At 40.9% G+C, this 144,179-nt stretch overlaps 3 protein-coding genes, 1 long non-coding RNA gene and 1 pseudogene across 5 annotated transcripts in view; 3 read left to right on the top strand and 2 right to left on the bottom strand.

Annotated features, from left to right (window-relative positions):
- GDPD1 (glycerophosphodiester phosphodiesterase domain containing 1) overlaps positions 1 to 4,642 on the top strand; it is a 37,339-nt gene extending 32,697 nt beyond the window's left edge. Inside the window, exons 8-10 of the mRNA XM_039885791.1 lie at positions 195 to 254; positions 2,849 to 2,900; positions 3,313 to 4,642. Of these exons, the coding sequence (XP_039741725.1) occupies positions 195 to 254; positions 2,849 to 2,900; positions 3,313 to 3,435 (235 nt within the window). The 3' untranslated portion in view covers positions 3,436 to 4,642. The remainder of the gene's footprint in view (positions 1 to 194; positions 255 to 2,848; positions 2,901 to 3,312) is intronic.
- An 11,895-nt stretch (positions 4,643 to 16,537) lies between these two features.
- LOC120620821 (uncharacterized) lies at positions 16,538 to 38,732 on the bottom strand. The gene is made up of 4 exons (XR_005657989.1): positions 38,636 to 38,732; positions 20,696 to 20,803; positions 18,932 to 19,067; positions 16,538 to 16,760 (listed from the first exon to the last, which is right to left on the bottom strand). It is a non-coding gene; the product is annotated as an uncharacterized LOC120620821 (long non-coding RNA).
- Positions 22,268 to 22,386, top strand: LOC120621309 (uncharacterized; annotated as a pseudogene).
- Positions 38,733 to 40,483: 1,751 nt separating the features above from the next.
- Positions 40,484 to 42,505, bottom strand: LOC120621140 (translation initiation factor IF-2-like). The gene is made up of 3 exons (XM_039886503.1): positions 42,442 to 42,505; positions 41,253 to 41,571; positions 40,484 to 41,153 (listed from the first exon to the last, which is right to left on the bottom strand). Exons 1-3 carry the CDS (start codon positions 42,503 to 42,505, stop codon positions 40,484 to 40,486), a joined length of 1,053 nt encoding a protein of 350 aa, XP_039742437.1.
- YPEL2 (yippee like 2) lies at positions 40,711 to 93,701 on the top strand. Of its 2 annotated transcripts, XM_039885793.1 has the most exons (6): positions 40,711 to 40,864; positions 42,434 to 42,519; positions 59,096 to 59,408; positions 87,799 to 87,842; positions 88,845 to 88,953; positions 92,612 to 93,701. In XM_039885793.1, the coding sequence occupies exons 3-6, from the start codon at positions 59,292 to 59,294 to the stop codon at positions 92,699 to 92,701; spliced, it is 360 nt and encodes a 119-aa protein (XP_039741727.1). In that variant the 5' UTR covers positions 40,711 to 40,864; positions 42,434 to 42,519; positions 59,096 to 59,291; the 3' UTR covers positions 92,702 to 93,701. The 2 variants fall into 2 exon arrangements, with proteins under 2 accessions (XP_039741727.1, XP_039741728.1); XM_039885794.1 differs by lacking the exon at positions 42,434 to 42,519 and having other exon boundaries at positions 40,717 to 40,864.
- Positions 93,702 to 144,179: the final 50,478 nt, after the last annotated feature.

Consider the following 144,179-nt stretch of genomic DNA (forward strand, 5'->3'; position numbering starts at 1 on the left):
AGTTAACTTAAAATCAATAGAAGTGGAGAACCCACACGGGCTTTATTTTAATTTATTTAAATTTTTTTTGCCCTTTCACAAATATTTTTTGAGTATATAAGTGTAAGGCACTTTGTTTTTGAACTTGTTTTGTTTTATCACACTATTACATTCCTGAGTTTCTAATTTATGATTTAAATTTTATTTTGCCTCAGGCTAAAAGAACCACACACCATGTCCAGAAGTCAAAAGTTTCTCATCTGGCTTTCTGATATGTAAGAATTTTAGTTTCCTGATATACAAGTTATTGTTTTAGCTGTATCTGTTAAATACTATGCTTATAATTTAGTGCAAGCTTTCTACATGTAATTTGTAACAAGGATGTGTTGAATACCTACCATACAAAACTAGATGTGTATGAATCATTTAGAACTAGCTTAATTACCAGTCACAAAGCTTTAGGAGGAATCTGGGGAGATAATCTCATTCAGTTTAAGGAGAAAATTGAGCACTTGACCAACCTAAAGTTAAGTGATTTACTTGGGGTTATCTAGCTAGTAAGTAGCAGAGCTGGGATATATAACCATTCCCTTCTACTTATTTGCTGTTTCCACTAGCCTACTGTGAAAAACATGAAAGGAAGTGTTGTAGGAAGTGACACCTGACATAGGAATTTGGACACTCAGACAACTTTGTTAGAGGGAGGAGAATTTATTAGGCCAGCTGAGCGCATGGGGTTAACAACTGCATGCACAGAGCTAGGTCTGGTTAGATTTATTACAGTTTATATACTTTTGCAGTGTCCCTGCAAGGGGCACGTGATTCCTTTGTCTGAGGTTTCACATGTGCGTTCTTACTCAGGATGGGGACGGGGAGCTTTGGGTGAGGGGCTGCACGGGGGAGGAATTTCCAGACCACTGGTTTTACAGGTCATTTGTTTTGTTGAACCTGCGACCTTGGCGTTATTAGCACCATTATAGGATTCTTGAACAGAGAGATGGGACCTGCTCAGCGGATTCCTATCCAAGGGTTGAGTTTTAATTGTAACATAACAAGCAGTTTTACACAGTCTTGATATTCCTACACAGCTACAGATAAGGAAGAACATTAGTTGGTTGGCAAGCTGTCAATCAACAGACGTGAGCTGGAGAGTCCTTGAGGTGGGGGAGGTAACTATGGGAAAACATGTTTGCTGAAGAGCACTGGGCAGAATGGGGGGAGAGAGCAGTTTTAACCTGCTGAGTGGGTTATTTCTGCAGGCCTTTTCCTTTGCATTTTTTCAGATGCTTCCTCTCCTCTCTCAGAAGTGTGTATAGCAACACAGTATATGAAAAATGTATATCAACTAATGGCACATTTCTCAGAAAAATCTGAACCAAGACTTAATAGCAGAAAGGAAGCCCTACCTATAGATTTGACATCTGCTTCCTAAGACATGTTGAGTTTATTTTTCGGTAAAAACCGCAAAATTATTGAGCTGTATTTTGCTTTCAAATGGAAACTTGAATGCTTAAATATAGCCCTTAGTCACAGGCTTTTTAACTTAGCTCCTCTTTCAAAGAGATAGAAAACTAGTTGCATCTTTTCCCTGTGTCACAGAGTTTGTTTTTTGCTTTATTACTGATTTAAATTCTGGTTTTCAAAGACACATTTTTTATTTAATTTTAATTTAATTTCAAGGACACATTTGTTATTTAATGCACATGATTTTTTTTTTTTTTATTACAGCATCTTTGTTAGGATAGCATGATGGTCCTGGGCCACCAGCCTGGACCTTGTGGCCTTAGGAAAGACCTGGATCAACAGGGCTTGCCTCCCTCGCCAGACAGGGGGTAATCTTTGCTTCATCCACAGCTGGAGTATTGGGCAGAGGGCCAAAGGGAGAGAAGGGCCTGGCTCTGGCCCCAGGCTGTAGCAGCTTATCAGCTGCCACAAAGTTTCTCCAGCCAGCAGCAGAGGGGACTGATGTAGCAACTGCCTGGGTTACTACCACTTAAGGGGTAGATGGGCCCTAGCACACCCTCTTACAGTTGTACGCAAAGCAGTTAGTAAATTAAAACAACCTCTTCCTTCATCACTGACCCCCTTCAATCATACGGGAGAAGCCGAGCAGAAAGCAGAGCAAGGAGGAATTGGTTGATTCCTGAACCTCTAATGGAGGCCCAGGCCCTTTCCTCTAGGATTAGGCAGGACCCTCCCAATTCAAAAAGTGCGTGTGATTTTTAGTTTCTGTTATCTAATCATTCTAATAAACATAAACAGAATAGGAATTATACGTATAACTTTCTAGTACAGTTAGTTCCCATCTTGCTCAAGTGATTTTGTTTTCTAAAAGTTCACTTCAAAGTCAGTTCTTTGGAGCTAAAAAATGGTTTGTTTGTTTTTTTCCCCTATATGTAGGATAGTGTAATTAATAGACATTAGATTCCAAGATAGCTCACAAAAGACCAATCCATTCTGTGAATGAACTATGATGTTATAGAACTTGACCCAGGTTCACTACCTTATTTTAACCTGCAAACTTAGGAACACAGACTTCCCAACTCTTTCTCACTCTCATCATGGCTCCAGCAGGGAGAGTGAGGAAGCCACTGAGCTGCTTCAATAAGAATGGGTCTCAAGGATCTCGCGGTAGCAAGGAGTAGGAAGAAGGTTCTGGTTGTTCACCAGCAAGCAGACAGCAGTAAAGATATAAATGCATCCACAGCAGTTATTATTATTTGAAGCCATTGCTTATATTGCGGAAGTGTTGGGATTAAATTCAACTAGGAATTATAAACTCTGAATTGACAAAGTTAGGACTAAGGACTTATTTTAGTCCTTCCTGGGGCTAAGAAGTACCTAAATCTGTTCTGCTTTTCTTTTCTAGTTTGCTAATGAGAAAAGCTTTGTTTGACCACCTCACTGCCCGAGGAATTCAGGTAAATTTCTGGAATGATGCATTTTGGAAACAGTAAAGTTTGCCAATTTAACACAAGTGTAAAGGGCAGGAACTTTTAACTGCCTTAACTTGGTCCCAGCTCTGATGATGCTGCTTTACTGGTTCACATATAAAGACCTTACTCTCTTTCTTAGAGTTAGCAGGAAAACATTGGCATTTCAGTAACTAGAGTCCACTTAGGTATAGGTGAGAATAACTGAAGCCAGAGGGGTGGGACAGTGCATGTTTAATGAGCAAAGTGGAATATTATAAAGGGTTCAATGATTTCTTCAAATTTCGGGTTTAAAAGATTACTTCTAAGCGTGGGGAGATTGTAGTGGATAAATGCTATTATAAAAATAATTTTCTGTGTTAACATTTCTTCTCGTACTTCTCATGTTTCTAATTTTCAGGTGTATATTTGGGTATTAAATGAAGAACAAGAATACAAAAGAGCTTTTGATTTGGGAGCAACTGGGGTGATGACAGACTACCCAACAAAGCTTAAGGATTTTTTACATAATTTTTCACCATAGCATAGGAGGCATTCAGAAGCATTCAAAGAAAATGTGAAAAGATACAAGAAAAAAATTTTCACCGTTATTTCCCTAAGCCATTTCTAGAATGGCGAAAGGTTTAATCAATTAAGTTTTTATTACCTCATTTTTAAGCCTGTCTGAGAATGTAGAAACTGTATATTGTATATTTATTTTAAACAATATTGCATATTTTGCATTTGTAAATAGTTTGTTTAGAAAGATAACTGGTTATAAGATGTGAGTAGAAGATTATTGATCAAGATTGCTCTATATAATTCTACTGCTATTAGTATTTCTGAAATCAAAGACTGTTGGATAATTTGATATTAGCCTTCACTGGAATTAGGTCAACTAATTAGTAAAACAAAATTATTGAAGGCCATTACAGCTATTCTAAGTTGTCTTGTTATTTCTAGGTATGTCTTAGTTAAAGGGGAAAAATACAGTGGAAGGAGAGCTTGGAAATCAATGATGTAGTTATCTGACAAGTTGTACATTGTTAAGAGAAGGTAGACTCACAGAAATAACTGAAAGCTTATTACTTGATCAGAAATAAAATCTGTAGACTGAATTTGATTTCTTGGTTGTCTGTTGTTAATGGGAACATTCTATTTGGAATATTCTTCAGGTATGTAACAATGCTGCTGTCTGTTTATTTTTATTTTTGGTAAACATTAAAATTGGACTTATCAATTGTAAATTAAGACAAGATCCAAATAGTCATATTTTTATGTTTTCTGTAAAGAAATGTAAATTTTCCATTTTTAGTAATGACTAAACGTTTAGGCCTAAATTTAGATTTTAAATAACATCTTAAATCCTAGTTATATGAAACTGGTGAAAGTACATATCATTGTTTTTAATACTTACAGTATAAACCACCTATTCCTGACCATTTAAGAATTTATTCTTCTGATCACTAAATGGAAACGGAATTTCCCAAAGCGTTAGCCATCACTATCTCAGCTTTTCTGATGTGACTTTGTGTAAATCTGTTTCTAACCTTTTTGACTAAATTTTCATGATCTCTTTGGGAGGTAAATATAATCTGGACTCATTAGTGTCTTTTACCTTGATCTCATCTCTCATTTGTAGTTTGCCAGTTTACAGCTATGAAGGATGATCATACTCTCACCTGTCCCTGGATGACATAATAACATTTGCTTTTTTGTTTAAACTGAAATAAAGTTTTCCAAGAACAAAATAAGGGTTCTTCGTTGTTTTATTGCAGTCATAACTTCACATATGCTCTATAGATTTTTTTTTACAGATTTTGATGAAGTGATAAATTGATGAGTAAATGCACCTGAGATTTCTCTCTGGAGTAAGAAAAATAAAAAAAAAATTGGAAACATTTTTATGGTTAGGAAATTGCTTCTTGGCATTTGAAAAATAACTTAGGTAGGTAATCCATTAAATCAGTCATTTTCACTTTTATTTATTATAATTTCTGGTTATAGTTGCTAGGGATCATTTTGATAATATATGATATAATTCTTTTTGTTATTTCTTTCCAAATTTTGCTTTGTTATAATTTAGAGCAGTCCATATTAGAGGGCCAACATGTATTTTGTGTCAACCAGTAGAAGATAAGGCACCTAGTATGGTGTTTAGAAGATGTTTAGAAAGTCATGTTTTAAAAGTTCGATAATTTTATAGTTAAGGTGACTTTAATTCACTTAATAAAATATGCTCTCTATAACAAGAGAATTGATATCAGAAAACATCTGAATAGTGCTTTTCTAATTGGGACGTCATGTTTTAAAAGAGGTAAAGTATCCTTTCATTTTGAAATAGATATTGCTAGGCATGGTGAACAGTATGCTGGGAAAAGCTAGAGAAGTGGTCAGATGATGGAATTAGACCCTTCTGCTGGGTTGAGGTGGGCATTAGATTTAGCAGAACCAGCTATAGGCCCAGTCCAGCATGCCGATAGTATTCCATGTACGTGGCAGTTGGGACCATAGTTGGCAGGCATTTCAGGAAGCAGTTGGCATGGAGGAGTTTTAACATGTAGTAAGAGCTTCTCTGTACCACTGGAGTCCTAGTCCTAGGCATCAAGGCAAAACAGGATTCAAAGTATCAACCGAAACGAGGACCCCAGTCTTGGAAGGAAGCTCACTTAATAGAACTGAAGGATAGAGTGATAACACTGGACTAATTATAGGGGTAAGTTGGTACTCAGTCCTCAAAGCTATTAAACCTCTCATTTCTGGCCAGGGTGGTTCTAGAAATTGGGGTGGGGCCCTGGAAACAGGTGGGCATCTAGTAGCCACAACTGTAGAGAAAGAATGGCTGCAGTGAGTTAAAATAAGAGAACATAAAACATAAATCATAATATATTTGAGTATGGGAAACCATTAATATAGAATACAGTGTGAATGATTTTGCTTAGAGTTGTGCAACATGGTGGCCCTGGAAAGAGGCATTAAAAAAAAAATTGTCGCGACAATCTGCAGTAGATCAGAGTGCCAGCTGAAGAGCACCAGGTTGAAGAGTTTGTTCTGAACTTATGTCTTGAGACATTAACTTGAGACATTAAATGAGACATAAAAAAGAACCAAAACTGCTAGGCAATAACATGACGTAATCATTTCAGTACCAAAAGGAAAATATAACAGTCTGAGACCAGGCATCAAAACAAGATCGCAACTAAAGCAGTCAAAGAGAAGATGAGATTGTTGAAAGCGTAGCAAGACAGTTCATAAAGCCACTAGTAATGTTTAGCTTTTCTGCCTCTTTTGTATAGCACTGACAAACTAGTTTTTAAAGAGTTGGATCATCCTATTGTTGGGGTTCAGAATGAGTCACCCAAATATGTATCTCTGTGGTATGTAGATTATTTTAAGCTAAAGGCAACAGAGACCCTGCGAACTCAGAGAAATTTCTGCCCCCCTCCCCTGCAACTACCTAGAAGAATTTGAATTAGGGGCCTTGCCCATAATAAGAGATTATCAAAGATAACCTTTTATGACCTATCTATATTGCAAAGCAAACTACTAATTACCGAACATCTGCTCTTGTCATCCTGCAGTGACGCTCTGAAGCCTCAAAATGCCTTACCTCATCCTTAGTTCGGAGTGCCATATATACCTCATTTTAACTTTCTGTCTCTAAACCTCTCATGTATGTGGTGATCTCTGATTCTCTCATGCATGTGGTGTTCCCATGCATACGTGCGTTATTAAATTTGGTTATTTTCTCTTGTTCATCTGTCTCATGTAGGTTTAATTATAACACCAACCAGAAGAACCTTGAGGTTGGAGGAAAGTTTCTTCTTCCCCCACACTATAATCTGAAATAAAGATAAAAGCCTAGACCAGAAAACATTCCAGAAACCAGTTCAGAAAGCTAAACAGATCCAACTGACATTAGATTGCATAAAAATTAATTTGGCAATAGTCTATAGCATAGGAGACTTGTAGCAATCCAGACGTGAAGTAATAAGTGTCCAGATGAAAGTAGTGGCGATGTAAGTAGGAAAATGTTGAGTCTACGTGTCTCCGTATGGAAAGAATTAGTAAGAGTTGGTGACTAGATGAGCTTAAAAGGAGAAGGGAAAGTCACTGCTAACTCCAAAGCTGCAGCAAAATGGGGAACTTGGAGAGGGGAACCAGGTTGGTGGTAAATGACTTTGGGTGACCTCTGAAACGACAAAGTTTGAGATGACAGACATTTGAGTGGCTGTGCTTTAGGTATATTAGCCCTTGGATGAAGGCTGAGTCTGAAGGAATAGGTTTAGGAGTTTTGTATACTTTATAGGTATAAATTTGCGAAGCTTGCCCTCAAGAGGTGATATTAGTTCCTTCTCTGTACAGTATTCTACTTGAAGTTTGAATTGTTGCTGTGCCACCAGATGCCTGTGTTATGAATAGCATCGTTTATACGTTGAACTGAATGATAACCTACTTTCCCATTCATTTATGCCTGTCTTTTCTTTGAAAAGCAGAGAACTCTATCAAAACAGGCATAATTTAACTCATTGTATTGTTTCTGGAAAAAACACAAATACATTGGTCTTGTTTGTCCAGCGGTTTTAAATTTAGTTGTTTCAAGCCCTAAGATAACAAGACATGGTGTAGACAGCTTCTTCTGGGTGAGTGGGGATGGTTATGCTAAGAGCAGGTTGAGCAGGTTACCCATTCCCAATTTGACCAGAGCTGCTGCACTTTTTTCTGTTTAACATATGAATTCCATAAAGTTTGGTTTAAAATATGAGTTTTCTTCAAAAGAATAATATTATTTTGCTTTTATAATGTTTGGTCTCTTCCTTCCTCTCTTCTTCCCTCCTTCCCTTTCTTCCTAACTCACTCTAAGCCTTTTTCATTCAATCAGTTCATCAAGGGTTTACGGTCCTTCTTTCTGGTCAAAAACTTTTTAAGGACAATCAATGGTTGGGAGAGGAGCATAAGACAAAGAGCATAAGATAAGTAATCCACAAATGTAACAGTCAACAAAAAAAGTTTCCCCTTTCCATTATCAAAGACCTATACATTAAAAAAAAAAAAAGATTGAGATACCAATTTCCAACTTAGATGGGCAAGAGAGAAAGCGTTGTTGAGAGGCATGGAGAAACAGGCACTCATGAACTGTTGGTGGTAATATAAACTGGCAGGACACTTTGAGGATCAATTCGAATATGTCCTTAAATTAAGAAACTCCAATACTAGGAATAATATCCTAGGAAAAGAATAGGACAAGTGCCCAAAGATACATATGCAGAGTGAAAAATTAGAAAACAAACTTAAACATTCAATATTAAGGGACTGGTTAAATAAATTATAATAGACCCATATAATGACATCATTAAAATATTACTCTTTTTTATCTTCTGACAAGATACTAAGTGAAAAAAATAATCTATAGAACTGCATACTGTATAAATAAAAATATACATATTTATTTTAAAAGTAAAATGATTTATAATATATTCTGAAACTAGTATTTGAAGTGCAAATGTTCATGACTATAATGTCCAGATATTTGATTCTATAATTTATTAATAAAAATATTTTTTCCTTGGGAAAAAAAGTAAATTGATATCTACTAAAGTGTTAATTGTGGTTTTTATGATCGAATTACTTGTGACTTATTTTTACTTGTTTAGGTTTTTCTAATTTTTCTACAATTAATAGACATAAATGCTTTTACGAATTAATTTTAAAATAAAAAGCTTTGTGGCTACTATAGATTGTTTGATGTCCAAGGCCTTAGCAGCTGACTGTTCTCCAAATTTTGGTTTCTTTCTTGAGGAGAGAAACTTTTAACTGCCAACTTGGAGCTGACCGAGGAATACAGATTTCCTGCTTAGCCAGTCCTTTCCAACAAACGGGAAAGAGATATTATAGCTTTGCTTTGGATATGATCTCAAGATCGATCTGGACCTTTTTAAAAAAAATTCATAATTCTACAACTCACAGACATTTACTTGTTATTAATTTTTTGCTCTATTTTCTATTACTTTTTACAGTGCATAGTTTTTGGGGTTTTTACATGGTCATGATCATACTGTGTATACTCAGTTGTGATTTCTCGAAAGTCATCAATAAAAGAGTTGATAATTTAACTTAAAAGAATAAAAAAACTCTTGAAGAAAGTGAATGGAGAAAAAGAGTGAGCAGAGTTAAGCCTTAGAATATTCCCAAAAGACAGAGAAGGTGCAGTCCGAGGAACAGAAATAGGGAATTACAGTGTCCTCAACCCCATGGAAGTAAAGGATTTAAGAAAGAAAGTGGTTATCAGCAGAGTCCAAAATAGGATATCAAAATCAAGGAAGGCAAGGGCTGGGAAAGGATGACTGCCTTTGGTTTAAAAGGAGGCCTCCTTAACTGTGGCTTATTCATTCATGGAACTGATACCAGATTGCAAAGGGACGAAGAGGACTGAATGGTATTAAATGAGGCTAGTAAAAATCAGCCACTTATGCAGACGAATTGGAGAACCAGGACATTTATAAGCCTCCCCATTTAGAACACAACTCAGTTGAAACTGCTGCCTTTTCAACTGAGTTGTGTTCTAAATGGGGAGGCTTATAAATATGTGAAAATGAGAAGGAGCTAGTGGAGAGAGATTGGATATATTAGAGAAGACGTGAGCAAAGATCTGTTTCGAGACTGAATGGGTTGTAATTTATTCAACAAATATTTATGAATGCCTGCCATGCCAGGCACCCGGGTTACAACTGTGAAACATAGAACAATTCCTGCTTCCTTGGGGCTTTCGGTGTACTTAATAGGTAATTAAGCGCTGAGAGATGAGGAGGAAGCAGTATCTTTTTTTCTTATACTCCAGGGTATCCCCACATGTCCTTTTCTCTGTACACATGCACAGAGAGAGAGGTCTGGGGTCTCTCCCTCTTCTTATAAGGACATAAGTACTATCGGATTAGGACTCTACCTTTATGATCTCATTTAATTTTAATTATTTCCTTAAAGGCTCTATCTCTAAGTACAGTCACATTGAGGGTTAGAGCTTCAACATATGAATTTGGGGGAGGGGTACACGATTCAGTTCATAACAGGTGGGGATGTGCATCAAAGTAGGAGAGATGGAGATGGGAATGGTAAATTGAGAAAATCTGGGAGAGTTGAGAAAGAAGCACTAGCAGCTGACCATGGAGAGGCTTGGATAGGGGGGATGTTTAGTGTGGTCAGAAAGAAGCTGATGTGTATTTCTTCATTTCCTAGGATACCTACTTGGAGATTTATAGACAGCCGATATCCCACAAACCCATAGATTGCTAGAGAAGAAGAAAACAACAGCAAAAACAAAACCTTTCAAATATTTTAATTCAAATTAAGCTTCAAGTAATAGTTTGAAAGTTTGAGTATTGCTGAATAATGATTACATGTTACATTTATACAAATATTTAGATTTTATTCACTTTTGCATGCATTCTCATGCGTTTCTTACAATAACCTGGTAGAGTAGTCGATATTATCCCATTCTCATTTTTTAGATGAAACCGAAATGTGGGAATTTACGAGGTCACCTGGCTAGAACTGGTGTGGTTGAGTCTTTTTAACCTTCCCATCCACTTTGGTTTTTCTGATTTGTCTTTAAGTCACCATTCAATGCTGAGAGAAATACCAAAACCCAGGTAGAAGGGAAGGTTAAAATGTGATCCTATGAAAAGTGAACTTTTCCAAATAAAAGCTACAAAAGAGAATATTCTCATGTGTCAAATATATTTACTGTTCTCTGACATTGCTTAAACAATGCTGATAGCACTGTGGAGATGGGAATCAATGGTGGATATTCCCACCAGTAACCAAAACCATTGATCATGGGAGTAGATGGAAAACTATACCACTACTTTTTTGAGATATTAAGAAATCTCAGATGAAAACCAGAAGTAATCTTAAACATTTGTGAATCTAACACCCAGAATTGACAACTTAATATTTTATTATATATGCATTAGATTTTTTATAATAGAAGAAATAAAACCTTCCAAATGAAATGGTATCAGAGCCCTATCCTCAGTCCCATTTTCCTTCCTTTTTGGCCAGCGGGGATCCCCAGCACGTGATCAGAGAGAGGGAGGGCAGGGAGGTTGATATTCTCTCAGATTCTTCTCTATAAATCACTTTGGGCTGACTGGGTCCTTTCACTGAAGGGTAAGCTTATTTCAAGGTGGCTCTGTCTCTAGGACTTTCTCCTTCTGGGTTCTAGTAATAGCTCTCAACCTTTCTCCATTCTGGTCTGTGGGTGATAAGAGCTCTGCAATTACTAGTCCTTGGGCACTTTGTTATTTTTGTGGTTCCCTCATACCTTTGTAAATGATCTCTTATTAAACAAAATTATTTTAGAGTGTGCATCTGTTCTCTACTTTTCCCTGACTGATTCACCTGGGGAAACTAGCCAAAATGCAGATTTTCAAGCCTTTCTCTCCTCTTTCTTTTCATTAATTCATTTAGTTATTTATTCATTCAACAAATATTCAAGTGCCCCATATGCCAGGCACTGGGCAAAGTGCTATGGATATAGTGGTAACAAGACACAGTTCCTGACTCCGGGAGAAGGCGAACAATAAACAAATAAACAACTTAATTATAGCTAATTATGATACGATAGAAGGTTAAGGAGGCAGGCAGCAACTTTAGATTTAGCAGTCAAGGAAGGCCTCCCTGAGAATGTGACATTTCAGCCTGAATTATTAGAGCTAAGACCTGAAGGAAGAGTGTTTGAAAAAGAGGAAACTAACTGCAAGTGCAAATGGTGGGAAAGCATTGGGCATTTTCAAGGAGCAGAAAGGAGACCAGTATGATTGGAGCAAAATAAACTGGAGATGCAAAGTAAGGCTGGAGAGCTAAGCAGGAGTCAGATTAGGCAAGGCCTTTTCAGCAGGCCGTGGTAAAGAATTTGCATTTTTTTCTAAGCGCCAAGAGGAGCCATTAAAGGGTATTAGGCAGAAGATAATCTAGTATATTTTTAAAGATTATTCTTGCTGCCAAGTAGAAATATATTGGAAAGGGACATGACGGAAATAAGAGATATGGCAGTGGGAGTGGAGATGAAGTGGCTGGATTTGAGATATATTTTAGGGGTAGAAGCCATGGACTTGGTGGGTGAAGAAAGATGAAAAATTCTAGGTTAATTGGTAGGTTTGGCTTATTCAACTGGATAGTTGGATGGTGGAGCCATTGACTGAGATGGGAAAGAAACATATTTCTGGAGGAAATATGAAAAATTCCGATTCAAGTCACTCATTGAGAAACATTCTTCAAAACACAAGTATGTATGTTTTAATCTCTGCAAAATAACTAGACAACACTGACCCTGCTTTGTATCACATCTATCATTATATTTAATATTTACCAGAGTCCTGTGAAGTAAGTGATATTATCTCTGATTTATAAATGAGGAAACTGAAGCTCAGGTGGGTTGAATGACTCACACAGATTGCACAGCTAGTAAGGCGACAAACCAGGTATGGAAACCTAACTCTTCTCAGAAAAAGTTGAAAGCTGTTTTCATCACACAGTACTGCTGCTCACAATCTGGTTCTTTCTCCATAATCTTTGTCACCGAACTTTTTAAATATGATCATGGGAAGAATGTCGTAAAAGGAATCAAATTAGCTCTCATGTGATTGTTTTCCTTTCTCTTCCAAGCAAGACTTTATTTAAATTAATATTTAACACGTATGAATGCAGGATCTCTCCCAACTTTGTTGTATGATGTTACACAGAGAATATGTTTTCACTTCCTCATTCTAACTATTTTCACCATATTATGAAATAAAGAAATTTGAGTTTTAAAAAGTTTAGGAGTTTCACCATTTCTGTCTTCTGTGATCTTTGAAGTCAAATATTAAAGCTGACCAATGATGAAACTGCAGTTTTGTGTACTTAAATAAAAGTTCAGTTGAACTACATAAATTTTTACAGGTTTTTCCCCAGTCCCTTCTCCAAAGCTGATTCGCTTCCCTTTTTCTTGGGTATAGTCATCACTTTTTAGGTCATGTGATTCTAAAATAAGAAATATTTAGGTGATTTTGCAAAACATGACAGGATATACCATTCCTATTAATCGCAAATGGCAACCTTAATTCAACCTATCAAAAACTCAGATAAATGATATATCATCTTCGAAGAAAAATACCTCTTGGTTCAGGTGGGAAATGCTGAGAAGAACTATGGCAACATTTTTCTCAGGAAAAAAGTTGTATTTTTCTGAATTCATCAACTTTTGGAATAACTTCTCCCAAATAACTTGTTTAAAAAAGTTATTAGAACCATATCGAGATCATTAGAATGACTAGTATAAATTTTAAAAATCCAAGTATTGACAAGGTTGTGGAGAAATTGGAACCCACGTGCCCTGTTGGTAAGAATGTAAAATGGTATGGCTGCTATGGAAATATAGTAGGGTAATTCTTCAAAAAATTAAAAATAGAATTACCATGTGACCCGGTAATTCCACTTCTAGGTATATATATGAAAGAATTGAAGGAAGCGACTTATCAAGATATTTGTACACTCATGTTTATAGCATTATTCACAATAGTCAAAGCAACCCACGTGTCCACTGACAGATGAACAAAAGGTATTATATACATACAATGGAATATTATTCAGCCTTAAAAAAGAAGGAAATTCTGCAATACGCTACCACATGGATGAATCTTGAGGACATTATGTTAAGTGAAAGAAACCAGAACAAAAAGACAAATAATGTGTGATTCCACTTATATGAGGTACCTAGAGTAGTCAAATTCATAGTGACAGAAAGTAGAATGGTGGTTGCCAGGGACAGGGGCGGTGGGTAAGGGAGAGTTTTTGTTTAATAAATTGAGTTTCAGTTTAACATGGTGAAAAGAGTTCTGGAAATGAATATATTTAATGCCACTGAACTATACACTTAAAAATTATTAAGATGGATTAAATAAAAAATATGGTTTAAAAAAATAAGTTCAAAATGAAGTTGATAAATTTAGGGTGGTGGATAACTAGGGTTTTCCGTCTATAGAATCGTCTCCAGAGATTACAAGGCGGGGTGGCCTGTAATTTCTGCTTCAGACATTACAAACATTTGAAAACAAAATGTGAAAGCTTACCTGTGTAAAATTGGCCAACTGACATTTTATTAAAACCATCCAAAATTTCAAAAAATTTAAGATGGTAAACTTTATGTTATGTGTATTTCCAAAAAAAAAAAAAATTTTTTTTGTAAGTTATTTAGAAGGCCTAATAAGACCTTGATAATTTGGGAAGATAAATTTTTTTTTCACATGTCTTTATACAGAATTTGTGTTAATGAAATTATTTAGATTTTTAATATTTTTGGAATGTTAGTGTTTATTGATCATCTATTCTAAACTTACCCAATCTGAACTAGCCCCATCCCTGACAGAAGAACATGGAAGCTCTCATAACCATGAAAGCAACCCATTTCAGCTCCTTGACACCCGCTTTGGTTTTCAGCTCCATATATTTCAATTCCATATGTTTTGCCACTTTATCCACCTGCAATCTACAAGAAAATCCTGATGAAATAGTCATCTCGTTGCATCAGAGTCAGTCCTATCCTGAGTGTGCTTTTAGTGTCTGAGTTCTAACTTATACCAGTTTTTCAGGTTCTTTTCTGCTTTATAGGAAAAATCAGAGGGTAAAATTTTGTTTTTAAAATCCAAAAATTATGGATATATGTAGATTAAAAAATGGAGCTCTCATTCTTCATCCACTTCCACATCCCAAAGATAGCAATTGTCTGTCACGTGTTCAAAATATTTTCGAGTATAAACAAATCATTCCATTTTATCACAAACAATATCATACTATTCATGTTGTTCTATAGCTTACTTTTCACATTTTGCAATCTATTCTGTGTTATTTTAATTATCCAAAAGTCTTATATCCACAGGATATTTTGAGGCATTTGTGAAAAAATAGTGTAGGATACAACAATGGATTTTGAAGGGTTTTCATGATACTGCTTTGTCTTACCTCTTCCTCATTCATTTGTGAAAACTTTCTTACAGACTAAGGCTTTGGTTTGAATAATATCTAAACCTAAACTCTGGTAAAACAAATTTAAAATCCGGCAAATTGCTTTTGAAGAGCTTCTATAGGAAAACGTAAAAAGTTAATGAGCTTTACTGTATTTTGAATTTCCGGTGTATTTCTTTTGGGTTCTTGAAACCCAAATTATTATTAGCACTAATTCCTGAAAAGTCCCTGAGCAACAGAAATCCTATACCCTCACTAGTACCCTATTTTCTTCTGGGGAAAAGAATTACTTCTTCCTGCCAGATCAGATAGAGTTCACTTGTTCCATGTTCTACATTCTTTTTGAAATGTTCATATTTTGCTACCTGACCTCTACTTTCCTGTGCAACTAGTATTTGGTTTAAAATAAAGTCTGAGGTTCTGCCAGGCTTGGTAGCAATACCTTTTATGACATTCCTGTCATACAGTCAATTGAATTCTAAGTGGAAACATCATTATGTATTCTAGTAGCAAAATCTCAAGGGCTGGAGGAAGAGCCGCAATAAGTAGAGATCTGCAATATTTTCACTTCATCAAGATTAAGAGACCTATGGGACATAGTGCCCAGATGCATGGTTCTGGATTAAATCCTGGTTTTGATAAACCAGCTATAAAGGCCATGTTGAGATTGGCGAAATTTGTATGTGGATGTTAAATAAGATGAAGAGTTGTTGAAACGAGTAGGTAGAGATCATTAAATTGAAGCAGGTTATAAGGCAACATATACATACATATATATATATATATATGTGTGTGTGTGTGTGTGTGTGTGTGTGTGTGTGTGTGTGTGTGTGTGTATATATATATATATATATATAATATCTTATTTTGGTAAAAGTGCATATATTTATATGTCTCTCCATAGAAAAAATACCTCAAAAGAATGTACAATAAGGTTATCTTTGGTTGTGTTAGTGTAGTGTTTTTGTATTTTCTAATTTTCTACAATGCTCATTAAACTGCTTTTGTAATACTAAAAGTTTATTTTTATTAAAAAGTAAAATAAAAACTATAGATTCTAGAAAAATACAAATGTGAATTAAATTTACTATAAAGACAATGTTTCAAACTAGTTAGAAAAGGGGGATTATTATGCATGTATGGGGCATTGTGATATCTTCTAATCACTTGGGAAATAAAAAATAAAGAAGGATCCCTGCCACACTCCTTATTCCAAAATAAATTCCAAATGGAGTAAAGATTTAAATGTCAAAAAAATGAAACCATTAAAACTTATGCGTTATATTGTAAATAAAATCTAAAAGTAAAGAAGGAAAAGATTGATGCATTTGACTACATAAAATGTAAATCTTCTGGAATTGTATAATGTATGAATTATATCTGAAAGAGATATTAAAAATTAAAGTCTCTTATATGTTCAAAAATACTCTGAAGTCCAAAGACTAAGAAAAATATTTGCAGCATATATGATAGTTGAAGGATTAAGTTCTTTAGTTTACACAAAGCCCTTACAAATGAAGAAAGAAAATAGGGGCAAGTACTATAAATAGGAAAAGTTAGAGAAAAATAAAAAATAAAAAAATTTGAAAATAATTTTTTTGTTTTAAACCAAAAGTTTGAAAGCATTTGATCTTTAGAATTTATCTATGCTACCTCTCTTCCCCAGAGCCTCCAATCCTACTTGGTCTTTTAATTGCCTGATATCTTTGCTGTTTTACAGTCTGGTTAGTTTAATTAATTTAAACCTGAGTTGATGAGATGCTGATGCGACTTTCATCTCCATTAGAATCTTCTTGCTGAGAAGAACTGTTTCATATCACTGAACTCCGGCAATCTGCCTCACAATGTGCACCACTAGTCATAGGAAACCTGAAAGAAATGGCATGACTGATTCATTGCAAACTGTTGAGAAAACTTGAAGCACAACTTTCAACTGATACTGTTAGTAAAATTATCTTCAAAATAAAAGTCATCAACACTATCAGCCTTGGAGTAACTTTTTTCTTAATGCGCACATCCAGTTTTCCTCAGTCTAATACATCCTTGTGGAGTGTTGATGTGCGTAAAATTCTGTGGTTGGGCTGGCCCTACTATCAGGAAAATCATATTTTAGAAGGAAAGACTTAGAACTTAATGGTCTAAGGACAGCTTGTAACATGGCATCTTGTATTCAGTTATTACCTTATTATTAATCCACATATTATAGTAAAAAATGCTTTATGATACATTTATATGATAAAGTGTTTTTTCAATCAAAATTAAGTGTCTTCTATGTACCAGGCACTGTTCTAGATATTGGGAATTTAATAAGGAATAAAATGCAGTCCCTACTCTCAAGGGATTGGTGGGAAATTATTATTTATAAGGCATTTATATATGTATACATGTATAACCTTCTTTGATTCTTGCAGAAGTCCTTGGAAGTAGTCATGAAGAGACAGAGGCTCAGAGAGTTCCAAGAATTGCCCAAGGTTGATAATAAATTGCAGAGTATCCAAACTGAGGTTTTCTGATGGCAAAGCTCATGATATATACATAAGGATTAATACTTATAATCTGAACTTGGAGAGAACTGGGCAGATTTGACTTATTTTTCTGTATTTCCTTCCTTTTTAATGGTAGGCAAAGGGAAATTTTCATTTTTAGCTGGTAGTAGTGCATTTGTACTTAATATTTTAGAGATTCAGTAGTGTTCTGGCTATTTATCTCTTGAGACTCCTTAGGCAACAATCTTTAAAAGGTCTTAAGTGATAGCATAAAAACTCCAAAGTGCTCCCGTTGGAATTCTTGTTGTCATAAAAATAAAGTAAACACTGTCCAGTGGAGCAGAAATTTCTTACATTTTTCTTTTTGTCTGCAATGTGTAGTGTAGGTATATAAATTTCACTTTCCCTTGGAGTGTTGCAGTCATGTACAAAAACAACTTTTATTACACTGAACTTATGGAGTGCAGCAAGCTCATCTCATTCACCTCTGCTATTTCCCTCTTTCCCAACTTGGCAAAATGCACATGAGGTACATGGTAGATCTCCATTTACAGTTCAAGTTGAAAAGAGCAGGAAAAGAGAAAAACTGAGTTATAAAAACTCTCTTTTTGAGTGGATGACAACAGCATTCTTCGGAGGTAATATTTCAGATAATTAGTTGATCTAACATTTGCAATGAGAAAAAAAAGCTAAGGGATCTATGAACTTCTTTCAGAATTTAGGAATGAAGATAAAATAGCTTCCTTTGTGTAAATAAGATCATTGCTGTTTGGCTTTCCTTTGGTATGGGTTGATATTTTCTTCTCACGTGTCAGCAGTCTTTGAAAAAACGCTTTAAGGGGGAAAGAGCTTTGACTGCAGGAAGAGGATAAGGAGTTTAAGCAAGGTAGTAAACAGGACTCTGCTCCTACTGGCCTGAGGCCTCTCTGATGTTGACCAACCCAGTAAGCTGGAATCAGAAATAAATCTTCCTGTGGAGCCTCCACTAAATAATAACCATACTTGCCCTTTGACTTTAGCACAGAGGGGAATAGTGGCTGCTATGCTCTTGAATGCTCTAACCCCGAGGTCGAGCAGAGGTCTCAAGTTTTGCTGCTACAGTTTCCCCAAAGCAATTAGAGGCCAAGAACAAAATGGTTCATTTTGTTCAACACCACAGCCAATTTCCTTCATGTGTATGCACAGAATTTTTTATGTGTTCATTCAACAAATATTTGAGTGCTTATAATATGGAGGGTCTATGGTTACAGTAGTGAAAAAGGCAGGCAAGGTTTCTATTCTGAAAATCCATTTTGAAAGCTTTAATCCAATTGCGTATGGGCTGACCAAATCACCATTGTGTATTATCTAACTTTAAGCTCCCTTTTCTCTTTTACTAACTCTATGGGATAGAACAATCTAAGAGCAGAAAACATGAATAGTATCTGATTCTAGCTGATTAAATGGATTTAGTATCCCTTTCCTGTCTCGGAAAAGTGATCGTTTTCCTTTCTACCGCCTGGAAAGAATGAATGCCAAGTGCTGCAGGTAAAAGCTATACGCACACAACATTACCTGTTCCTGTGCCTCTCCATTTCCAGATATGTCCTCAATTTCATGTTGCAAATACAAATTCCCTCAGCTGTTACTTCTACCGTTATAGATCAGTGTGATATCGAGCAGGGAGCTGGCAAACTTCTTCTGTAAAAGACTAGATAGTAAATATTTTAGGCTTTGCAGGTTATAGGGTCTCTGTCACAACTACTCGACTCTGCTGTTACAATGCAAAAGCAACCATAGCTCCTATCTAAATGGATAAGCTGGGCTAGGTTCCAAAAAAAAAAATGTATTTATAGATATGGAAATTTGCATTTCATGTAATTTTCACATATCACAAAATATTATCCTTTTGATTTTTTCCAGCCATCTGAAAATGTAAAAACCATTCTTAGCTCATGGGCCATGAGTCATAGTTTGCCAATCTCCAACATAAAGGACAGGTTAGTTCAGTTAATTAGGGCCTTTGCAATCTCAAGTTCCACCCTCAGTTCTGGCCAGTGACTTAAATATGTGGGTCATTAGTTGTCACCAGGAGAAGCCAGTGATGCTACTTCCTTATGCTTTCATTTCTAGCATAGCTTACTAATGATTAGTCATATTTTTTCTAGTACTTGAAAGTTTTTTAATTCCACTTTTCCAGAGTAGGGTGACATAGATTGTAGTGTACTCTTTCCAACCCCTCATTAAGGCAGTAAAGGCAGAAATCTATAAGGTTTAGTTGTTGACATGTAAAAAAAAAAACAACTTGTAAGCATTTTGGATAATTCTCTGAGAAAGCAAAACAGCTATGTTGTGCATATTTAATATTAGTCTTATACTTTCTATTGATCAGGATCATTTCATTCAATTCCCGCAAGTTTGCTTTGCACTGAGAAATACGAGGAGTGCTTTTGTTTCCTGTTGAGGTCATTTCTGTACACTTTTTAAGACCCAGAGCTCTATTACAGATAGCTTTGTGCTATTTTCTAATGAGAAAGCATTAGTTTTCCTGACCTAGATTCCCTTGCCTCTTTCACACCTCCTAATTTGCTGCTTTTGAAATGGCTTTGTTTTTGAGGCGAAGCAACTGGCCATGAGGGATTTGAAAAGTGAATAAATCTCTCCAACGAGATTTATAGACAAAGCCGCTCTTTGTCACTTATAACTGTAAACTGACTTAAATCCCTCCAGTAGAAATGACTGTTCCATCAAAGCTATGTCACATGGACTATTTCCTAAACTTGATGTTACTATAATGAAGTTTGAAGGAGACTCCTGCGGATTCTCTGTGTGATCAATTATACCAAAAAGTTTGTGCAAAAGTTTGTTCAACTCCATCCTGCTCAAGGTCAAAAACCTGGAATAATGTTTGATACTCTCTTTTTCTTATACCCCAAACACCTCAGAGAACTCTGTCAGGTCTACCTTCAAAACATCCAGAATGAGATCCCTTCTTACTTCTTCCTACCACGCGTCATTCCTGACCCAGGCACAAACCATCTGCAAAAGCTCTCCCTACTTCTTTCCTTGCTCTTCAGTCTTTTCTCAACAAATTAGCCGAAGGGGTCCAGTTAAAAACTTAAGTCAGATTATGTCTGTCCTCTGTTTAAAACCTTCCAATGATTATTTCTCTATGTCAGCATAAAATCCAAAGGCTTTACGATGGCTTACTTTATTCTTCGCTCCAGCCCCCACTTCTCTTATCTCAAATCCCATTGCTTACACAGTTCCAGCTACACTCACCTCTTCGCTTCTCAAACAACATACTTTTAAAGAAAAAAAGAAAGAAAAAAAACATACTTTTGCCTTCAGGTCTTCGTACTTCTCTTACAGAGGCGAAGTGTTCCAAGCAGAGCATACTTCCTTCAGGTCTCTGCTTAAAAGTCACTTTACAAATGCACAGAATGGCTAAAATAAAAAAGATGGACACAATCAAGCGTTAGCAGGGATGTGGAGGAACTTTGATGGCAGGAATGTAAATTGGTTCAATTGCTAAAACTATGCGTATACCTATTCCATGACCCAGTAATTCTAGTCCTGGACATATACAAGAACATAGCAGCTTTATTCATAATAGCCCCAAACTGGAAATGACCCAAATGCATCAGCAGGAAAATGGGTAAATTGTGCTATAATCATGAAGTGGAACACTGCACAGCAAGGGGACTGCTACCTTTCCGTGCAGCAGCATGGGTTAATCTCACAGTCATTCTGTCGAGTGGAAGAAGCCAGACACAAACGGATACGTGCTTTGGGATTTCATTTATTCGAAGTTCAAAAACAGGTAAACTCATCGACAGTGATAGGAGTCAGAATACGTAGCAGTTTGCCCTTGGAGGGCACTGACGGGGGAGGGACACTAGGGAACCCTCTGGGACACTGTAAATGTTCTATTTCTCAACCTAGGCAGTGGTTACATGAGTGTATGTAAAACTTCAAGTTGTATAGAGCTGTACATTTTACATACTTTAGAGTATGTATGTTATAGTGTGATAATTAAGAAAAGAAAAATGAAAGGAAACAAATTCACTTATCTAAAATAGTCCTTTCTACCTTCTCATCACTTCTCCTGATTCTGTTTTATTTTTATCCATAGCTCATATCACCGGCTGACATATTTTATATATGTTAATGTATTTGCTTATTTATTATCTGTCTCTCCCACTAGGATGTCAGCTCCATGAGAGCAAGGACTGTGTTTTGTTTATCGCTGTGTATTTCAGACCTTAGAACAATGCTTGGCACGTAGATCTCAATAAAGATTTGTTGCATAAACAAATTACTGTATTGTGGCTTCAGCTCTGGATATACTTACAAATCAATTTTTATCCGGAACATGAGATACTCCTCTTTCCTGATAATCAGCACTAAGGCAAAAGTACACAGTGCAGTTTTTTTATTACAGATTGCAGAATGTGTTTGGGGACAACAATGTCACTCTTTGGGTTCAGTTGCAGGCACTGAGATTTTATTGATAAAGGCATTATTTGGTTGACTTCTGGGCCCAAAGCAAAGAAGGCAGAAGAGTAGTGGATATCTTACTTTCCCAAGATTTTTGAGTTGTTCAGTATTCTTTTCTCAGAAGCGAGACGAGGAAAATAAATAAGCCATTGTCTCCCCAAGCTAAATGCTTGTGTTATCAGTCAAGATCCTTGACCCTGGAGTCAGATAGAAAGAATTAGCAAAGCAAGTCTTAAGAAATGGGACATAATGAAATGAACAGAGTGGAGGAACTGGTCCTCTCAGATCTAGAATGTTCTTCTTGATTTGAAAGATAAAACACAGGGAGAGGTTAAGGAATATACAACAAAAAGAAATTTCTCTTAGGATAGAATTTAAGTGCAAGAATATAGACATTGAAAAAGGAAATAGGTCTATAGCCATGCCACCCTGAACAAACCCAATCCTGTCTAATTTTGGAAGCTAAGCAGGATCTGGCCTGGTTAGTATTTGGATGGGAGACCACCTAGGAAGACCAGGTGCTGTAGGTGTAAAAAATAAAAATAAAAAATAAGGGATTGAAAACTAACGAGGTCCTTGCAATCTATGAGGTCAACCAAGTGTTGCCTTACCTAAAAAAATAAAATATATATGTAAAAAAAAAGGAAGTAGGCAGAGGATTTTGAGAAGTGCAGGAGCATGAAAACAGTGATAAGTAAAAATGCAAATTTCTCAACTATAAACTCAATCAAGGTAGGAGCTGACATGGTTGGAAATAAGTTTATTGAGTACCGCTATCTATTTGACGTTTAATAGTTTTTCTCATTTAGTCCTCGCAACAGGCATTTAGGTAGGTGCTGCGGTCCAGCCACGACAGGATCCAGGGGGCCCCGAAGGTGGGCAAGGCGTCGGCCTGGGAGACAGTCGACTACACAGCTCAGAGGCGGTGTGACACTGTTCCGTTTTATTGTGATTTGAGTACAACTTTTATACTTTTTATTTTGGCATTTGATTATATTCTGTTGTTAAGGTAGCAGGGAGTTAAATTTCTGTGGTTAGGCGAAGCAGAAAATCTTATAGAGTATATTATTATTAATGTTCATGATTAATTAGTACATTTTTTTCTCAATCATTAGAACAGAACTACCTGATGGAACAATCTAAACTTTTAATTCTTATATCTATTACATAAGATACAGTTTGATTTAAGTAAAGGTGATAGATAGATGTATTCATAACAGCAAGCATTGGCTTGTGGGCAGACATTGTTCTTCTTTCTGCCTGAAGAAATCTTTTAAATGCTATTTGATTTATGCTATATCTAAAGTTCAAGCTGAACCTTTCTCATAGCTGTTCAAAAGTTTCCTTGGTGCAGTAATGAGGAAAATATTTATAAAAATCAGTTTTACAAAGCTGCTTTCATAAGCTAAGTTTCTGTTCCTTTGTTTTTTAAGCACCAAGGAGATCCTGACCTAGCCAGCCTTTCTATGAAACTTAAACTACTATAAGGCACATGAATTCTATCTTTATTCACTATATGTATACTATCTTTATTATAAGCTTCTGTATAAGGCAAAGGAAGATCAGGTAATCTTTTCATACTATTAGCCCCCCTAGGTGGATACCAGAGTTTTCTATTTATCCACTAGGCCACAAAAGGAGGCCCTTCTATAGTAGGCACAGGCTTATGAGTAAATTTCTTATCCTTTACTAATTTTTCTACTAACTGCATGGGAACAGGAGTATAAACTGGTTCTAGTAATTCAGCTTGTTATAATTTATTCATAATATCTTTAAGAGGCACGTCAAAAGGAATTTCCCTTAATAATTGTTCAAATAAGGAGTTTGCGCATTCTGGACACGTCAGGGTGACTAGAGTTGATTCCATACGCGGGGAATTTACTATGTTTTCCTCAGAGCCAATTTTAAGGAAATCCATTTGTATAGCATTTACACTTACTAGAATTTGTGCTACCCAAATTCCCCCTATTAATAGAATCATTTCTAAGAAACCAATTATCCCTAAACACGTGCCACGTCCTCGTTCTTGACAATGCATTCCTTGAAGCCTCTGTCCCCATCTCCGGACCTTGTCACGCAGTAGGGTAGAAAGAGGATGCGGCAGGTAGGTGTTTGCCTCAGAATTTTATTAGAGGTCAGGGAACTGAGGCTCAAAGGTCTACAGACTTTGTTCACAGATGATGAGAGAAAGAGCTGGGATTCTTCTTGCCTATGTCTGACATTAAGGACAAGATTATCTCCCTATGTGGTGATAACTCCCTCCCTTGAATGCCTCTAGTTATTATTATCCATGCCATTCATTGTCACAGTGTATTTTGCTACTTTATTACTTATTTGATCTCATCACTGTTATCTGCAGGATAAGGTCCAAGTGGCAGGTTTAGTTCCCTATGGCATGCAATGCTCTTCACCGTCTTACTCTCACCATCTTTCCAACCTTCTCTCTTCCCATTGAGCCATCCTTGATGCCAGAATGATTTTCGTCAAAAACTGATTCTGATCAAAACTCTCACTTTAAAACCTTTGCTTACTCTATGACTTTAATGATAAAGTTCAAACTCCTTGCATAATAAACTTCTACCTACCTTTCCAGAATCCGTCCCATTCCGAATACCCTAAACTTCAGCTACATCAAACAAATGCACTGTTCTCTGTGAAGACAGCGCTATTCAACACCTCCCTAGCGACCCCCATTTGCCTTTCCTCAGCCTTTCCTAAAAATGCCCCAACTTCCCATACCTTTACATGAATTCCTTCTGCTCCACGGAATGTACTTTCCTTTCTTTGCCTGGTGAGCTTCTGTTTACCTGGTATTGTGTGTCAAATATTACCTTCTTGGTACAGACTTATTGACCCTCCTTGGAGCATTTTATTGCCCTGTTTTATATTATTTACAGCATCTGTTTATCTGTCCCAAGAGTCTATCAGCTCCCTAAGGACAAAAAAATAGATATATTCATCCGTATGTCTTCAGAGCCTGGCATACAACATATGCTCAATAGATGTGATAAGTGAATTAATGAATAATTCTTTTATAAAGCTAATACATCCCTCCACTAGATAATACACTTTTTACATTAATTTATATCCCCAATGCTTGACAATAACTAGTGAAAATATCCTAAAAAAAAAAGACCTTCCTCTATACACTTTCATCAAGGCAATCAAAAGAAAAATATCACTGACAAATATTAACAAGAAATTTGGGTGACAAAACAAACATAAATTAAGAAGCACACACACACACACACACACACACACACACACACACACACACAAATATCCGAATAGGTGGAGAAATAAACCGTATTTCTGAAGGAAAATACTAATTAGTACTAATATTGATATTACAAAATTAACCCTTAGTGTGGACTAGTGTCCATCAAATCCTCAAAAGTAGATTTTGGGGGTGGTTTTGTTTTATTTGAGTTTTGAAACAAATTATTTGCAAGTTTATCTGGGGTGTTCACTGTATAGTTCTTTTAACTTTTCTTTATATTTGAAAAATTTTCATCATTAATTATGGGTTAGGAAGCCTATTTGGGAGAGTGAGCAGACAAGACCAGCAAAGGAAGTGTTATGAAAGAATAGCAGGTGTGGGTGTTGTCCTACCGAATTTTAAAATGCTATTTTAGTAATCAGAATTAGAACAGAAACCAAGACAGAGCAATGGAACACAAGCAGGTATCCTTCAAACAGACCTTGGGATAGATAAGTCCATGGCATTTTTATTGTATTTATTAAACATTTATACAAAGATTATTATGTGCCAAGCACTGCTCTAGATTCTTTAGAAATAGTACCTCATTTATGATTTAACTAACTTAATTAAGGATGGGTGTCTGATGCCAGACTGCGTGTCAGTTTCTGTCTCTGCCATTTACTAGTTGTGTAACCTTGGACAACTTACTAAACCACTCTGTGCCTGTTTCCTTAGGTATAAAATGTGGAGAATAACCGTGACCTATCTCATAGGGTTTTTAAGAGATTAAGCAAGTTAATATTTTATAAAGGATACCTCACAGTAGATAAGAAATTGTATATAGAATTTGTATATAGATATTGTATATAGAATTTGTATATAGAAATTGTATACAGATATCAATTGTATGTAGAAAATTGTATAAAAATACATGGCTGGGGCTTTACTTCATACTATATACTGAAAATAAATTCTAGAATGTAAGGACATATATCTAAAATATTTAGGAAATCATAAAATATTTAGAAGAGAGCATAGATGGATATTTAATTCTAAAAATGAATGACTTTCTAAATACAAAATGAAAAAGAAATAATAAACTTTAATAAAAAATAGAAATAGAAAGCTAAAAAGAAAAATCCTTGAAAATAGATAAAATAAATGAGATAGATGACTTTTATATCAACTTTTATAAATCAGAACATTATAGAAAAAAGGCAAATACATAAACAATTTACAGCCAAAAGATACAAATAACTAATAGCTATAAGCATATGGAAAAAATGTTCACTCTCACTAGTCAACGGTCAATTAAAAACCATGAGAAAATATTTTTAACTAATAAATTGGTTAGGATTAAAAATGGAATATTTAATGCTGACAAATGTATCATAAAGCAGACACTCACATACAGAATAAATTTGATAGGATCTTCTGAAGAAATTTTTGGCAAAATGTACTGAGTCCTGAAAACATTCATTTATGTTGATCTTGTGATTCTATTCATTATGGGTTAAATTGTTCCCACCCAAGAGGTATGCTGAAGTCCTAACCACCCTCTGTTCCTCAGAATATAACCTTATTGAAAAATTGGGTCATTACAAATGTAATTAGTTAAGATGAAGTCATACTAGAATAAGGGAGGGTTGTTAATTCAATATGATTAGTGCCCTTATAAGAAAGGAGTGTGCCATATGAAGACAGAGATACATAGATAGAAGATGGCCATGTGATTATAGAGGCAGAGATTGGGGTGATGGATCTGTAAGTCAAAGAATATCAAAGATTGCCAACAAACGACAGGAGATAAAATAAAAGAGGCAAGGAAGGATTTTCTCTTCCAGGTTTCAGAGGGAGTACATCCCTGCCAACAAGTTGATTTTGAACTTCAGGTTTCCAGAACTGTGAGATGATAAATTTCTGTTGTTTTTAAGTCACCTAGTTTGTAGTAGTTTATTACGGCAGGCCTAGGAAACTAATACACTATTCTTGGGGAGTAATAGGTATAAATAAAGACATATGTTTAAGGATACTCATCATCGAATTATTTATAATTATGAAAATTTAGAGATGACCAGAATGTATAACAATAGTAGAATCATTAAGTGAAATATATTTATAAAGTAGAATACTATGGTGCCAATAAAAATAATATTTTCGAAAATCTCGGTAAATATTTCACAATATAATAGTAAGTGAGAAAAGGCAGGAAATATCACTACATATACCATGTGATTCAAACTTTATTTTAAAAATCATAAATTGTATACTTATAGAAAAAATCTGGTGATAAATATTTTGAATACTCTAAATAATCTAAGAGTGGTTAGATTTTTTTCTATAATTTTCTATAGTCATCACAGCAAAGTATAGATATTAGAAAGAAAGAAGAGACATAGCATATATAATTTTGATAATCTCAGGGACAAAAATACAGAGAACAAAAAATAAAAAAATAAAAAAGGAATTTTACATGTATCCAATTTATACTATTTCTTCACACAGCTGAGACTTGCTTTACCTTTGAAATGCAGTCTACTTCTAGAGCAGAAGGCGGCAACCATTTAATTCAGCCTCAAGCCTTGTTCCTTCATATAGAACCAAAGGTAGAGGCTATCGATTTCTCATATTTTCTTTTTATTATTGCCTTATTATTGCCTACACAGCCCGTGAAAAAGCACTTAAAAGAGTCTAACGAGAGCCAGAAGATATTTTTTTCTTGCTTGAAATGCTGTTATACCTAAGGATAATCTCTGTGTGACCCCAAGTGCCTAGCGAGGAGTGAAGCCTCACAGACCTACAGGAGAGACAAGAAGGGCCAAAACGGAGGTGGGATGTGGTGCCATAGCTGCAAGTGCCATGAACACTAATCCAAGGCCAATATCACACAGCTAAAGGCCCTGCGTAACTACGTGAATGTCACATTCCTTCATCTCGCTGCAACTTCTTCTCCAAGGAGTGATAAAATCCAAGAACTAACCCTCTCTCTCTCTCCCCTTTTTTCCTGGTTCAAGTGATCTCAAAATATGAAAATATTCTTTACCTACAGATGTGCACTTTTAAGAAGATAATTCATCCATGAAAGCAACATAAGCTAATAGAAACTTATTCCTCATAATTAAGCAAACTTTAAAACAGGTTGTGGGTTATAGTAAAGGCCAGTTTTTGCATTGTCTGTGGCATTGTAAATTGGTACAATCTTTTGGGAATAAACTTGACAGTAAATATCAAGAGCCTTAAGGAAAACAAGAAAGAGAAAAAGAGTAAGAATAGCAACAATGGTAATTTGTCTATTTACCAGGATCTATACCATACCATGTACTTGGCATAGACAATCTGGCTTAATCATTACAGTCTCCAGAGGATCAAGGTCTTAAGCAAATCACTCAAATCACGTAGGTAATAACCAGCAGAACTGAGTTTTGCATCCAGATTGTCTAATTTAAAATTCTGTTTTCTTGTCCACTCTGCTATGCTTACCATATATTTGTTCATACTCTTTGACCCTAGAATCTGACTCCTGGAAAGGTATCCTAAGGAAACACTGTAACTAAAAAAACCTACTATATTTCAATGTTGGTTAGGGGGAAAAAATTGAAACAAAATAATTGTTTAACAATAGAAGAATGGCTACAATATGCTTCACTTACATTATGCAATATCACGTAGACACTTAAAAAGATAATGGAGACTCTAGGAATATGAAAAAAATTTCAGATATGACATTCATTGAAAAAAGATGAATATGAAGTGGTTATTTCATAAATTACAACATAAAAATTTGTATGCATAGGAATGCACTTGAAAGTAGCCGTGGATTGTAGTTGTAATAGCCTTGGCTGCATTTTTTCCCCTCAAAATTGCTCTTAGTTTAAAAAAATGACCTGCAATGAACAATTTTATTACATAGTCCCCTTCTCAAAACACTGGGCCCGGTTTAGTTTCTTTTTCTATCTGCACCTCTTCTCCTCAGAACAGCCTACCATTTACCATTTGCTTCTGTTCAGCTCTACAAGTATGAGCTCTTGCCATTCATATGTATGTGTCCAAGGTTGGCCCAAATTGAAACTGCACATTTACAGAAGTCACTTCACCATTTTCTCTTCAGTGATCAGTAGTGCTGAGTCGCACATTTTATTGAAGAATTTGTCCTCTTTTTTCTCAAACAGTGTCTTCCTCCTTACCCCATTATAACAGTATTCCTTTGAGCACTGCTGAATCTTTATAAATCTGTACAGATATTGGCCACAGGGCTTCTCAACCTCAGCATTATTGACATACCAGTTTGGATAATTCTTTGTTGTATGTGTTCTGTGCATTATAGGATGTTTAGTAGCATTCCTGTCCTCTTCTTACTAGATGTCAGCAGCATCGCTTCCCAAGTGTGACAACCAAAGACATGTCCAGATATCGTCAAATGATCTCTGGGGCTGCAGGGCGGGGTGGCAGGGATAGGGGAACCGGGCGGGATGAGGTGGTGCGGCAAAATCATCCCTAGTTTAGAACCACTAGATTGAAGGGATGGCAGTGTCATGAAGTGAGAACCTACAACTGACCGGTTATACCCTCACTTATCCACAAGAGGTCTCCCTAGACCCCATTATGGTTCTAATCTGGAAAACACTGGTCTGTGGCCACTACCAAATAGGTTGTGGTGACTTGGTGGGAGGTGACAGCAAAGGTGTACAAAGGAAAGCATTTGATCAATTTCCAGTGCAGAAGAATTCCAAATAAATTATCCGGCTATTCCACTCTAAAGGAGGGGAGCATAACTCCCCTCCATGTGGGCTGTTCCTAGTGACTTCCCACCAAAAAGTAGTCTGGAAAGCGGAGTGGGGAGTAGCTACAGTGGAGAAACCTAACATGACCTGATCCAGCTGATTGAGGCCAACATCAACACAGATAAATTATATAGATAGCACGTACCCTTAACATAATGTGATGAAAATGACACCTTACCTCTGTGATTCTCTTCCCCAAACCCCATAACCCCAGTCTAATTCCAGCCTTTGTAATTCCAGTAGATGGGAATCCTACAAATGCCTAACCAGAACGCCTCAAAACTGTCAAGATCATTAAAAATAATAAGGAAAGTCTGAGAAACTGTCAAGAGGAGCTTGGAGACATGACAACTAAATGTAGAGTGGTATCCTGGATGAAGTTCTAGAACAAAAAAGGATGTTAGGTCAAAATTAGGAAATCTGAATAATTATGGACTTAATAATAAAGTATCAATATTGGTTCATTAATTATAACAGGTGTTCCATATAAATATAAAATGCTAATAATAGGGGAAACTGCATGCAGAGGCGGGCAGGATCATACGGGAACTCTGCTTAATTTTTCTATAAATCTAAAATTGCTCTAAAAAATTAGATCTATTAATTTTTAAAAAGCATATGATCAAGCACTGCCTTAGTAAATAAAGAAGATTTTTAAATGGTGGCTTTAGTAGGATTCTGATTTCTGATCTAACTGAAATCATTTGGTGACTGTAATGAGAAATGTCACCATCCCAAACCAATCCAGCGCTTCACTTTACGTGTATCAGCAAAGAAAGGCAAAGATTGATACTGAAGAAAACTTGTAACGGACTTAAAGCCCAACTACTTTAAATAATTCTTAGAGATTATTTCATTCTAACAAGTAGGTAAATGTGGCATGATCACATAATGAGAATATCCACTATTATTATCTCGTTGATACCCCTTGGAAGGTGGTGCTGTATTTTAGTTTTATATTCAGATGAGAAAAATTGAATCTCAGAAAGGTCATATATGTGCCTAAGAGCATAGAGCTAATAAGTGTCAAAACTAAAATTTAAATTTTATGACTGATTTTAAAATCTTTGCTTTTAATTACTGTGCAATATTTTCTCCCTATAGTGACAGCTGAGGTTATTCACTGTCACTGTAGAGTATGTATTATGTAATTAAAAGAATGCTGAACAAAAACCAGAAGTCTGGACCCTCAGTTGGCTTCGGATATCAATTTCCTTATCAGAAAACTGTGGATAATAATACCTGTCCTGCTTACTTCACTGGGTTATTTTAAGAGTCAAATAAAAGAATATATGTGAAAATGTCTAGCAACTTGAAACATGTCATTGTATTATTAACACATTTTTACTTTTGCAGCTTTACGTAAATATACCTGTGAGCTAATTGCAAAATGGAATGTGTGGAGATGCTTGAGGGAGCTTCAGATCCGAAGGCTTACGAGAGAATTGTGCCAGCTTCAAATCCTCTCTTTGAATACTAGATCCCAAGTCTGTGGCCTTCATTACTGACTGCACTTATCACCTGGGGAGCTTTTAAAGGCATCCGTGCCCAGGTTCCACCCCAAACCAATTAAATCACACTTGCTAGGAGTGGGACACGGGCATCGGGCATCGTTATGTTTCAAAAGCTCTCCAGATGATTCTGGTATGCAACTAAGGCTGAGAACGGCTGTTCTAAGTGATCTAATGTCAGCCCAATTCCATGGGGCCCACCAGACCCTTCCTGCATAGGCCGTTCCCCACTCTTAGAAATTGCTGGAGCTGGAACATTGCCATCAGGCAGTGAGGCTAAAAAAAAAGTCAGCTCAGCCAAGCTGCTAGAATAGCTGATGATACTGTCATTTGACTGAAGAAAGCTTTATTCAAAGAAGGAAGAGTCGAGTCATGGGAGGGAAAGTGCTACAGAGGGCAGCTATGTAATAATTATTCAGCACTCTGCCACAGTAGTAGGCCAAGATAGCAGAGAGACTTCTCTCGGCTTTTGTAAACTTGGCTCCGCAGGTCAGTTTATCTTGGCTATCATGTTGTCTGAAGAGCCTTTGTTGAAAGCCTGGAGCTTGGTGCCTGGCAGACCAAAGCAACAATCAGCTTACAAATTAATGAATTAACACCTCAAAAACTGAGGCCAGAGAAAAAATAACTGTTGAGCAAGAATAACATTAGGTGTAATACAGAATTAATATAATTCAGAGCTATAAACTTCCTTATATTAGAAACAAGGCCCAAGTTTCTATATGTATAGCTTCTCAGGGTCTTCAGTGGAAGAATTTAAGTTACAGCACTGCGTGGAGAGCATATCGAAAGAGACACGTCACCTGGGAAAACTGAGGGCCCCTGTCTTCTAGGGTCTGGCCATTTCCTTGACAAACCCAGGCACTCATTTTTGTCATAACACTCAGAGGTGAGCAGTCTCTTGGGGACAGACCCATATTAAGCAAGCACCCAGGAGTCCAATACTGGGTGCAATGATGCAATGACCAGACACTGGATGGCACATTCTCTACCTGTAAGAAAGGTAACAACGTGGGGAGCCACATTTGAACCATAAATGGTATTTGAAAATCAAGAATATAATTAACAAATGAGTCGGGTGATCTTAAAAGATGGTATCAGCAAGCTACAGTTGCTGGATTCATTCAGTCTCTCTGCAGTCTCTGGGGCACAGTCTGTCTGGATAACATGGGAGAGTCACTGACAAATTCTTGCTTTTGGGGAGTCACTTTTTCAAACCAGGAGTCTCCAAACTTTTCTGATTGTGTGTTCTTAACAGCAAAAATTTGTAAATCCATTTTTAAAAACCATCTGTGGATAATTTTGAATATTTTTGGTATCATCTTCTTGTCAGAACTGACAAGACGGTTACTGCTTTTACTGAGTAATGTGGCTGACAGCTTATATTCCAGGTAAGAGAAATGTCAGCCCCATCATTTTCTTGTTTTCTTGTGCTTTTAGTTTTTAGTATTATCTTTAATTCGTGGTTTCTTTGCAGGAATCTTGTTAAGCCTTTTTCATTTTATAAGAATCGACTCATGAAAACTGAATACTGTATATAATATATAATCTGTATATAAAATACAATCTGTAAATCTGTTAAACAGGGCACAGTAAACTGCAATGTGTCACACACTATGCTGAGAGAAAACCAAAAAGGGAGGTGCCACTTTCAACTCTCCAGTTATGGAATTCCCATTCTTTGCTAGGATACCGCATTAATGAATGAGGCTATTCTTCAGACAATATAGCACACAATGCATTCCCTCAGAGACTAGAATATTTTACAGTTATGGATACAATAGCAACATACAACAGTTCTTGTTTAGAAATTATGCCTTAGTAATCCCTAAGTGGATATGGGCCGCCCTAAATCTCTCTGCTGACTAGATGAGACTTTTGGGTATGTGTTCAATTTCTTCTGTCATATTTCGGTTCTCCTTACTGTTGTTACTCCCTGAGGAGAACTTTATCTAAGGTTTTGGGAGTGCTTAAGAACGACACTGCTCTACATGGAACCACAAAGTGAGTATGAAGGAGCCCTAGTTATTATCACATTTTACTCTTAGGAGAATGGTTTTATTTAAACTCAGAAGCAAAACAGCTAAAAGCAGAGCTAATTCGGATGAAGGGACCAGAACGAACAAGCCTCACTCCTCTCTCTTCAGGAACTTCACCCACAGGGCTTCCTATTCCTGGGAACTCAGACTTCCGCTGTTTGAAAATTGCTGCTCTAGAACATTTAAAAATTTTTTGAGATGGAATTTTGTTATAACTAGTGCTGAGCTATAAGTAAGTCTGCGGGAACTAGAGACAAAGGAGATGCCATGCATGGTTCGTCTGCAATGAATTTATTTACAAAAGGAAGTATTCTGATCTATTTTATTTATTCCAAAGATGTTATAGTATAGAATTTTAGAGTTTGGACTCTATAGTCAAACAGCGTTGGTTGTTCTTTTTTATTTCCACCGTAGAAAATTTTATTTTATTTTTAATAGATAATGCATACGCCTGATACTAAGTGGCAAGGTACCCTCCCATTCCTAACCCCCACTCTCCTAATTCTCCTCCCCAGCAGCAACCAGTTCCAGCTGTTATGCATTCTCCTAGAGAGAGTAAAGACATATTCAAGCATACTTGAGTATACACTACATGTAAAGATATATTTTTAAAAACCAATGGGAAAAAAATGGTGGACTATACTTTGTATAACTGTTCTGCACCATGCTTTATTTTCCCACTTAATTTTTGGACTTTATTCACTCTTCATTCATTCATTTGACATATTTATTGAGCACTAATATTGTTCTTTACTCTTCGTGATAGGGTTATAAATCCTTCTCTCTGCCATGTGACTTTGGAGACTCTTCAGTAAAGGAGGTATAGTTTACTTCTCTCTCGACTTTGGCCTTGGCTGTATGATTTTCTTTGACAGATGGACTGTCAGTGGAAGTGACAGTGTTTCATTCTAAGTAGAGGCTTTAAGAGGCATCATATATTTTCATGTACTTCTTTTACATCAGTGGTCTCTAAATGAGAAGCTACTGGAAGTTGACCTAAACCCACCTGTGACCCTCAGCCTAAAGCTGCCCTACATATCCATGAAGGAAAAATTAATGTTTTTTTTTTGGTGTGGGTAATGCACCGATATTTTAAGGTTGTTTGTTATCACAGCCAGAAATAAACTAAGACTACTACGTGTCCAGGCACTATTATAGGTGCTTAGTTTCATTAGGGAACCAAACTTAGATATTTGCCCTTGTGGAGCATCTATGTATAGACCTACCTCTTTTTAATAGTTGTATAGTATTCCTTTGTATAGAGGCATTGTAATTTATTCAACCAGTCCTTTATTAATGGACATAGGTCATTTCAAAGTGTTAGTCTCAAAAGATGAAAAGTATATTTCCAATATAAATGCACAGAATGCACATATTAACGTTTTATTTAACTCATTAATGAAGAAATCTCCCAGGATGACAAAAGTTGGATCAAAAGGGAATATGAAAGTTGAAAATTGTAATGTCAGTGGATAAAAAGAAATTCTAAAATAAAATTGCTAATTTTGACACGAAACTGGGTAATGTCCTACAGAATAAAAATAATAACTTCTGAAGTTCTCTTGTATTGGACAGAAAAAATAGTCATCCCCCATTATCAGTTTTAGAGAGTTGTAAAATGTCTGGGTTTTAATCAACTGCAGATTTACATTCCCCAAAGAGTTAGAGTTTTTGCTAATACTAACAATGCTACAATATCCTTTGATATCACCTTATGCACGTGTGAGTATATCTTAAGGATATATTTCTAGAAGTGAAATTTCTGAGTATATGAATTTCTAATTTTGAGAGAGGTTACCAAATTGCCCTTTATAGAAATTGTACCAATTTACCTTACTGTGGACAACATATGAGTGGCTATTTTTTATATCTTCTTCAATAAAATTTTATTGAATTTTTTACTACTTGCCAATCTGATAAGATAAAACTGTAGTTTTAATTTACATTTTTTATTATAAGTATCATTAAATATTTTTTAATATCTTTACAAGTTATTTCTATTTCCTCTACCACAAATTATTACTTCATATCTTTTACCTTTAGGAAAGTTAGCCTCTAGTCTATCATATGTGTCCCAAATATTTTGTTAACACAGTTTCAGACATAATTCTAATCCTAGCTCTACTATTTACTAGCTGCGTGACCCTGGGAAAATTACTTAACCTTTCTGAGTCTAAGTTTAACTTGTCTGTAAAATAGGGAGAATAATAATATAATCCTCAACCCTATATCTAAAACCCTGGGATAGATGAATTTTAGATTCTAGTATCTTTTAGTACATATACTGTATACTATATAAAATCCTAAGAACTACGAGCTCTTTCAAACATTGTTTATTACTACATGGGAGTAATAAAGCCTATGAATTGTGTCATACCTATTGAAGTTTGCCATCAAATGAACTATGTCAAACTTTTTCCTTTCTTTAGGAAAGTGGAGCATAGGAAAAGCTTCTATGGTTTATTATATCTGTTTGTTGAAAGTAAAAAATTGTGCAGAAGAGAGACATGCTCAACAGTATTGCAACCGATTGTGAGATACAACCTATTGATTAGGTAATATTGAGACTAGCCCACATGGGATGATTGAAAATGAAAAAATACTCAACGAGAGCAATATTAGCAGCTTGTGAAAATAAAGGAAGGAAAATGTAATTGCTAGTATCCTATCAAATATTTTTTACCCTGCAGATTTTAATTATTGAATACTATAATAATAATTATTATTCCATATGAGTGTTCTGAAGCTTACTTTTGATTTTTAGAGCTTTTCAGATTTGGGGACTGTGGTTAAGGTATGTAGACCTATCCTATCTTGCTCATAAGGTTGTTATGAAGTTTGGATTAAATTAAGCAATGCATGTAAAGTATATCAGCTCCTAGAACATAGGAAGAACCAAGTAAATATTATTGTTACTGTTGTCATTTTTCAGATGGAAGTGTTAAGCCCTTACAACTCTTGTTTCCAGCCCCTTTAGCTTAGCATAGGGTTTTGCTTTGTGGGGTGGTTTGATGTTCGAATGAGTTTTTTGTAAAGATGACTGAAATATTTGAAGAGAAGAGGAGAGAAGCATTTTTCTCTTTGATGGTGTAGAAGAAAGAGAACAAATGGGCTTGGAAGCCAGAGTTCAAATTCCATAGGATCAGCTTCCTTAAAAAGTAGGGAAAAATACCTATCTTACAAGTTGCTTTGAGGATTAAATATAACTAGATAGAATAGAAACTGCTCTGTATACAATATGTGCTCAATAAATGACAGCAGCTATTTTGTTTGGCTATGTTTGGGAAGGCTGAGTTACAACCCTTACCCATTTACAGTCTGAAAAGCTCATAATCAGCCACTTTCATGATTGAAAATGAGGGACTTGGACAAGGATCAGAGAAAGCATTTATTGTACACAAAGAAACAAAGCACTGTTACCATGATCTGTCTGCAGGAAGATGACACCAGCCCCTCAGCAATGATGTAATGTCACGTGGTGGAGATGGAAGGAGGGGGTACAGTGAAGCCTTCGAGGAACAAGTCCCCCTCTCCACACAGGCAAAGGGAAAGTTTTCCCAAGTGGTATGAGAGCCTGCAGCCTTTGGCCTTCAGGAAGTTCTCATTGTACTGCGATTTAAAATGTAGGTTTCCCCTTTTATTATAGAATATCCTGAAGCTTTAGGTTTAATGTTGTCACACTAAGAAGTAAGACTGTTATCTGTTGATCGGAGTACCTTGAGGACAGACCCTGCTTTTTCTGCTTAAATGCCTACTGGATTCAGCTAAGCTATAAAATTTGAGGGAGTGCCTACCATGTGCCAGGTGCCGAAAGTACAAAGATGATCTGATAAGTTTCCATCCCAGAAGGGACTGGTAGAGAGGATGGATAACTGATAACTTAATAGGGAGTGCAGAGTGTTGAGTGACGTAATAGAGTTATGAATAAGTGCTATAGATGGTACTGAGAAAAATTAATTTTTATAAGAGAGGTTACAGGAAACGCCTCTAAAGAAGTAGAATTCGATCTGATCTTTGGACTGAGCCATCAAGCAAAAGGCTTTGAGATGGATTAAGGGGAGGAAAGCACAGAGAGGGAGGGAAGGGGGATAAAGGGGAAAAAAACATCTCAAGTGAAAGAACAGCAGGGACAAGGATGTGAGGCAGTAGGCATGTTCATTCATTTGTTCAGTTATTTAGTCAACAAACATAAATATTGGTTTAGTGCCAGACACTATTCTTGGCCCTGGGAATACAACAGAAAGCAAGATAAAGTCTCTGATGCTCTCATGGAACTTACACTTTAGAGCTGGATGGGACTGAAAACAAATAAATAAATGAACAAGGTAATTTCAGAGAGCAGTATGTGTTATGAAGAAAAGAAGCTGGGAGAAGACGAGATAGAGAGTAGAGGTGGGTAGGCATGTAAGTTTGGGTTGTCAGAGGGATGCTCTCTGGAGGAGGCATTTGACCTGAGAACCTAGTGGCAAGGAGGTAACCTTCTGGAGGCAAAGTGTTCCAGGTGGGGGAACAGCAAATACATACACTATAACAGGACTGGGCCTGGTATATTTGAGGAAACTTTCTGTGACCAGCTTGACTGGAGCGGCATGAACAAAGGAGTGATGAGAGAAGACCAGAGCAGGGCAGGCGTGGTTGGTAGGGACTTGTGGCCATGGTAAGGAGGTTGTCTTGAAGAAGTACCATCTGGCTGCTGTGTAGAGAATGCATTAGAAGCAGGGAGATCAATTGGGAGGCTGTCACTTACTCTAGGCAGGAGATGTTGGTGGCTTCGACCAGGGTGATAGCAGCAGAGACAGACATGTTCAGAGCAAATATATATATTTTGAAGTAGAGGTGACAGGACCTGCTGATGGATTGGTGTAGTGGTGAGGGAAAGGAAGATGTAATCATATCAAATGCTATGAGAGGTCGAAGAAAGTGAGTATATAATAGTGACCTTGGTGATGGTAGTAGTGACATCTATGTGGGAACAGTTGGAACATGAGATTGGAGAGAAGAGAATGTTGGGAAGGGAAGGCTGTGAAAGCTTTGGGAATGAATGAATCTGCTCTCACACACAGGAGGCAGGAGTTCTGGACCACTGACAAAGCCAGGCTGATAATCTGTTTGTGAGACCAGGAATCTCAAATTTTTACCGCCAATGGTTTTTTAAAAAAGAGCCCTTTGGCTAAAACCGAACAAATTTGTTTACACCTCTCCATCTCTTTCTTTGTGGGACAGGATAAATATCTGCCCATTCTTACCCACTCTCCCTCCATTGGCTTCAGCTTCTCTCCTCTCAGTGGATTGATTCTTCAGACTATACCCAAGTCAAGCAGGAAATTCTTCACATGATAGGTCTTGAGTAAATGTGTACGAATGGGGCAATCAGAGGTGCTTGCTTTCAGAGAAGAGAAGTTGCTTTTACTACTTTGTTCTACTCCTCCCTCTTGGCTTAACAACTCACAGTACTCAGGTCTTTTGATTGGGAGGAGGCACGATCAGGTTTATTATATATATTTTGTTTGTTGGCTGGCTGGCTCATTCTATTGTCTTGGTCTTACAGTCTGATCGCCTCTTCTATTCCCCTGCATACACACAGCAGACCTGCAGGGGTCCTCAGATCTCCCTCTGAACCACTGCACCAGACTTGTCCTCCTTAGCTAACATTATCTTTTATTTAAACAGAAACAGTAGCCACCAGTCTCGTTACATAACATACCAATATCCTAGGGTGTTAAACTAATGTAATATCTACTGATGGGGAGTGGTAATCTGTCAACACAAATATTCGCTAGGAGAATATTGCTGAACCCTTGTAACAGGTTTGACTTTCTGGCCCTACTTAAAATTTTGGAGCTGAAAGGGACTTTAGAGATCATCCTATTTCAGTCATCTTCCTTTTAAACTGTGAAAATCAAGGACCAGAGAGACAAAGACATTTATTTGCCCCAGAGGCAGATCAAGGACTAGAAATCAAGCTCTTGATAATCTGAAAAATCCGTCACATCTTCTTAGATTAAGGATTAACTGTTAAACCTTTCTTGTTCACGATTCTTTCTTGTTCAAAAACCTTTTTTTGTTGTATTAGATTTTCAAAGTTTGTCTGTTGTGCACGGGCATGGTGCTCCTCCCTTCACTGAAACTGCAAATTTGAAACTGATAGATGTGTAGGATACTGACTTATTTGATGTAGTTTTGCTGTTTTTACTAACATTTTACTAATATTTGGACTGGGTTCATATCCAACCATGCCATGTATATTAAATGAATACATTTTTAATCCATTGTATAATAACTAAATCGAATACATTTTAAAGACAGTTGGGTGGAGTTTGAGCCACTGGGGGTCCACCCCAATACCATTCCGTTTCTGGTCTCTGAGGAATTTCAGGAACCTCAGCGGCCAAGTGAAAAGGCTGGGCTGCTCTCTTCCCCTGACCAATGCCAGCATTCTTTCTCCAACTGACCTGTTTTCCTGCTGGGAGACTGCCCCACTCCACCCACCTGGTGCCTCCCTGCATTTCCTGACTGCCCTGGGCTTATTTTTTAACCTTTGGTTCCTTGAAAAGCACCACCCCACTGACCCAGAATGCGGGCTCCTCCCCTCTGGTCACTGACCGACCTACTCTCCTGGGCTTACTTACCATTCTCATCTCCCTCTAAAAGCCTGGAAAATCAGCAGCAATTGGGGGCCGAGCGCCGTCCATTTCTCCCTTAGGCCTCTTTTCTACTTTTCACCGAAATTACTAGCAGAGCAGAGAGAAGAGGGGAAATGCCTTGCTTCTGATCGGAGCCTGGCTGGGCCAGGTCGGTCTGGCACTATATTATTAAATTCAACTGCCTCGGGTCCTGAGGGCCTCCTCAGGTAACTTAGGCTCCGGGTTAGGGATGGGTAAGGTGTAAGAAGGGAGTTACTATTTTGGCTAAGTAGAAGCTCTGGAAAGCCTCCCGCGCCTCCCTAACACATGTTCTGGGAATCCCAGTCTTGACCTGGGGACAAACCTCAAACCCAAATAAATGGTCTCCTTCCAGGTAGAGGAGAGCCCACCCACCCACCCTCCCGCCAGTCGCCCTGCTTAGCCCGGCTCCGCTGGCTGAGCCTCGCGGGGTCAGAGCCGTCTCTCGCTGCCCTCCCCGCACCCAAGCCCGGCCAGGGCAGGGGGTGGGGGGTGGGAGGTCGGGGAAGCGGGGGGCGGAGTTCCGTCCTCCGCTGATTGGCTCGGGGCGGATGGGCTGCGGCCGTGCCGAGCCAACCCGCGGCGTGTTGCTATGTGCTGAGCCGAGGGGATAGGCGCGGGGGCGCGTCCGTCAGCGGGCGGCCCCCGGCCCCGACCCGGAGGGATGCGGCGCGGCGGCGGCGGCAGTGGCGGAGACTGTGGCTTTAAGAGCGCGCCCGGAGCCCGGAGCCCGGAGCCGCCGGGCGTCCCTCGCTGCTGCGCACCCCGCCGAGCCGAGCCCGGCGCCGGCCGCACGGCGCAGCCTGCTGCGGGGTGAGCGAGCGCGGGGCGCGCGTGGGCGCGGGGCGCGCTGTCCGCGCGGGCGCGGGGCGCGGGGCTCCCGTCCCGTGGCTCCTCCGGCTCGACCCCGCGGGGCCGAGCGCGGGGTCCCCGTGGGGGCCGTGGGCGCAGGGGGCGGGGAGCGGGCCGCCGGGGCCACGTGACCGGTTTGTTTACAAACAGTGCGGGCCCCGCGGAGGGAGCGGGGGCGGCGCGGGGCCCCGGGCGCGGGTCGGGGACCCGTCCGCGGAGTCGGGCAGGTCTGGGGTGCGCGATTGGGGACCTGGAAACCCGGTCGCCGCTTCTTCCTCAGCACAGTTCCCGCGGGTTAGGGCTCCTGGGGCCTGGGTGCGTGCTGCGGACGGGTTCTGTCCCCGCTGACGCTGGGTGTCCGCTGGGGACGCTGGGGCTGGAGCGCGGCCCTCGGAGCCCCCGCCCATGGGCGACTTGCTGCCCTCGAAACTCCCGAGAGCGCTCGGCCGCCACTGGGCCGAGGTGACCGCAGCCCAGTTCCTGCCCGGCTGCTTCCCGGCGCCTCCCGGGTGTCCTTGCCAAGGAGGTGGGCGCGAGGTCTCTCCTGCCCGACGGACTGTAGGGGCCTCTCTTGTGTGACTGCCTCCCGGGAACTGTGGCCGAGGGGCAGCTCCGGCTTCTTCCTGCTTCACGTTCACCCTCCTTGGCCGCTGACCTCTTCTGGGTGTCTTTATCCAAGTGGTGGCTTTTCTCCCGTTAGGGGCTGCGGGGAACCACCTGTTCTTTTGGCCTCAGCCCAGGAGACTGCCATCCCTGACTTCACCCTCAGCTTATAATAAAGCGCTTTGAAAGCCAAGCAAGTGTGTCCTTCGTCTTTTTCTTTTCTGCATGTAGTTGACCCACAGTCTTGAGGCTGTGAATGGCACAAGAAACTGCGCCTGGCCTTTGCTGGGGTTTTTTGCTTTCTGGCCTCCTGGTCAATTTGCTCTCCTGGAGTCTTGAGGCTCTTTTAAGTGTGTTCTTGCTGCTGGTGAGTCTAAAGGCTAACAAGACAGCTACTCACCTTTTTGCCTTGCCCTTCCTCCCTTGTTCTTTTCTTATGGTCCAGCAAGATGGGGCTCCCTGTTCTAGAGCACTGGGCAAGAAGGGGAACTGTCTGCTACTTTGTACCCCTTTTGCTCACAGAACATTAGCTGTGCAAGGAACCTAGGGGATTGATTGATAAGTTAAGCAACTTGCCCAAGGTAACTCATGTCACTGACTTTGGGTGGGAGTTGACCTCACATGCTGATGCTCCGCAGTGTTCTTCTGGTTCTGAGACTGAGAACTTGGCCTTGGGACCGGTGCGATTGAATTCACCCTTCCTTGGCTTTCCTTTGACTTAATCATTATTGCCACAGGCCTGCAAATGTGGGCCCAACCTGAGTCCTATCCATTTTTCCCCTCATTTCCTTAGCACTTAATATTGAGGCTGAGTCTTGCCCAGATGAGATTTTAATTCTTCTGAACTGTGATGTGAATGGTATGAATGGCTACAAGTTTTTTTTTGTTTGTTTTTTTTGTTTTTTTGTTTTTTGTTTTTATATCAAGGAACATACAGGTCCAGCCTGAGGAGAGTTGTGCAAACTTCCCTTTGACATTGTCTCTTGTCCCCAGCTCCATGATAAGGATGTCAGGTAAGAGTAGAGTGTGTGGGCCTTGGGCTCATTTCTTCTGTTTGTCTTTACCTTATCAATTTAGGATTTGACAACAGCATTTCAGATCCAAGAAGCTTGGAGTTAGGAGTGGAAAATAGAAAATTAAACACCACGCACAAGAATACTGTTTTCCTTTCTGGTAGGAGAGTGTTTTTCAAACTGCGTGAAATCCACAATAAGGAATATACTTTACATCACTCCACAGAAGTCCACAACTGCCATAAGTTTCAGGAAACAATTGCCTTTACTACCTGCAGTGTGCTCTATATTTTTTTTCTGCTTAATTAAAAGAGACTAACTGCTGGTCATGACCCATTAATTTGATTTTTTGACTAAATGGCTCATGGCCCACAGTTTAAGAAACACAGCTCTAGGGCAGAGGTCTTTAAATTTAGTGTGAATAAAGATGACCCTGGGTACTGTTTATTTTATTTATTTATTTTTTTTAGGCGAGGCAACCCGTGGTTGACCTCACAGATTGCAAGGATCTTGTCAGTTTACAGTCCCTTATTTTTTATTTTTTTGCGCCTACGGCCCTGGTCTTTCTAGATGGTTTCCCATCCAAGAACTAATAAGGCCCGATCCTGCTTAGCTTCTGAGATCAGACGGGATCCGGCTTGTTCAGAGTGGCATGGCCGTAGACGACCTGGGTACTGTTTAAAAATGCAGTTTGTCAGTCTACTCAGAGATGTTTAGTCCCAGTGAGGCACATATTTAATAAGTGGCTATGAGATTGTGATGCCGGTGGCTGATAAGAAACCCTGATCTAGTGGGAATTAAGGGCAATAAATAAAGAAAGGCATTAACTTGGATATAAATTGTGCAAAGCCTTAGTCAGGTATGTGACCCACACTCTCTGTTCAAACCCGAGCTCACTCATCTGTCAGTTACATTAGCCTAGGCTTTGAAAAGTCTAAGGATATAGTGGTGTTTTCTTTCAGTTGCCATGAAGTCTTGGCCATAAGAGGCAGACACCCACTCCCTCCCCACATCACTCCACTCTAGCTTGAGGGCTTCTGTTCATTGTTCTGGGCCACTGGATGTTTCTCGGTGCGTGGGGTTGGGGTCGTGAGTAATGATGAGTTAGCTGTATTATTCACAGATATTTGAATTTTCTCTTTTAATGATTTTTAAGGCAGCAACACAGTCATTGTGCCTAGGCTATTAACCGGCCAGCAGAAGAAGAGTTGATTTTGTTTAATATCTGTGTATTCCAGCCTGGGAGAAAGGCAGACTGGTGATTTTATTTTTGTTTGAGGGTGGCAGGGGGTGTTGTCGAAGGCTTATCTGTCAACAGTTGTTAATGAGAAGAGGCGCAAGTTTGCCCACTTCTCAGCCCTGGTTCTTTCCTATAGTGACAGCTCTGCTCCTGCGTGCAGATGGCTCTTGTAGTCATCCAGTTTCTGATGCCGTTACCTCTATTTCTACCTTCAAGCACGAACGTACATCTGATGCAGCCACATGTTGGATGTTTCCTTCTTAGTTATTGTGTCCAAACATGTTGGTAACAGAAGTTTCCTTGAATTAATCAAAGCTGCAATTTAACTTCAAAAAGAACTCTAAATTAATCAAATTCAACTGTGGTCCTTCCTGCCAAAGATATGCCTTATGTGGGAACCCTAACTGTAGGATTGTTGAAATAACTTTAATAATGCTCAGTTTGGCCAAGCAGCTCACATTTAGAATGTTTCGTTTAAAACCTACTGGAAAAAGAAAGTAACAAAAGTATTAGGCTAGGATAGGAAAAGCAGAGGGAACACATAGGTGTTCAGATGGGATTAAAATGGAGAATCAGGGTCAGTTTCCTTTGCATAATGCCCTGGCATTTCCCTAGGTGCCAACCAAATCCCTAGGTGTTCTGATATTCATCTGTGTAGCATGAAGAGGGTATTAAGCTCTGGAAAAAGAAGTATCCTTTTGAACTTTAGCCTCCAGTGATGGAAAGCCAGGGCCTTCAGGCTAAAGGCATTTTGTTAGAGTTCATAGTTTTCAGTGATACACCTTTAACAAAGTACTATACTTTCATCCTAAAGGACCCCACCTACCTTAATTTCCTCTGGAGCTGTAAATATAGCCCTGAAGGGTTTAAATTTAAAAGTAAATTGGATTATGCTACACTCCTGTTTACAGCTTTCCAATGGCTTCTCATTCTCTTCAAACATAATGCAACTCCTTTCCCTGTAGATTAAAAGGCCTGTCACCTCTCCCAACTTCTCCCACCTTATCTCCTATAGCCCTTGCCCAGTCCACTCTACTTCATTCTGCTCTACTGCACCAGCCTTCTGGAGACTTCTAAAACGTGGAAGGTTGGTTTTTGTCATTGGGACTTTTCTACTGGTAGTCCCTCTTTCCAGAATGCTATTTCTCCAAATTTTTGCATGATTGGCTTCTCTCACTTGGGTCTCAGCCCCTCCCTGAGTTATTTAGAATAGCTTCTCCCCTCCCTTCTCAGTCTCTCTTAATTCCTTTTTTTTTTTCAAATCTAATCCCATCTAGAAATTTATCATCTACTTGATGGGCGGCTCCCTTGCAAACTTGAGAGCTTTTGTCTTGCTCACTGCTTGCCATGGAGTAGCACGGGATAAAACATCTTTTGTTGGAATGAATAAATGTCTAAGGAGTTAATAAGGTTTAGTCTCTAAGAGTAGGAAACCATACTTTATTTTCAAGAGAAGAAAACATTTTTCCTCTCCCTTTTCCTGGGATGGGGTTGTATTCCTTTGGAATTACTTTCCTTTGGGATTTCTGCTTTTCACACTCTTTTTCATCCTTTTATTTTTATAGGTCACCAAAGTCTCTAAAAACTCCATTGTTTTGTTAATGAACAATTTTTTCCTCCTCCAGTAGCCTTATTCTGGGCCTCACTGTTCTGACAAACAAGCATTTCTACCAGTAATCACATTTCATAACTACTAGGAGGCACTATAAGTAGTGTTAAGAGGCTAGGTTTTGGAACCAGAGAGATTTGGATAATTAGCTCTGTGACCTTGGGCAATTTGCTAAAATTCTCTAAATCTCTATTCATTATTTGTTAAATGGGACTAATAATAGTAACTATCACACAGGATTGATGGAAAGATTAAATGAGAAAATGCAGGAAAACCAGGTACAGAGCCTGGCACATAAGCACTTAGTGTTAGCTATTAATAACAATACTATTATTAATAATTAGATTCTCCTTCCCTCTGACTGGCAGGAATTCCCAATCCATTGATTTGGTAACGGACAGGAAGAGGTAAAAACCACCAAATTGTTGACATAAGAAAGTCTAATTTTTGAGTTTATTTGAACTAGTTTAAGGAAGTTTACATGAAGGTGGGAGAAAGCAAGGTGGAGATTAGATTACAGGGTAGTTAACAAGATTATAAGCTCTCTTGAGGGTGGTTACACTTATTTCAAAGGTATGTTAACCTGGATACACAAGAATGGTCAGGGCTTGCTTAAGGCAAAGATAAACCTTTTACTAAAAAAGTTATATGCCTGGGGCAGGACTACCCACCACGACTAGCCCAGTTAGGAATTTGTGATCCGATCACCCCGTGAGGTTACCTTCCACAGAACCCCTTTTCTGTCCACAAACTCGTAAATTAGTATAAGTAAATGAAGGCAAAAAATGCCACTTAGATCTATCAGAACTAGAATGGAATTTAGAAATGTGTAACTCTTAGTAAATGTCCGTGTGGAAGATGTAATATTTATAGAAGTTTTTGGAAAGACATGTTGTCTACCTGCTCCTCTGGCCATTCTTAGTTTTATCCTTGGGCTAAGGTGGGACAACTGAAAGCTGTATACTTGGGCCATCTAAGCCCCTCCAGAATTGTTTTCACTGAGATGAGGTGTTTTGCCCTTTGCTTGCATGGAGGGACACTTATAACTTTATATAACATGCTACTACATTTCTTATAAGGCTTTATATTGTTGACAACTTAAGCTACAACTTTACTTAATGTCTCCTTTGAGAAGTTAATTGGAAGAATTTCAGAATCAAGTGCCAGGAAAAGCTTTGCCTCTTCCGAGAGACTGGTATGATTTTTCTCTGTGGACAGTTGGAAATCTGTAACTGTTTCTCTTTTTGCTTTGGCTGCCAGGAAGCACTGAGCCAAATCTGTGGCTTGAATTTAGTAACCGTAGGGCCCTGCATTCCTAATTTTTTCTGGTGTTAACCTTGTAATTTTTATTTTCTCTAATTTCAAGTTATTGGTTTATAACTTTCTATTAATTAGATATATGCTGGATTAGGTATTAAAATCTATTTTAGGTATTACATTTTAGAGATATAAACATTGAGGCTCAAACAGGCTAAAAGGACTTAAGACACAGGTAATTAGGGCAAAGCACAGACTATAAAACCATACCTTTTGTTTCTTAGGCCCAGGGCTCTTTCTACTCCTATACATTCTGGAAGAATACCAACTCCTGACTAAAACCCTAAATAACCCGTAATGTCCCAATACTAGGCAAAGCCTACCTCCTCGAGCATGCTGTCATGCCAGTGAGGTGTCACACCACCCACACTCCTGTCTCCTGAGTCAACAGCACTGCTCTCCTGTCTCCTGAGCTACAGGGGAGCCAGCCCTTCCCTGTGGTCTTGAGAATGTGGTATATCCAGACTTAAATGGCTCTGATCTAGAACTAGATTGCCAGCTCAGAATGAAAATAGCCCCTAGTGTCTGGAGTTCCCTTATCTGTTCCTTAATATCCAGGAAGGAAGGCTTGATATTCAGATGGCAGATGGGTGCCACTGAGGCTGGGACAGAGTCTTCTGGGTGTGAACAGTGGCTGAGTTTGGTAGGACTAAAGAAAGTGGCCTTATTTTACCTGATATGAAATTTAGTTATAGGAAATATTGATCTTCCTAATGATTTGTTTCGTTTCCCCATGGGAGTACCTGGGCCAGAAAGCGTAAGCTTGGAACACATCCCGCCTGAGTGAGGAAAATTTTGATTTCTATTTTGAGCGAGAGAAGAGGAACCTCTGGCCTGGGGCTGAAACTCAACCTTGGTTTTATTTTCCTGGGTAATCATTCAACAGATAATAAGACCTTTGGGAGATAAGGATAAGTTAAGATATGGCCACTGTCCCTAAGACAATATACTCAGGAGCAATTAAAGCATATGTATTAGTTAATAACCAGAATACAAGGTGGAATTTGAAGTCATTACAGAGATACAGAAAGAAGGGTAGGCATTTTGAAGATGGGCTGTGGAGAATGAAGAGAGTTTAAACACGCAGAAACAGTCCAGAGGGAGCAGTTTGTGCAAAGCCACAGAAGTGTGAGCGGGAGAGGTGGCTTTTAAGGAATGTTCAGGAGGCACCTGAGATGTGGGAAGGAGAACACTGGGCTATATTTGCTTGGGCTGCCTTTGCTACAGTTTAGTAACTCGTTGGAAGTGGACTGTGACTTACATTCACAGAAGAACTCCTGAGGATGAAGACCTGTGAACAATGACTAGTTGACATAGATAATAGGCATCCTCTGAAAGAGAGATTATCCCTAGGGAGTCTCCATCCTGGCTGCCATAAGAACTAGCCCAACCAAAGGTCTACAAAATCCAGATGTTCAGGATGAAGAATCTAATAAAAGCAGGCAAATTATAATAATCGAAAGAAATATTTTCTAAGTTTTTCTAATGGAGCCCACTCCACCTACATCTGAGGTCTGGAAATCACTGAAGTAGTTATCTACCTGGCAGAAACCAACCACCTAGTATCCTTGACCTTTGGCCTCCTTTCCCTAACTTTTTTTTGTCGCTTTCTTATCTTTTCTTCTTTTGTTTGTATGACTCCTGTGTGTGTCATCCATTATATTTGCCTTTCCTTTATCTCTTTTACCACTCTGGGCTCTGTCTGTTGGGGGTCCCTCCCTAAATTGACGCACTGCCAAATAGACTGTAAGATAGAAATGAATTCTCTTTTAGTATCTGCTTTATTAATGGTATAAACATGTGTATTATGTAAACATAAATAGGGCTTTCAGTTAGTTTTGCTTACGTGGTCCTTAATTTGTTTCCTTTAGGATTTGAGGAAAATTATCTGCACACATAACTGCAACCTTAAAGCTAAACATCCCATTAGCAGGAAGACAACTGAAAACTAGCTTTTTCTTATGCCTAATCTATTGATCCATCTTCTGGTTCAGGTTATTCCCTTCCGTCATTTGTTTTCTCAGGTTTCTGCAATTTAAAAAGTTGAAGCATTGAGCCAACCCTGAAAGGCTAAACATGTTTTAAGAGAACTTGACATCTTTGTTTACATTATAATTAGTTGATTTAGACTCTCCCTCCGGGAGATATTCTTAGATGTTCTCAAGGACCAATGATTACCGTCTTCAGACCCCTCTGGCTTGTCTGAGTTGAAGGATCCATGAAGGGTGAGTGATGGGGTCCCAGGAGTCACATGTTGGTTCTGGCACTTTCAAACAGGTAATCATAACAGTGCCTGCCTTCCTGGGTTGTTGTGAGGATTAATTGAGATAATGCATATCAAATACCTGGGCCCTCCTGGGCCCATAATAGGAAATTAATAAACTGTGGAGTCCCTGAGGCTTACGACAGTAGCTGCAGTGGCTTAGATGACTCTGCCCTACCTCCTTCCCTCACTTCCCACCTTCTCCGGACTAAGGCTTTTTGAGCTCTTACTGCCAGCCAAGCCAGGCTTTGGGCTAGGTATTGGGGATGATTAACCAGTCCTGGTCTGTGGCCAGGAATTGCTCACAATCTCATAGGAAGACTGACCCATAAACAACTAGTTTTGTGGAAGTTACTTAAATTATATAAAAAAGCTGCCTGGTAACATGCATGTTTCCCCTTGATGTGCCAGGCCTGAAAGGAAAAGAGGCTGTAATTCTTATTAAAATCTACTGCCATTCCCATAACAGGAGAAATCCAGAAAATTGCTCTAGAATCAGTCTCTCTCTCTCTCTCCCACCCATTTCCTTTTTCTCTTTTTCAATAAATGGCAGCCTTAGATGACAGTTTAATAATTCTTAGAAGAAAATACATCCATCTTTGGGCTGGCGAAGGCTGGGACTTCAGACATACAGGCTTCCTTTTGAAAGTGCCTCTGCCCTTTCTTTTGAGTTTTAAGTTTAATTTCCAAATTCCAGTTGTGGAAAGGCAGGAAGCCCAGCCACAGATGTCAGAATCTAGAGTTTTGGATTTATTTGAACTGGGAGATTAAAGTGAGAAAGCCAAAGGCATGCTGACAGCTGAACAATGAAATTGTATTGGCAGATTTGGAATGGATGGTTTGTAACTAATTGGGGCCCTAGCTGTGCCCTGAGGGAGCAGCAGTTAAAGAGAAATCAAGGTCGCACAGTGCCCAGAGTCCAAACGACATTCATTTATTCAGTCAATGATATTTGAGTATGTGAGACACACGACAATCAAATAACTACCTCAATAAAAATCAAACTACAACTGAAAAGTGTTAACGCACGTGGAATAGGGGACCTGACTTGGTGGGGGTGGGAGGAGGTTAAGGGGAGAGCTCCCTGGTGACGTAACTTCTGAAGATAGGCCACATCTCTTAGCCTGTTTTCCAAAATGTTTTCTTGATAGACCTAAATGGCTGTTTTACATTATAGTTTAAGTACAGCCCTGGCAGGAATGGACCTGACCCCTCTCTGGGTTCCAGATCATGGGGAAAATGTATTTGTTTTATTTTAACCAGGGTTATTATCTCTGAGCATAACCAAATACAAAGCAAAGGCCCGATACTGAGGGCAGCAGTATCTGGGAGCCAGAGGAAAGGGGCAGATCTGGCCCTCTTTCCCATGTGGAGTAGAGGCGGGCCTGAGGGGACCCCCCCTTCGCCGCCCCCTTCTTGGTCTGAACCAAGTCTGACACATCATTTTTTCTCTCATTCAGTCTTATCTAGAGGAGCAGCTCAGACTACTTGGGGGTTTTGTGAGGACCAGCCTGGGAGAAAAAAGGTTCCTGGGTTGGCAATTTGAGGGTTTCTCTTGGGGTCCAGAAGTCAATGCCAGCCTGGGGAGAGTCATTTGGGAAGCTGCCCTAGGTGGCACATAGAAACTGTGAAGGATCCAGGAGGTGGAATGGGAAATGTTTCTGCCATCAGACAGCAGCTGGGTGAACCCATTAGAGGTTCGTGTGGTGTGGCTTATCGGGAACAGGGCTCCACGGTACTGAGTTTTAGTCTCCTGCTAGCCCAAGTGGGTTGATGTCATAAGAGTTTGCTGCCTTTGTAATTTTGTGGAGCATTAATGGTATGTGAGTCCCATGTAATGCCCAGAAGTAAATATTTTAAATGTAGTGGATAGTGGCAAAGTAAGGAGATTTAAAAAATGTCAGCTTTATAGTGCAGCATGGTTTCACTGATGGTCATTCATTTTACTCTGTTAACTCTTTATCAAGAATCTCCAATGTTGCGGACACTAGGAGTTCTGAGAAAACCATGTGGAGTAAAGACTGGACTTCTGACTGTAGGAAATCCTGGTCTGGTGGGGAGACCGATGCACAAACAGGGTGGTAAAGGCTATTCCGGAGAAAAAATGTGTTTTGTTTTTTTTTTTTGCATGCTGGAAGAATGGAGGTACCAGATCTGCTTAGGGTCTCATTTAAGCTGAGTATTAAGGGATGAGCAGGCATTTATCAGGCAAAGAAGATAGGTTGAGGCATTGCCAGAGGCTGAAACAACTTGAGAAAATATAGCAAGGGAGCTTGGTCTGCTGGGGAGACAGATTTGGATTGAGGTGGGAAGGTGATAAGAAAATAAGCTACCAGGTTCTTGGTGCCACTTGAGGGGTTGAACCTTGTTCTGTAGGCTGCCAGGAAACCATTGGAGCTTTTGAAAAAGGAGAGAGATGTGATCAGATTGTGTTGTATAAATAGAATTCTAGAATGGGCTGGAGTGGTAAGAGCTGACTCAGGGAGTCCAGTTAGGAAGCTATCATGACCATTTAGGATGAGAGAGGATAGTGCTGTTGGCTGGGACTGTGAGGGTGGCAATGGGGGTGTGTGGATTTCCGAGGCAGAACCAACTGTCTAGGACACAGGTGGAGTATGACACGGAAGGAAGAGAGCATAAAGGGTATTTCCTGCTTGGGCAACTGGGCCTTGAGGAGGAAGGAACAGAATTGGGGTAAAGGTAATAGGAGGCAGGGAGAAGAGGAAAGGTGGCATTGACTTTGGATGAGTTTGGTTTGAAGTGCTTTCCTAGGAGCCAGATAGAGGTATCCTTTCGAAAGGGATCCAGGGTTCAGGAGTGGTAGGCAGAGGTTTAGAAGACTTGAAGGTATAGATGAGAATGCCTGGGGGGAGCAGACAGTCAGACACATGGAGGGAGCATCTCCAAGGCAGAGGAGGATGGCAGAAGAGCAGTGAGGGAGACTGAGGCTCACGTAGAGAGGTGGGAGAAAAATTGGAAGAGGCATGATGAGGCCCGTAAGGGAGAGTTTCAAGGAGAAGCAGCCCACGAGAGAGTTGAATGTAGCACTAGGACCTAATAGTGTTAGTGTTCAAAAGTATTACTGTTTGGACCTGGCTGTTAGAGGATGCCCATTTTTTTGTTACTCAAAAGCCTGGTGTGCTGAGGAATACTCACAGAACATTGCCAGAAGTCTCTGTACTTCTTCTATTCCTCTGCAGAGTCTGTATCACTGGAGCCAGCCAGACCATCCAAAAGCCATGTTCTTGGGCTTCCCTGATTTGACCCCACGTAGAATCCCTTTTACTGCATTGCCCTTTGGTGTTTGTTACGCTGTCCATTTTCATGGAGGGACTTCTAAGAGACAGTCTTGCAAGAGGGTTACATGGTAGGAACTGTTGGGGTCTCTTGGGGATCTTGTCCACTGAGTTACTCATTGTCGTCTCTGTGACTGCCCATAGAAGAAATGTCTCTCAGAAAATCTGTATCGTGAATAACTAAAGTTCTTTTATTTTCTAGGAAATATAAACCTTATAACTGCTGGTATATTTTTTTTCTGCCTTGGTTACTGGAGAATGCAAAGCCAAATTTGCAATTGAAATTTGGTAAATATTTCGCAACTTAACAGCATACTTTTCTATGCCTTAATGCTCTTTTTTAAATTTCTCCTAATACTAGTATTTTATACTAGTATTGTATTGTTTACATTTTTGTAAGCCACCATAAATCCTTTTTGGAGCTGGGAGTCGTATAAGAGAAAGAAGGAAGCCATCAATGAACTTTAGCCAACTGTCCTTGGTAACCTATCTCCAGACAGATAATCTGAGCTTTTTACATTATTTTTGATTAAAATTGTAGAAACAACCCAAAGGGGTATCCGATCTCTTCATAGCCAGCTAGCAACAGCTATTCCTATCTAATGTCTAGTAAATTACATGCCAGTTTGAGGATTTTCAAGGGGAACTGCCTTTTCTCTATGTGGATATTCTAACAGATGCAAGCCTCACTTGGGGGCCTCCCCAGGCAAAGTGCTGAACTAAGGACCATGTGGTAAATATATTGCTGTGCTAACAGATGTTGCAAAAGCACAGTCCAGCAGTCATCTCTGAGTGGACTCAGTGAGACTGCTATGTTCTATGAATTCGCTGAAATCAAGGTCTTAACAGAATGACGGTTGGAGGATGGATACTCGCCTGGCAGAGACATAATTACAACATGGAATCAGGACTTAAAAAGCTAAAGGAATTCTAGAGATCATGAAGGATTATCATCTGACAGATAATCCCCCGGAAATCAAGCCTAGGCCCTATATCCAGGATAGAGATGAATAGTTGGCTTAGTTTACGAAAGAGAGTAGTTTCTTGATATCGAAGCTAGTTTTGATTATTAACTGGATGGATTTGAAATGCCACCTGGGCCCAGTGCTATACAGTGGGTAACTATGAAATGATGACATTGATTTTCCTGTGCGTCTTGCATATCAGCTTCAGGGCAGTTTTATTTTCTTAGGGGCATTTTGGTAAAGTTATCACTAGTGCCCCCACCCTGGGATTAGGAGAGTCAGTGCAGACCCAGAGGTGACTTTTCCTCTGCATTAAGTGATGGAGTGGTCTGTTGTTTGGAATGACATATCAATAATGTCAGATCCCCAGTTAAGCCACAAAAACCTACTTAAACCGCAGTATACCTTTAAGTGGATTAATTTAGGTCCTAACCCTCTCACCACCCTAAGTCAACCTGGGAGACAGGAATGTTGCTTTGTTTGAGTCTTGTGAATAAACAGTTCTGTGTTTTTTCATGCTTGCTGGTGAGGATGATTATAGCTAATCAAGTTTATTAAGTACTAACCATGTGCCAAGTGCTGTGCTGAATGCTTCATTTGCATTGTCTCATTGATTCTTTTACCTCCTCCATGAGGTAGCCTAATGGTGATATAGCTAATGGGGATGTACCTAGTGAGAAGAACCAAGACTGAGTCCAAGCCCATCCGCCTCTAGACCCTGTACTCCTCCCCAGTGGACTCTACTGTTTCCCACTTCTCTTATTTGGCAGCCTAGGCACACTGGGTCTCTCTGCTTCCTGGCCTGGGTTCAGGATTCCTGTGAGATCAGGAATGGGGAAGGAAGTCATCCCTCCTGGGATAAGGCCCTTCCATAGCCATTCTGTCTCTTTCTTTATTCTCTCTCCCAGTTCCAGAAATGGCTTGTCTGTTCCCTTCCCACTTTCACCACCTATTTTTTGCCTCCAAGCAGGTCTTCTGTCTTTCCTTATCCACAGTGAAACAGACCAGGGCTCCTTGGTCCGGCTCCTACTCTCCTGTCCGTAAAGCTAGCATAAAGCCCTCTTCAGGCTTTCTGAGAGTTTCTACAGTAAGTAAAAGATGGAAACTTTGGAAAACAGGCAGATATATATATAAAACCTAGATCCCACAAATGCAAAGAATGGGCTTGGATACCAATGGCAGTCCTTTAATTAACACTCAGGACTTGAAAATTCACCTATAGCCGGAAAGAACCACAATCCTGGGCATTTCAGCACAGGATCTGAGTGGGGAATGTCAGGGGGGAATAGGGTTTTATGGGGCCTGGGGACCCAGAGTAACTTTGCCACCTGCCTCATTACTTGGATGGAGAAGCGGGCGGGGGCTGCTCAGTCACATCCGTTACCCTCACGGTAGGTAGATCAGTCTAGTCAGCAGCCCAATGCAAAGCAGGAGGAGCTCACGTCAGTGATAGCCTCTGCCTACTGTGTGCCCTGCGCTGCAGAGTTGTGGGGGTGTGACTAAATGACTAAGACATGGTCCCTGCTCTTGGAGTTTACCTCTAGTTGAGGCAGAAAAGGATAATTTCAATTTTAATAGGGTAAGTGTTAAGGTAGAGGTGAGCACAGAAGAGGGGGCCAGTAAGCCCAGTGCTGAGGTGACATTTGAGCCTAAGACTTAATAGACAAGTAAGGGCCAGGTGAGCAGTTATGGGAAGGGTATGTCAGGCTGAGGGAATGGCATCAACGAAAGCTTGCAAGGGTGAAATGCAAGTGTGGTGTGTTAGGAGGGACTACAAAGAGTTTGGTTGCCAGATCTGAGTTCTGTTTGGTTGTCAGTTCAACATGGTAGAGATGAGTCTGAAGCCATTTTTGAGTGTCAGTGGTAGAAGGTAATACCAACAGTAACACACTTAGAATTTATTATATACTTACTACGTGCCAGGCGCATATATGCTGAATACTTTACATGTTAACTTAGTTAATCTGCACAAGGTCCTATGAGGAAGATACTATTCCTATTTTTTGATGAGGGAAGCGAGATCCATGGAAGTTAAGTGACTTGTCCAAGGTCACACAGCTAGCAAATGGCAGAGCTGGAATTTGAAATCCCGGAGTCTGGTTCCGGAACCTGTCTTCTTAACTGCTACCCTGTGTTGCCTTTCTGAAGGCCGTGCGAGTGACGACATGGTCAAATCTGCTTTTTAAATAGACAGTGCTGGCCGAAATGCAGAGGGTGGATTTAAGGGGGAAAGGAGGCTTAGGGGCCTGCCTGGGCTGTGTGCCAGTACTGTGTGCGCTGACATTATCTCATTTAATCCTCATAACCCTGTGTAGGTTCGTATTGTTAGAGTTGGGGAAGCTGAGGGTCAGAGTGGTTAAAAAACTTGCCCTCAATCACTCAGCTAGGAAGAAGTAGAACTGGTTTGTGATTCCAGAGCCTACTTCTTTCTTTTCCAGGCACTCTTTGCCTACCCTTTACCAGAACACCCCACAAAACAACAACACAGAGGCCCACCTAGAGATGGTCCTATCCTGCGGATGAAGGTGTTACTTCCCCTCGTGAGTTCCACCTTCTCATTTTCTGTGGTTGTGTGTGTGGCAGTGCAGCCTTGCTTCCCACGTTATTCACTGAGTTCCTTTAGCTTACCTGAAGAATTCATATGTCTTAACCCCTTCATCCTGGGAACACTCAGAAGGTTCTCTTTTGAGTCCCAGCTGCAGTCCTGTGGCTCCTTGTGAAGCAGTTCTGTTTGTCAGGTTGGCCAGTCAAGTTCGTTGTGTCTTCCCTATGCATTTTCTCTCAGAGTGGTGTACCTAAGGTCTTTGGTTTTCATTATTATAGTTCACATCTTTTCTTTCCATGCTGATCAGTGGAAGGCAGCTGGGAGTGGTAGCAAATCTTCCTTTAATTTCTATGATGATGGATTATCACTTCACTTAAAATGGTGTTTAATTTGTACACGTGCCCTGAGGCTTTTAAATATTGAGCTCATTTGATTATTATTGGAAATCAATTCGGACTTCACAATATATTCAGCGAGTTGGACTTATGAAGCCCCATAGAGCCTGTAGCCCCATTAACAAGTACCAAGCTCCAAAAGTTAAAAGGTGATAGAGTTCGCAGCCCCAGGCCCTTCATTTCTTTCTTAAAATTTTTTTAAAATCTATTTTGTCTTTCTTCCTATGAGCAAAATTCAAAAAAGCAGTGTTTAAAAATTTTCCCACGGGAGGGACGAAGACAGTAACAGGTGATTATTTTCTGGTCTCTAGCTCTCATCTTTTTTCTCTCACTCAGCCTACTCTCTTCTTCCTTTTCAGGCACAAGGACCCTCTCTTGATCCTGCTTCATCTTGCTTTCAAGTCGTCCCCTCTCGTTCCTTCTTGTTTGCCTTGTACCAGTTGAACAAGATCCATATTTCATCAAGCCACTTTTTCTTTTCCTTTTTGGGGAAGGAAAAGAAAAAGTTTTTAGATGCTTGTAAAGTCCTGTGAAAGAGCGAGAAGACAGAGTAACTGGAGCAGCAAAGACTAATACCTGCTATCTAGGCTCTCCAGGGTTTTTCTAGTACCAAGAAACCTGGATATTGCTTACATGTCAATTTTTCACTTGTCCTTCTAAGTTCAGCGGTGTGGTGTGCAATGAATGTGTGTGCATGGGTATGTATTTGTACGTGCCATACATTTAATACAGACTGTAAATGCTTATTGCTCAGAAGGTAGCTTTGAATAAGTTTTGGGATTCAGATTAGAAGCTGAGCATAACCAGAAACCCCTGCCTGTGAACTTTTTTTTTGGTTTCCTACAGAAGAGAAGTGAGAGAAGAAATAATTCTACTCTGGGGAAATGCATAATTTAGAAGCCGGCTGCATGTATAAGAAAACAGGCTCTGTGGCTGCTCTATAAACCCGGTTTGGCAGCCAGGCTCGTTGTTTCCTTTGCTTCCCTCAGTGTTTGTCTAAGACTGAAGGGGCCAGTGCTTCTAGTGCTCCCCACTGGGCAGCTAAAGTGTGGACTTCAGAAGTGGCTGGCCTGGAGCAAGCCTCCCGCTCGTTTCCCCTGCCTGCCTTTCCTGTTCCTTACCCTGACCTACCACCCCTTCCTTACCTGGAAAGGCTGTTCTTCCTGAGAGTGGAACAGGGTACAGGAAAGTACAGGAAAGAGGGTTACTTGGCTCTTTCTACCACCTTTAATACTTCAACACCCAACATCATTGGTCTCCCATGGGCTTTTGTTTTGTCTACTCACCTTACCCACTCCTAGAGTATCCCCAGGGTGAGGTGAAGGGGCTGTGGATTCAAGGGGTCACGTATCTTCCTTTCTCATCTCCTGTTACGGCCAGGCCAACTCCGAGGCAAAGCTGAGGAAATTAATTCTCACTTCCATATTCAAGTATTTCTATAACGTTCTATTTAACCTGATTTTACATCTTTAAAAATAGACTGAGCAGAGAAGACATTATATCTGGGCCCCGTAGGTCTGAATCCCTTCCACGGTTGGACGTCAGCCTGGATGTGGAGCCTCCTTGGCTCAGCGCTGCAAAAGGGACATGCAGAATAAGGGGTAGTGACCACTGTTGTCCTTCAGCCTAGTGCTGGCCAGTGGTGTTGGCCCCTCAGGAAGATATACAGAGTCCCAGGGGTACAGTGGCCTTCAGTGACTGCTGTGGGGGTAAGGATGCCAGGAAGGAGGCCTTTGGAAGATTTGGTTCCACCGAGGTTTAGAGGAAAAAGACAACTGTGATTTGTGGGCTTTCTCCAGACATCCAGATGGATCCCAGACATAATCCAGCAAGGAAGATTGGGTTTTGTTTGTCTTCCTCCCCCGTCTCTCTAAATAATTTTATCTTCAAAGCATGACGCAGGTGTTAATTAACACTCTGGCTTTTCTCAGAGGTAGGCAAGTGGGAACACCACTCTATTAGTGAAGCCTAGGGAATAGGCAGGCTCAGAAGCCTCCGGCAGGTGAGCTTGAGAAGCAGAGAGAGTCTTAGCTCTTGGGGCTTTGCCCTCAGGACCTTTACTTGGGTGTACCCTGGGAGCCTCCTCACTTTCTCAGTGTCCTTGGTTCCCAGTAGAATAAAAGAGCTGAGGAGAGATGTTTGGTACTGCGGAATGAGTAATGGGAAGTTTGAGGATAGAGGAGAAATTCTGATAAAATTCAGTCATTGTGAATTTTAGATGCAGGAGCCTGATTATGCTGTTGGTTTCACGCATTTACTTGAGTTTTCCAAAAAAAAAAAAAATGTACTGAGCATCTACTTCTGGGCAAAGTATGGTAAAGGGAATCATTTCTCCCAAAAGAGCTGGCGAGCCATGAGGAACTCTGCTTGTTGGGAACTTCATCCTTTGTGTCTCATACTTAGTCCATAAGCAAAGGGTGGTGTGGGGATTATTGTCTCTGCAGGTGGGGGTTTCAAGTGTTGGAGGATTCCGGCATCTGGAAATGGATGAGAAATCCATATGTGACTGTAGATGTAGTGACTCTCTAGAGGCTGAATTTCCTTTTTCTTTAGCCATTTATCTTATTTGGCTCAGGAAAAGGGGGCGGGGAACCTCAGGAATCCTATCCTAGGGGATTATAGGTAGTGTATCTTTAAGCCTGTCCTTTTCTGGGGCTTATTAGGAATGGCGATCATGCCAGTTTGCTGAATGTCGGTGGAGGGTACCCAGGGACTACTGAGAGCCCTGAGTTGATCCTGAACCTTTAACTCTAGAAAATCAACAATACTGGGATCTCCGGTGGTTTCTTTCTTCTTCATTGGGCATCTTGACACAGTGTAAGGAACAGAAAAGGGGGTCATTTTATCCTGTAAATGCTGCCCTCTTGGTGGCAGTTGGACTCTACTTGCTTTGCAGGAAGCCCAGCTCCATCAGTTAATGATATTCCCCTTATCTTGGCACTGCAGCTGCTGAGAACCAGCCGTAGACCTCTGCTTGAGGGTCCTTCCTCTGAAGACATCACCAGTGTGTGGAGCCTGCCCCACACCCACCCCCTGCCAAACCACGGCCTTTACCTGTGTCTTCCGGTGTTTCCCGTGCGACCCGTCCTGTGGGAGTGCCTCGTGGGCTGCCCCAGAGTTCACCCCACGTTCAACAGCGCCAATGGTGAAGATGACAAGATCCAAGACTTTCCAGGCGTATCTGCCCTCCTGCCACCGGACCTACAGCTGCATTCACTGCAGAGCCCACTTGGCCAATCATGATGAACTCATTTCCAAGGTACACATTCCCTGCAGGCCTTCCTTGCCTACCCCGGGGGAGGGCACTTCCTGCCCCTGAGGTTGCCAAGGTTCACAAGCTCTCCAGAGGACATGTGTACTCTGTCTTCTGTACAGGGAGGGCTGATCCTCTTGGCTGTCTCAGTCAACTGAGAAATAACTCTTGAGTTGGAGAGAGAGTACTAGTTTAATTTGTTATTTTGGAAATTAGAAGTCACCCCTGTTGGAGGCTGTGGGGACTGGCAGCTTGCTGGCCAGAGGGGAGAGTTGCTGAGGAGGGATTGGAGCTGGCTTGGCTTAGGTTGGCAGATGAACACTGTGCAGAGTACTGCCTGCCTGGAAAGTGAATTCTAAGAAAGGTGATGGGGCCAGGATATCTTGTAGCAGGGTCTCTTAGCTGAGATAAGAGATGATATTGCCTTCCAAGCCCCCAGGAAGGTTATGAGACCTTTGAATTACCAAAATGGGTGGCCCTTGGGGAGGACCAAAAGTGGCTTGGTGAAGAGCTGACTTACTGGCTTGTGGGGACCTTTAGGGCTTCTACATGAGGTAATTTAGCATGACTTTTGATCACAATCAGGAGAAAAAATGAAGCCCTGTTTTCCCAGAGTAGCCTTGACAACTGCTACCTAAAGGTGGGGTGGGGGAATTATTAAAGAATAAATAAACTCAACATCCCAGTTATGCAATCCAGGAACTGGCTCCTTCAGGCAGCATTCTCAGGGGAGCTACCTCCCTCCTGGTCCTACATTCCCAGGGGAGGAGAAACAGGTTTTACTAGGCTGCATGAAAAGGAGAGAGAGATCATGAGGGACTTTTCCCTTTAAAAAGCCTCCTTTCTTACAACCTGTACTACATGCCATTAAAGTAAAAAAAGAAACAGATGAACCTTTATGAGACCCAGGCTGTTTTAAAAAAAAAACTAGTGCTCTTGATCTGTTTACAAGAATTGCTAGAAAAGGTGGCATCACTTCCCTTGCCTCTGGCTTGGTAGCCCAGCCAGAGAGGGATGAAGGATCAACAGTTATAGAACAGTCCCCTCCAGCTGGCCGACTTGACAGGAAGTGAGGAAGGCTGCGTGAACAGCCACATCTGTGGTAGTGGGAATTCTTAAATCAGGACTGAGGATGAACCTCCTCCTCTTAGGCCTATTCCAGGTTCTCGGATTACCATGGAGCTTGAACCCTGGAGCCCTCAGAGTCCTGGCATCTGGCCCACTTTCCCCACTAGGCTTCTGCCAATTACTCTCCTTGATGCTATTTATGTTCCAGCCAGCCTATAGCTTCCTTCTCTATCACCTAACTCATCTTGTCTCAGATTCCTTGGATCATTTGGGAACCCCTTGAGTCTGGAAGTTTAGATGGGGAGAGGCTGCTTCAGTGAGGGAAGACAGGAGTTAGTCCTCTTTGCTTTGGAAGAGTGCCTGCAAGCTTGTAGGGAAAATGTGAGTTGTCCTAGTTCTGAAAATCTATGCAGAAAGTGAAAGCCAAGACATTTTTTTAATACCAGAAAGAAGTGCTATGTATCATAAGAAAATGAGGTACCAGTAAAATGTATTTTAGCACCTTCTCTGTACTAAAAACTGCTACTTGACACTGCATAACTGTTATCTTACTTAACTCTCATAAGAAGCCTGCAGGGTAGGTGATGTTAGTCATTTTTTATATGGATAGAGAAATTGAGTCTCATAAAAGTTGTCCAAGAACTCAAATTGGAGGCTCAAAGAAGAGAGAGCAGTTACTTTGAGCATGTTCAAGAAGGATTTCTGGAAGAGGTGGGATTGAGCTGGACAGTGTAAGATGGATTGAAGTGAGTATGTGGAGATGGTAATGGCCTTCAAAGCTCTGTCTTCTCTCTTTGGCCTTGATGATTGGGTAGGCCTAGTTTTCGAGTTAGATCTCCTGCCAGTTCCTTGCTTTATGTTCCAACCACTTGGAACTAAGCAACATTCCCTGAACATACAGATAGGGGAATTTCAGGCCTCTGTGCCTCAGCCGAGAGCAGCCCCTTTTCTTCACTTTCTCTCTCCTAGGAGCTCTTAAACATCCTTTTCCACCTGGGGTCATTTCCTACTAGTTTTGTATCTCTGGGTCAGAACCTGACCCATGGCAAGAGCTCAATAAATGATCAAATAAACGGATGGATGAAGCTTGTGCCTTGGGATAAGACAAGTGATGAGCTAAAAAGACTTTGTTGGCTTCACATCCTCTTTCTTGCCCCTTTTGGGGCAGAAAGGCTTATTCACAAATCCAGGCCAAAGTCAGCACAGGCTTCGGTTTCATTGGCTACCACTGTTGCACAGATGGGGTGCATTAGAGCTTGATGATTTAAAGAGTTGGGTTAAATGCCTGGCTGTGGGGAAAGAGTGAGGGAACTATGGCTGGCATTGCACAAAGATCCCTTTATTTCGCTCCACAGCCACCCCCGGCATTAAATAATCTATAGATTCTTATGCAGGTCTGCTTAACCGAAAGATCATTAACCCAGCCCTCTCCTTGGAAAAGGGGCCTTTCTTTTCATTTCGTTTCTCTCTTCCATTTAAGAAAGTTCAGGGAGAGAATGTTTCTCCTGTTCTCCCCTCTTGACATAATCTCCTGTGTGGTTTCAGAATCCGCCCGGTGGGAGCGAGCAAGCTGGGAAACAGATAACCGGAACAGCAGTGTAATTAAACTTTGTACTTGTAATGGAGCCTTTCGTCTGGAAGCTTGACATTTCCATTGTTTGGTCTTAAAAAACAGAAAAACAAAACAAAAAAAACCTCGAGTCTGCCTTCATTATGGAGAGGGCAACACAAAGGTCCAGAGAACTAAAGCTCTGAGTGTGTGGCTAGCAGAGAACTGAGAATAGAATCGGAACTTCAGGCTCCCTTCCTGTCAGAGTGGCTGAGACCACATGGAAATGTGTGGTTGTCAAGACTTCAACAATTAGGAAGAATCCTGCACCTTCCCAGCTTGCTCTAGATCCCTAGAGGCTTAGTTGCCCGCAATCAACTGTCCAATCTCTGAGTCTCAGTTTCTAACTAATAAAACGAGTGAGAAGAGTATTTGCTGTTTCTAGTGCCTAGTAGCCGGCACTCGTGTGCTTACACTGTGCCACGGCCATGCAGTCCTTTGTGGTAGCGATGCCTTATTTGGTGGGGGTGGGGAGCAAGTTTACCTCATTGGGTTGTTATAAGGCTGGGTGAGATCATAGACATATGAGTGGTTTGCAAATCAAAGCTGTGCGTAAGTGTGAAGTAGTCCCTTTGCTTCTCTTGGCCTTGTTGTCCAAAAGAAAGAAAAAAAAAAGAAAAAAAGGCAAGGGTTGGGGTGGAAGGGATTTAGCCAAGATAGTTTCACTCTAGAACCTGGAGCACAGGAGTTGGATATAAGAGGAAAAGGCAATAGAAGAAATAGTCAGCAAAGTCGTGCATGCCTGCAGAAAAGTGACAGCATTTGCTCTGTAGGACGGTGGTAGAGGGTAGGTGGGGAACTCTTTGAATTGATGACAGAACTATCTAGGGAATGTGCTGAGGCATCCTACAGTTTCTTTCTTGGGGGTGTTGTGGTCTAAGTGCTGGAGTGTTTGCATGCAGAGGTATTTTGAGTGGGCACAGGGAATTGCTCACACTGTTGTTTCTTACTTAATGATGCAAGCCCCAGGACAAAAATATACCTTCATTATAAAATAATAGTTTCAATTGCAGTAGTTAGTTGTCCCGAATGAGAACAATCTAAATGCTCATTTCAGTGGAGACTGTTATGGAACCTAGTTCTTCACAAAGCTTTTCCATGAAAATTCCTATCTAGTTCTTACTGCCCCCTCCTTCTGCCGACTTTCTGATGGCATTGTGGAGCAGGCCACTTGGCAATGGGGAACTAGATTAATCTGTCACGATCCCACTTTAGGGATGATAGCTTCATTCCAAGACACAGGTTGCTCTAGTGTGCTGGGTCCTTGGAGGGAAGGGATTGTGGGAGGCTGTAGATTGGGTGTCCAGTGAAAGTGACTGGAAGAACTCTTTTACGCACCCTCCAAAACTAATTAAGTTATTTCTATGTTAAATCTTCAGGTCAGATTATCTGGTGGGGACAAATATAAAATTCCCAGAATTGCAGGTCATCTAGTCCAGCCCCTCTTCACGAGGAAGCAGGCGGGCCACGGGCAAACTCAGTGACCAGCCTGAAGTTACACAGCCTCAGAGCCAGGCATCTCTACTTCACACCCCTCAACTGTGCTCTGTGTGAAGAGCTCTGGCTTGACTCGTTTTTGAGAGCTGGGTCTCCTGAAGTGGGGTGCTTTTAGGAGGCAGGTTCTCTTATTTCTCTGTGGGGTTCCATTGGGCTTACAGTGATGGCATTTTGGTTTTCCCTTCCTGCTTGGACATTAGATGAAGCATTGCTTTGAGAAAAGTGACAGGAAAATGCTTTGAAGCTTTGTATTAACCTAGTAACTGCTGAAAGGCCCACTCTGCCCTCGGTTTCCCACCTCTGCTTCTGAGCATTAGTGTTCTATACCAGTGATTCTCAAAAAGACTTGTACCCCCAACATAGTGGCTTAGAGGTAGTGGACTTGGAGGGGGTGCTGGTATGGAGGTACAGAGATCTCTCCCGTCCTGCCTACTCTGTCAGGGATTTGTTCCTCTAATTCCTGCAGCCCACCAGCATGCCTTTAGTGTACAATAAAACTAACTCTCCAAAATATTAATTCAATGATTTGTGTCCTGAAAATTTCATGTAAAAAATACAGGACCAGGATTGCTAAAAATCTATTAGTTTCTTTTTCTCTAAGAACCCTGGGAAATGTTATCATGAGCATTGGATTATATTAGTAGTGTTAGTTACTGTGAGGTTACATCGAGTAGAATAAGTCATATTCTGACATAGTCATGTACAATAAAAGGTGTCAGATAATTCTCTGAGCCTACCTAAATTGCAAATTATATTTTTGAATTCTAATTGATTTTTTGTTAATCCAATGGATATATGCCAATGATTTTAACAAAAACCATAATTCAATAAAATTAGTATTTCTAGTCTAGCAAGACAAGAAAAAACAGATTGTATGTAAACCTGTAGATGTCTGTCTCATAAAAAGTGAACTTTCTGTTTGTAAAATAGTGGGACCCAGGCTTTTACCAGAGTGGTTGATGAGCTTTCAACAACAAAAGGTTGAGAACAACCCACACAATAGTAGCTGCCTTTGTTGCTTTTGCAATGTTTGCAAACCATTGTTGAATGTTTGTCAGTGTTTCCTAAAGAGCATTTCTGAAGTACAGCAAAGGCAGAAGTGATAAATTATGGAAGAGTTCCAACATAAGCCAATAAGCCCAGTTTAAAAACACATTCCATCAATTTAGCTTCTGTAAAGAAATCACATATCTAACTTAAAATTACTTACTTTTCCACAAGTATTTGACCTTTGAAAGTCCTGATCTCCTATCAATGAAGTATTAGTTCTGGAGGAGTGTAAAAGAGCTGTCTGTCGACCGCCCCCAGGAAGAGGTGGCAGATGAACCAAGTCTGTACAGAAAATCTCCAAACGAAGGGATATCATTAGATTACAGTGTTTCTTTGTGAAAAGAAACCATTTGGAGTATATAAAATATAATATTTTATTGTGTCTTTCCTCCACAGGGACAGAGATTGAATCAATTCAGGGTTATATCAGCCATAAATTAGGCTGGGATAATTCGTATGGCATAATTTTTCAAAGATGAGACCACCATAACTGGATCTCAGAAGCCTCTGGTATATGTGGGTGATGGCAGGGGGGCCTCGGCCTCTGTACTTGCTTTTTTGTCTCATTGGCTCTGTTCTGTCACTGCACAAAAACTAAACATGTACTCTGTGTGAGTGGATAGCACTGTACTAGATATTATGATATCACCCTTAAGGATTTTATGCTCAAGGAACTTGGACTGTGGTTGGGAAGATAATAGGTTCATAAGTCATCCTTTCTTGAAGTTTGTACCTCACTGTATGTTTATCTCAAAGCAGTTATCACAGTGTAACAACGCATGTCTCTCATTAGCCTGCGAGCTACTTGAGAAGATGCGTGTGATGTTTCTGTGTCTCTAGCAACAGCCACAGCTCCTGAATACCGGTACATTTTCAGTGAATATCTAAGTGAACGACTTTTAGTACTTGAAGATAGAGACAGATCTCAGGGGATCTTAATCTGGGGTCCATGGACTGGCTTCAAGGGATCCCTGAAATTGTATGTTTAATTCTGTGTCCATATTTATTTTTCTGGGAAGGGATCCGTAGCTTTTATCAGGTTCTCAAAAAGCTTGTTGGTCAAAAAAAAAAAAAAACCTTTACGATCCATCTGTCTAGAAACTGAAGTTCTGGGAAGACTTGATAGAAGTGACATTGATATATGCCGTGAAGCAAGAACCTAGACAGGTGGAAATGGATGGAGTTGGGCCAATAAAAAGAGCAGCATGGATAAAGAAATGGAGGCAGGAAGTGTGCAAGGAGCAGTCATTCCTTTGGATTAGATATTGAGGAATTGTGTTCCGACAGATTGAAAGGGTAGGTTGAAGCCAGATTGTTGGAAGAATAGAAGTTCAAACTTTATCCTGCTGGCAGTTGGGTACTACTAAAGACCTCTGAGCAACTAATTACATGACCAGAGTTTTGCTCTGGGATAGTGAAGTTTTGTGGTCTGGCAGCTAAATGGAGAAACTAGTGCATATGCATTGCAGTGGTTTGAAGGTGTTCTGGGCATGTGGTGATCAGTAGATACTTGATGACTACTGCTTGGGAAAGAAATAGAAGCATTCTGGGGTTTTAAAAAATTCTATCATTTATAGCCATGAACGAGAGAAATTAAATTCAGGAAGGTCATACTCTGGATAGAAAGCAGACCTGTCTCACAGTGCTGCCTGTTCTCTGTGAAAATTAATCTGGGCACAAGTAGAATCGCTCACCAATTTGTTATCAGAGGAGCTGCCAGGGACCAGGTCTGGTGAATCATCTGTGTTTTTTGCTGTAGACTGCAGGCAGCTGGAATACACAACTGTGGTCAAATGTGATCCTTTCTATATGGTTGCTTTAAATACCAAAAGGAAATGTTGAGTTGAGCTGTGAGGCATACCCTGAAAATTTAACTCTGTGGTTGGTAAGTGCTCGTAAGGTTCCAATCATACGATTGGTGTGTACATTAGTGTCTCAGCATTCAGTAAAGACCTTGGTGATTGCAAGCTTGTATTCTAATCAGAGTCCAAAGAAACTCTTTTCAATGGGGTGTTCTTTCTGGGAAGCAAGAAGTAGGTGCGGGACCTCTCCCCGTTTCTGTTTGAGCACTGGCACTCCTTCTATCTCTGGAATGGTAAAGTTGCACCGTTACTGGTTTGGCTGTTTGTATTTTGGGGCCTGACCAGAATCCACTGTCATACACTGAGTTGTTCAGTAATTTTTCTGGTGTGTTTGAAACGACATGCCAGGCCCTAGTCTGGATGCCAGGGATAGGGAGATGAAGCTAATATGATTTCTGTATCTTTGGGGAACATGAGAATGAAAGGCTCATGGTAGAGGGGAGAAGAGGGTTTCAGATGAGTTTCTGTTGGTACCATAAAAAATACAGGATGAAAATAAATCTACCCTGCTGCTATTAACTATTCTTTACTGAACATCTCCTGTGTGTGAGAGACTTTAGACATTTTCCTTATCCCATCACTTACTTTTTGTAGCATCTGTTCAAGGTGGAGCTATAGGTTATCAAGAATTAGAATGGGACACAGACCCAGGTAGCTCCCTTTGGCATGGACTATTTTCTAGTCTCTCTCAGTAATAGTAGTGGTAAATCCTACCCCATCTTCCCTCCTATCATTTTTTTTGCCTGAAGAATTCTCTTTTCTTTCTTTATTCAATTTCTACCTATTCTTAAAGACTAGCTTGAGTGTTTTCTAGGATGTCTTCCTAGACTATAGGATTCTCTCCCTCCACTGAACATCTATAGAACTCACTGCATGGTTGTTCATTTGGCAATTAATAGTAACTGTCTTATAATAATATGGTCCATGTTATTGTGGTCACATGTACTTTTTATTTATAATTGTCTTGTTTCCTAACAAGATTCTAGTAGACTCTCGGAACGTTAGAACTGGAGGGGCTTTTAAATGTGGGTTTTCTAGTTCTACTCCTTGTTTTATAGATAGGGAAACCAAGGCCCAGAGAAACTGAATGCCTCTTGACTTTGTACTTTGCCACCTCCTCCCTATCACACCACCTACTGCCTTGCATATAATGGGTGCCTGTAAATGCTGGAGGCAGCCCTGGGGGAGAGGGCTGGCAGCTGGGAGAATGAAAGCATCAAGCTGTATGATCTTGGGCAAGACTGTTCTCTCTGGGTCTCCTTTCTCTTCACCCTCTGGAATGAGGCATCAGATTAAACTGACTTTAAAGGTTCCTTCCACCTCCCCCATATTCTGATTCTAATATAGCAGCAAAAGATGATATGAGGCAACATAGCTTAGTGGTTAACTGTAACCTCTGAGTCAGAATATTCACTAAGTTCAAACCCTGGCTTCTTCACTTAATAGTTATGCAAGTTAAGTAACCATTCTGTGTCTTAACACCCTTACTGGGAAAATGGGAATAATATTAATATTAGATACCTGATAGGAATCTTGTGGAAATTAAAGGAGACAATCAATATAAAGTACTCATCACAGTACCTGGCATGGTAAAGGCTCAGTAAGTGCTGGTAACTGTTGTTATCTATGACTACTCATGAAGCAAAATAAAACAGAAAGTGGCACTCAAACATAACCAGGTCCTGGCACCCATGACTGTCCTGGTATATTTGCTCTTTCTTTCCTTTTTGAGAGACTCAACTTTTGCCCTTTAGCTGTACAGCTGGTCTTCTGAGCCTCTGTGGCCTTGAATCTCTTGTTCCTTATCATTCCAAAGGGACCAGCAGGTCTCAGGAGGTAATTAGATCACAGCAGCAGCCTCTGCCGAGCTCTCTGGGGCCTTACCTGAAAGCAGCTGCAGGCCTCTCGAGAATTTAAGTGGAAAAATCTGCCTTTGCCCCCCTCCCTTCTATTCTGTCAGGTGGTTGGTTATTTTGCCTCTGACCTCACATCAGTGGGTTACAGAGACCTCAACCTACTGTGACAATAGTAGCCCAGGTGGCTGGAAGAGATTTCGGGGCATGGGTGTTGGAGCTGTATAGCTAAGAATTGCTTCTCAGTTTGGTTCACTCTGATGGTCCACAGTGGTGGTGGGGTGAGCTTCCTTTGAAAGAAGGCATTTTCCTCACCTTTAAAAAATAAAGCCAAAAAAGAAGCTCTGATACCTTTGTTTCCAAAGCACTCAGCCTGTTGTCTCAGGTCAGGGCTGCTAGGCCAAAGAGAGCTTTAGCTCTCTGCTTTTCCACCCTCCCTTGCCTATTGCTGATGGCTGGACAGTGACTCAGGAAAAGAGGGGGAGGGGAGGAGAGGAGGCGACAGCTCCACCAGCTGCTGCTAAAAACATCTAATCAGTTTCAAAACTCCCTCCCTCCAGACCACAGTGATGTCAAGAGGCAGAGCAGGCGACACTGGCTGTCCCCTTCGCCTCACTCCCAACACCTTTGGGTCTTTGAAGGGTAACTAATGATTGTCGAAAGTTGTATTATCTATCTTTGGGGACCAAGGAACTCCTTTTGCTCCCAGGTAGGGCTGATTCCATTAAGAAGAACATTCACTATCACTTCAACTCTCCAACAGATAAGTGAGGGCACAGAAAAGCATTTCCTTGCCAAACAGAAAATCCCAGAGTAAACCCTCCTGCACTAAGCTCTGTCATTTGTCCTACATTTAATGAGCTCCCTAACATGTTAGGTAGGTATTGGGGATACAGTGGCAAACAGATGTATGCCTTGCCCTCACCTAGCTTGTACTCAGTGCCTTTTGGTTACTGAAAAGCTCACTATCTCAAGGCGCAGCTGATAGCAGTAGAAGTGGGGTTCTCCATCCTGAGCCTGGTACTTGGGTTTGTCAGGTGCAGCTGAGAAGCTAATATTTCCATTTTGCTTTCCATCCCCTTCGCTTGTTTTTCATGAGATGCTCAAATGTGTACAGCTTTCCCCCTGATTATCCCTGAACTCCCCTGTCATTTCAGCCCCAGCTAGCCCAGCCTAGCGAAACTGCCAGCTGGGCTCTTACAGCTCGAGGTGGCCAGTGAATGAGACCCACTGTTCTCTGATGTGTCTTTGGAGGAATGTCCGTTCAGCACCAGGCTCTTCACCCTTGGGTGGTGGCTGCTTTGTTTACTTCTACCCCTTTTGATGCTGAATGTTTCAAATGACAGGTAGGGCTCTGAAGAGTCCTTTAAGGTTCATCTCAGAAAAATTCACCCAGGAAACCTAAGGAGAAAAGAGCAAGAGAAACCAGATTTCCTGCAGCTCCTTAAGTTGTAAGTCCCCGTATATCTGTGGGGGAGGAGAGTTCCTCCCTGTTTGTCTCCTTCTCAGTAAAAACAACAGGCCAGTCTGCCCCGGGTTCTGTGGGGGCAGGTGCTGGGTAAATACACAAGGAAGGAAAGCCGATAAGATATGGTCTGACAAATCTAGGTCACCGGGCTGCTGCTAGGCACCTGTGTGACTGGTCACCTTGAAACTGACAGGAGGGAGGATGAACTTTTGTTCAGGGCACAGACTGGCCAACTTCCATGCTTTGTTTGTTTATTCAACAAAACATTTCTTAACCACCATTATATTCCAGGCCTGTGCTAGGTGTTTTAGGCCCCTGTGTGTCTCCCTCAGGCAAAAGCTCCTGGTTCCCAGGGCTATAACTAGTGCTAAAAAAAGAAATGATGTCATGCAAAAGCCAGTTGGTCCTCTAACTTCCCCAGTGGGGGCAGCCAGTCTCTTGGTAGAGGAAGGAGCTGTAAGGAGTCTTAATTCCCTGTTCCTTCAGCTAGATCAGGGGTTGGCAAAACTTTTCTGCAAAGGCCAGATAATAAGTATTTTAGGCATTGCTGGCCATATGGTCTCAGCCATTCAGTTCTGCAGCCACAGAGCAGAATATATAAACAAATGAGCATGGCTGTGTTCCAGTAAAACTTTATTTATAAAACAGGTGAGAAGCCCAGTTTAGTCCTTGTATATTATTTGTTCACCCCTAGGCTGGATAGTTGGAATGAAGGTTGGGGAAATGGGTTTATGTGATTTCAGGAGGAATCCCAAATCAACAGGTAGCTACATTTGGTGTGGATAGTATGGGAGTTAATGCACTGTGCTCATTGACACGGTCTAATTGACACCCCACTGCCAATTCAGGTGCAAAGGGCATTGCACTTCACAGGCCAAACTTCAACCTCAGCCATCTCACACCAAAGGCTACAAGGTGACCAAGCAAGATAGTGCACGTAGTTTCATACAATCGAAACACTCTAATGGGAAAACAATGTGGGGCCTTGCTGGTGGAGAATCAGTGGCATCATTTTAAAAGCCCTTAATTAGGGGTCAAGCCTCCTCTGCTGTAGATCTGGCTCTGCCACTAACTGTGCATTGTGGCCTTGGATAAGTGACTCAACCTTTCTGACCATTCAGCATATATTGAGCACTACTGTATGAGGCACTGGGGATACAGAAATAGACAAAACAAAATTCTTGCCCTTACGTAGCTTATGATCTAGCAAGGAAGACCAAATTAAAAAGTGAAACCCAGGTTTTGAGTGGGCGATTGGTCAGGATGCTATAGGGGCAAAGAGCAGGATGAACGTTTGCTAAGTGAACAAGGAAGGGACTTCGTTCCGATTAGAGGCAGAGAAACATTCTAGAGGAGATCGAGCCCAGGGAACTCCAGGTAAGAGATGGAGAGGGCGTGGGAGAGGGAATCAGGAGGTCAGCAGGGGTAGATCATGGGGCCCAGAGGCCCAGCTCAGGAGTTTTGACTTTATTCTGTGCTCTGCGGGGCATCACCAATGGTGTTCAGCGAGGGATGATAGCATTTGATTCAGATTGGACTCAACTTCTCTCCAGATTCTGTAAACCATATATCCAGGGGCTTTTGTGTGAACAGGAATGTCGATGCTATGTAAAGTTGATAAGCATGATAATTAGCCAGTGGCTGTAATTAATAACCAGTCCCTTCCTGGTGATGCTTTCAGCTAAATAGTAACCAGATAAATCATTGGCCAACACCAAGTGCCTGTAGCTCTGAGAAGAGGGTCTCTGAGTTCCTCGGGACCTGGGTTTCCTGGTTTGCTGTGCAAGGCACTCCCTCTCCTGTGACCCTCCTGCCTTCTTGAGGCTCACTGAGTCATCATAAGCTGGCAATTGCAGCTCTGCGTTTATGTATCTTTCTGTTACTTTGAAGGGAGAACTGAATTGCAGAATTCACATGGCTTTTTGATGTAGCTCTGAGGTTTGGGACAGGGCAAATTGAACATGGCAGCGAGGGAGGTGGTGGGAGGGATAAGTGGCTTCTGCAGTCTTCACGTATTTTAGGGCCTGCCTGAGAATAAATGGGGATTCTTGGGCAGTGATTCCCAAATCTGACAGCACATCAGAATAACCTGGGATGAAAAGGCTGATCTCCAAGTCCTGCCTGCAGAGATTTCTATTCTATAGGTCTGAATGTGACTGGGAATTAGGGCCCTGATTAGGGGAATGAAATAAGTTATTTAGGACAGGGGTCCCCAAGCCCCCTGTACTGGTCTGTGGCCTGTTAGGAAGCAGGCAGTACAGCAGGAGGTGAACTGTGGGTAAGCAAGTGAAAATTCATCTGTATTTGCAGCCACTCCCCAGCACTAGCATCACCACCTCGGCTCCACCTCAGATCATCAGGCCTTAGATTCTCACAGGGGCACCTAGTCCTTGGTGCCAAAAAAGAAGGGGACTACTGATCTAGGACACAAGATCTAAGGAGGCACGCACCCTTACAGTTGTACAAGTGCAGAGATAGTACCTCAGAGTGAGTGCCTCCTTAAATGTTGTGTTCTGGTTTTCTGGCTGGCCTCACCCGTATCTGAGCCCTGTGTTTTTAACAAGCGTCCCTCCTATCCATCTGAGACCCTGATGTAGTTATTACTAATATTGAGAGCCACTGCTCTAGGACAGACATATTCAGTACTTGGAAAATAACTAGACATGCTGTCCCTACCGTTCACTACCATCTGGCCCTTGTCACTCCCTGAAGGCCCAAAGGGTGTTTTTGACTAACATTTATTTGGAAAAAGGAAACAGCTCTTTGGTGGAGACAGTCTTCTAATAATGATAACAATAGTCTTCATTTAACTGAATATTTACTAAATGCCAGGCACTGTACTGGGCACTTTTTATGTGACTCATCTTTTGTCTTGTACCATCCCAGAGAGGGATGTGCTACTATTGTTCTCATTTTCAAGTGAAGAAAGTGAAGCTTGGGGAAATTGAGTTGATTAAGGGGACTCAGCTAGGAAATGGTAGAACCAGAATTGGAATTCAGGCAGGACCCCCATCCAGTCCATGCCACTAAGTTCTCTCTACCACATGTTCTATTTCTTGCTCTGACTTAGCAGAGGAGCACAGCCCAGCGCAGCCCAGCCCCCTTTCCTGGTCCTTCCCAGGCTGTCTGCCTGGCTCTGAAATCTCTAGGTGCCTGGCTCTGAAATCTCTAGGTAACTCCCTCTTCTGGGGGTTTTACACTTGGGCCAAACATTGATTTTTTTAAAATAGGGTTCCCTGACCCATAGAGCAATGGCAAACGGGAGTGGGTGGAGGAAGAGGACAGGTGACCCTCAGCAGGGGCAGAAGAAGAGTTCTTCTTCTTCTTTACTGATTATACTGTCTTTGCGCCTGAAACCAGAAAGAAGAGGAGCTCAATAGTTAGCAGGGCTCAGAACCCTAATTAATTTGTGGTCCAACTGGGTCAGAGGGAGTGACCTGTTCAGTGGACCTTTTTCAGAGGCGTGTGCCCAGCTGACTAGAACAGAGTTCCATGGCACTGAGGGAGAGATTCCAGCCCCTCCCCTGGGGTGGGGTGGGGTGGGGCGGGGAGGGGAGAAGGGAGTTATATGGGCTGTGAAGCACTTGTCTGCCTATACAGTCCCTTCCTCCCTGGCCCTCTGGCTGGGTTCCTGCTGGTGTTAAGTTGCCCCAAATACCCGGTCTCTTATTTCACATCCTCAGGCAAAGATCCCACAGCCAAGGTGCCCTTTCAGCTTAGCTTTCCCATGGCCTGCTCACTGATAGATAAGCTTCTAAGAAGAGGGAAGAGGGAGGGTGGAGAGGTGGATAAAACCCGGAGCAGACCCCTTTGTCCCTTTGTCGTGGGGCATAGTGGGTCCTATAGCTCCCCGGTATTATGTTTGACAGGGTAGTGGCTAGCTGCCTAGCCCCAGTTCTTTGTTGGCAGATGGAACTTGACTTGGCTGAGCCACAATTGAACATATGCTTAGGCTTTACCTTAGAGTGGAAATGGGAGGCTGAAAGTTTGCAAGTGTCAAGAGACAAGGAAACTCTGTGTTCAGTGTGTGGGCTGCGAGAATGCACGGGCTCCTGAGCCAGACTCTGTTTCTGTGTAATCTGCCATGGCCGTGCCAGACTCCCTGTCCAGACCGCGCAGAGATGTTTCGTTCCTTGGGCTGGGTGGAACTGAGACATGAGTGCTGCTGTGTGTCGGGAGGGGGACGAAGCCAGTGGACAGAATGTTCTTGTGCTTGGATGGATCACCCACAGCCCAGGCTGGGCCCCTGTGCGAACTGAGGTGAAACCTTTCTCCTTTCTTTAGCCAATCCATATCTTGAGTAACAAATTCACTGCCGGATGAACTGGTTTGAATTTACTTGTCTGAAGTGATATAAGTACTTAAAATAATAATAATAATAAAAAAAGTGACCAGGAAGTTTACACAGATAGCTCTATCAGCCTCTTTGGAGGCGGAGGAATGAACATGTCCCCTGGACTTAAACTTCCACCTCCTCTCCTCTCTTCTCTGTCACTTGCAAGAAGAGCAAATACTCGGAACCTGGTTATAGGGATTATTATGTTATGTGGGTGCAGTTAGTTGATATTCCAAGCAGTCCCACGTAATTTCCCCAAGAAGAGGTCCCCAACCACAGCCTCCACAGATCACCTTGTAGGTAGTGCCAAAGAGACAGAAGCCAAGAACTAGGCCTCTGGATATCAGTTGGTATCCAGAATATATTGCAAATGATATCTGGAGTGTCCAGAGACTATTTTAAAATGTGTATAGAAAGGGAGCAATTAAATGTTTGTCTTGAAATAAGGCTGGCCTGTGCATTCTCCCAGGAGCCCTTGCCTGGGGAAGATGATTAAAAATAGATCTGAGTAGCACTTCCTGCTTGGCAGATGGCTGATAGCAAACGCTAGGGCTTGCAGCTGACCTTTCCTTTCTGAAATCTGCTCTGTGTTTCCATAATGCTAATTGAGTTCCTCTCAAGACCTAATCAAAGAGCTGGCTGCAACACACACTCTCACTCACACACACGCGTGCGCACACACACACACATACGGATTGCTGTCCTGGCTGGGCTCAGTTCATGGAGCAACTTGAAAGTGCTGGAATTTGCATGGAAACACCCACTCTGTGGTCCAACTGGCTGGTCCTTGTTCAAAAATGAACAAGTTCTGCTTTCAAATGTGCTGTCCAGTGCTGTGAAGGATCCCACACCCTCTCCACCCCCATCAGTAAAGAAAAATTAGAGAATAGGGGAGTGATAAGAGTGCCCTGTGTTTAGACGCGTGCACAATAGACAATGCTCACACTCACTTCAAGACAAAGTAGGGAGGTGTCTAAGAGAGGCAGAGGCTTCTTGATATTTGGCTTCTAGAAGTAGCTCTCTCCCCATTGGCTCTTTTCTTTCCTCATAAAAACACGATATAAAGCACGATACTACTTGACAATGCCCTGAGGCAGTATCACACTATGGAAGATATAAGATATTGTTTTTTATTATTATATGTAGCAAACATCTATGGACCACTGCTGACTTTTCGTTGAGTTATTGTCCTCCCCTAGGAAAGAGATGAGGAAATACATAGGCTATGCTAAGTCCTCGTTTTCTTCAACCTTACTTCCTCTCCAAGGAGAGCCCTCTCCCGTATCACCCAGTGCCACCTAAGGTGCTCTCAACCTCCCAGTCCATGTATGTTATCAAAATTCTTCTAACATTCATAATGTATTATAGGGACATACATTATTTTGAACATACATTATGTATTTTAGTCCCATTTTCTACTAGCTAAATTGTAAGCATCTCCAGGGCAGAGCTGACTTGCTGTATTTTCCATGATACCCAGCAAAGTCTGGGACACAGCTGCTCATTAACCATTTCTTGATTTATAATTATGGAGGCACACTACTTCTTCATGACCACATCACAAGATTCTGAGCCATACCCTTATTACTGAATTTTGGATTCCACCCACCCCTCCAGTCTGTTAATATCATAGATACTTTAGTGTGACAGAAAACTTTTTTGTCTGTTATTTCACAATGTGCCTGAGACTTTCCCATTGGCCAGAGGAGAAGGTTGAGCACCAGAATATATGAAAGGGCTTTAACTGTCTGTGTCTTGAGAATGAGAGTCTCAGGGAGAAATGATCAGATAAGGTAGATACATTAGCTGGTGAGTATAAAAGACCTTTTATGCAGATAAACAGGAAGTTTAAACACACAAGGGAAGAGGTCTAACTCTGAGTCATAAATGTTTGTTTAATGTGCAAGGCATATTCTCTCTTGAGAATATGGACTAATAAAATGTTCACCCTTGTCAAAGACCTTACTCAACCCCCTCATTTCACAGATGATGCAACTCCCAGCTGTGAGGATCAGGGATCTGCCCAAGGACATCATGCTAGCTGGAGGCAGATGATCTAGCCTTGCCTCACAGGGCTGAGAGTGTAGCAGGCTGGTTGTTCTGACCCAGTCATATTCTGTTTCTAGAGTGAATACTGACAATCACCAGTGCCCAGCTTTTGTGCTTTGGCAAGTACTCTTTGCTCAAATCTTTATATGCTCACGTCTCTTTCATAAGAGCTCTTTGGCTGTGATTTCTTTTCAAGCGCTACCATGACCCTTACCACCGTGACCCTTTTAAGTAACGTCGGTTCTTCCTTCATAACTCCTAAACCCAGTCCCAGAGGGTATATAAATACAGAGGTTAAAATTAGGTACATGCTAACATGCTCACCGGAGGAGAGCTTAATGCTGGACAACAGCCCCAGAGGGGAGAATACGTCAATCAACCCACTTTCGTTTGTATGTGCAACCTCAGGCCCGATTGTTGAAGTAAGGCCTTCTACTTTGATTAGCAGGGAAGTGTTGAAAGTGTTTAGGGAACACCTACTATTAAAGGAAAAATCAAGTTTAGAGGACAGTGGTAAACTTGGTGACGGTAAAACCATGACATGTGGGAAATGTGAAGGGACTGGCAAAAGGAAGGGTACTACCATTCACTGAGGACCTGTTATGTCAGGCACTTTACTTTCTGTGACTGGTCATTATTATCCCATTTGGCAGATGAGGAACTTGAGACAGAGAGGTGAACATATCCAAGAATACACAGTAGAGAATGTACCAAAACTGGGAATTGGGTCTAGTTCATTCAACTACATAATTTTTTCATTATGCCAAGTTACTAAACTGAGAAAAGTTGAGTGTATAGGAGGAAACCTTGATGTGGGCAAGATAACAGCATGAAAGCTATAACCCGAAGTGTTATTTAGTGCCAAAGGATGTAAAGATGGAGGATTCAGAGAGTTAGTTCTCAGGTGACAGAGTTCGTTCCGCTCATAAAAGAAATTGTGATACTTTCAGAACTACTAGCAGTGCACTGGGCTTCCTTGGAAGATAGTGAGTTTCCTATCCCTGAAAGAATTTAAGCAGAGGTTTGGTAGAAATGTGGACAAGAGCCATGCATCAGGTGAATGGTTGGCCTTTGGGTCTCCTTCAGATCCCAATGGTCTATGAAATTAAAACTAGATAAAGTCATATGCATATTTTGTTTTGTTTTGAGATCCTCTACTATACTCTACTGCATGAGATTCCTGTGATTAGTTAAGTATTTCTCTTTCTACAAACTCTCCAAGCATTATTCTTCTGGATTCTTTGCTTAGTCTTTCTTTGCCTTGAAGTTCAGGTGGCAAAGAAAGAAGGTATTTAAGGGTCTTCATTGCTTTTAATTATTTTTTTCCCATGGGTTGTGAAATAAGAATCATTTATTCAGTAATGAGCTGGGAAAGCTGTTTTCAGGCTGGGATGCAGAGAACATCCCTTGGTGGTCTTCAGTCAGCCTTAAACTTTGTAGGTTTACAAATTTAATTTTATCCATTCACTCAAGAGTGACCAAGCTCTGGTGAAGTGATTCACTCTTACACGACTCACAGGAAGCTAATTGGTAGACCAGAATTCTAATTCATTAATTTACTGTGGAACAGATAATCCTGAAAGCTCGAGCTGTGTATTATCTTCCTTGAAGGTAAACCCACTTGAGCGAGAGAATTAGATTTAGGCAGTTGCTAAATAAATATGGAATCGTAGTAGAAGAAGTTGAATAACCTAAGAGATTTTTATCCGTTCTGATGGCTTGATCTATCCTTCTTCATCAAAGAGACAGATTTTCCAAGTGAACCCGCTCTAGAAAAATCTTGGGACTTGGAGTCAAAAGCCATAGGTTTAATTAAGTCTGACCTTGACTTACAAGCTGTGTAAAACTGGGTAAGTCCTGCCCTGGGCTTCAGTTTCCATCTCTGTTTTTTGGAGGTTGATTCAATTAATGTATGTGAAAGTACTTTGTGCATTCTGACATCTTAAATGTATGTCAGTATTAGTTTAATTCTATTAGGCTCCTTTCTTTTAGGAAGTCATTTAGACACCATACTTGTTATTCCATCTTCCTGCTCTCCTACACTTTGGAGCCAGACTACCTAGGTCTCTGTCATGTATTGGTTGGTTGACCTTGGACACATGTCTCAACCTCTCTCTGTCTTACTCTTCTCATTTGCAAAATGGGGAAGATGATTGTACCTGCCTCATCAGATTATTGAGAAGATTAAATGACTTGGCTTATGTAAAACAATTTGAATCCTGCCTGGCCTATAGTAAGCACCATATAAACGTGAGCTGTTACTGTTGTTATTTCACAATTTCCAATTTAATGAGCCACCTCAATCTCATCTATAAACCCTCCCTAGTTTCACTGTAGGGATTGCTTGGTAAAAAACAACGACGACTACAACAACAAAACATTTTTAAAGCAATCCCTTCTATAGCTTCAGTCTTGGAGGAATGCCTTTTCTGGTCTTGTTGCCTGGATTGGTTGGTTGCAGGGAAGGCTAACCTTGAGAGTGTAGGTTTTGCCCACTGACTTCACAGACATTCTTTGTAGCGTAAGGGCGTTTTCATTTGCTAATGCCCAATTGGCTTTGGAAACAGTCGTGTAGATTGAAACATAAATCTAAGAAATTGGTATTTGTTCTTCTTGGGTATATTAACTTGTATTATCTTATTAACTTCAGCAGCTCATAGTGAATTGTTTTCGAAGGCCTAATGGTTTTAAGAGAAATTTGAGCTCTGTTATTTCAGCCCCCTTTAAGTTTTAGTTTTATATTTGAATTGAACTGCAAAGGGCCCTGCTAATAGTAACTGGTTGCCATCACATCCTTATTCCACCATCTCTATTCTCTAACTCAGAAACCAGTCTCCTCAAACAGACCTAGTGAGGGTGACATGTAGGGCTTTCTTCTCTAGAGGATGGTGATTAGATGATTATGGGAATCTCCTGCTCTCTATCCTTCTGGAGAAGGCATGTTCTCCATGCCTTCCCAGTTGTAGAGCAAGAGGGGAATGCAGGATGTTGAGAGCTGGCAGCATCTGTTTTCCCACTAGCTCCATGTTTACGTTGGCACTAACTGTCCTGACTGTTTGCTATAGACTAGAGAGAGCCCTATCTACTCTTGGTTTAGCAGAGAACAACCACACGGTCCCAAGCCAGTCCCAAGCCACATCTGAGGCCCTTAGGATAGCTGGGAGAGGTACAGGGGAGGAGCTGTGGAGGTCTGTAGCTTTAGGGGGAGTTGGAAGAGAGTCTGGGGAAGCTCCGGTGAGACGGCCGAGCCCTTCCAGATTAGTCATGCAGCTCCCATTTTAAGTGCTGAAAGCCCGTGGTGATGTGGAAGGAAACAAACATTTATTAAATGCTTTTTATGAGCTGGATCCTCTGCTCTATGTTCACACATTTGTTAACCTCACAGTATTCCTTTGGAATAGGGCTTTATGAAATAGACATTATGTTCCTCTCTTTCATAGATGGGACCGTGAGGCTCAGAAAGAAAGAAGTTTACACAGCTAGTAAGGGCTGGATCCAAGGCGTCCCTAGCTCCAAAGCCTGCATCTTTCCCACTAAACGGCAGGCAGGAACGAAACCATGAGGGAGCAGACCTTGCAGGATCTTTCCCTATTCTATTTCTTGATTCTAGGTCCACCTCTGAAAACAGTCTGTTTCATGGAGGTCAACAGGAAGGTGAATTTGAAAGGCCTGATCATTATATGACTTAGATCCCGGAATCTCCCCATTTCAGCAATAAAATGTGGCTCATACACTTCTCACTACCTTTTGTTTTTGCCATTCATTTCCTTGTAGTGTAAGCTTCCATGCCCTTGGAATTTTATGACTCTGCACAGCAGATATTTCCTCCTTTAGAACCAGTCCCTTCCCTGCCCCTCCCTCCATCTGTTTCGGGAATGTGAGGGTGAATTGAGACCTACCAAAGCTCAAAGCCAGGGGAAGAGGGCTACGGGAAGCCATACTTCTGACCCTAGGCAGCACAGATGGGTTTTTACCCCATTCAAAGTTTCTGGACAAATATGTGAAAGCTTTTCATAACCCATAAACACATACAGATAGTATTGTCTTTTTCTAGTCTTTTCCTGGTGACGTGTGTCTTAGTGTGGAAGTCATACAGAGTCAGGAAATTCTTCCCTTGTAATTAACCCATCTCTTATTCCCACCAGAGTCCATTTCCTCTTGCTCTTATTGCAGAGAAGATGGAAGCAATCCTGTTTAATCTTCTTTCCTCTTAGATAAGTGTCCACAGTTTCTTTTTAAAGTTGAACTTTGGTTCTAATTCTGGAGTTTTTCATAATTTTCGTTGTTCTTTATTATCACCCTTTCCACTTTCTCCATATCCTTCCTCAGGGTGAAATCCAACAGGATCCAGTATTATTTTGCTTGGGTTTCAGCTCTTAGGAATGGAGCCTGTGGCTTACTTTGACCCTAAAATAAATAGGAAACTCCACCAGCTTTAACTATGGATAGAGAAAAGAATGAGAAAAGAAAAAGGACTGGCCCGACTCTCCTTAGCCTGTCAGTTCTTTTTGGGTGGAGGTGGTGTGTAGCCCATATCCCAAGGGCAGGAGTTTTATTCATCCTTTTTTTATATCTCTCTGCCTAACACTTCTGCTACCTTTTCACTGAGATGATATATTGTGTAGCAGGGGTCCACAACCCCTGCGCCGCAGTCCTGTCCTGTTAGGAGCCAGGCAGTAGTACAGCAGGAGGTGAGCAGCAGGCAAGAGAGGGAAGCTTCATATGTATTTGCAGCCGCTCCTCAGCGCTAGCATCACCTCCTCAGCTCCACCTCAGATCATCGGGCATTAGATTCTCATAGGGACCAGTGTTCTATGAGAATCTAAAGCGTGATGATCTGAGGTGGAGCTGGGGCAGTGATGCTAGCTCTGGGGAGCAGCTGCAAATACAGATGAAGCTTTGCTCACTTACCTCCTCCTGTGCAGCCTGTTCCTAACAGGCCATGACCAATACAGGTCTGTGGCCTGGGAGTTGGGTACCCTTGATATATAGTACCTTGAGCAAATCCATAGAGACAGGAAGTAGACTTGTGGTTGCCAGGGTTTCAGGGTTGGGGATATGGAAGGTGACTGATAATGATGTGAAATTTCTTTTTCGGGTGTGAAATGTTCTGGAATTAGATTGTGGTGATGGTTGTTCAACCTTGTGAAATATCCTGAGAGCTCCCACTGAATCGTATACTTTAAAAGGGTAACTTATAAGGTAATATGAGTTACATTTTAATTTTAAAAAACCCTAAACTTTATGTTTGTAATAATAAGTTCTTTTATAGCTACATAATAAAATAAATTGTAACAACAATAAAATTTATATAAAGCGTTGAAGTTAGGAGGTGTTTTATATACATTATCATTCATTTTGTATACAAATCTGGTATGAGTGTGAATACTATTTAATTGTGTCCATTTTACAGATTAGGAAATTGAGTCTTAGAGAAGTTAATTGGCTTGCTCAAATTAGTAACTTAGCTGGCAGTCTGCCTCTTTGAAACTCATGTTATTGAAACTGTATCTGTGAATGGTCGATTGGAAAAACAAGCACCAAGTCCTTGAAAGGATTCACAGAATATTATAAATGGAAAGCCTCATGAGAAGCTTCAGTCTCATTCTTCCATTTTTATGGAGACATTGAGTTGCAAAGAGTGGGAGACTTGCCATTTGTCATAATGCTAGAGAAAGGAGAGAACAAAGTCACCAAAGAAAAGGATGTCGAAGAACCAAGTAGATTAAAATCAGCCTTTTCACCTCTCCTCTCCAGGCTCCTGTAAAGGCCAAAGAGGAAAGATAAGGAATTGACCTTCTTTTTACTCAGCACTTCATTTACCTTGCTTTACTTACTATTCTCAACAATCCTATGAAATACAGGCATGGTTTCCATCTACAGATGTAAAAGATGTGGAAGCTGAGAGAGGGCCAGTAGTAATTCTCCCAAGGGAAAGTAGCTAATAAGTTGAAGTTGTAAAACCAGAATTTGATCCTGAATTTCTGGTGCCAAGACTAGGTCCTCTTACCATATGCAGATATGCATCTAGCTCCCAGATATTACAGGTAGGTAGCAGGTGGGCATCTGCTTCCCTCATCTCTCCATGCACCTCCTGAGGCACATGCTCCATTGACAGTGGTAGTTGATCTTCTCATGAGAGGAGGGGGCCCTGTGTTGGAGAGGCTCTGCTTCGTGGCAGGAGGACTTCATACCTGAGTCTTTTCATCTGAACAGGACTCCAGGGTGAAGAACTGTGTTTGTCACCAAGGAGAAGGAACCCATATGTTTGCTCTGTTGCTACCTCCCCCCAAAAGTATTCATTTTTCAATCATCCTTGTACTTTTAAAAGGAATTGCTGTCTTCCAGACTTTCAAAGGGGCCAGAAATCAGTGGTTTTGGCTACTAAACAGGAAACTCAAAACCCTTTCCGTTCCTTTGAGCTGGCTGGAAGGGTTGGGTCTGAAATGATTACTTTCTTTTAAAGGACAGAAGAAAAGTTTTGTGTGATTAAAAAAAAAAAAAAAAAAGAAAATCCTTTCCTGGAGCCCTGAACACCAGCCTTGGTTGACACACAACATGGAAAAGAGTTGCCTTGTTGCCTGGCAGTAATGACAGCAAACAAATGTGTCTGACAGTCTGTTTGGAATCTCCTGGTCTGAGATTCTATTTGCTTCATTCTAATTGCTTCCTTAACCTCCTTTCAGTCTCCCCACCTTTGGTACCACCCTTGCTCAAGGGGGTGCCAGGCATGCCTGGTTGCGCCAGGCTGGGCTGGGCTAGGCTGGGCTGGGCCCCACAGGATACAGTGGCCCAGCCGGGGCTATTCTTGTCTGTGTCTATTTGCAAGATGCCTGTTGTTCTCGCTCGCTGTTTTTTCCATCGTAACTATTGACTTGGCAGGGCCCCACTGTGGAAGCCATGGTGAAAGAGTTCCCAGAATTCTGCCCCAGGAAATTTAGCTGCTTCTGAGTGCCAGGCTGAGGAAATAATTTCATAGGCACTGTTTCTCAGGAGGTACCTGTGTGGACACTGCCACTAAGAGCCTCGCCTAGGTTCGGCTCTCTTTGAAGAGTGTGTGGGCCTCTGCCAGCACACTCTCGTAGAACAGGCCTGGAGGAAACGTGGTGGCCCTGCAAGGTGCCTCTGGGCCTGGCTGGCATGTCTCTTCTCTACCATGTGTCCTCCCCTACCTCCACTTTCTAGGAATTCTAATCCATGTCAGGCTAGGGAAAGGTACTCTTAGGCCCTGCCCTGGAACCCTCAGATAAGTGGCCTCCAAACTTTAAAAATCCACAGCCCTATGAGTATAATGTTTGAGCATGTGCTGCTAATACATACATACTTATAAATAGCATATGTGTGCTTCTATATAATATGTATATTATAAACATAAGGAAATTTTAATTATGTAATTTTAAAGGATAGAAGAAAAATAAAACAATTACAAACTTGTTTTTAATCTTATTTTATTGAAGGTATATGTCATTGAATGTGCTCTTTAAAAAAACAAAACAAAACCCTTTCTTATCACTTTCTGATCCAGTAATTCAAACGTGTGTTCTTAGGAGAATGCATTTCAGTAATTCATTTTAACAGTTTCCCTCACTGAAAACTTCTCTACAAAGAAAGGTAGATTCAAAGGGAACATGAGTATCTTTGTGCTTACAAAAAATCATGATCCCAATTTTCAAACCATCCACCAAGTACACACAGGTTTTTGCTGAACTTTGCAGTTGCTCTTTGCAAATTTTCAGAGAAGTGGTTTTTAACAAGCCTTCAAATCCCTCTGAAACTCTTTGTTTGGAATACTTTTAAATAGATTAGGAGACTGTTTATAATTCCTAATTGAATAAATATAGGAGTTCAGTATACATATACAGGAAATTTTAGAGATGGCTTATTTTTAAGTTTTTTGTTGGATTTTTAAAAATTTATTTTTAGTTTTACACAGTGAAATTCACTATACTTTTAAATAGATTAGGAAACTGTTTACATTTCCTAATTGAATAAATATAGGAGTTCAGATACAGGAAATTTTAGAGATGGCTTATTTTTAAGTTTTTTATTGGATTTTTAAAAATTTTTTAGTTTTACACAGTGAAATTCACTCTTTGGTATACAGTCCTATGAGTTTTGACAAATACATAGTCCTGTAACCACCCCCACAATCAAGATAACAGAACAGTTCCATCGCCCTTTTACCCCTTTATAGTCAAAATTCTCCCCTTACCCATAACCTTTGGCAAGCACTGATCTACTTAGCTGAATACATTCCATTCAGATTTATCCATGTCGTTATGTATAGCAATAGTTTGTTCCTTTTTATTACAGAGTGCTATTATATGGATATACCCATTTGTTTATTCATTCACCAATTGAGAGACATTTAGGTTGTTTCCAGTTTGGGACAATTATGAATAAAGCTGCTAAAGACATTCTCATACAGGTTTTGTGTAAACAAAGTGTTTTGTTTTCATTTCACTTGGCTAAATGAAACTGCCAAACACTCATCCAAAGTGGCTGTGGCATATTGTCATGTAGGAGAGTTCCCTATACATACTTGACAGCACCTGGTTTTGTCAGTTAAAAAAAAAAAACCATTCTGATAGGTGTGTGGTAATATCTCATTGTATTTTTAATTTGCATTTCCCCTAACGAATAGTGATGTTGAACATCTTTTCATGGGTCTTTTTTTGCCATCTATTTATCTGTGGTGAAGTCTGTTCATATCTTTTGTCCATTTTAAAATTTGGTTTTTTGTTTTCTTATTGTTGAGTTTTGAGAATTCTTTATATATTCTAGATACAAGTCCTGAAGTTCAATTTAGCAGTTTTTTAAATACAAATTATGTTTCTGGTATAGGATCTAAGAAATCTTTTCTAATATAAGGTCACAAAGGTTTTCTTCTGCATTTTCTTCTAAATGTCATCCATTTTGAATTTTTGTACAGGTGTCTCAATTTTAAACTGCAAAGATCACATAAAATTAAAATATTGCAAAAATACCAGTTCTCTTTATAGTACACCTTTCTTTTGAAAAGAGTTATATTTTCATTCCCAGTTCTCTTTATAGTACACCTTTCTTTTGAAAAGAGTTGTATTTTCATGTCCCTTTACTTTGACGGGACAGATTTAGTGTGTTTATTTTTGGAAAATATTGCAAAGTAGCCTACTACCGTTGGCTACTTTTTACCACAAAAGCCAGCTAGTTTGGAATGCTCATCTTTTTGCCAAAGAAAACATATAGTTATCTTTACATCTTTAAGTACGTTGATGTAAATGAACATCTTTGTGGTACATTATCCTGTTACAAAAAAATTGCAAGGACCCTACGGTTTAAAGACCCTGTTTTTTATAAGATCAGTCTCATTATTCATTATGGACATCCCATATCACAAAAACAATGGTATTCATGATATACTGAAAGCAAAGGCAGAAGGGTACCCCCCCAAACACACACACACACACACACACACACACACACACACACACACACACATGAGAGCCCCTTGTACACACATGATATAGATGAGCACAGGGAAGATCCCTACCCTGGGGGATTGTCTTTGTGTCCCTTCTGGGGATACCACTGCCTTGAAAAGTCTTACAATTCTGCCTCTCTCCCTGCATTCCCAGTTGTGCCAGCAGATAGGAGATGATCTGTGAGTGTTTGAGAAATAACACTTTTCCTGTCACAAATGGTGAAGTTAAGTTGATTCATTTTGTCATTTTTCTGAAATTTGTTTTTTCAGAGCCACCTTCTTCTAAGCTCTGAACTTAAGGGTCTTGATAAAAGTTTCTTAGAGGATGACACTCCCAATTATTCATAAGATAGGGCCGTGGAATCATAAGAGGATATAATTTTGGAGCTGGACTTAGAAGTCAACTGGTCCAAATTCCTTCTTAAAATCAAATAAAGAATGAACAGACTGGGAACAAGAGGAGTCCAGGACCCAGGTGCCAGTCGGTGCCTCTTCCTGGAGAAGTCGGGGAAAGCCTGACGAAGGAGAGGAAGCCAGGTCGAGACTTAGGATTGGTCAGGTGAAAGAGCCTCCCTATCTGAGGGAACACAGTGGGCAAAGCTGGTGAAATGCAAGTTCCAGGAACTGCATGTAGTTTGGCCCAACTGAAACAAAGGGCACAGTGGGAAAGTAGCAAGAGAAGAGAGTGCAGAGGTTGGTGGGGCCAGATGGGGAAGCTTTTGCTACCATGGCAGTGCTTGGGTGTCTTTGTGCTCCAAAGTGGAGCTGTCAGATTGGTCAAAGCTATACTCTGTGTCTCTGGGACAATGCCTTATCCAAACATCTGGCATGGACTTCAGGTCCCAATTTTTGAGGCTGTGACACTCATATTTATGCTCAATTCTAGTCTGGGAGTGCCTCAGGGATGCTTCAAAACCCAAAGGAAAAGAGAGCTGGTTTAGGATTGAGCAGCAGCTGAGGAACATCTGGAGCTATACCTGGGAGCAAAGGCTCCTGGTGCATTTGTGTGTTGGAGGCAACCAACAATCCAGCTACCCCAAAGGCAGTTTTTCTACAATTCAGGAATTTTGCCTTTCTCTCTGCCTGGTGGCACTGATCCCTAAAAGTCCAGTGCTTCTGACAATGACTGTCTCATGTTCAGTGATCTGTGTCCTGTCTGGTTCTCTCCTACCCTCTGGTCATCTGTTAAACAGTCACCCTCAGATTTCCCCAGCCACTGAATAAAAGGCCATGGGAGAACCCTTTATTTGTTTTGTTTTTTTGAGTGGTTTTCAGAGAAGACTAGGATGTTTAATTCAGGGCACAACTGTCAGACAACATTAAAAATGCAGGCAGCAATGCAGAACACGGCTGGCTCATGTCAGCCAGACATTTCAGTGTAACCAGAGGAGAGAGACACGGATAGGGCCTGTGTTAGTGGAAGTAGACGCCAAATTACATGGCAAATGCTGGCTCCTGTTTCTCCTGTTCCCTGCCATCTTTCAGCTGGAAGAAGGAAGCTCATATTTAAGCTTGAAGTTTAAAATGGGATTGTTGCATAATTAGCATTCCTGTGATCTAGAGTTCAAGTTGTTTACGCCTCAAAAAGAGAGCTCCCGCTTTGGAGGATTGTAACTGTCTGGCAGTTAGGATCTACAAGAAGGGAAGACAAGTGAGAAGCTCTGCTAGGTGGTTTAATCCTATCTCGGGGATTCTCTGCTGTCTTCTGCAGGGTTGGACTGAGGGGGCGAGCAAAGGTGCTGGCACTGGTTTCCTAGCCAACCCGAGGAAAGCTGTGGCCAGTGTGAATGGCTGAAATGAAGTGGGTCTAGGAAAGACCAATTAGAGATTAGTTATATCAGGTGGATTCATTATATCAGACGATGTGAGGAGCGAAGAAGTTTTTAATGATATTGCAGAGTTTAGGTTTTTCTATCTTCTCACCTGGACTGGTGAAAACTGGCCCACGCGCTGCAGCTCTGTTTATTCTGCTTTCTCCTCCTCCTGCCATGCCATCTGCCAGCTGGACCGTTAACTGGCTCACTGCTCCCTTTTTGCTGTGTCAATCCTAGAAGGTCATGATTGCTGTGATTTGGGGCTGGTCTTCCGAATGGGTGGATGAAATGGACATCTAACTATTGATTTGTTTTCTTGCATTTCAGTCGTTCCAAGGAAGTCAAGGACGAGCATACCTCTTTAACTCAGTGTGAGTGTCTCTGAATAGTACATCCAGTGTTTGGTGAAAATTTTCAGGGGTGGGGGAGGAAAGCAACACTCAATGATAATTAAACAATGGACCCTACCCTCTCCGCCACAGTAAAAAACCTGTGTAGTGTTACTCTCCACAGTTATTTTTCTTTGGCAGCATATTTGGCTATAAATAATATATTCTCTACCCCCAGTAGATATATCACAGGGCTGTGTGTGGTCTCATAGGGAAGAAGCTGAAGTGCTTCTGAGAGAGCCTCAGGATGAGGTCTTATAACCAGGTCTGAGATATGTCATTAGGGAAGAGAAAGGGGGTGAACGGAAGACACCAACATCTGCTGAAAGACCTAAGGCTGGAGGGAAGGCCCAGTTAGGGAAGAGTCTTCATCCTCTTCTGCAGATACACAGTCTGTCCCAGCCCTCAGTTGTTAACTGGGCACATCATTTATAGCCTCTGACCTGAGAAAGGAAGGTAAAGCTCACACAAGCCCGATGGGCTGTGAAAATGGAAATCTAGTGTGTTCAGCTTGAGATAATGTGTGCTCTGTGGAGAGGAGCATAGTATACTTGATACCCAGGGCTCACTCATCCTTGTGATCGGGACAAGGCTGAGCCATCGTGTTTGACATCTGGCTGCATTCAGTCCTCAGTAAGCTCTGAAAACCTGTGCTCATGGCTAGGGACTTCACAATGTGGTTGTCAGTTTGTCCCCTTAAATCACAAGATTAAAAGCATTTATTAGAAAAATTCTAAGCAAAATCTCAACCATAAAGACCTTTTTAGTAGACTCATTGAATCAGAACTTGCAGACTGAAAATTCACTTCAACAAAGATTTTCCACCTTTTGGGAGTTGTTATTGATTTCAGTTATAGACGATGTCCTTGTCAGTGATGGCTTCCCTTGAGGCAGCCATGTTCGGTTAATTTTTTGCTAGAGGCTCAGCTTGATAAGCATGTGACTAACGACCCTCGCTCTCTCTCTTTCTGTCCCTTGGCTTAGAGTTAACGTGGGCTGCGGGCCTGCAGAAGAGCGAGTGTTGCTAACAGGACTGCATGCAGTCGCAGACATTTACTGCGAGAACTGCAAAACCACCCTGGGCTGGAAATATGTAAGTACTGAGGAGTCTCACATTGGTGGAGAGGGGGCCATGAAGGGGGTCCCTGAGAGCCTCACATTAGAAGAAAGCTTTCTTTGGTCTTGTGGGATTGTCTTAGGCCAGGACAGGAAACTGAGCTCAAAGAGCAGTTCCTAGCACACTCCTTTTTGCCACACTCATTCTTCCCTTTTCCCTGATAGTCCCCTCTTCCTACTCATTCCTTCACACCTGGCCCTGAGACAGACAGACAGACAGACAGACAGACACACACACACACACACACACACACACACCCCTTTACTTTTTAATTTAATAAATGATAATAACGTAGCATTTCCTGACAGCTTACTATATTTCAGGCATGCATTATTTTATTTAGTCTCCACACCATCCCTAGAGCATAGTCATATTTTAATCCCTATTTTATGAGGAAACTGAGGCTTAGGGAGGCTAATAGTGTGTGCACCGTCACCTAGCCATTACATAGCCAAACCAGTACAGGAGTCCAGGTAGTGTGGCCTGATTACAGAGCCCATGCTTTAATGCTCCAACAAATGCCCCCCATAGTATCCTGGGCACTATGCTATGCATCACCAAACATGATTAATAAGTAATTCAGTGGCTCTGCCTATATGGCCACTCTCCTTGTATGGCCACTCTCCTTGTATGGTTCACTGTTGGATATAGTCATGGCTGGACTTTCCCAGCTGGACATTCTTTAACTAAACAAATGTTTTTCACATCTTTTTGGTACCTCGGAGAGTGAGCAGTCCTTTGCCAGGGTGGGAGGAGGTATACATGTTCGGTGAAAATAAACTTGTACTATTGTTGTTGCCGTTATTATTATTGGCAGATCTTTTCACAGTGCTTTTCTCTGCCCTCTCGGTCATTGTGGGGATACTGAAAAATGAATCTTTCTGTCTCTGGGAGGGCAATGTGTTCCATGTAAAATGCCTCAAATTACCTGTCCTGTCGGTTGCCTCGGGTCAGTGTGGGGCTGGCTCGCATGCCCCGAATTAGTTAGCTTCAGAAGGATCCTATAAGAGTGGTCAAAACTGGTGGCATAGTGATAATGCTGTGCCAATGTCGGTTTGTTGATTTTAACTAATGTACCACTCTGTAAGGTTTTGATAGTGGGGGAGGTTATCTGTGTGGGAGCAGGGAGTACAGGGGAAATCTCTGTGCCTTCTGCTCCTTTTTGCCATGAACCTAAAACTGCTCTAAAAATATGAAGTCTATTTAAAAAAAGATGTTGAGCAATGGAAGCCAGGCATAAAAGTATGCTTTCATTTAAATAAAGTTCAAAAATGTGCAGGTCTTAAAAACCGCTGCAGGTGGAGTTTGCAACGGAGCAGCACAGCCTTTAGAGTCCATCTTCTACGTTGCCCTTGAATGTTCAGGACTAGAAAGAAAACCTAGACATTGTGTTTCATGATGCCAAGATGGTTTAGCCAGAGCTCCCTATGTTTGCTTTGGCTGTTCCCTGTGGGAAAAACCGATCTTGGCCATTCTGCCCCCTCGGTATGGCCACTGGCCGCCTCTGGGTGATCTGTGGCCATAATTCTGGTTTGATGATCCAGAAATGTTCTGCCTTTTCTCTATTTCCCAGCCTCTTGGTTATCTTATTCCTTTGAGCATGTGCTGAATTATAGGCAGGAGATAAATCTGAATTAGTTGGGTTTGTTCTTGACTTCAGGTAAAATGATTTACTCTTTTGACAAGCTTTATTGAAAGCCTTTGTGTCACATCCAAAGGTGAAGAGAGCTAGTCCTTACCCTCGGGTGTTCACAGTCATGACACCAGGGGGCAAAGCAAGTTTTTAATTTTGTAAATTGTAAATGGTTAAGTGATGCCTCTGGGACTAGGAAGCAGAAATGGGGTTCAGTCTGGGGTGTCGTAGGCTCCAGATGTAGTACTCTGTCCATTGGAGTGCAGTTGTAACATTTTGCAAATGTCCTATGGCTTGGGGGCTGTTGACTTGTTTTGCTTTTGTTTTTTGTTTGCATGTTTGTTTAATAGAGATGCACTCTAACTTTACTAGTTTTGTTTTTTTTCCTCTCTTCTACCCTGAACACACTACTGTGCAACAGTAGGTCTTTTTCCTGAACCACATTCTTTGCTATGTACACCTCTCTCCTTCCCCTCCTTCCTCCCTCCCTTCCTCCCCTCCCTTCCTTCTCTCTCTCTCTCTCTCTCTCTCTCTCTCTCTTCTCACACACACACACACACACACACACACAGAACTGGAGAATAATGAAGTGTCAGGGAAATTATTGCTGAGCCCACAGCTCTTGTATGTGTGTGGTGTGTTTGCACGTTCTCCCTCAGTGCCCCTCCCTTCCCCATATGTGGAATGTTTCCTCTCTCAAGAAGAGACTCAAGTATGAACTCTTGTTCTGAAACCCAAAGCCCTTGAGCTCTAGAACAGAAGATACAGTTCCTATAAACGCTGCCCCATAACCCATCGGCAGGAGGATTTAGTCACTTACTGATATGGGGACTCGGGAGGAAGGGCTGATGTCCACTGCTTCTGTACTTCGCGCTTAGCCATCTCATGGCACTGGTGATACACCGAGATGTTTTTATGTATCTCTGTCTGCAAATAAAATAGCCCTTTGATCCTACACCTATTTAGGACATCTTTCTCTGGGGCTTCTATATAAGCTGGGAAAGTCCACAGTGCTGCAGGTTTAGGATGGTAACCTGCCAGGTGCTTTGTTTTGAGCTTTCCCTCTGGAGGCCCTGCAGCCGGGTGGGCCTTGAGGGCTGACAGATTCTTCAGCCTGGAGTTAATATAGCTCCTGTCTCCCTAGAGAAAGGCAGTGAAGGAAAAACAGACTTAACACATCTGACATAGAAACTACAAGATAAGAAATGAAAAGAAGACCTGTTTGGCCTCACAATACTTTGTTTCTCTCTCTGAGTGTCTTTTCTCTAAGCTTAACGAAGTACAGTTTAAAATGATGACACACAAACTTTATGGTTACGTCCATAGAGCAGATTTCTGGGTAGCATCAGAAACCAAGTTCCCTTAAGACAAAAGATATGCATATGCATTCATTCATTCAGCAGTTAATTATTGCAGACCTTTTATGTGCCAAGCAGTCTTCTAGACACTAGGGATCCAGCGGTGAACAAGCCAAACGAAAATCTCTGCCTTCTGTGAAGTTTATATTGTAGTAGTAGGAGGCACAACACAAAATAGATATGCAAGTTATACTGTATGTTTGAAAGTGGTAAGTGCTGTGAAGATTAAGCAAGGAAAGGGGAGAGGGATTGCTACAGTGGAAGTTGTGGTTTTAAGTGGAGTCGTTGGGAAAGACCTTCTTGAGATGATGACATTTAGGCAAAGACTTGAATGAGCAACGATCCTAAAGAAATTCTACTGTAAAGATTGAGAAAATACTTAGAATATTTAAGTTCAAAATACTTAAATTCAATTCAAAATATGGAGAAAGTCCTGGTGTTGCCTCAGTGCTATAATTAATGGAAAGGGACATAGCATGCTTGATGGTGGGAATTCTCTCAATGCGTCTGGGTCAAGCTGGGACAAAACTTAAGTGGTCCCAGAGCTGTCTGTCATCGGCCCCAGCTTTGCTCCTGTGTTACAAAAGTCGCCTGCTTGTCTTTGGCCATCCAGTATCTTCTCTCTTCTCTTTGTGTTTCCTAGGAACATGCCTTTGAAAGCAGCCAGAAATATAAAGAAGGAAAATACATCATCGAGCTAGCACACATGATCAAGGACAATGGATGGGACTGATCGGAGCACATCCACCCAACCCAGTGTCCACGTGAATGCCATCCAACTGAACATTCTACCCAAGCGTGAGAGAGTGACTGAACACTTGGTTCCATCCATTAAGGGGCCTTGCCATCTGGGGCATTCTCCCACCCTGACGCCGTCTTTCTGGTGACCGGCCTCTAAATCACTGTCTCTCTGTCTCTTTGCTTTGTATCTGTTTGTGAGTTGATCCTGGCTTCTCTCTGTTCTAGTGTTGGCTGAAAACAAAACAACAAAAGGAACAGATGTGTGACCGCGTGGCGGCAGCCCACCTTGACAAGGGCCCGAGGGCCTGTGCGAGAGCTGCCTGATGGCCTGTTGTCAGGAGAGCAGTGGCACAGCACGGGGGTGTGAGGAAGAGGGGAAAGGGGGAACCTTGACAGTTCCGGGGGTGGGCAGGGGACTTGTAGAGGTAGGAACAAAATTGTGCTGCTCCTGGAGACCTAGTAACTTAGGCTTGAAATAACCGACTTGTCTAAAAGGACAAAGAGAAAAAAAAAAAAATACCTCATGACTGTATTCTCTCTGATCAGAAGCTTCTGTTCCTGACACCAGATGTGCCAGGTTAGCATGTGAGCACAAGAAGTGGCCCTAATTCTAGCTGGCAGGGCAGTGGCCTGATCTTCCTGGGCCGAGTTGGGAGGTATCTTGGTAGCAGTGAGTGACTTGGGGAAAAGCCCAGATGGGTTTTGATGACTGATCTCTCACTGCTCCTCTGCGTAATCCTCTGCCTCTTCAGCCACCGTAGGTGAAGGGAGAGGGTACCACTTGCGATGGGTGCAAGATCCAAATACCCCATAGGCTTTGACCAGGAACCAAGTAAAATCAGTAATCGAGGAGAACAGGGAACAAAGGGGGCTACAGTTTGGGAGCTTCTGCAGAAATGGCTCAGATATTGGGCCAGGAAAAAAGAAAAGTAGAAACACTTAGCATTTCTGACTGTCTGACCTTTTCCCCTGACCCCTTAATAAGAGAGGAGCATTGTAGCAAGGAAGGGCTGGGGGATGGGGCACTGCTGGGAGTAGTTCAGGTTTGAACCATTACAGGTTAGGTGCATCTTTCCTCTTCCATGTGCAGTAGCTTCAGTGAGATCAACAGTTCTTTGTACATAGAGTTTTGGGTGTTTTTCTCCATTGCTATCATAATAGATTGTGGAAAACAGAGTCCCAAGGCTTTGAGCTTAGTGATAGCCTGGCTGGTAGATTCCTCATGCCCCTGGCTGTTCTCCTTGGACTTGAATGTTTTGTGTGGAAACAAAAAAACTGTCAGAGTGGGGAGGGCGTAGAGTCGATGTCAAATGTCAAGTTACAAATTCTGATATTAGCCCCCAGTCCCCAACTCCCCATCCAAAGGTCATTATATTAGAGGGAAGTGGAGAACAAATCCCTGTAAGGCTCATGAGAGAGAGGAGTTTGTTACATTTAATCAACACTGTGAAGTCTGTTCTACAGCAATTCAGCCAGTATGTGGTGCATGACCGAAACTCATTTAACTGAGTTAATTTCACTGCTTAGACTGAAAATATTATTGTTCGGATATGTGTAGGTTAGGTTAGCTAATTCTCAGTATTTCATTCTCCAAGTAGGCTGATCCGATAGGAATAATCACCTTAAAAGTCCCAAAAGAGCGAGTTCTTGGAGACAAGAATCTGTTAAATTAAGATTCAGGCAGCCAAGCCAGGACATTTCCAGAACTGAATCAGATTCCCACAGGGAAAAGAGTTCATGTGGAAACACCCTTTTGTGTCTGTGCTGATTGCAGAGGGCATACCTGAGAGGGGGCATGGCCCTGTCCGGGGGTGGTGGGCAGCAGGACTGACAGGAAGCAGGGCAGCTCCAGGTTCAGCAGGAGACTGCCTCTGTAAGGCAAAAGGCTTCTTAGAAATTGAATTTTGTGCCCCATGGTTTCTCGCTCACATCTTCTGGGGCTTCAGAGATTAAGCTTTTCTCCCCACATTACTAAAAAGCAGACCGAGGTTCGGAAAAAGCTTTTGATTTCTGCTCCCAGAGAAACAGTTGCTCTGCCTCCCAGGCATTCCCAGGCCCAAGAGCTCAATAAAAAACGTTTCAACTTTCACATTCCTAAGCTGGCTCGCCAGCACAGAAATTATAGATTCTCCTCTCTGTCCCCACTGAACGTAGTGGCTTTCATTTATGGATTTTGATTACCCCTTTGCTCAGGGAATATCCCGGCTATTGATACTCCTTCCCATAAAAAGAAAATGGGGGTCAAACACGGGTAGGTGTTTTGTCTTCAAAACTAAAAATGAAACGTGGCGACATAGAAACCAGACATGGGGTGCCCTAAAATTGTCAATGGGCAGAGGAGACCAATGTGTCACTGCTCTTCCTTGGGGGCGAGGCCTCTGACTGTTGCATGGATCAGAGCGGGCTCCTATGAGACCCTGGTTTTTTGGTTTTTTTTCAGTTACTATCCATTGAGCATCCAGTGGGTGCACGGTGCCATACTTGGTACGAGAGATCTGAATATAAAATGTTGGTTTTTCCATAACTATGGGAAAATAAAAACCCAACTCATTAGGCTTTCCATTTGTGTCAATGAAACCAAAAGTGCTCCTTATATATAACTTTAGCTCCATAAATGGCTTGTCTGTCTAACGTCTAGTAGTATTGGAGAGACTTCAGCTGAGCGATGGAGACCCATCAACTCATGGCCTCAGTCAGTTCATTCTTTAATTTCCTCACCAAATTATTGACTCAGAGCATAACCAAAGACCTCATCCATTTACCCTTGGTAGGTTCAGGGAATTGGAGTTCGATGTAAAACTTGGGGTGGGGTGCAGGGAGTAGGAGAAAGGAAAGGGGGAAGTGAGAAAGGGAAAGGCATGGAGTTCGATACCTCAGCCAGCAGCTGCCTTCATTGTCAACTGAAGTCCAGCTGCAGACTCTCTAGTTCCATCTCCCCCGTGCCACCCCAGTCATAAGGCCTCGATGGCTCTGGAATACACCCCACCCCCTATCCCACCCTTGGTTTTAGTCTCAGGCTGCTGATGGGCTGATTTGACATGAATCAAATACAGCCAAAATTGATGCTCATAGATTGTCAGCTGGGCCTGACTTGAATGCTGCCCCAACTCCTATGACAGTAAGATCATGGAAATAGGGTAAAGTAAATCTTTACTGGTGGATCAGTGTGTGAAAAAGAGGTGTCCCCTTTATAAAAAGATTTTCAAGTGGATGTATATAAAAGAAACAGTTGCTTGTGAAATATACTTTTGTAAATAATATTTAATTTTTTAAATAATATATTTGGTGCTGTTTTCTCAGATCCCCTGAGAGCACTTTTTATTTTCATTTTTAAATTCTATGGTTTCCTCTGCATTTCTTGAAGTATATTTTAAGGGAAACAGTGATCACCAATGTACTCTTTTTTTAAAAAAGATCTCATCCCTTTAGTCTGGATGGAGGTAATAAATGCTTCTTTGTATTTTTTCCCCAGTAGAACAGACTCTGAAATAGTACATTACCAGGTTGAGAATTGAAATTTTCTTGCACGAGTATCGGCTAGAAAAGAATAAATAAAATCAAATAAATTTAGTAACAACCTAGAGTGATTGCTCTTGTTGGAAGAATTTTCAGCAAATTGGAGTGTGTGCGTGTGTGTGCGTGTGCGTGTGCGTGTGTGTGTGTGTAAAAAGCACTTTGGATTGTGCCTCCTGTTTTCTTTTTTGTTGGGGACACTATACCTACAGTTTACACCTTGGGCACATAGGTTTTTCTTCACTTTTTCTCTAGCGGCGGTTTTGTTTCTGAGTGGACCAACAGCACAAACCACGAGGATTTTGTTTTCCCGAGCATGGAACTGTTGCCGGTTTGTTCCTTTTTCTTTCTTCGTGTGCTCAACTTTTACAGACTGTAAAGAAAATCTATTGTTTGTGACGATCGAGCGGAGTTAAATCGGTGTTTCTGAGATGTGTGTTTGTCACATATCCCAAGGCTCCAGTTGTTGTAAGGAGCCACATCATGTTAAACATTGACCGGTTTGGGTTGAAAGAACATTAATAAAATAATATATGTACTTTGTTGGTAAACAGCTTTTTTTTAAAAGAGGTATTGCCTCAGTTTCAGTAAGAGGCTGAGAAATCAAATCTTGAACACGATCAACTTAACATATTTTAAAAAAGAGTCTGCCTCAAATGAGAAAAAATGCTAGTGTTCTAGGTAGAGGAAAGAAATGTTTGATTTTTAAAATTAAGTACAGTCAAATCTGCCAGTAGTGAAAGGTAAAGCCAAGAAGAAACAAGCTATTCTCGTTTTACCAAATTCTATCTGCCCATATGTTTTCGTGTAACATTCTGGCAAAGCTGAGAGTTGGTTCCCTTCTCCAAGCTGCAGAGACCATCTTTCAATACAGAAGTTATGTTTGTGTTTACAGACTGTATTTGTTGGGTTTGGGTTTTGTTACTTTCTTTCTTTGGTTTATCTTTTTGTTGTTCGCATTTTTCAGGTCACTTTGCTTCAATTACAAAGAATTATTTTCAAATAATTTGTCTTCACCTTTCCCTGTATTTGTACATAGTGACTCAGTATTAGAGAAAAGTGCATTGTTTCTGTCATATTTCTGATCTGTGTTGGTGCTTATTTGAGAAAATAAAGTTTTCAAATATTCTTTGGAGGGCTCATCTGTCTTAATTGACTTAGCAAGTTTTATGATGACATTTAACATGTAAAGTAACAGAAAGGCCTGCAGGAGGTCACCTGTCTAACCCCCTTCACAGATCTCTCAACTGAGACCCCAAGGGCTTATTTTTTCCAAGACTGTTGGCCAATTAATGAATAAAAAATCAAGTCGTCTACTTATCTACAAATGTGCTTCTTCTGGCTTTAGGTATCAGAAATGCATGAGTGACCTTTATCATTTCTGTCTATTAAACCCTGTATTTTTAGACTCCACAGGCTTTTCTGTTTATACCTATTTCTTTGGTGGAGATAGGAATGCATTAGATGAGAGGGAAAAAAGTAAAACAACGAAATTATGTTAAAAAGAGGCAGCATTATCTCTGAATAATTGCCTAACAGAGGGAGATAAATATTCACAATTATAATTTATGGAAAATCAAGTCTTTTCACTCATTGAACAAATGTTTATTAAACGCCTATTAGATTCCGGGCATGAGGTGAGGCAGTTCAACCATCTTTATCAATCAAATGTTTTTGTTTTCCGAGTCCCTTTCTTGCGGACTTGCCCACACACACGCATAGCCATAAGTTGTAAGCACAGTTTTATTTTCTGGTGCCTTCATTTAACAGGCTAAACATTTTTGCCTAGACACCATCAACTTGTACTATATTTTAAAGTACTTTTTCCAAAGCTTGCCTCCAAAACTTATGAGTTCCTATCTTGCACTGGCAGCCTAAATACAAAGAAAGAAAATAATAAAACCGCACAAGTGTGTGTATGTGTTTGTGTGTTTTTATACGGGTGATAATATTGTAAAAGCCTATTCCCAATAAAAGAGGAAATCCTTTCTCTATTTCACGTGAATTTTCACCTACCCATCTGGGCCCAGCAACAGCTGACTTTTATTTGTCCTTGAGCGTGTTATCTTCCTGTGACCTGTTTTGCTTCAGTGGATGTACATGTTATCATTTCATTCTTGTTTGCCTTTGGCAGACAGGGAGGAGAGAAAAGATAACAGGGGCAGGAGACAACCAGTCTCAAACCAGCAATCCTTGGGGCTTATACCTCACAGTGGCTGTCCAGGAGATGAAGCTGGGAGAAAGAGAGAGGAAAACACTTGTGTTCATTGAATGCCTGATTTGTGCCAGACCCTGTGTCGGGTGTCACTTAGAATCCTTGAGATGAGGTACTTCCTCACACGTCCTAGGAGTCCTCACCACCCTGTGAAAAAGCTGATTCTCAATTAAAGGCTGACTATCCCCATGTTATAGATGATGAAATTGAGGTTTTGCAAGGTTACTTTGCTAGTGACAGAGTCAGGACTCAACCTGTCTGAATTCACAGCCTTGTGCTCATTTCCTATACTGTGTTCTAAATTTCAGCCTCTCTCTTCCTCCAGTCTTCGTAATTCTAGTGTGGCTTCACAGGACACATTCCCAGTCTGCCACATGACTGCTTAATAAATAAAGGTTCAGGAAATGCAAATTTGAAAGTTAATGTAAACAAAGCCATGAAAGTCAATGCTATCTGAAAAATGTTGTATATTCAGTAGAGTATAGGTGGGCTTTGTTGTTTTCGAATACTCCATAATGGGTCACATGTAACCCTTGGCCCCTCGATTAATAGTAGGTACTTAAATGCTTTGGCGAACATTGAATTAATGTGGATGGTAGAGAATTAACAGCTTTAAAAAATCTGTTTAACATGTTAGTATTCCTAAGAGAAGAATGTTGATGAGGTCAGCGATCAATTTTTTATTTGCATTTATTTAATAAACGTTGTGGTTTGTTTTTTTTTGTTTTTGTTTTTGTTTTTTGACATAATATGCCTAGTCTAATCAGGAAACTAACCCCAGGGAGCATAAAAATCAGTGGTGCTAATTGTGTAGAGAGGGAGAGTGGAAGGTTATGTATGACCCTCCCTATTGCTGGCCAAATATCCACCCATACCAGCCAGGACCCTCACAGGCAGCTGTTTCCTACAGAAGCAATTGCTCATAAATTCTTTCATCTGAGCCCAATAAATGGCTTGTATCCTGGAGCAAGGCACAGGGCAAGCTCTGGAGTTAGAGCACCTGGTCTGAAATACTTGTTTCTCTTAGTCAAAAGATAGTTTATGGAAGGGGCTCAGCTCGGTATAAAGTAAGAAGTCAATAACAAAATAATAATTATTATAGATTGCTCAAGTCTTTTGAATTGGGAATGAGATAAAGAAGAATATTATCACAATCCTGTGAAGCAGATATCCCCATTTTACAGAGGAGAAACGGAGGCTCAGAGAGCATTAATGCCATGAAAGATTTTTTTTTTAACTCTTATTCTGATTCTGTAGCCTACACCCTATCTGTGGCCTTGGTTTGCCACTCAGGAAATAGGAATAACTACCAAATAGGAAACTTTCTGGCAGATTTAAGCACACACCCAAATTTTCATGGCTATTTTATTTTCTTATGTTTTATTCTTTTTTCATGATATGAAAATCTTGGCTTTTCCAGTGGAAGCCAAGAGCTTGGAACTGAAGAAGAGTAGAATTGTATTATACCTTTATTTTACAGGCCTGTCGATTGCAGCACCTGTTGGTTTTATATTTCTTAGAAGAGGGAAAAAGTGTTGCTTTCAATTATTCAATCTGCTTTAAAAGATAAAAATCCAAAAACTTGCCTATGTAGAAGTGACTGAAGTATCCCAACATATGAAAACATCTCTATGGAGCTATTCAGGACTAACTCTCTAGACCAGCTTGAAACAAGCCAAGGATTAAAAAAGTTCATGTCACTTGAAGATACTTCTAATTCCCAAGTGATATGGGATCATTTTAATGAGACAGAATAACTACAGATGCTGAATTTTTCAAGGCATTAGCAAATTATTTGAAAACTGACAAAACTACTGAGTTATATTTATTTTAAATTAAAAACATGTTAATGATTTAGTCCAAGTTCAGAAATGAGCAGGGTCAAGTAGAAAGAAGGTTGGCTGTGGTGTGGGACAGATGGGGATTTGAAGTTTGGCTGTATGCTTTTACATTGATAATTTTGAGGAAGTCGCTGTAATTCTCAGCACTAGTTCCCATTGTCCGTAAATCAGAGATATCAGCAACCACATGTAAGTTATTGTGAGGAAAACAGAACGGCCATAAAGTGCTCAGCACGTTGCCCAGACCAAATAGGCATTATTAGCAAGTGTCACTGGTTTTTTGTTTTTGTTTTTTTTCTGAGTGACAGTGACAGGAACTCGCTGTGATGGCACTGCTTGCATATAGGACATTTAGGATCCAACATTCATCTCTCTAACCCATCTCTACAAAGGAGACTGACACCTAGGCAGGTTAGGAAACCAGCACTTGGTTGTAGGCCTGGTAACTAACAGAACTGGAACCCAGAGCACTAAGGCCGGTGGTCTCTGCACCATGCTACTTGCTTTTGCTTCTAGGGGAGAGTATGTACATTTATGGAGGGGAGAAAAGAAAAAAAAAAAAAAAAAGGAAGAGCACTTCAGCTAGAAAAATATCCTTAAGTTTTAGGATCCTGTTTGAAATTTTTATAGTAACCATCTTTGGTGGTCTTCAATAAAGCAAAACTAGGTCATTATCCTTGCACCCTAGTCTGATGTGTAGGCCACAGGAGGGAGAAGCTGAATGCTCTCAGACTCACTCACTTCCCCAGCCTCCCCTTAACTGCCTGCCACCAATTCCGAGCCACGTCTCCAGAGCAAGGATGTGCAAGCACAGCAACCAAGTGGTTGAATCAGAGATGTTTTATTTATGGCTCTAATAATGGAGTCTCCTGGGAAATTTTTGGTTTCCCATTCCCAGAAGCAAAAACGCATCTACAGAATGTTCTTGAAATTTATTACTGTTTATTTTTTTTTCCTACCATGTTCTCTGAACCACCTTAATAGAGTTTAAAATGTCACTTCACAAAAGTAGGATAATTCGGGCTGTCATTCATTTGGCTGGCATGTTCTGCATGTACCAAGCCAGCATAGTGTTGAAAATTGAGAATATAAGTTGATAATGCTGCTTGCTGATCATACTATGAACATAATCCTATGTTAAACATGCTGTGTTTATTACCCAAACTGCCACTAATCCAACAGGAGGTTTTTTTTAGCTTTGACCAGTTCTCAGTTGCTTATTGCCATGGCCGTTGGAAAACAGCACCTGCATCTCCTGGAGGCACTCAAGCTTGAAGTTGTTTCCATGGTGATGAGACCTACCTAATGTTCACATTTCATTTCACGTTTTATATCTCAATGATATTATAAAGAAATTACCAGCGAGAATGCCAGCCATCCGAAGGAAGAAGATTGAGGAGAAGGGGCGCCACTGACCTTCTGGGGACCTAGCTCGAGGAGGGACCTCTGGGAGTTTCTGTTTAACAAGCCGAATGGGTATTTGTCTTGCAAAGAGAAGGTCAGAATCACCACTGAGATAACCGGTTTGAACCTGTTGTGTCCAGTGCATCTGATATTTCATCTTGCTTTGGGTAGACCTCAGTTTAGCCTGAGGGAGCAGAACTCAGCTTGAGAATGCATATAAAGATCACGTGGGGATTTAAAAAGCAGACTTTCAGGCTCTAGTTAGCTATGTGAGCTTGAATAGGTCGTTTACCTTATGAGGCTCAGTTGACTCACCTGTAAGAGGGTTGTAAGCCCTAAGTGAGATAACGCCTGGCACTCCAGAGCTAGAGAAATGTTGATTGCTGGTGCTTCCGTAGTGGTGAAGACACGGCAATGCGTGTATGATAAAGTGAAAAAATGCATATGAATCACTAGACAAATCTTACTGGATCATTCATAGGATGGTTTATAACAATCCTTTTTCTTTGCATGCACTTTCTAAACATATTTTATATTTCTTATCAGGGAATTTGGCAAATATTAAATAGCCTCCAAAACAATAACTTAAACTCAAAAGGTATTTTTGAGCCAGGCATTATGCTAGGGATAAACAGACAAGGGTCCCGCCCTCAGGGAGATTTCTTAATCCCTTCAGGGAGTGTTTGTTTAAAAAGTGGGAGTGGGCAAATGTCCAGTGGAAAAAAGGTCAGAGTTACCACAGAGTTACTGGTCTGGGATAGAAAGTGCGGTTCTGGAGAGGCTTCCTAGAGGCCCCTTGCTTCCCATCTTCCTCTGGGTCCCTGTAGCACTGTGCCAGGCCTCTGCTATGGTCCTTACCAGGTTACGTTGTCTGTCTCCTTTCCTAGGACACTCCCCAAGGCAGGGCCCAGACTTCACAGCTGGTCAGACTAACAGCTCAGTGAATGATGAACTCTTTGGTAGTTCTCAAATGGTTTAATTCAGTCCAACCTAAGTACAAGTGCTGGGGAAACTGGGGTGGCTGGCAATCATTCATGTAATAGCAAGGAGGTTTTTTTCCACACGGATGTCTTGGACAGAGAGCTGAGCAAAGTCTTGTTGGGCACAAACATGAGTCATTTCGGCTGGCTGGTCAGAAGGTGATGTGCTATCTTTTGCCCAAGAAAAGACTTTACCAGGATGGCCTGGATGCAGGCAATGTGTAGACTGGGCAATTAACTGGTGAACATGAACTCTAATACTTTCTGTGGCACCCTGTTTGGTTCAGCGTCCTCATCTCCAGGCCCTACACATCTCTCTGATCATTTCTCCCTCTCTCTTCCCTAATCTCTTTGGTCTAGGGAATCCCTTTCAAGTGAGAGATGGAGGAGGAGAAACCCTGCTTTCATTACTAGTGTTTTCTATTAATGAAAACACTTGCCTAGAGACTTCTTTTCTTACCCTCGATGGCCTAAGACTTTGAAACTCAAAAGCCAAAGAAATACAAATATTTTCTAGTTAGATATAATATACAGATAGCAAAATTTATAGTTGTATTGTTCTGTGAGTTTTGACAAAGGTATACAGTCATATAACTAACTATCACCACAATCAAGATATAGAATACTTCTATCACCTCCCGCTTTTATAAAGAAACTCCCTCCTCTCATTCCTAGCCCCCAATACTGCTGGTCTATTTTCTGTTCCTGTAGCTTTACCTCTTCCAGAATTCCATACATTATGTAGCCTTTCGAGTCTGGCTCCTTTCATAATGCTTTAACATAATGCTTTGGAGATTCGCCCATGTCGTTGTGTGGATCAGCAGGTCATTCCTTTTTATTGCTGAATAGTATCCCATTGTATGGATATACCACAGTATGTTTACCAGTTGACGGACATTCGTGTTGTTTCCAGTTTCTGGCTCTTACCAAAAAGCTGCTACAAACATTTGTGGACAAGTTTGTGTGTATGTTGCATGTATATTTTCACTTCTCTTGGGTAAATTCCTAGAAGTGAGATTGCTGGGCCATATGGTCAAAGTAGTTGTGCCATTTTGTATTTCCACCAGCAGTGCATGAGAGTTGCAATTGCTCCATATCCTCGTCAGCACTTGGAATTGTCTGTTTGTCAATTAGTCATTCTGATAGACGTGGATACTCATTATTTTTTCTTTCTGACTTCTACTGCCACATTCCTCCCTTGGGATAAATGTAGAGAAAAATCTTATCTAATCAAACAAGGTAAAGAGTCAAGGGGAAATTTAAGAGTGACTTTACATAATAAGCAAAAATATCTTTTGCTTCATAAGAAAATATAAAGACAAGAATGAAAAAATGAAGACGTGAGAGAGCAGGTGTTAGAAGAGGGACCCAGGTGTGGGATCTCATAATCCTTCCAAGTGATTCCTTTTTGCCCTCCGTGTAGGTAGGACACATACCTTTGGCTAAATTTTCTGATTGATCCGTTTGGAAAAATCCACTCTGCTCTTGGCATAGATTATAAAACTAACCACTTTCTGTTATCTCCTGTTTTCCAACCTAGTCTCCTTTAAATCAGAAATGCCAGCTCTCCCAGAAAGATGGCTGGGATGATAGCATTGCTAAAATAGCCACATGTAAAATGAATATAAAAAATTGCACATTCAAAGGAAAACCTTACCCTTGACCCAAAATTATGTTATTTCTTAGTTCTTTAGAAAGTAATTTGACACAAAGAGTCTTTGAATCCTTTTGAGGAATCATCCTTTTCTTTTCCTTGTCACTCATTCACTTCATTGGCACATACATTTGCAGGATAATCTTGCAATTTATAATCTTGGCCATTTAGTTCAAGGCTTTATTGAAACCATTATGACTGCTAAATAAAGCTGCTTGGATCAAGATCTAGAAAAATCAGGTCTGAAATAGAGACTACAATCCCTTCATAGTGCATGAGAATTGAAAGGAAGGCATTTCTTCCAGCTGTGTATAGATCACACACTGATGGTTCTGTTTACCCAGAGTTGCTTCTTCTGTGCAGCCAACAGAAGGAACAAAACACCCCACAGCAGCGATTTCTCCTTGGAGAAAAGGAAGTAGGACATACAGACTCTCAGGAGAAATTGCAGCTTGTATCCAAAACTGCCTACGCCAATGGTCTCTCTTTTACTAAATGCAAGGGAGAACAAGGGGCCAGAGGGGCAAAGATTTTGAAGAATTCAGGTAATCTGCTGACTGGTTGGCAATGCTTACTTTTGGTTTCTAGGCAATAAATCATGACTTACAAACAAAAGGCTACTCCTGACTTCAGCCGCTATCTGCATCCATATTCCCCCAAGGCCCTGTATCCAGGGTGACCCAACACTATGGCAAATGCAGAGCCTGCTGAAATTGAGCATCCATGTTTGAGAACCTGACTCCAGACATTTGGTTCAAAAGTGATGGTGACGTAATGGGGTCAAGCGAAGCTGTCAGGAAAATAGCTACTAATAATAGCTCATATATATTGAGCACTAGCTCTGTCCTAGCCACCAAATGCTCTATGTGTTCTTTTTCATTAGCCCTCACATTAGCCCTATAATGTCAGTCCTATTATTAACCCAGTTTTACAGTAAAAAAAACCGAGGCTTACTGAGATGGTGACTTCCTAAGGGCCCATAGCCAGCTAGCTAGATGGTAGAGCCAAGCTTTAAACCAAGGTAATATGTCTCTGGAGTCTTCATTCTGAGCCACTATATATTCTATCTACAACTAGAACCCCATTGCGACAAAAATCCCTAGGTAGGTAAGTCTAATGGGAAAATGTGAAGAAAAAAGTTTCCTAGATTTTGAAACCCACTTCAAATAAACAAATTTACTTCAACAAGTCATTAATTTAACAGAGATTTATGAACATGTACAGATGCTGGGGATACAACAATAACAAGATAACTATGGTTCCTGCCCTCATGGACCTTAAGATCTTAAAGAGAGACAGTTTGTAAAGAGAAAATTACAATTAAAAAGTGATGCATTTCATCAGGTATGAAGGAGCAATGCCAAAGAGGAGGAAGGGTGTTTAAATCTGATTTTGAGAGTATGGAAGGGCTTCACAGAGGACGCATCTTAGGAATTACATCTCAAAGAGTAAGGAGGAATCACTGAGTGGATAAGGTGTGTGCTCACGCTGGCTCTGTGTGTGTGTGTGTGTGTGTGTGTGGGGGTGTGGGTGCGTGTTGTGCACACACACGCACGTGCACTCACGCATATGGGATGGGAGTGTCTCACAGAGGAGGAAAGAAAGAAGCATTCTGGACACAGCAACAGCTCAGCCCCAGCGTTCAAACCTGAGAGAGCATGTTTGGTAATGCCTGAGACACAGGGCTCAAGGGAAACCACAGGAGAGGAGGATGAAGCTGCACAAGGTCAGGGCCAGGTGTTGAAGGGAGTTCTAGGGAGTCTGGGTTTTAATTTCCAGGCAACAAGAAGCCATTAAAGGATTTTGAGCAGAAGCATGGCATGGTCAAATGGACATCAAATTCCAACTTGGTCATTGGAGGCAGACTAGAGGAGAGCAGGGAAGGGATTCAGGAGCATGTGGCAACATCACAGATATAAAAAGATGAAATGCCTAACCTAGGGCTGTGTCCATTGTGATAGAACGAGACTAATGAGCATATGACTAAGAAGGCAGAATCCCTGGGATTTGAGGATGGTTTCACCATGAGATAGTATAGTGGTTAATTGCACAGGCTGTGGTCCCAGACTGCATTGGTTCCATGCACTTGCTAGCAGTGTGACTTAACCAAGTTATTTAATCCATCCGCCTCGGTCTCCTCGTATAAAATGAGGATAATATCAGTACTTATGGCACAGAGTTGTGGTGCAGATCAAGTAAGACCCATGTGTCTGGAACAGTGTCTGGCACAGTAAGTGCTCAACAAATGTTTCTATTATGTCATTTTAGTGAGAAAAGTGGATTGATCGAGGCTGGGTCCTAGAGTCCCGACCTGGGTCACCTTGTCAATATTAACTAGGTTCAGGCTATTCTCCTTAAGAAAGCAGCAGTCGAAAAGAGCATCTACTAAAAACATTGTGTAACTGATCCAAATGGGCCACAACTAAGATCTGATGTCCTTGTTTAGCCGTGGAAGTAATAAGTTGACGCTCCTGAGTAGCTCCAGGTTCTGGGCTGCCTGACTCACAGCAATATTTTCTGCCTTTGTTCTGATCAAAGTTATCAAAAGAGTTTTTTCCAAACATCAAAAATATTTCACGTGATTCTAAGGCTCTTACAGTAATCCCAGATCATTGAAAAAAATACTGAAAAAGCTCCCTGAAAAGATTTTTTTTTCCTAATTTAAGATTAAAAAAATTTAACAAAGCTTTCTAGAACTTTATGCCCCCCTCAGTGAATTCTTTCCCTTGGAATTCCTGGAATAACCCAATAAATTTATGTTTGGCTCTTCTCTTTTTTCCTTTCAGGGGTAGATCTTTCCAGTTTGAAAGTTTGCCACTTTCAGAGATACTTCGGTACAAATGATTTTCAGCGTGTAATGTTGCCTTCTCCAAGTCATTCATCCATCCATCCTTTGATCCATCTATCCACACACCCACCCGTACATCCATCTACCCATCCAGACTATTTGACTGTGTTGTATAGTGGTGAAGAGCATAGAACACCTAATAGCTTTTCCACTTAACAGCTGTGAGATTTTGAGGCTGTCGTAAAACCTCTCTGAACCCAAATCCCTGTTTGTAAAATGTGAGGATTTAAACAAATATCTCCTCACAGATCTCTTTTGAAGATTAAATGAGAAAGAATTTAAAGTATGGAGCACAGTGCTGGGCATGTATTAAACACTCAATTATTGGTATTTGCTTTTATTATTCTGCAACCCAGGTGTTGAACCAGACACTGAGCATACAGCTATGAACAAGAGAGTTAGGGGCCCTGCCCTCAAGGAACTTACAGTTTAAGGAGGAGAAAGACATAGAATAAGTAATTTCTCTCAAACGATCCTGTCTTATTAAACAGCACTACTATCCTCCCAATTATTAGGTTCAAAATTTAGACTTTATCTTTGATTCCTCTCTTTCTGTCACCATCCCCTCACCGCCACCCCAAATCTAACACGCAGGCAAGTCTTGTTAGCTTTACCCCCAAATATGTCTCAAATCTGGCCAGTTTTCATCATCTCCAATGTTACAGCCTGGTTCAAGCCACCATCTGCCCTTGCCTGGACGCCTACAACAGCCTCCCTAACTGGTCGCCTTACTTTCACACTTTCACTCATGCCAATCACAGCGCATTTCCAAAAAGAGTTGCCAGGGGTCTTCTCAAAGCACAAATCAGACCTTGCTTAAAATGCTGCAATTAGAATGAATCTCGAACTTCAAGGCCTACATACTCTGGCATCTACAGTTTCACTACCCACAACCACACAGAACTCTTTCTGTGCCTTGAACACATCAAGCTTGTTTCCACTTGGAGACTGCACTGAGGTCTCTGCTGCTTAGGATGCTCTGTCTCTGATCTTCCCATGTTGGGTTCCTTCTCGCCCATCAGGTCTCTGCTCAGATGTCATCCCTTCAGAGAGGACTTCCCTGGCCACCCTACCATAGAACCGACCCCTATTGCTTTTTATACTGTTACTTTATTTTTTTTTCTTCATATCACTTTTTTTTCTTTGTTTCTGCCCACCCCCTCTCCCTTTCTGTCTCTCTCTCTCCCTCTCTCTTTTTCTTTTCTTCCTTCTTTCTCTTCCCCCTTCCCTTTTATTCTTCCTTCCTCTCTCTCTCTGTCTCTCTTTTTCTCCCTCCCTCCCTTTCTTTCTTTCTTTCAAATCTCTACATATAGCTGGTCTTCATAAAGGGCAGGACTTTGTCTTTTTGCTTCCATGTCCCAGGTGCCTTGAATAGTACTCAGCATATTGTAGGTGCTCCGAAAACACTTTTTGAATAAATGATTGAATAAGTGACATAAATACAATGAAGTGCGTGTGATCCCAGGAGCAGTACACAGGGGCAGTGTTGGTTATGGCTACTCAACTACAGATTTCCATCTGTCTGAGATTTAAATTCAGTCTTGACCGATATCAGAAACTTGGACTAGAGTTTTCCCAGGATTCCTTCCAACCTGAGATTCTGGGATCCATGCCCTTGACCATGTCCTGAAGTGTCCTCCTTTCACCTGGTTCTTAGCAGTACACAGATTAAAGAGCTACTGTGGCCAAATGGATGGTGAAATGGAGACCTGGCCACCATTCTTAACAGAGCAATCAATCACTTTCTTAAAAGAGTCACTGCCAAAATTTTAGTCAGGTTATTTTATAGCTGATATAATAACAAAGATTCCCATTTGTAGTGCATCTGCTACATTCCATCCATCTTGCCTACCTCTTCGCTAGTTCTTACATAAGACTCTGCAGAGGAGATATTATCCTCTTCCTCCATTTAAGGAACCTGAGGCCTGGAGAAGACTTACCCACAGTCACAAGGTTAGTAAAAGGGGGTGCTGGTCTTCAAACTCAGGTCTGTCTGTCTCTAATGTCTGGGCTGGTTCCAAACAGTCTAGAAGGCCAACTCCTTAAAGTAGGAAGGGAGTAGATGGCATTGATATCAACCTAGCTTATGCTAATTTAGGGAAACAATCTTGAGATAAAGAGTCATAGAAAAAAGCCTCTATAATTAGCCTTCTGGCCTAGCAGGAATGGTGAATTTTATCTACTGCAGGTCAGAGCTATTTGGCTTCTGGAGATTTAAGTGCAAGATTGCGGGGAGCTTGGAGAAAACTATTTTCAAAGACAATGAGCCCATGAAGGGCTTCTCTAGAGGACAGATGGGTATGGGGGTTGAAGAAGTCTTCCAGCAGGAGACTTGGAAGAAGGGTTTCGTAGACCCCTATCTTCTCCCAGAATGTTCTTCACTGCATTCTTGGCCAAGGTACCTTTTCTTTCTTAGAGCTGTCAGCAAAAATTCCCAGTCTGAGATATGGAAAAGGAGAGACTTTATTCAGGTGAATAGTTTACAAACCAGGGAAATGCAGCCTCTGGTGGAAAACTGAAAGTTTGCTCCCCAGACAAAGGGAGGCCGCCTACTATAGAGAAAGTTTCCGCCCAGGTTCCCAATTGGTCAAATTTTATGCAAAGGAGTTTTCCAAATTAGTACAGTTCTGATTGGTCGGTATTGCGCGTTCCAATTGGTTATTATAGAGCAGTTCTGACTGGTCAGTTTAGGTGCAATTGAGGATACAACTGTGCAGGTCCAATTGGATGAGACAGATCTCAGTCCACTGGTCAAAAGACAAGACCGAGAACTCCTTTATCATAGTTAATTCAGAGGGCAGGAACATAGTACAAGAGGTTGAAAGCTCAGTCTATGGCTTTTCCTGGAAATACAGAGTGTGTGAGAGGCTTTTGTTAGCAATGGCTGCTAGACTTTGGTTATGAATTTGAGCCCAGTTAACCACAAGAAGTCCTTCTTGGCAGATATATTTCTTCCTGAGATTCATAGAGCCTTGTGTTAGGAGAAAAGGGAACTTAGCTGAGCAGTGAGGGGAGACCTTCATGGACAATTGCCACCGAAATCCTCTCAAGTTCTTAAATGTCACCTCCTTAGAGAGGCCTTCTCTGACCTTCTCATCTAAATCAGACTCACATACTGCCCGCCCCCGCTCCCCACCGCCATTATTCTCTACCACCTGAGTACTTCTCTCAATGGCATTTCTCACAATATGTATAATTACATATTCATTAATTTTCATATCCATTGTCTGGGCTCTCTCCTAGGGCAAAGAGTGTTTTATTCACCAATGTGTATTCAGAACCTAGAACAGGGCTGGTGTAGGGTGAACGTTGAAAAACCATTTGTCGAGTGACTGAAGGAGTGAATGATGTCCAGGTAGCTGATCCTTAAACTGGGAGGACTTTGTGGCATATAAATAAATTATGATGTGCTCATCTCCCTCAACATTTGCATATGGATAAGTTCATGTTAGGGATAATATAAAGGATAGATCCAAGGGGGAAATAAAGGCCATTTCCCAAGAGATGTCAGGGGAAGTTCTACTCCTTTGCCCACTGAGGTGAGGGAAATTATTTTATAAAAATGCTTTTATGGAATGAGCCTAAGTCATTTTAGCCCCAGCTCTCTCCTCTCTAAACTGGCCCCCAATCAGTGCCCAGTTGGGGGTAGGTCATGCTGGGGCTTGCCCCACTTTGTGCTGCCAGGAGTGCTGGCTGGCTCCCATCAGATATATGCCTGCTATTGGCAACCAAGAAGGAAGCAAGCTGTAGCAAGAACAAAGTCAGCGACCCCACCCTCCTAGACACCCCAGCCAGACTTGAAGTAGTCAGCTGAGGGAAGCCACCTGGTACTAGGTTAAGGAGACCCAGTTATTTACCATCTAATAAGCAGGCGTTTGGGGGAGAGGGTGTGCAGATTATTTCTCAGCAGGTTGGAAAACAGGGCATGCATGATATTTTGTTTCTCCTTTGGCCTTGCTGATAGCTGGGTTCACTTTAAGGTCTGGTTGAACTGGCTCTTTTAAGGGGGACCTTCAAATAGTGGAACAGACAGATGCCCTTACCTACCCATTCTTCTTGATTTCATCCTTTGCTTATGAACTGTGAGACCTATGATAAATATTGTTAGAGACAATGAATAGAGCCAGGAGACTCCTCACCATGGCTTCGGAAAGATGTACGGTCCAGATTGGGCCTCTCTTTGGGAACTTCTAAGTGGAGTGAATCTAGGAAAAGGAAACAAAGTTCTACTTGTTCCCATGAGCCTACATATTAGAGACACTTATGTCATGGGTCGGCACAGTTAGTGATGCAGGTCATTTTTTTCGCACTCACTAGTGGCTTGGATGGGCTTGGTTTGCCCTCAAATTCCCCTGCCTTTTGTTTTCTGGAAAGAAAATTAAGGCAGTTTATTGATCACTTACTATATTCCAGGCACTATACTACTCATATTTTTCCAAAGCTGTCTCATTTCATTTGTATTAAAAACATTTCAAGAGAGATTATTATTTGTTTTATGTACATGAAAAGATGGAGGTTCGGAAAAGTAGAATACATTTACCAAGCTCCCTCAGCTAAGAGACTGAATCAGAATTTGAATCCTAGGTGTCTGGCTCCTAAACTTTAGTGTTCCTCCCATCCAGGGCCCACAGAGAACAAGAATGCTGGAACGAAGTACAGGTAACCCGGCTACATTGCTTATCAGTATGAATCTAACGCTAAAGATTATTTAGCATGTCTGCTTTCACTAGGGAGAGAGAGGAGGGAAAGGTGGCGTGAAAATTTTTTTGTGTGCCGGGGTTCAGTCAGCTCTTGGCATCCTATGCCATTTAGGCAACAAAGCCTCTCTAAGTAGGCCACCTTGGTACTATAGCATCAGAGAAAATGTGACCTTGGTAGAGACTAACCCCAGCTTGGCCCAGAACTTCCATCCAGGGTAGCTGGAGGATCTGCATTATTGGGTTAAAAAAACAAATGTGTTTTCTCAGCCCTGCCCATGAATATCTGTGGGAATAAAACTCCAGTAAAATAAAAGTTAGCCTGCACGCTTGTCTCCTGCCCTAAACCAGGGGCAGCTCAGCAAGATAGAAACCCCAAAGCAGTGACTTATCTCAGAGGCAAGTGACTTAGTCACCCCAACCTCTATTCAGTTGCTCCTTCTGCAGAAAATCTTCTGGATGGAGCATGAGCTCTACAGGCCCTTGGCAACCCAGCTCCAGGAAGTTTGCTGCTTCCTTATTTGAGATGTATTATTAAACTGTAATCATACTGTGAGTAGAGCCAGCCAAAGCAGTGGCTATTAATAGGAAGGTGAAGAAAGCTGACTCAGGAGGAAGCTGACTTAGGCTGGAGAGGAGAGCCTGGCCACCTTGGCCTACAATCCTCGGCGGGAGGTCAGCGAGAGAGTGAGAGAGACCTGAGCTCATTTCGTTCCTGGGCCGGAGTCAGCACTATCTGGATTTCTCAACTTTGGAAATAGAAACCCGAAGCAGTCCTGATCAAAGGGATATATAGACGTCTTTCCCAGGTCCTTGGGGAGTCTCAGAGCCCTGAGAACAAATAGCTTAAATAGCTATGACACAGCAGAGCAGCGACTCTTCCCTCACAATGTCGTCAGTGGATGGAACTTGGAAAGGGATCCTGAGGCTACATTTCTATGGCCTCCCCTAACTGGAAAGCCAGTGCAGACCTGGCCCTTAGCTGGCCAGAGCTCTCCGTTGGCAGAGATGTCTGTATTGAGACTATTTCTGGCTTCTCAATAAGGCTCGGGGAAGTGGGTTTAAGCAGAGAGGGAATGGAGGCCGTGGTGCGGAAAGACCTAATAATGTGGGAGAAAGTTCTCAGTAGTTTCTATAAATGCAATGCATTTCTCATGGAGTTAAGACTTCAGCCATTTGGTAGACTTGCCATCATCTGTCAGTTGGAAACAGGAGATTCCAAAATCTGGCCCAAGGTATGTCAAGGAGTATCTGTGGGAATAAAACTCCAATAAAATAAAAGTTAGCCCTCATGCTTGTCTTCTGCCCTAAACCAGGGGCAGCTCAGCAAGACAGAAACCCCAAAGCAGCGACTTATCTCAGAGGCCAATGACTTAGTCTCCCAGACCTCTATTCAGTTGCTCCTTCTGCAGAAAACAAACCCCAGCCTCTGCCTTCTGGATGGAGCATGAGCTCTACAGGCCCTTGGCAACCCAGCTCCAGGAAGTTTGCTGAAATTCTCCTGGATGCCGGGTTCATAGTATCCCTTATTCTGTACCAGACACTGGACACATGGTCTACATATGCTGCCACATTTAGTGCCCCCATCTTCTCAGAGGGAAAAGTGTAATTTAAAAAGGTAAAGTGACTTAGTTACACAACTGGTAGGTAACAAAGATAGGACTAAAACCTAGGTCTGTCCGAGGCCAGAGGCAAAGCCAGGCTGCAGTGAGCTGCCCTTGAGCCTGAGGTACATCTCCATCCTTTCCATTTCTTCTGCTTAGACCCAGTTGTCCCTCCCTCTGTCGCTACTCCAGTACTCACACTGAGGGCAGAGTGGTGAAGATCTGTGTGTGTGTTGCTGGGAGATGCTGAGGAGTTGGGAGAGTGATGTATTGTCATGTTCTCACCATTCTTTTAGTTGGTTAGGCACGCCTAGGTATGTTTCCCCAAAGTGGAAGATTTGTTTTGGTTCCTGGATCTTTGAAGATGGAGGTTCAGATAAAGATAGGATTTGGGAGATTTTCCCCTTCCTTTCTAAAAATATTTATTAAGCACCTATTGAGCTCAGCTCTGGGTGACCTGGGGACTTTCAGACTATAGACCCATTTAATAACACTATTGATCTGGTATTTTTCACTACTGCTTTTCACATATCCTAGAAATCATCTACGTGCATATATCTCTTTCGAGTTACACAGGTATCATAGTCTACAAGCATGTATCTATAAAATACCTTTTCAGTAAAAAAGAAAGATGTTTTCCTTTCATTGGTTGTCACATGAGTCACTTCCTGAACCTGAAAGGGATCCAAGGACCCCAGATACCAGATCCTAAGCTCTAGCAAGGACATGAGGGAAGAGTTTCGGCCCCTAGCTTTCAGGAGGCCCCAAATATAGGAAGTGGGACCAGACCAGACTTATGGGACTTTGTTCATCATTTTATAGCCATGTTATGGCCCATCCTGAGAGGGCTGGAGAGTAATTTCCAAGCTCTTGGGCAGTAGGTAATCGAAGCTATTGTTTTGAGGTCTTATATACTCTTTTAGTCAATGCTTTTTTCTTCCCGTTTTAAAAGGCAAACAAATAGCTGAACAGAAATAATAAACAGGATGGTGGCAGCTGTCTCCTCTTGCTGTAGTCAAAGTTAATAAATTTCTACTGTACCTTGAACTAGGTCACCTGTAGGTCTGTGCTGGGGCCTGATCTGGCTGTCAGGGGAAGGCATTTCTAATAAGGCTCTTGGTGTGCTGTCCTGGGCAGGAGGGTTGGAGAAGGGGATGTGTTTCACCTTTGCATGGGATTGTCTCTCTTCTCCTCAGGGGAGGTGACCATTTTCAGATCTGTGGGTGGAGAGGAAAATCTTCTCTTCCAAAAATAATCTCTTTCTGTGGTGGAGTTTGAAGCTGGACCAAGCTGCTAGCACTATTTTTACCCAGCTTGCTGTTCAGGGTGTAAATAGCAACTCTGGCTATTTTTTTTTTTCCCACAGCTGACAACAGAGTCGACCTCTTCCAGGCAGAGGCATTCTGGCATTTTGCAAAGAGGAAACAGAACAAAAGTTGCCCTCGAGCCCATTGGGTCAGTATACAAACAGGGGTGGCATCTCCATGGTTCTTTTTATCTCTGTCTCTGCTGTAAACACCACGCCTCGTGATAGCTGCTCAACTGAGGCTGATTTAAAGAAGCACTATGTGGAATCAGGAGAGAAAGTCAGGGGCATGAATCTCTCTCTGCCTCAGCATGCTGAGGCTCCCAGGAACTTGAGTGGTTCTGGGCTCCTACTGGCTGTCCCCCACCCCACCCCTCTCTTGCATTAACTAGCACTTCCTCCAAGGTTGCTGCCTTTGGAGGGTTTCTTGCCCCAAACCCACTAGATCAGGAGCTGAGGAAAGATGGAAAAACATCCACTCGAGGTTGCCCAGATGACAGATGTCTCTAAAAATATATACCTTCGAGTTCTCTAGTGATTGGCAGCCCCACAGTCTTTGGTATTGGAAAGTGTCACTTAGAGGCTACGGTGAGAAGACTAGTTCCCTCTGTGCTGCATATGAGCAGAAGCTGTGAGAAACTAACCAAAGCCTTGGGTTATGTTTGTAGTTGGCTTAGGTGAAGTGGGAAGTTCAGTGTCACAGAGGGCTCCTCGTTGGTACTGCTAATCGAGTGAGATAAACCAGCAAAGACTGACATGTGCCCATCCCAGTTGGCAATTTCCTATTGCTTCTCTTTTGGGAAGTATAGACTTTATTGGCTTTTCCCTGAGGCCAAGTTTCTTACCTAGATTTTTTTTCTGGGGTCTTTGATTTGAAATTAGAAAGGAGTTATGAGTCAGCAGGAAAATCACTCTTCATTATGAATTACACAGCAACTCCTCATGGAAATTCCATTTCTTTCCTCTAGGTACACATCAGTCAATCATTAATCAATCAGAGAATTTCTCAAATATCTACTGTGTATTCAGAACTGGGCATTTAGGCACATGGTTCAAGTTTCAGGTTCTTCTAGCAGATGATGTGTAGGGTGAGAAAAGGATTGGAAGACAGGTAAGCAGCTGAGTAATCCCCAAATCTGCTTTTTTGGAAGCAGTTTCTGTGCAGCTCCTTGAAATTGATTCTGGACAGTTGTTAATTGCAAAACTCAATGCCAATTATTGATAAGTGACATTGGCGATCTTCTGATGGTAAAAATAGAGGTAGGTAATAGATGAGAAAATAGCTTTGCATTTGAGAAGAGAGGGTGGGGACATATTGTCTCAATCTGCTGTGACTGGTCAGCAAGCCTACTTAGTGACCTCCAGCAGAAGTTTACCAGGGAGCTGAGCAAGATGAGATCAAGGCTGTCTTGGCAGCCAGATCAAAGACATCCATTCTGGGTTCCAGGGCCTCCTGGTTCTCACTGTGCTTGGAGTTGCATTGAACAGCCAACATCACCATTCAGTAAAACCCATTGAACTATAAATGTACTACTGGATAATTTGAGGAGGTTATTATCGCCCGCTTGATTTGGTAATTCGTTTGCCCGCCAAACTTCATGTTACAAAAATGGTTTTTTGGGGAAAACCTTTTGAAGCCTGGCTGGTAAATGTTTAGCTTAAAATAGGAAGAAAACAAAAGTGAAGAAAGAAAATGTTCTTGGGTAAGTAAAACCAAAAGCTTGTAGCAGACAGTCACATGGCTAGACTGAGCATTTGTTTTGAAAAAATGCTCTCAGCCTTGACATTGGGAGAACTGGGAACGCGGTAACAGACTTCCTGCCCAGTATTTCCCTAGATTTCCTGGAATCCAACTTGACGTGCTGTTTCCCCTGTGCCACCAAGGAGTTAAACTTTGCTTGTGCTCTCTCCCTGTGACTAATAGACACAATGTGGCTATGAGATCATCGAGAAAGAAACTGACAGGTGTGGGAAGTGTGTGAGATTTCAGTGCTCTTGAAACGCCTTTGATGGGCACAGTGAATGAGCACCAAGGATTATTGCCACCTAGTGCCCCTGGTTGTGTAACTCTATTGTGAATTATTGTTTCTTCCTTTGAATTTTGCATGATTTTAAATGGTCCCTAATTCCTTTGGGAGCTTGCTATTACTGTGATGGGTGAGTTTTTCAGTGGAAAACGATCATTTAGATAGCAAACAAATGCTATTCCTTAAAAAAATAATAATAACCTGTTTTGATTAAAAACAAAGCAGAATCAATTGACCTGACCAAATCACGCATGACTTGTGTTAGGGAGATCTCATCTTCCCACTCTGGCTGTTTTCTTCCTTGTGAAAGGCACTCAATTAGCATAACACTCCTGGCTTCTCTCCACCCCGTTATTCTTTCCTGGGAAAGAAAAGTGGTTTAATATGACTGATAAGTTTGTAAGGAGAAACTGTTTCTCATACCATCTTCTTTTTCTTTCTCCTTGGGAGTCAACACTGCTCCCTCAGGATGGAAAGAGGAGGCCCATTCTGGCCAAGCTTGTATAATTCCGAGTTTGCATATTGGGGAGCTCATTAGCCTGATATTATAAGCCACATCCTCTAATATGAGCTTTATTAGTAATACAGGTTATTTTTGGTCCTCATCTAGCTTACTTCTAATTCAGTTCAAAACTCACAGAAACAGTGAGGGTAGGGAGGACTGCTATTTTGGGGCCTCCTGAAAGACCCCAAGATTTCCTGGTGGATAGAAAAAGCCTTGTATTGGGGTGAGATCCTAACTTCTAGATTGACATCGCTAGTTTCCTGCAGAATACCAGGTTCCATGAGTAAAAGAGAGTTTATAGAAGTCTTCCTTCCTGCTGAAATGTGTCTGTTCAAAATATATTTATTGAATGCCTACTATGTGCCTGGCGGTACAGTGGTGATCAAGAGAGACAACAGTCTGTGCTGTCACACACTAACCAGGGAGTATCAGTTAGAAAGTTTAATGTTCCAAGTGAAATAAAACAACCCCAAACAGGCTTAAGCAATATGGAGAATGTACCGGCTCATTGGGGATCCAGGCACAAGGTGATCCAGGACTCAGACAACAGGGATCCATTTCTTGGCTCTGCCTCCTCTGGGTGGATTTGTTCTTTTGTCACCACATGATACAACCTCTCCTCTCTCCTGGCAGCTTCAAGCTTTCCACGGTGGCTGCAGCGGAAATGAGATGTACTATTAACCAGGCAGAGAAGTGTCCAAGTCCTGACATGCCCTGCAGACCACTGAAGTCCACTCTGATTAGACCATTTTGGGTCATGGGCCATCCCTAAAGCAACGACTGGGCTCAGCGTGATAGGATATGATATGCTGATGGGCTTAAACCCAGGAGGTCCAGCACGGGATGGGGGAAAGTTGAGCCCTTCCCATAGGACTCATAAAGGTGGGGACCTATTAGGAAGAGAAAAGGGCAGCAACCAATAACTATCTATGATAGAGGGAAAAGACAGTAAATAAGATGATAATTCTGCTCTGAGGGAACAAGTCAGTCTACAGAAACACAGACACCTCGTGATTACCTTGTGAGCCAAGCACAGGCTTCGGGATCCAGAGATTTTGAATCCAAATTCTGTTTAGGGCTCCTATTCACGTCAGGCCCTTCGGAAAGTTCTGGAGGTAAGTAGACTTTGCTCTTTGGTCGAGACACTCAGGAACTACCCTTGGGTTGAATTTTTCTGCTCTGTGATCCCTTTTCTCTTTTTGGAAAAGGAAGATAGCATGTGCCTGAGAGGGACACTAAAAGGATAACTGAGGTGATGTCCACAAAGCACCTGTCACTAAATAAACCCAAGCTCTCACTTGGTGTGTGTTTTTTATTCTTTCAACTTAATGTTTAGGAGCTAAACATTAATCACACTGGGGCACGTCAGCACTACAGGAGCTATGAGCTGTGAAGATACACAGGCCTTCAGTGTTCTAAGTTCAAAAGATCTGTGTGAAACAAGATATAACCCAAATGAATTGAAAATGGACAGAAATTCAGTCAAACATGCAGGATAGGGAGAGTGCTTCGGCTAAGTATTGCAGCTAGTTCTCAACAGGTCTGAGTGCTTGCCAAGCAACTCGAAAGTACCAGTGGGGCCTGAGAAATCTTTTACTTCTTCACTCAACAAATATTTATTGGGTACCTTCTATACAAGAAGCTACAGTAGGAACGCATAATTTGTTATGAGGCTTCCACTTAAATTCTTTTTAGGAAAAAGAAGGAATCTTCATTTATAAGCAGGAAAATTATTATAAGAAACCAGATTACTATAAGCAAAGCTAAAAATGAACTGAAGATATACTATTATACCAGAGATGGATGGCATAAATTAATTTTATTTTGAGGTGGAAGTTGGAGGAGTGGGCCATGTCTCGATCTGAGTGAATCATGCATTAAGACATAAACATCTATATAGGGTTAAATAGAAAGATTGCAATCAATTACACAGTCTTTTTTTGGTCTCCCAAATAAACGTAAGTCAGTCCTCTGCACACCCTACAGCAACACTTTATTTGCACCCTTCTTACTCCTCTTATTCTGACTCGTATCACGGTCAATTATTTATTCATTCAATTATTTGGTCAGTAGCTCATTGAATATTTATGGCAGGCTTGAGATCTACCAAGTACTATGTCAAAGGCCAAGTTATAAAACAGTGAGACATGGTCCCTACCTTCTAGGAGCTCAGTCCAGGAGGAAAGGAGGCACATAGAAAATAATTATAACACGAGAGGTGGTGTACTAGAAGCATGCACCGAGTGCCTGGAGGTGAAGTCTCTACAAAGGAAGTGGAGCTTGGAGAGAAACAAGACTTTTCTAGGCTGAAATTTCCAGCATCTGGAAAGTCCCTGAAGAAAGAGCCAGCATGGTATGCTCAGGAAATGACAGAGTTAAGGTATGTAGGGAGAATGTCAGAAGAGGAGGTCGAAAAGATAAGTGGGGTAAAAGGTAAGGCATGCAGAGCCTTGTAGATTTTGCTATGGGCTTTGGACTTTATTTTCGAGATAAAATGGATTTGTTGGAGGACTTTAGGTAAAGGAGGGACAGTATTAGTTTTCGGTTTTAGGATGACATGCCGGCAGCAGTCCGAGAAACAGTTTTCCTGGGGAGGATTTAGAGACAGAAATCAACAGGAGGGTTATCTCAATAATCTAGATGAGAAGCAATAGGGTCTTGATAGCCAAAAAAGAGAGAATGGAATGGGTTCGAGGAGAATCGAGAGACTGAATGAACAAGACTTGATAATGGATTGATGGGAGGTGATGTGGGAAAGGAAGAAATTAAGAATGACTTAGAAATCACTAGCTTGCACAGCTGAGGAAATGAGGGTTCCATTAACCACAGCCGGTAATAGAAGAACAAGTTTGGGAAGAAAGATAATGACATATTGTGTTTTAAGATGCTTGCATGACATTCAGGTGGGCAAGCCCCACTGGCTGTTAGAAATATCTGTCTAGAGTTGATGAGAGATATGGAAGCTAGAGATTGACCAGAGGTTAGGTAGGTGCCATGAAATTAAATGGCACAGACCAGACAAAAAAAGGGCAAAGTTTCCAACAGTAAGAGTTGATAATCCCCATAGGCCCTGGCACAGTACTTTTCATGAAGCAGGCAGTATTTATGTAAAAATCTGCAAATATACATATAGATATACCAATCTGGAGATTGCTAGTAACAGCTAGATGCCCTGAGACCTCAAATTTGGAGCTACTGCAATTGTAAAGACTTAATTTAGGTCAGATTGGCAATAAGAAGAGTACAACTAGCATACTAAGATTCAAAGAGATTCCACCCTTCTGCCAAATTTCACTTAAAAACTACTGTTATCGCCTTGTGTATTTCTTTGCATTTGATCTTTCAGAGAAGCTGCTGTGAAATGAGGAGGCTGGAGAAATACAGTTTATCAGAATAGGGAAGTTCATTCGCAGTTGCTGGAACACAGAAATTGGTGTCAATGTGTTTGACCTTTGGAAAAGTCATTCTGAGGGCAACTTCATGGGGTTTCAGGAACTAAACAATGTCTTCAAATGTCATACATTTACATTTTGCATGTGCTCATTCTTTCAAAAACATTGTTTTTAGCATCGAATAAATGCCACTAAAAGTAAAACAAACGAACATTATTTGAGCACTTCATATGTTCTAGATGTTGTGGTAAGGACCAAAAACATCGTCCCATCCCTCAAAGAGCTCACAGTCCCATATGGAACATAAACAAGGGAATACAATTAAAATATACCGTGAAGTGCTAAGTTCGAGGTAAGCACTGTGTGCAACTCAAGACAGAGAAGAGCACCCAACACAGAGGGGAGGAAACGAGGGCAGCAACACGGTTAGAAAAGTCTTACCAGAAGCGACAATGCCTGAGCCAGGTGAAGCAAGGAGGGGATGAGGTTCCAGATCAAGGGGAGAGCTACTGTAAAGGCAAGGAAGAACAGACTTCGCTGCGGCTGAACGTGGAGGGGAACGGCAAGAGATGACATGGGAGAGGTGGACAGGGAGTCTGAACTTTTAGCCTGAAAGCAATGGAGGGCCACAAAAGTATTCTTACAGAGGACTTCAAAGGAAGTCTTTTGCTTTTCATTTTTTGCTTATTCCCATTCTCTCTCTCTCTCTCCCTCTCTGTCTCTCTCTGCTGCTGCTTGCCTGCCTTCCTTCCTTCTTTCCTTCCTTCCTTCTTGCCTTTCTTTCTTCCTTCCTTTCTCCCTTCCTTTTCTTCCTTCTTTCCTTCCTTCTTTCCTTTTCTTCCTTTCTTCCTTCTTTCTTTCCTCCTTATAAGCATGGTTTTGAAAAATGCATCTGATCTGGCCTATACCTAAAGGGCAAGGGACTTATTTATGGTTTGTCCATGCTTGAGCTGGAGAAAAGGAAGGGGTTATAGATCCCTGAGACCTGACTTTTGATGGCATTAAGAAGCAAAGTGAGAAGATCTCAGAAACAATTCATATCACCCAGTGAAGTCCTTCCACTGAAACCTGGAGATGCCTGTGCTCAGTTTTAATGAGGTGGCTCTTACTCCCGAGGTGTGGACAGGAATTTTAACTCAAGTGGGGTCTACACTCTTGGTACTTAAAATAAAATCCCTGGACCTAAAGAATCAGCAACACCTGGAAGCTGGTTAGAGAAGAAGAATCTTAAGCCCCATCCCAAACCTACTGAATCAGAATTTGCATTTTTAACAAGAAACATGGGTGATTCCCAAGCACATTCAAATTTTAAAAGCCCTGATCTGCAACATAGGAAAACTGCTTAGCTGGTAAATTTTATGTCAACATGTTGCAATTATGGCTTGATTGATGTGTAATCAGTTTGTCAACCTCTATGATTATGAATTTATGTCAAAAAGTAAACTCAATCAGGGTTAAACCTTTTGTACTCTACTGAACATTTCCAATAAATTTCCTTGGAACCAATAAGTTTTAGATTCCTTTAAATAAGGGGCTTGACTTCCGGCTAATGGATAAAAAATTCTTTTTTTTTTTTCTATTTGTGGCAAAATATACATAACATAAATTTACCATTTCAACCATTTCTAAGTATACCGTTTAGTTGCAATATGTACTATCACAGTGTTGTATAACCATCGCCAGCATCCATCTCCAGAACTTTTTCATCTTCTCAAACTAAAACTCTGTACCCGTTCAACAATAACTCCCATTGCCCCCTCCCCACAGCCCCTGGCAACCACCATCCTACTTTCTATCTCTATGAACTTAACTATTTTAAGTAAAATTAAAAGCATAAGTGGAATAATACAGCATTTGTCCGTTTATAATTGCCTTATTTCACTTAGCATAATGTCTTTGAGTTTCATCCATGTTGTAGCTTGTATCAGAATTTTCTTCTTTTTTAAGGCTGGATAATATTCCATTGTATATATAGACCACATTTTGTTTACTATTCATTTGTCAATGGACACTTGCGTTGCTTCTGTGTTTTAGCTGTTGTGAATAATGCTGCTGTGTACGTGGGTTTAGAAAGATTTATCCTTATAACTAGCATTCATACCAAGTATGTAGCTTCCCTCTCTTGGCTTCTCCACATTATTTCCTAGAGGGGTGCCACCATAAACATTGTAAAATTCACAGTTAGTGGATGTTGTTGATGAATTTTCTTTCATATATCAAATCTCTAGTTGACTCCTCATTAAGAAAAGGGAATTTGCTGCTGTTGGGAGTGAAATGTCTGTTCTACTTAGTGTCTCTGTCTGGGAGCAATAGCCTTCTGAATATAAACTCAGAGCCAGGGCCAAGACATTAATTTGTAATGCTCATGTATTGATTTGGTGACACCATTGTCTTTCCCTGATGCTATTCCTATCAACCCGAATTATCTCTGTGAATACAGGAACTGTTTTTTTCTGGGTGCACTGGGCAGCTGGTGACAAGCTGCTTGCTGATAGGTTCTGACAGAGATGAGCAGTCAGCTGCTCCTGGGCAATCGAGGCCCTGCCTGCCAGAGTGTTGCTGGGCAAAGGAATTTGCAGCCCTGAAGCCAAGGGGCAGGTACCCGCACCTGGACAGACATAGGCCTACGTCCTGATTTCAGCGACCCGTAACAGGTCTCAGAAAAGGGGAAGAGTCCCCAAGTATATGGTGGAACTATTCTAAGTAATTATGTAAAGTATATTATCTTCTCGAAATGATCCTATGTCTCTTCTGGAGTCTCCAGTTTACTTGTGCTGCTTCAGGAAGCTGCGTGTGTCGGGGGAGTGAGTGGGGGTGGACAAATTCTCCTTATGTGCTTTCTCTCAGGTATCCAACAGGGGTGCTCTAACACTCTCTGTTTCATACTCTTTCTTTCCTTCCTTCTTTCTTCTTTATTTCTTTTTTAATTTATTGGAATGACATCGATTAATAAAATTATATAAGTTTCAAGTGTACAATTCAATAATACATCATCTTTATATTGCCTTGTGTGTTCACCACCCAAAGTCAAATCTTCCATCACTATATACTTGACCTCCTTTACTTTTATCTACGTCCACCCTCCCCCACTTCCTTCTGTTGTCTAAACTGTTGTCTGTGTCTATGAATTTTAGTTGTTTGTCTTGTTCTTTTGTGGCTTTCAGTTTTAGAGCCCACGTACGAGTGAAATCATATGGTTTTCAATTTTTTCTGTCTGACTTATTTTGCTTAGCATCATAATCTCAAGATCCTTCCACGTTGTCACAAATAGCAGTATTTTGTCTTTTCTTATGGCTGAGTAATATTCCATTGTATATATGTACCACATCTTTATCCAATTATTTATCCAACTTTGGTTGTTTCCTTGTCTTGGCCACTGTGCGTAATGCTGAAATGAACATCAGGGAACATATATCTTTACAGATAAATGTTTTCAAATTTTTTGTCATACCCACTTTTTCATCCTAGGATCATTCTTCTGGTTTTCAGATATGTGTATAAAGAGGAGAGGGTTACAGTCATACCAGCTCATTTGGAAAATAAACACTGAAACTCTGGGTTTCATCTTCTGTGCAATCACTTTTGTTTTGCAAACTAAATCTAGATGTAGAGACAGGGGAACAAGCAAGTTCCCCATTTTCATGTTAATTCCTCATCCTCAAGGCTGATTAACTTGAAACTGAAAACACATTTGGGCTAATCGTTTAGAGATCTGATTAAAAGCTTTCAGAGAAGATTTGCACTACATTAGAAAGGCTCTAGCAATTTAGGAGAGTCCACATGTTAAGGAATTTCCTTCTACCTGATTATAAAAGGAGAGCTAGAAATCACAGCCAACTACACAAGAAAGGAAAGGGTGAGGATCTGTCTGTTTAAATCCAAAGGAAAAAGTTTGCATGTTGGTGAGCGACGTTTGAAGAATTCCCAGGAGAACCACTAACTAACCCAAAAATATGTGACATGTGATGAGGCCATATTCATGTGCAGCCACAGAAACATGAGATGAGCTAGAAGGATCCAATGAAAGTCTGGGGACATGCATGAGATGATAAAATATCTGTAGGCCACTGCCTGGAATTTACAATGTGTTTCCTGTCCACTTGAAATGCCCTTCCCTGTCCTTTCCCTCTCCATTTATACATGCTTATCAAAATCTTGCCACCTGTAGGAAGACTGACCATACTGGCCCCTCTTACTATAATCACTCTTCTGTACTCTCTCGAAATATGTGAGTTCTATTTGTGCTACGGGAGCCCATGTGACACTGACATATTTCTTAATGGTCATTTTCATGACATTTTTCACATGTGTGGTTTGTGCTCCTAAACCAATGTAAGGGCTATTTTGGGGAAGGGGTGTTGTTTGTTCGTTGTTGGTTTTGGCCTTTTCTCTAGGGTGTCCTAAAGCAGTGCTTCTCAAAATTCAATGGGCAGGAATCAACAAGAGATCTTCCTAAACAGGAGATGCTGATTCAGTAGGAAAGGGCTGAGCCCGGGGTTCTGCATTTCTAACCAGCTGTCAGGTGCTGCTGGTGAAGACCACGATTTGAGTAGCGAGATCCTATAACACTCAGTATGGTGCTTTGACAAACAAGTAAGACTCAATATTGTTAGTTGTTCCCAGGAAAGTTTCTCTTCTGAGGCCTGACCCCTTCAACAAATGCTACTTCACAATAAGGCTTTTTCTCTTTGATCACTAGACTGTCCTTTAAACGAATTGAAGCCTGAGGACATGACTCTGTTATAGTGAAATCGTTTGCATTTGTGTTTAAATTCTAGGACTACGAGTGGTTTTACTAATGTAAATTGAGAGGATTGGTGACTTATTTGGGTGTGCGTGGCTCAGCCCTGTCATGCTAGGCCAATCTCGCTTGATAAAAGCCACAATTATACTAGCTGGTCCTAGAAAAGGGAGCACAGTGAAGCCTGCATAGACTGCCGAGAGCCATAACTCCCCTTCTGGATTAGGTGCCCTCACCTTTTTCCCTGGTGGGTTGGCAGGTGGAGACAGAAATAAAGCTTACTTTCATTTACCTGCCCAGTAAGTCTGTTTCCTACATAAAGTCCTGCTCTGTCAGAGGAAAAAAAAAAAAATCCCTTTTAGTTTCACCTTCAAAAATAGGAAAATTAATTTTTAACTATAATAAGCAGACTTCGATAAATGCTTTTTAACCAGGAGGGACAGGCCAGAAGGATAAGCTGGCACTGGTGAAACTGCAAAGACCTCTGTCTGGCTGGACTCTTGGCCTGGCACCAGCACTGGCAGAGTCAAGTCTCTCAGGACGTTGGTTTACTTGTCTGTAAAATCAAGGTGTTAGATGGGAAGATTCTTTTCAGCACTAACAGTCTGTGATTCTAATGAACATAGAAGGGAAAGACACAGAAGGAGTCAGGAATTCCACATCTGGCTACTGGACAGCACATTGTGACGGGAAGCCCCGTGGTGGGCTCTTATCCTCTTGCTGGTCTCAGCTCAAATTCTTGTTCTGATATGGCACTAAGTTATTCCTTTCTAGACAATTTGGTGCCTCTCATTCGCCAGTCTACTATAGAAAGACTTGAAAAGATATGCCCTGTGCTGCCACCTAATGGTTCCTAGTCCATCGAGGTGATTCTTCAGCACCCTTACGATGATGTAGAATCTTTAGGCCCTTTATTCAGAATCCATCAGCTATGAGAATCTAATAGGAGAGAATAAAAATAGGATACTTCTAGGTGCCACCTCATTAAGGGAATCAAGGACTATGACTGTAAGAAGTGTAAGGTTTTTGTAAACTTTGCAATTTCCTCCTCGTTGTTATTTCCTGTCTGTTTCCCTGTAGTGATTAGCAGTAAAACTCTTTAAAAACAAAAAGTGCCAAGGTGTTTGTTTTCAAGGGCAGCGCGGAAGCAGGGAACTGGGAAGACGGTACTCCAGAGTTTGAGGTAAACAACTCCAGGAGATGGAGTGGGTGGAGGGAGCCAAATAGCTGAAAGGAAAGCAGGCGGAGTCCTCCGGAGTGTTTGAAAAAGGAAAGAGGGGGTGGGAGAATGAAGTTGGTGCTGGTTGAAATGAAGGTAAAGGTCTTAATAGCATGTCATTCTTTCCTGTTTTGTCTTCAGATGTACCAGTCTGTTTTCAAGCCAGGAAAATGAAGTAAATAAATAGCTGTCAACTGGGGTTGTAGTTCAGAAGCCTTGTAGCAAATGATAGTCTCTAGAGTATCTTAGGTATCCAGAGGATCTTAAATGCAAACATCTACAGAAGTGCCAGGCAGATAAGGTACCTGGATGTGGGTAGCCAGGGGTAAGGCTGTAGGGAGTGGTGGAGACTGTGGTGGTCTAGAAAACACTTACTCAGTCTAAGGAGACAACAACTCAGCCCCAGGTGGTTATGGCCCTAACCAACTGTGAACTCACATTGTCTGATCTTTAAAATTTTCAAGAAAAGATGGAAATTTGAATTATTATGTGAAGTCTCCTTATTTTATTTTATTTTAATTTATTTTCAGTCTCCTTATTTTTAAATGATGGCATCTAATGCTGCTTTAAAAACAAACAATAGCATAAAAAAAAAAAACCAGCAGCATTGTGTGGGTGAAATAAAACATGTGTGAAGATTAATAAACAGAAGATTAATAAAAATAAATCAGAGCTGGGAGGACCTGGAGGGAGAACTCTCATGCTCTACCACTTATTGGCAATTATCCTAAATGGGAAGAGATGTACTTTCCATCTCTAACAGGAAGGTGTTTCTGCTCTACTACTCCAGTAGGAAGAAAGAAGATTTTCTTCTTGCCTGGCAACCACTCAGCCAATGAAAGACTGTTATAACTCAGCCAAAGAAAAGCCACTACATTTTGAAATCCCAGTTTCATCCAATGGACTCTTTGTTTACAAAAGCCCCTCTGAACCCCCATTTCCTCTATAAAAGAATTTCCCTCTCCTTTGTTCTCTGGACTTGCATATGGTTTGCCATTAGACTGCAAGTCCTGAATTGCAATTCTGGCTATTTGTTTGATGTCAACACATGTCGGTGAGACATATTTAGCCCAAAGGCCAGCTCTCTGGAAATTTGGAACTAAGGCCAACTCTTTGTAAACTTTGATCTAGGGCCATTTGCATTCTAGAATCTCAGAGTTCATGAACCTTGTCAGGCATGTGTCAACAATAGCAAACTATCATCAAACAAGCAAATACCAGGTAAAATGGGGAAGTAAAATACTTTGTGTTTAGATTTGTTAATTTATTAATTTTTCGCATCCAGCTGGAAAAGCCTTGAATGTATTCATTCAGCAAATAAAGAAGAATTTATTGAGCATCTAATATGTGCTAAGTAATGATAATAAAACCCTTTCAGTAAATGCCAGATAGTAAATATTTTAGGCTTCAAGGGCTATATAGTTTCCATTGCAACTACTCGGTTCTGCCAGTTGTAGTGGCAAAGCAGCCTTAGACAATACATAAACAAACAAATATGGCTGTGTTCCAATAAAACTTTATTTACAGCAGGCAGCAGTCCAGATTTGGCCAATTAACCATAGTTTGCCAATCCCTGATCTAGAAGATCTAAGAGAGCTTGCAACTCAATGCAATAGTTTTCTTTAAGGAAACCTACATGTTTGTGCTTTACCTATAAAGACAAGGAAAATCATGATATCACTATGATTTTAAAGTTATATTTGTAAGGATGCCCAAAATAGCTCTCTATAATCATTTATTATAAAGTTATCACAACTATCCTATAAACATAAACAAGTGACTATAAACATTGGAAATAATGCCAGTTGTACTTAGCTACTGAAGTTAGTTCAACGAGGCTGTCTGAATATGAATTTAATTTAGGATCATTTTTCACAAAGAGAACCATCTACTCAGGAGAACACTGAATATTTGACTGAGATAGTTCTCTCAATGCAGATGACTCCACTGAAGTAAACAACTCCACTGATTCAGTTTCTGTTTTGACTGGATTTGAAACTGTTGTGAAGAGCTTACGTAAAGCTGAGTATACCTGTTTCTCTCCAGAGTCCTAAGACTTACTACTTGGAACTTTCAAAAATATGTTCTAAAGAGAACGAAGCAATATATCACTTTCATCTTTGTATTGTCAATGATGTAATAGTATATAGAAGATACTCAACAATTTTTTGCTTTATGAATGGAAGATATACAGACAATGGCCATGTTAACTTCTTTGGATGTAACTTTTATGAAGTATCAACTAAAGATGCCTAGCTATTTACATGGCTGTAGATACTGTGTATTGGGGACCCAAAGCTATGTGTAGCCCCACTTCTCCTTGCAGGTAAGGGGACCACGTGTTCAAATTCTGGCCAACAAGATATAAACACAAGTATCTGCATAAGGCTTCTAAGAATATTTCTTAATAGGGACTAATCAGTCTGGCCTCTGATTCCTTCCATCTTCTTCCTGACCTGGAACACAAATGTAATACTTTAGAGGATCAGAAGCATTTTTTACCCATAAAGACAAAACCAACAGACTTAGGGTGGTAGAGAGTAAAGAAAAAAGAAAGCTTGATGATGTCATTGAATAGCTCCACTACCCCGAACTGACCACCTTTGGGTTTCTAATTACAAGAGAAAAAATTTAGTCCCTGTGGAGTAAAGCCATTATTGTCTTGTTTTCTATTCCTTGCAACCCAACCCAATCCTATTTATCTGGGGGCTATTTAGAGTTTCCTTCTATTCTCACACCCCTCGACATTGCTCAGGAAATGAACTATCTGGTACCCAATACAGTCGTATTAATTCTCCAACTCTTACTGTGCCACTTTAAAAAGTTGGGTTAAAGATGTTTAAAATCTTCTTGCGAATGCAAATAACACCTAAGATCAAAATTCACTGTTTTTCTTTTTTTAGGAAAAAAACTTAACATTAAGTTCAAAGCATCAACATTAAGTTCAAAGAAAATGTTCTACAATATAGCTTCTAAGAAAATCAAAGTTATTGTCAACAGATTCTTTCTGAACTTGTTTTAGGTGGAACACATTTTATACGAACAAACTACCCAAAAAGTATTTAAGAATGTATGAATGTAGTCTACATTTTAAAGTTTCATGGCCCCCCAAACCATTATATTTTGTAACATATAGATTAGGTTATTATAAAGACCTTTCAAATTTTGTATTTTTAAGAGAACTCAGTTGCCAAATTTTGGACAATTTGAGCATCAAAAAAGTTAATGATGTTAAGGGATTATAACACATTAAATTAAATGTAAAAAATTTAGATGTTCACAATGGTTCACAAGAGTGTCAGCTAATAAATGTAGACAAATGATAGAATTAGAGTTTGTAACTGACAATAGAATAATTGATTCAGGGTAGCATCATTAATAAATGCTGAGCAATTGAGCGAAAGGATGTTGGGGAACAAGATAATCATATGGTTTCAAAGTAGCTTCCCACAGATTAATTAATAATTCCAAAGGGAAGATGTATCTTCACCACAACGTGATCTGTGAGACACCGTCTTTACCAAGCCATCAAACCTGTCATCATCAATGGTAAGATGCGTTAGTGTATGACCTTGTGCAAATCACTTAACTTCCCAGAGTCTTGGTTTTCTCATTTATAAAAAGGATATTATCCACATGCTACAATGTGGATGAACCTTGAAAACATTATGCTAAGTGAAAGAAGCCAGACACAAATGCCACAAAGTGTATGATTCCATTTATATGAAATATCCAGAACAGACAAATCCATAGAGACAGAAAGCTGATTAGTGGTTGCAGATGCCTAGAGGGAAGGGGCAAGGAGAATGGCTTCTAAGTGCTGTGAGATTTCTTTTTGGGGTGATGAAAATGTTTCAGAATTAGATAATAATGGTCGCACAACTCTGCAAATATACTGAAAACCACTGAATTGTACATTTGAAGAGAGTAAATTTTATGGTATATAAATTATATCTCAATAAAGCTGTTATTTTTAAAATTCGGTAACATATAGTTACCCAGCAATTCCACTCCTTGGAACAGGCAACCTAGGAACAAGCATTGTGTGTTCACCACCCATACTTAGATTTTTTTCTGTCACCACATATTTGACCCATTTTACCCCATCTACCTCTCCTTTCCAAATTCTTAATTTTTGAACAAGGTGCAGGTGCCCCTCATGTTTATCTTGTAGCTGAGCCCTGAAAATTTTATGGCTGTCCTGAATTTACCTTTGTACCCACAGAACTTAGCGCAGTACTGATGCTCAGTGGGTGTTCAATAAAGTTAATTCTCTTTCCCAGTCCCAGCACCCCGAGACTTCCCTCAGAACCGTGCACTGACTTTCAGCACAGATTTATCAAGGGCTTCCTGTGGGCCAGCAACTGTGTCAGCAGCTGGGGATACAGTGAGGAGCCAAAGCAGGCAGCTGACACTCTCTTCCCTCTTCATAGCAGGGGAATTGCTCAGAAGGAGGCTGTTCCCACCTAACCACTATCTCAAACAGCCATGACAGCATTTGACTCATTTGTACTTTTAGTTAGAGAAAAACGCATCACCTTGGGATCCTGATTTTGTGAATTCCACTTTGTAACAGGAAAAAAAGGCTCTGATGAATGATGAGACTTCAGTTCTTTTCCACGGTGCGAAAGAAAAAGCTGACTCTACCTTTTTCAGTATGCTTGTGGTCTGTCACAATGACATCTATTTTTAAAGAGATCTGTCTGCACCTTTTCAATTCAATTCTGTTTCTAGGTACAAAACACTATGCTAGGCACTGCTGATAGGGAGATTGCAGCTGTATCTTTTTAAGCCTGTCACACGAGCTCTTTGGATAAAGATTATGGTGGGCTACAACTTCGTGGGGAGCCAGCAGAGAGCAGTTGTCATAGTTGAAATTCCTGATAGACATGGCTTCTACTTGATAGAAGTTCTTTGCTAGGGGTGAGTTCTAGGGGCAATTCCTTAATCTCTGTAAACTTCAGTCTTTTAATCAGTTAATACAGCTCTGTGTCAAAGGGCTGTTGTAAAGATTAAATAAAATAATGCATGTGTAACAGTGGCACAGTGTCTGGCACTTAGTAAGAAAGCCACAATAAAAACAAAACCTAAAACAGCCTGTAAAACTGTGCTGTTTTGCCTCATAATGCCTAAGTAGGTCTGTTCCTGGCATATAGCCACATGTTATAAAATACCTCTGCCTGCAATTTCTATTTTTCCGGCTAGAGGTGAAGACAAACAACTTTAACCAACACCATCTGATGCCATGAAATCAGGTCCTATTCCTCTCTTTCAATCTTGGTAGTGATGCCCACCCCAGACTTCTGCACCTCCAGGCACAAAGCATCTTTTTTGGGAGCTAGTATGGCTGCAGCTGCTGGTGGAGCTGGTGCCAAGGAGAAGGTTTGAACTGTCCCAGCATCTTTAGCTTCTTTGGAACCTGGAGCCCACTCATCCCTAGCACAGTCGCCCACTGAGCACCTAAGAACTTGAGCTCTCTCCTCCATCCCTAACCCTTTATCATTGGCCAGTCATTAGAAGTGGCTGCCACTAAGATGAACAAAAAGACCTTGAGCAAGACAGCTTTCTTCAGTTGAGGGAGAGCAATTCTTGGAGAGACACTTACCTGAGAGCCATCAGCCAACTCTCCTAGCAGGTGGGGAAATTAGTACCTCAGACCAGAAGTGAGACTCTAGGTAGGCCGCGTACCGCAGAATCCATGATGACTAAATGGTAGGAATTTCTGTTCTAAATCTCAGTCATTTCTGGGAATTCTGAAATAAGGATGAGCTGGGAGAGGACAGAGAATCGTGATATATGTTATCTGCCAAATTTCATAGTTGATTTTGTGAGAAAATTCATTGACAACTGTACATTTTATTGTTTTATGTGTATTTAACCAAACTTAGAGTTGATCTAAGCAAAAAATTTCTAAGCAGATCAACAAAAAGTACAGTACAAAAAATGCCTTGATCATAAAATAGTCACCATTTATAAGACTCTGCTTGCTTTTTAAAACTTTATTGTTGTATAAATATAATACTTATAGTCAAAAACAAAGAGCTTGGGCTTCAGAAATAGGCAGGGCTGGGTTTGAATAGAGTGACCTCTATTAAATGCCGGTGTAATGAAGATAATATTATCTACCTCACTGGATAAATAACATAATGTACCGGAAGTACCCAGCATACACAAATGGCTAAATAATATTTCTTTTTCTTCTTTTCCTCCTCATCATTATTACTTATTCTGCATTTCTCTGTCTGGGCACAGAAAAAAAATACTGGCTTCTCACTTTCCAACTCCTGATCTAATAATCTACATTAATAGTTTATTTTCTAGTACATTGATGTTTCACTTAATATTTAATGATATTCTCATCCTAAATCCATTTTCTGATCTTCCTACTTCTAGTACTAATTTGATGAAGTGAGGCCCTTTTGTAAAAATTTTAGTGTCATTTAAAAAGAGTGTTCACTAAGAAATTTTCTCTATGGCTAACCCCAGTCCTGAGGGGTGTTGTGTCCTTTAACATCGAGTAAACAGTGTTTTACTTATTTTAAACTACTTGGCCCACTCACCATTAAAATTTTTTTCAAAGATCATCTGTTTTATTTCTCCAGGAAGTAGAAACTCTGTCAGTTGAGAAGATCATAGTGCTATAGGAGAGATAAGACATGTATATATAGGAATGTAAAACAACATAGAAAGCAGTAAATGTCTATTATAGACTGAATGTTTGTGTCTCCCTAAAATTTGTATGTTGAAATCTAACCCCAAAATGCTGGTATTAGGAGGTGAGGCCTTTAGGAGGTGATTAGGTTATGAGGGTGGAGCCCTTATGAATGGGATTAGTGCCCTTAGAGCTTTCTCGCTCTTCTGCCATGTGAGAACAGAGCAAGAAGGCAGCCATCTATGAGTCAGACAGCGGGCTCTCACCAGACACCAAATCTACTGGTGCCTTGATCTTGGACTTACTGGCCCAGAATTGTGAGAAATAAATTTCTGTTTTTTAAGCCGCCCAGTCTATGGTATTTTTGTTATAACAGCCTGAATGGACTAAGACAATATCATAAGATAACTACAGAAAAAAATACAATTGAGGTTCAGGGATAGACTTATTTCTGACTGGGAAAATTAGGAAAGGCCTTGTGGAAAAAGTAACCCTCATACCTGGGCCTAGAGAGATGGGAGGAAACTGGATGTAGAGAAATGGATGTCATGGGAAAAAAAAACTACTATTAGTACTTTAAAAATGATGGCAACAGTTGCCATATCATGGGAAATGCTACAGATTTCCTTTGTTTTAGGAAAAATCATTGATGGGCCTTTTGGTTATGAAAAGCAAGGCCTAGGGCAAAGAAGGAACATAGAAGTCAAGAGCAAACTGAATTCTCCAGCAGAATCCAATAAACTTGGTGTCTTTTTGAGATGAAAGAGTTGTTCCAGTGTAAAATGATATTTACTTCCTTTGGACAGGCCCAGAACAGGAGTTCTGAGGAGATTAGAACTCAAAGAAGTAAGGAGGTAATGAGATTCTATGAAAAGAGAGCAGTCAGCAGCAGTAGGGCATCAGGTTGTGGGTCACGAAAAATGGCCAGTGACTAAATTCCCTATGGCAGGAGGGACCAACCAACTTCAGTCATGCAGTATCTATTAAACACCTCCATTATTCCCAAAACTGCAATAAAAGTTGTTGACTATTTAACATGTATCTATTGTGAACAAGACTGATCAGGTTCTGCTCTCATGAGCTTGCAATCTAGGCGAGGAAACATAAGAGTAAATGATTAGATGGCAATAATTGCTTCGTAAAACTTTAAAGTAGACTGATAGGATAGTGTTGGTGGCTACTTAACACAGGTTGGCCAGAGAAGATCTCTCTGAGGAGGTGACTTTACGGGGAGGTCTGAATGACAAGCAGGAGCCAGGCAAGGTAAGACTGGAAGAAAGTCCATTCTAAGAGAGAGCTCAGCTAGTGCAAAGGTCCTGAGGCTGAAACAAGCTTGGCTTGTTCAAAGAACCAAATGGCCAAGTGGCTGGAGCACAGTGAGGGCAGTTTGAAGAGCACACACTGTAATCAGAGGCTGCCTTACTATGAAGCCAGTGAAATAACATTTTGCAATATTTCAGCAAACAAGTGAGAAGTCGTAGATTCCTGATTTGGATATGAAGGGTGCCTTCTTCTGAAACCTTTCTATTTGCTTATTAAGAAACTGAAAAATATCTCAGATTAAAAATTAATAGATTGTGAAATGAAACTGGTAAAGATGAGTGATTAATTCAATAGTACTCTGACACTGAGAAATGAATTAAACAAAGCAGAAATTTCAGATTCTACAGAAAGTCCTAATGTGTTAAGAGGAAGTGACAAAACTTGAATAGAAGTAATAAATAAACTCCTAGATGGTTTTGTAATCCAGTTCATGAAGATGAGAAAAATCAAGAGAAACCATCAGAAAAAGATTTGCATTCTTGTTGATTTGGCATAAAATATCATTGTCAATGAAAGTAACATGCCACTCAGATTTGCCACTAAAACAAGGACTCCAACAACAAACCAGTTAAATGGTTATTGCCAAATCAAATAATACTTAAAATTAATTTTTAACAAGATAACATGAAATGCCCTGAAATCTTATAGCTCATCTGTGATAGAAACTTGATAAAAGTTTGGCCAAATTTGAAAACAGTCCTAAAATTTTACATAATAATAATTTGTGAAGCCAAAATAAACTGTTCCTTGTAAAAAAGATTATAAAAAAAACAAAATTTGACCAACCTTGATAGAGGAAAGATGAATTATCTTTCTATTCTCTCCTTGGAAAATTAAATTTAAAATATTAAAACTTGTTGTCATATAAGGGGACAAAGCATCTGTAGCCGAAAAATATAGGAAAAAGTATTAGTTGTGTTGAGCAGTTAATTCATAAAAATATCATACTCTGCTATTTTTCTGAACTTGGTGATATTTGTAATATTGTAAGCTTTTGTAAATTTGAAATCTACTGTGCTTTCTTCTCAGATTCTAAATGAATATTCATTTTTTGAAAGAAAGAACTTTTTGAACACATTAAGTAAAATGGATTAACAAAAACCTTTATGTCTATATTAAAATGATTAGATCTAGCATAAGTTATTTCTTTATTATCATGTAAAAGCAATTAAATATATATATTATTTTTCATTAATTTGTAATAATGAAGTATAGCTAAAATAATAAGTTTTTCTTAGGATCATGATTAAGTGCATATTATTTTTCAGGAATGTGTGTTAATACACATGTTGATCAGGTGTTTTCAATTTAATTTTTGTCAGCGCCGAGCTGATCCCACTGGCTATGCCAAGTGTTAGCGCCAAGCTGATCAACAAGGAAAGGTTCGATGATGAGATGCCCAGTTGGAAGAATGCACAAGAGGCAGACATGAGAATGAAATGGCAGGCACCAACTTTATTGTGTGGAGTGCAGTTCTATTGGGAAGTGCAGTCTACTGCGGGGCTGCAGTATTGCATGTACTTCTTCTGCTCCCCTTCTTGTGCTTCCCTTCTGCTCTTCAGGGGACGACATGGCTCTGCACATAGCAGAGTACAATAGTGGCCTTCAGCCACACATGTGTGATACAATAAGCTGAATTATGTTTACATATTTTAGGCGCAGGCTCCTTACTACACTAACATAACATTCTAAATCCAGGGTCCTATTCCTAGCCGCAGGCCTGGATCACAGCCAGACCTTGGACCAGCCAGACCTTCGACCCACCAGACCTTGGATTCAACTGGGCCTGGAGCCCACAATTTTTATTTGTGATTTTATATTTTTCTCTTAAAGAGTCTACTCCTCCTAACAAATAAATTATATATTTCAGGCCCTACAAAACTTAAACTTGCCTCTGGGTGTAAAATCAGATATGGCTTTGTTGGCAAAGGGAGAGATTTAGATTATTCTCTAGGTATGATGGGAAGCTTTTAAAGTGTTTTGATTAGACAAGTGGCAAGAACTGACTTACATTTTCAAAAAATTGCTCTGGCTTCTGGGTTATATGCAATAACATGGTATTGGTGGGACAGGGAGAAGAGGGGCTTTGTCCCTGTTTATGGTGACAAGGTGTGAGGAGTGGCCACATTTGTTCAACAGCCAAAGCCTATAGAGCCAGGACAGGGAGTGATTAGCCAGGCAGGAAGTGATTAGCCTATACTAGAAGAAGGTAAAATAGCCCTGGGTGGATTCAGAAATATGGAAGAAGAGATTGAATTTCCTATAGGATGGTAGTTTCAAATAAAGGAAACTGTGATCTGAGAAAGCGGGAGGACTTAGGGACGGGAGGTCGGGGGTATATGATTGGCAGGGAGAGAATAAAAAGACACAGGACTGAACAAAAGGTTGATAATAATAATAGTTAACACTTCCATAGTGCTCACCACAGTGTGCCAAGTACTGTTCTTTGCATGTATTAAGTCATTTATTTTAGAAAGGTGGACTGCAGTCAGATCATGGTATGCTCTAAGAGTCAGGCTAAAGAATGTGGGCATGTTTAATTGACAGTGGAGAGCCACTAAAGGTTTTCGAGCAGGTATTACTGGGAAATAAAAGAAAGGAGTCCAGATGACTTAGATAGGGGCTTGAAGACCCCCTGAAATTTTAAGTAAATATCCGTGTGAGTAGCCATGTTTCTTTTTCTGGAGAGAGAGATGATAACTTCCATTTGATCTCAAAGGTGTCTGACACTTTTTTAAAAAGGCTAAGAATCAGACTTAACAGTTTCAAACTTAGATGACCAGCAGCATAGTAGTAGCATTCAAGGAAAAAAAGGGGTCTCAGGGCAAGAAGTAAGGCGGTGGGGTTGGCTGGAAGAGAGTAGAAGTAATCACTTTTCTCTGAGATCTATCGCTTTTAGGATGCTGTAGGTGGGTTTTCCAGTGGACACTAAGGATGGAGGACGCCTATAACCCTCTTGAGACTGCAAGACTGCAGCCACAGGCAGCGGAGTGAGGAGTTTGAATGACACTATCAAGAAAAACAGAAAAGAGGGCCAAGGACAGATCTTTGAGCATATCTGATCTGTCTGCTGTGCCGTTTCCTAAGTGCTTTCTGACAGATTATTTTTCTCTACACAGGAAATTCACATTTTGAACTTTAGGTCCTAAAATACATTAAATCACACTTTGGCTTCTCAGGAGGGGCAGGAGGGGATGCACATAATGACTGCTTATGTGGTTCACTTCTCATCTGAAGAAATTATCTTTTCAAAATGATCAGGTGCTCCTGACCTTGTCTGAAAGCATGTGGGTATTTTGGGGCTAAGTTAGGAAGTGTGTAGGATAATTGTTAGCACTCACAGGAACCTAGTTCTAGCCTACTGTTGAAATCTCAGGAACCCACAGAATTTCTCTCCCTGAAGAAGTAGAAAAAGATACCTGTTATCCTTTCCCTGCTCATGCCAGGAAAACTAGTTAAAATACTTGGGTCAAAGGGGTAACCTTTCCCCATTTATATCCCCTGTTATGAGTTGAATTGTGTGTCCTCAAAATTGATGTTTGAATCCTAAGTCCTAGTACATCAGAATATGATCTTATTTGGAAATAGGATCCTTGCAGATGTAATTAGGTAAGATAAGGTCATTAGGGTGGGCCCTAATCCAATGTGATGGGTGGCTTTATTTTAAAAAAGATAATTTGACACAGAGACACACACAGGGAGAATGTCATATGAAGGTAAATGCAGAGATCGGGGTGATGCTCCTACAAGCCATGGGAACACCAAAGATTGCCAACAAACCACCAGAAGCTAGGGCAGAATCTGCCTCATGGCCCTCAGATAGAATCAGAGCTGCCAACAGCTTGGTCTCAGACTTCTAGTTTCCAGAACTGTGAGACAATAAATTTCTGTTTTTGAAGCCACCTAGTTTGTGGTACTTTGTTACAGTAGCCCCTGGAAACTAGTACACTCTCTTTCTCTAAAATTGTAGACCTGTTCCATTTGGCAAACCTAGTCCTGGTTTCCTGAACCAAGGTCTTAGAGAAGGTGGAGCTGCAGAGAGCTTTTCAATCAAAATGGCTCCTGCAGAGCTTGCATGGTATGCAGAGCTCATTGAAGGTCAGCAGGCAGAGTAGCGTGGGGACCTCTGACCTAGCCTTGGTCAGACATGTAAGGACATGCTGTTCTATGCACACTATGACTTAACAGAGGGGGTCCCCAATGTAGAACTGGGTGCTAATTGTCTTATGGGATCAAAATATTCAACCCCAACTCTGGAGCATGGCTTTTGCTTAACCTGGCTCTTAAAAGTCTTTGTTCTCACCCTCTCTCCCCATCATCAGGCTGTTACCACCTTGTCTTTAGTCACCTGATGAAGACAGCAGGTTTCCATGGTTACCTACAAGCAAGCAGCAAGTCGTCATGCCTAGGAGGCCCCAGGACAAAGCAAATAATGAGACAGGGCCTCTGGCACAATAAAAATAACCTGGATCCAATGATCAGAATGAAGTACTGGGGGCAACTGGGTCTCAGAAGCAAGTCAGAAGCCCATATTAGAGCTAGGAATAAAAGAAGCAGAGCAACAACCCTGTTTAAGACTACTGTCTGCCAGGTATCGAGCCCTTACTATGACTAGGTGCTACACCAAGCACTTCATGTGAATTACTTCCTTTGGTCCTTGCTTACTAAAGCCTTCTGTTTTATCAAAGAAGGAACTGAGCTTATGTGACATGCTGAAGATTACACAACTGCTAGGTACAGAGCAAGGATTTGAACCAAGAATGCTGATAGCTTCCATCTATCCCTCCAGATTGGTTTTCTGCTCTTCTGCACTCCAGAGGCTGACCTGCGTGGGCTACATCAACAGCCTCCCTTGTCCCCTAGCTCCAGTTGGTTCTGTTACTGTAGAGCCCCAAAGATAAGAGAGAAGAAAGGAGAGGTTGCTCTTGGCTGGCTGTGCCACAGAGTGGCTGCCTTTACAGAATCCTCTCCCCCTATTTCCTTCCCTTGTGTCTTTGAGTCTAGGGCTGCTATTCTTGGCTGCCACCCTATCTCTTGTGGTTGCCCAAGACCCACTGTTTTGTAGGAAACCACTTTACAATAAATCCTTCTTTATCTTCTTTCATCTGTTTTGTAGGAAACCACTTTATAATAAGTCCTTCTTTATCTTCTTGTAACTCTGACTGCTACACCAGATCTGTCTATTGTGGAAGGCTTTGCCTTTGACTCCCATGCTGTGCCTCCCATTCCCAGCCAGTGTGACAGTGTTTAGTTCCAGTGTTACGTCAGTGATCCTTAAACCCCTGCGATCTAGGATCAGGATTAGTCACTGAGACCTGGGGTTGCAAGAAAGAGCTGCTGAATCTGAGGTACGTCCCCAGTGGTTATAGGTATGGAGAGAGGGTCACAGCACAGCGTAGAGAATTAAGCAAGATCTGATAATCACCTATAAGAACTCTCAGGTCTCGCAGGTCTTTCCTGTCCTGGCAACTCCCCAGCGTTTAGCTCGTGCAATGAGTTTAGCCAAAGGTACATTTTGAGTAAACAGTCCCCACGAGACTGCCCTCACTTCAGATACCAGCCACAAATTTGTGGGTTCCAAGGACCACCCTCATTTCAGACTAGTTGGCTACATATTCAAAGGTTCCCACGACCACCCTCAAGTTCTATAATTTTCTTGAACTCAGGAAGTACTATACTTATCATTACAATTTTATTATAGCAAAAGAATACAAATTAAAATCAGAGAAGAGATGCAAGGGCAGGGTCCAGGAAGGGCTCCAAATGTGGAGTTGCCGGTTTTTTTCTCTCCATGGAGTCATGGAGTCCTGACCACGATGTGTGTGTGACCATATGCTCATGGGACTGCCAACGAGGAAAGCTTATCCAAGCCTTTGGTGTTCAGAGTTTTACTGGGGCTCGATCATATACTATCTGCATAGCTGATCTTCAGTCTCCATGGAGGTTGGAACTGATATGATGTGGCCCAAAGCCTCTGTCATAAGTCACACTGTTAGACTGTCTAATGACCAAAGATCCTAGGCAAACAAAATCACTCCTGTCAGGCAGGACATTCCAGGGACCTAGAGATCACCTCTCCATAGCTGAAGGCAAAAGCCAGACTTCTCTTGGGTCAGGTTAGTTCTTCATTACACATCTACTTCATTTCTTCCTCCTGCTTGGCTGTATTCCTGGTCCTCTCTCTCTTGACTAGTCCAGGGCTGTCACCATTCATGTGTCCACTGCAGTTTGGAAGGAGGTTAAGGAGATACTTGATACAATCTATGGTGAGCTCAGCAGATCTTACCCATTGCAAGATTCACCACACAGCAACCATCATCCCTGCCATTGTGCTGCAATGTCCATGTTTGTATCCCCTCGTTGGGAGGGGAATCCGTGTTACAGAAAAGTTTCCCTTTGTGGCACCGAGGGAAGAGTTCACAGTCTCCTAAATGCCCTTGCACAAAACAACTATTGCCACATGGGGTGGCCCCACTTGGTCGGTCATGGTGAATATGTTCCCCATTATACCTTTATTCTATCACCTACTACATTATATGTCTTTCTTCTCTAGTCTTAGGCCTCTTGAAGGCAGGGGATGTATCTTATTTAGCTTATACTTGCCGTGTCTACCATGTGCCAGTCTCTCGCAGGCATTCTGTAAGTGAACTTATCCAGTTCACCTACTCAGGAACACCACTGCATTTCTTTAGACAAGACTTAGTGGAGATGCCTCTAACTGCACGCCTGCTTGCTCTTCAATAATAGTGACTCATGTTTATTTGGAAGACTTACTCTGTATACAAATATTATCTCTTTTAACCTTTGCACCTGTGAGATTGGTACTCCTACTATTGCCATGAATAGATGAAGAAATTGAGGCAAAGAGAGCAACTTTCCCAAGGTGATCTACCCCGCAAGGTGGCCCAGCAGGGATGGAACTGGGTCTGTTGGATTCCAGAGTGCTAAGCCCTTAACCATTCACTATTCCATAATGATTGGAGGAGTCCAGTGAGATCAATGCAATTGATAGGCCATTTCCAGAAGAGGATTTAGCTTAAAATCAGATTTAGATTTAGGGATGAGGTGGTAAGGTAAAGCGATTTCGAATAATCTGCAAAGGACTGAAGTGGAAGCTAATGATTATGATTGAGAATGTACTAGAAGTAGAGAAAAATACATTGATTCTGTTTTTTTTGTGGGGTTTTTTTTTGTTGTTTTTTTTAAGCAGTAGAAAGCCACTGCAAGTGGGTGAAAGAGATCATTATTAAAGCTACAGGTAAAATATAAGCTGAAACGTTTCTGTGTTGTTTTATCTGACCTTAGAGTAAACTTTACTTTGCAGCTCTCTTATTTTTCTATATTTTTTATATTGCAGAGACAATCCATCTCTTTATTTAGGTTAATTTCTATTTTTATACATGTAATACACATACATAATAGTATGAAAAGGTAACATTGTCTAAAGATTTCTAATAAAAAATCAGTCCCCTGCCTGATCCCTACATACCTCCCAGTTCTACTCCCCAGGGGCAATCACTTCTAACTCTTTTAGCTGTTTCTTCTATTATTTATCACCATTTTCTAAATAAAATGCTTTATTTAATTTTTTGATTCATCGATTTTAAATATAATCTATAGACTTCTACCATGGTAGATGAGAGTTTCACTTTTCCATACTACTTTTCTCATTTCCCTTTCTCCCATGTTCCCTGCATGAGCATATCAACACTTTTTGTTATATCGAAAGTCAGCGTTTACCTTATTATGGCCAAACAAACAGTGTTGACAGAGAAACCAACCAGTGTTCTCAACCACACCTCCTTTCTTGTTCAATTTTCCTTTTTCTTTTGTTAAAAATTGCCATGTTTTTTCATTTGCGCATTTATGTGAACCCATCCAATTTTCCCCCAAGCATTTCAATACCCCTGTCATCTACATATCAACAATGTCTCCCAAATAGTCACATATGCCACTTACATAATTTTCCAAGAACTCTCCCAGAATCTCTCTTTGTGTTCCTGTCTGGGCAGAATGTTCTCTGGGAATTCCTAGCCTTTTATTTTTGTGTGTCATTAACATGTAAAAAAACAAAGCAAAGAACCACTAATGCTTATACACTATACCTTCTAAAATTTATCTTTCTTGCATAATAAATTCTTAGTTGAATTTTGAAAAGTAACCTACTAACCCACTATTTTAAAAACTAGAAAATAAAGGGAATGAACCAAACATTTATTGTGCCATTCTGCTCCTCCTATTCAAACTGTATCCTTAGGTAACCAAATGGTAGATAAACAAAAATTTCTCTTTATGGAACTCTTTCAGTTAACAAGAGAAAAAAAGAATCTTTGAAACAAAATATCACCATTTTGTAATTCTTAATAAATTAATGGATCTAGGCACTGAGCTTCAATGACTGCTGATGTCAAAAGAGAAAACCAGATAGTATGTGCCTCCTGATGAAAGAACTGAATACGGCCTATGAAATAGTGTTGCCCCTCAAAATCAAACTTGAATCTGATTAAACATTGACATCCAACTATCAATATATAGGAAATACAGATTTAAAAACAATAAAATTGTACTACAGGGGTGCAGTCAGCAAAATCCAGATTATGGGAAATTTTATAGGACAAACAACCCAGTTTATCCAACTAATAAATTGCAAGGAATAGACAAATGGAATGGAGGGAAAATTTTAAATTTAAAGAGATTTTAAAGATATAGTGACAAAATTACAACACGTGGTTCCTATTTTGATCTTGATTCTAACATATTAAATGAAATTATGACATTTATGAGACATTGGAAATTTAAATGCCAACTAAATATTTGATGATATTAAACAATTACTGTTAATAGTTTGGGTTGATCAGATTGTATTTAAAAAATTCTTATCTTTTTGAGATACATATGAAAATAATAACAGATAAATCAAAATAATATCTTAGATTTACTTCAGAACAACATGGAATTTGAAGATGGGGAAGGCAGGTGGAGGTATAGCTGAAATCAACTTGGTCACGAGTTGACAATTTTTGAAGCTGGATAATGGGCACACAGGAGTTTATTATACCATTCTGCATGTTTTTATATATGCCTGAAATTCTCTAGAATAAAAAGTCAAAAAATGTAACCTAGAGATAGTTATGGGCAAAACCAAATTAAAACCCTTATAAAGGGTAAGCTGACTATGCCGAATATTATCAACCTGGCTGGGGTGATTTTGAAGACATAGCTTCAAAATTTTTTGACACTTTTCCCACTAAGCGCTGGGCTCTATGTCTCTGCCTTTTGAATCTAGATGAACATGTGATTGCTCTGTTCCATAAAGTTTAGAAGAAGCGATGGTATATGAATTCTAATGCTGGGTCATAAAGGTGCTGCAGCTTCTTCCTGGTTCTCTTGGGATGCTGGTTCTGTGGGAAGTCAGCCACCTTATAAGAAGTCTAAGCCTGAGACCACCTTCTGGAGAGACCACCTGTAAACAATTCAGGAGACAGATCAAGCTGGGCTCTCGGCCAACTGCTAGCATCCTTTGCCAGCCATATGAGTAGGCCAGCCTAG

This window comes from Pteropus medius, unplaced genomic scaffold, assembly GCF_902729225.1.
Source record: "Pteropus medius unplaced genomic scaffold, Ma_sr-lr_union100, whole genome shotgun sequence".
NCBI lineage: Eukaryota > Metazoa > Chordata > Mammalia > Chiroptera > Pteropodidae > Pteropus > Pteropus medius.

Bases quoted from the DNA above. Each gene is read 5' to 3' on its own strand.
- LOC120621140 (XM_039886503.1), bottom strand. From the start codon at position 42,505: ATGGAGCTGGGGACAAGAGACAATGTCAAAGGGAAGTTTGCACAACTC. The intron at 41,572-42,441 runs GTATGTTCCTTG...ACTTGGATAAAG, and splicing joins ACTCTCCTCAGGCTGGACCT to ACACCCAGAAGAGGTCAGCG. The intron at 41,154-41,252 runs GTCAGCGGGGAC...CCGGGTTTCCAG, and splicing joins GTCCCCAGCGGACACCCAGC to GTCCCCAATCGCGCACCCCA.
- YPEL2 (XM_039885793.1), top strand. From the start codon at position 59,292: ATGGTGAAGATGACAAGATCCAAGACTTTCCAGGCGTATCTGCCCTCC. The intron at 87,843-88,844 runs GTGAGTGTCTCT...CCCTTGGCTTAG, and splicing joins GCATACCTCTTTAACTCAGT to AGTTAACGTGGGCTGCGGGC. The intron at 88,954-92,611 runs GTAAGTACTGAG...TGTGTTTCCTAG, and splicing joins CCACCCTGGGCTGGAAATAT to GAACATGCCTTTGAAAGCAG.